Source organism: Phyllobates terribilis, unplaced genomic scaffold, assembly GCF_046119375.1.
Source record: "Phyllobates terribilis strain yellow unplaced genomic scaffold, ASM4611937v1 Scaffold_4__5_contigs__length_816908805, whole genome shotgun sequence".
In the NCBI taxonomy this organism is placed as follows: Eukaryota; Metazoa; Chordata; class Amphibia; order Anura; family Dendrobatidae; genus Phyllobates; species Phyllobates terribilis.
The window spans coordinates 167,326,035-167,470,213 of record NW_027362764.1 but is presented as its reverse complement, the minus strand read 5'-3'; positions in this window follow the sequence as shown (position 1 = coordinate 167,470,213).

The window sequence follows — 144,179 nt, the reverse complement described above, 5'->3', positions numbered from 1 at the left end:
ACTCACCGCTCCAGTACATGGCGCGGTCCCCAGCCTGCTCCTGCCACATCCCTCCTCTGTGCACTCCACACTCTGTCCCGGCAGCGTGCCTAGGGCACTTGTATGCGCTCCCCTGTTCTTAAAAGGGCAGCACGCACACATGGTAAATGCTCCCAGCAACTAGTTAATGTGTGTTTACATGCAAAGTGTCTCCCAGCCAATTGCTGGGAGACATCTTGTATATCAGGCACCCTCCCCAATAGGGAGGTGCCTCAGCAACCCCTATAGTTCTGTGTTAGGTGGTTGGTGTGTATGCAACTGTATGTTACCACGTCCCCCATCCCTAGTCTGTTTAGTATCCCATATCCTGTATTCTGTGTACCATTAGTCCGTCACAGTTGTCCCTGCTTTGTGTGACCGCTTTGGTCTTGTCCATGTCCCGAAATCACGTCTGCAGTACCTGTATTGTACCGTGGCGCATCGGCCATACCTGTCTGCTATCCCGAGACCTATGTGTCTGAACTTGTCCCCGTGGCCGTCCTGTTGGCATAGTCATTACCTGTCCCAGTAGTCGTCCTGCCTGCATAGTGTGAACTAGTCCCAGTGGCTGTCCTGCCTGCACAGTGTGAATCAGTCCCAGTGACCATCCTGCCAGCACAGTCTGAACTTGTCCCAAGTGGCCATCCTGCCCTGGAGTGCACCTGGCAGCTATCTGCCACACAAGCCTGACCTCACCACTGGAGGCTCCAGTGAACACCAAGGTAGCTGCTTAGTCTCGCCCCTCCACGGTAAGTCCGGCTCATTTCACAGTGGGTCCACGAACCATGTGCGCCACCTAGGAGCGTAACAATGATGAGCTAATAGACTGCAAAGGGCCCATATATTGTTCTTGGACAGTGGCCCTCATATGTACAGTATTTACTGTATGTGTATATATATATGTGGGGCCCCTGAGGGTTCGACCGCCACAGGGATGCTGCACTTCTCTAATGGAGTGTAGTGTTCCTCCTCTGAGGTAAGAACAGTGCTATGGTCAGGACCCTTCCTTCACATCCAACACCACACTTCTCCCACCAGAGGGGGCTAGAATGCACTAGGTGCTGCCCTCCTGGTTACCGGGAGACTGGGGAACCAAGAGAGAGGGGAACCATTTAGTGGATGAGGGTGGAGGACTCACATTTTTGTGAAACTGTAAATTTCATATTTAATACACAGCCATTTTGGCTCTTGGTCTTTTGATCGTTATCTCATCGTGATCTCTCCTCCCGGAGCATGGATCCTGTGTGTACCTGCAGAGGACGGGGACACGGCCCCTCGTATCTCGGCCTTGGGTCGAGGGGCAGGTTGCAGATAATGTATGTCTCAGCCTGGTCGAGGACCATGACCAAGAAGGCCCGGAGTTTTAGAGTGTAGCTTCACCGCAAATGGATCCCAGGGAGGATGCAGACGGAGCGGTGTTCGCCACCTGTCCTCGCCAACCTGATATATTCAGAGGGATTCCGGCTGCAAGAGCCCCCGACACCTGACCTTGCTACTCTATGTCCTGGTCAGGGAAGCCCGGTAGGCCCTGAGGATCCCACCGGGTATCGGAAGGTGCGGAGCTGCCACCCGTACCCTTTTTCTGAGAGAAGTTCAGAGGAAGTCCCGGCCTATCTACACACACACAGACAGGAAATGACCCGGTCTGAAGTCTAGGAACACTCTGGTGCGGGGTCCTGATTGAACGCTGGACTTACTCGGAGGTTGTCGGACCCTCGTCTCTGGTGACCGCAGAACTCCGCGAGGAGCAGGGAGCAGCCTTGCAGCTGTACTCTTCAACGTGAGTAAAAACCCTGGAAGTTAACCCCTATGGCCTCCGGACTCTTATTCTGCACTACACCGCACTACGCAGCACCAGACCTCCTAGACTACTGCACCCTCCATCCTGTCCCTCTGCCCTGAGGCCCTGCTCCGCCTGTGGGGAGTAGTAACAACGACGGCTGCGATAACACCATGCGTCAGCAGACTGCAGCAGTGCTGGTGGCCTTCACCAGGTGCCACAGGTGGCGTAGTCGAGATCAGCCACTCAACCCGTATAAGCCCGTACCATCTCTTTTTTTAGTGTGACAACCCTGGGCACGGAGCGGGTCCGGGCCACGGCTGCACCCCATCTCTACATCACAGGACTCGACTCCGAGTCCCCCATCTCCCAGGGTAGGGCTTTCGAGGCTTCACATTTTTCTGGCGTAGTCGGCAGAATCGCGTGCCCGCAGCAAAGGAATGAATTACTCATTGCTACCAGGTACTGTGTGCCTCACATCTTGGACTGTCGTTTTCACTTAAAATGGCACCCGCCCAAGAAGAACAGGCGCCATAGTGCTGTAGAAAGACGGTCTTCTAATACCTCCCATCGTGGGCTGGGCTCCCGCTTGGCGCCAAAAGTGCGGACTGCCCCTTCCATCAGAAACTGTCCGCGGGATAATGCCCGTCAAACCGGATGGGCTGAACGAAGGCGTGCCTGTCAGCATACCGCCCAGGAACTGCCCCGAAAGAGGAGGAAGAAGAAAAACAACAAGGTGCGGCCATTGCAGTTGGAGTTTGGCGGCCTTCAGGAGCGGACATGGACGCTGCTGGAGCGCAACAAACGGAGCCTTCCGAACCCAGTCCAGGTCCTTCCCCCGACAGGGAATGAAGCGGCACCAGACTCACAGTGGGAGGTATAGCATTTCTCCATCAGGAAGCCCCGGGTCTTGCACGGAGACTGGATGAGGCCCAGAAGGCGGCGTCTGCTGCGTGGCGGGAAGACATGCTGCTGCGCATCCGGACCCACCACCAAGGAGCTGGAGCTCAGGGAGAAGCAGTGACAGAGGTCGCCAGTGGCCCAGAGGCGGGTGAGTGTACTGCCCCTGCCCCGGCTGCTGAGCCTACCGTACCCATACTGGACCTCATGGCCGAATATCTCCTGCCCGGCGCAGTCACCTGGGAGCAGGTCTTTGCCCCGGAGCTGCAAGCTTCAGCCATAGGCGGAGACCTGCACTGCCGCCCAACTCCCGAATCAGAAGTGCCTGAGGCTGCTGGGGTGTCCACCGACCCCAACCCGGACTGGTCCACACTTACAGAGGACCCGCAGCAACCCCTTATGACACCGCTACCTGCACCGACAGTCACCTGGCCGGAGGCTGAGGAGTGGGTCTGGGACAACCAGCGGGGGACCTGATGGGCTTCCGCCGGGAGACCCGGGCTGAAGCGCAGAGGAGGAGCGAGCGGTGCCGTGAGCAGATTCTCCAACTCACTCGGGAGCAACGCCAGAGGGAGATCCACTGCGAGCGCCTCGAGGTGCGGGCCAAGGCTGCCAAGTCCTGGGCCCGACAGGAAGAGGCAACCCGTCCAAGTCCCCGTGTGGAACGGCAAGTCATCCGCCATGAGGCGGGGTGGGGGTTCATAAGGAGTCCCCATTACCAGGACGACGTTTTTGTCAGCAGGCGGGATGTCAAGCCGCGTCTAAAGAAGGGACACCCTGGCCAGAACCTCTTCCCGGGTGACGTAGTTACTTACACCCGCCACCATGGGGTGCGGGGGTGGAATGCCCTGGATATCCACAAGGTGTCCGGGAGCGACGCCCCCTCGCGCTCAGCCTCAGAGGACCGGTAAGCCTCCGTCGGGAGGAACGAGCCTTTTCCCAGGAGGGAACCCGAGATCTAAGCAGCCCCGGCGGCTGTAACCTGTTTAAAATTATTATGTTGACGTTTATGTTTTGATTTGTTTATCCCGGTTTCTAGAGACATTGGTCCCTGCGGACTTGCAGCAGACAGACTCTTACCCTGTAAATAGTTTGCATCTCTTTAGGTGCTCCTTATTGGTTTTATGTAAAACCGCGGATATTTCTACCTCAGACCTCAGAAAAAAAAACTGTCAGGGTGGCTCTCCTGGAGGTCCAACTCGGGATCTTCATGCTCTGCAGCCACCCCAGGGCCCACGTTGTGGGTTTGGGACAGGTCCCTCGCGCATCTGAACTGACTCTTCGTCCTTGCACTTTAACCCATCTGTCTGTGCACAAATGTCTCTGGAAAATGCTAGCACTTTTATAATTTTATACTTTTGTACTTTTGTATTATATATTATGTTTGAAACGTTTAAGAAGATGTGCCTCCCATAAAGGGAAGATGGTTTATTGTTATATAAAAAGAAAACTTTCCTAGGTATTACTCTTTTGCAGCCTGCGGACGTGCTGTGTTTCACCAGGGGGGAATGTGGCGCCCCTGAGGGTTCGACCGCCACAGGGATGCTGCACTTCTCTAATGGAGTGTAGTTGTTAGAACCTTGCTCTTAGGTTTTTTCCTTTGCTGGTCACATGACCTTGTTGGCCTATTTAATCCTGCTCCGCCCTTCTGGCTTTGCTGGACTTCATTGTATAACTACTTTCTAGCTAGCCTGTGCTCTGTATCTAACTCTGTTAGTTTGCTTGGTCTACGGACCTCTATGTTCTATATATTTTGTTTGTTCGTCTGTCTGCTACTATTTCTGTTAGGAGGTGTCCCATTTTCCTCCCAGTCCTTAGTACTTGTAGGGATTCCTTCCCCACATCTATAGGTCTCCGTACAGACTAGCTTAGGACTTTAGCAGGTCTGATCGCAGGATCAGGTTCCCTGTTACATCATAGGGATTCAGCTGAGTTCTATCGTAGGGACAGATCTCCTCTCTTTCCTTAGCTCTGGTAGCAGAACATAACAGTAAGTCCAGCCTGCAAATTCTCTAAGGAAAGATTTTTCTGTTCCATCATGGTGTCGGTTCAGGATTTGGCTCATCGCCTGCAGGGACTCTCTCTGGAGGTGGCCGAGCTCCGTCAGCACGTGAGTAACTGTCCTGGAGCACATTTCTTGGAGCCTAAGGTATGTTTGCCGGATTTATTTTTTGGTGAACACCGAGAATTTTTTTCATTTAAAAATGCTTGCTTATTGTATTTTCGTTTGAGACCCAAGTTCTCTGGGGATGAATCCCAGCGCATAGGGTTCATAATGTCACTTTTGCGCAAAGAGCCTCAGGAGTGGGCCTTTTCTTTGCAACCTAGTGATACATGCTTCAGATCAGTGGATAGTTTTTTTTCTGCTTTGGGGCTATTATATGATGATCCTGACCGTGTCGCATCAGCTGAGACTGAGTTGAGACGTTTGAAACAGGGATCAGGTAATGTGGAAAAATATTGTACTCATTTCCGTCGTTGGTCTACTCAAACAGGGTGGAACGATTCTGCTCTGAAAAGTCTATTTCTTGCTGGGCTCAATGAAAGGGTTAAAGACCTGCTAATTGCTTATCCTACACCTGAAGATTTGCAACAGGCTATGCAATTAGCTATACGGGTGGATAGGAGACTGCGTGCTAGGGTTAATGAGAGCAAATCCTCTGCTATGTCAGTTTCTGGTTATGAGAATGTGTGTACTAACAGTGGTGAACCGATGGAGATTGGATCGGTGGCACCTCGCTCTCAAGAAAAAGACCGTAGATTTTCTGAAGGCTTGTGTTTCTATTGCGGAAAATCTGGTCATTTGATTAAAGGCTGTGAGCTTCGTATGAAGAAAGAAAAAAAAATGGTCAGTCATGCCCGTATTGCCTGTTTAAATTCCAAGGGTGTATTTTTAGCTGCTTCCACGATTGCTCAGGAAAAATTAATGGAATTTCGGGTGTTTGTTGATTGTGGGTCTACTCTGAATGTAATTGATGGGGGATTCTTGGAAAGACTCAATTTAAAACCCGAACCTTTATCATCCCCCATTGCTGTGGTTTCTGTGGATGGTTCCCCTTTGAAGAATATTACTCTCAAGGTCTGTGAATTTCCTCTCACTATTAATGATGTTCACCATGAGAAATTGGATTTGGTAGTTTTGAATAACTTGCCTTCTCCAGTAATATTGGGATTGCCCTGGTTAAAATTTCACAATCCTGTACTGGATTGGTCTACCAGTGAAATTAAATCCTGGAGCCATAAATGTTATGACAAGTGTTGTAACGGGCGTATTGCAGCTTTGGATAGGGGAGAATTGCCTGTTCCTATTCAGGATTTTTGGAGAGTTTTTTCTGAGAAGGAATCGCAGGTTTTGCCTCCCCATAGAGACTATGATTGTTCTATTGAATTTGTCCCTGGAGCGACTCTTCCTAAAAGTCGTTTATTTAACCTTACTATTCCTGAGAGGAAGGCTTTGGAGGAATACATACAGACAAGTTTGGCCGCCGGTCACATTAGGCCCTCTAAGTCTCCTGTGGCGGTTGGATTTTTTTTTGTAAAAAAAAAGGACGGCGGTTTACGTCCTTGTCTGGATTTTCGTGAGATTAACAAAATTACTGTACGCAATCCTTACCCACTGCCATTGATTCCTGATCTGTTTAACCAGTTAATGGGGGCCAAGTGGTTCTCTAAAATTGACCTTAAGGGGGCATACAATCTGTTGCGCATGAAGGAGGGTGACGAATGGAAGACTGCTTTTAACACTCCTGTGGGTCATTTTGAGAATCTGGTTATGCCTTTTGGTCTTACTAATGCTCCTGCATTTTTTCAGAATCTTATTAATGACATCCTTAGACCTTTGATCGGCAAAAATATGGTTGTGTATTTGGATGACATTTTGATTTATTCGCCGGATCTGGAGTCTCATTGGCGGAGCGTACGTGAGGTATTACAGTTATTAATGGACAATTCGCTTTTTGCTAAGCTGGAGAAATGTGAGTTCGCTGTACAGAGAATTAGTTTTTTGGGTTACATTATCTCCAGCGAAGGTTTTGAGATGGACCCGGTTAAAGTTCAAGCTGTACAGGAATGGCCTAGGCCTATTGGTTTGAAATCGATACAGAGGTTTTTAGGTTTCGCCAATTATTACAGAAAATTCATAAAAAATTTTTCTAGTATTGTCAAACCTCTGACCGATCTCACCAGGAAAGGTGCTGATGCGGTTCAGTGGTCTTCTGAGGCCATTGAAGCTTTTGTGTATCTCAAGGAGAGGTTCACCTCTGCTCCCATCCTTATGCAGCCTGATGTTACTAGGCCGTTTTTGGTTGAGGTTGATGCTTCCTCTGTGGGGGTTGGCGCAGTATTGTCTCAGGATAACGGGGATGGATTACATCCCTGTGCCTTTTTTTTCAAAAATTTTTTTCGGAGACCGAACTGAATTACGATATTGGTAATCGGGAATTATTGGCTATTAAACTCGCATTTGAACACTGGCGCCACTTCTTGGAAGGTGCGGAATTTCCCGTTCAGGTTCTTACGGATCATAAAAATCTGATATATCTTGATGCTGCCAAGCGCCTGAATGCCCGTCAGGCTAGGTGGGCACTGTTTTTCTCGCAGTTTAATTTCTCCGTTACTTACATCCCTGGTACTAAGAATGTTAAGGCGGATGCCTTGTCTCGCAGTTTTTCTCCCATAGTCGGTGCTGAGAAAGAGGAGAACATTTTACAAGAAGGTGTTGTGATAGCTGCTTTGGACTCCGTTTTGGAAGATGAGATTCTTAAAGCACAGGAGAATGCCCCATCTAACACTCCTCATGGGAGGTTGTTTGTGCCTGGGACCTTTAGGAGAGATTTGTTTGTTGAGTGTCACGAATCTCGGTTGGCAGGTCATCCCGGAATCTCTGAGACCAAGAGACTGGTGGGTCGCAGTTTTTGGTGGCCTGGATGGCAGAAGGAAGTCATTAAGTGGGTGCGTCAATGTACTATATGTGCTAGATCTAAGTCCTCACATACTCCTGCTGCGGGGTTGCTTTGTCCTTTGGAGGTTCCCAGTGCTCCTTGGACACATTTGGCTATGGACTTTATAACTGACCTTCCCCCCTCTGAGGGTTTTACTGTCATCTGGGTGGTCGTGGACTGTTTTAGCAAGATGTGTCACTTGGTTCCCTTCGTCAAACTGCCCTGCGCTAAAACTCTCGCTAAGGCCTTTGTCAAGGAAATTGTCAGACTTCATGGCGTTCCTACTGACATTGTTTCTGATAGGGGTCCTCAGTTCGTGGCTCATTTTTGGCGTGCCTTTGTGACAGGTTGGGAGTTCATTTGTCGTTCTCGTCCGGATATCATCCTGAATCTAATGGCCAGACAGAAAGGAAAAACCAGGATGTTGAGCAGTTCTTGCGTTGTTTTGTGGCAGACAATCAAGAGGGGTGGTCTGAGTTTCTGCCACTTGCTGAATTTGCTCTGAACAATCATACATCTTCTTCTGCTGGTTGTTCGCCTTTTTTTGTTGTTCTGGGAGACATCCGTCGTTTGGGTCGTTCTCCAAGTTGGGATCTGCCGTGCCTGAGGAGGAGAATTTTTCCGGTGATTTGGAGAGAGTTTGGATGGATGTGCGTGGTAATCTTCAGGAGGCCAACAGAAAATCTAAAGACTACTTTGATAGGAAACGACAGGAGGTTTTGTTCGCTGTTGGTGACATGGTTTGGTTGTCCTCTAGGAATCTGCGGTTGAGGATTCCTTCTAAGAAATTGGGTCCCAAGTTTGTAGGGCCCTTTAAGGTGCTTCAGGTTGTCAACCAATCTGCTGTTAGGTTGGAGGTTCCTACCTCCTGGAGAATTAATCCGGTATTTCATGTCTCTCTGTTAAAAAAAGCTGTTGTGTCGGATGGTGACGCCTCTGCCTCTGTTCCTCCGGTGGTGGAGGACAGGGAATATGAAATTTCTCGCATCCTTAACTCTAGACGGTATAGAGGTAGTTTGCAGTATCTTGTGGCCTGGAAAGGTTTCGGACCCGAGGATAACTCTTGGGTGAGGTCAGATGATGTTTCCGCGTCCAGACTTATCAGAGCGTTTCACAGGAGATTTCCTGATAAGCTTGGTCCTAGGGGATCCGGAGGATCCTCTTAGAAGGAGGGGTACTGTTAGAACCTTGCTCTTAGGTTTTTTCCTTTGCTGGTCACATGACCTTGTTGGCCTATTTAATCCTGCTCCGCCCTTCTGGCTTTGCTGGACTTCATTGTATAACTACTTTCTAGCTAGCCTGTGCTCTGTATCTAACTCTGTTAGTTTGCTTGGTCTACGGACCTCTATGTTCTATATATTTTGTTTGTTCGTCTGTCTGCTACTATTTCTGTTAGGAGGTGTCCCATTTTCCTCCCAGTCCTTAGTACTTGTAGGGATTCCTTCCCCACATCTATAGGTCTCCGTACAGACTAGCTTAGGACTTTAGCAGGTCTGATCGCAGGATTAGGTTCCCTGTTACATCGTAGGGATTCAGCTGAGTTCTATCGTAGGGACAGATCTCCTCTCTTTCCTTAGCTCTGGTAGCAGAACATAACAGTAGTGTTCCTCGTCTGAGGTAAGAACAGTGCGATGTTCAGGACCCTTCCTTCACATCCAACACCACACTTCTCCCACCAGAGGGGGCTAGAATGCACTAGGTGCTGCCCTCCTGGTTATCGGGAGACTGGGGAACCAAGAGAGAGGGGAACCATTTAGTGGGTGAGGGTGGAGGACTCACATTTTAGTGACACTGTAAATTTGATATTTAATACACAGCCATTTTGGCTCTTGGTCTTTTGATCGTTATCTCATCGTGATCTCTCCTCCCTGAGCGTGGATCCTGTGTGGACCTGCAGAGGACGGGGACACGGCCCCTCGTATCTCGGCCTTGGGTCGAGGGGCAGGTTGCAGATAATGTATGTCTCAGCCCGGTCAAGGACCATGGCCAAGAAGGCCCAGAGCTTTAGAGTGTAGCTCCACCGCAAATGGATCCCAGGGAGGATGCAGACGGAGCGGTGTACGCCACCTGTCCTCGCCAACCTGATATATTCAGAGGGATTCCAGCTGCAAGAGGGGTACCGGCCCCCTACACCTGACCTTGCTACTCTATGTCCTGGTCAGGGAAGCCCGGTAGGCCCTGAGGATCCCACCGGGTATCGGAAGGAGTGGAGCTGCCACCCGTACCCTTTTTCTGAGAGAAGTTCAGAGGGAGTCCCGGCCTATCTACACACACACAGACAGGAAATGACCCGGTCTGAAGTCTAGGAACACTCTGGTGTGGGGTCCTGATTGAACGCTGGACTTACTCGGAGGTTGTCGGACCCTCGTCTCTGGTGACCGCAGAACTCCACGAGGAGCAGGGAGAAGCCTTGCAGCTGTACTCTTCAACGTGAGTAAAAACCCTGGAAGCTAACCCCTATGGCCTCCGGACTCTTATTCTGCACTACACCGCACTACGCAGCACCAGACCTCCTAGACTACTACCCCCTCCATCCTGTCCCTCTGCCGTGAGGCCCTGCTCCGCCTGTGGGGAGTAGTAACAACGACGGCTGCGATAACACCATGCCTCAGCGGACTGCAGCAGCGCTGGTGGCCTTCACCAGGTGCCACAGGTGGCGTAGTCGAGATCAGCCACTCAACCCGTATAAGCCCGTACCATCTCTTTTTTTAGTGTGACGACCCTGGGCACGGAGCGGGTCTGGGCCACGGCTGCACCCCATCTCTACATCACAGGACCCGACTCCGAGTCCCCCATCTCCCAGGGTAGGGCTTTCGAGGCATCACACATATATATATATATATATATATATATATATATATATATATATATATATATATATACACTTGAAACCAGAAGTTTACATACACTATATAAAAAGACATATATGCATGTCTTTCTCAATATCTGAGATGAAATCAGAATAAACCTTTCCCATTTTAAGTCAATTATGATTACCATAATTTTTAATATTTGTCAAATGCCAGAATAATGAGAGAGAGAATGCCATTTTTATTACTTACTGCAAAGTCAAAAGTTTACATACACTAAGATTACTATGCCTTTAAACAGTTCTGGACTGCCCATATGATGATGTCATGTGTTTGGAAGCTTCTGTTTTTTGGCAACATCTAAGTTAATTAGAGACACACCTGTGGATGAATTTTAAGGCATACCTGAAACACACTGTTTATTTGTGTAGCATCATGGGAAAGTGTAAAGAAATCAGCCAAGATATCAGGAAGAGAATTGTGGACTTGCACAAGTCTGGCTCATCCTTGGGTACAAACTTCAAGATACCTGAAGGTGTCTTGTTCATCTGTACAAACAATTATACACAAGTACAAACAAGATGGGAATGTCCAGTCATCGTACCATTCAGGAAGGAGACGGTTTCTGTGTCCCAGAGATGAATGTGCTTTGGTCCGACATGTGCATATTAACCCAAGAAGAAAAGAAAAAGACCTTCTGAAGATGATGGCAGAAGATGCTAAGATTGTGTCAATAACCACAGAGAAACGAGTACTGTATCAACATGGGCAGAAAGGCCACTCTGCCAGGAAGAAGCCATTACTCCAAAAGAAATATAAAAAAGCCAGATTAATATTTGCAAATGCACACAGGTACAAAAACCTTTATTTTTGGAGATACAGTACAGACAAAAGTTTGGACAGACCTTCTCATTTAAAGAATTTTCTGTATTTTCATGACTATGAAAATTGCACATTCACACTGAAGGCATCAAAACTATGAATTAACACATGTGGAATTATATACTCAACAAAAAAGTGTGAAACAACTGAAAATATGTCTTATATTCTAGGTTCTTCAAAGTAGCCACCTTTTGCTTTGATGACTGCTTTGCACACTCTTGGCATTCTCTTGATGAGCTTCAAGAGGTAGTCACCGGAAATGTTTTCACTTCACAGGTGTGCCCTGTCAGGTTTAATAAGTGGGATTTCTTGCCTTATAAATGGGGTTGGGACCATCAGTTGTGTTGTGCAGAAGTCAGGTGGATACACAGCTGATAGTCCTACTGAATAGACTGTTAGAATTTGTATTATGGCAAGAAAAAAGCAGCTAAGTAAAGAAAAATGAGTGCCCATCATTACTTTAAGAAATGAAGGTCAGTCAGTCCGAAAAATTGGGCAAACTTTGAAAGTGTCCCCAAGTGCAGTTGCAAAAACCATTAAGCGCTACAAAGAAACTGGCTCACATGAGGACCGCCCCAGGAAAGGAAGACCAAGAGTCACCTCTGCTTCTGAGGATAAGTTTATCCGAGTCACCAGCCTCAGAAATCGCAGGTTAACAGCAGCTCAGATTAGAGACCAGGTCAATGCCACACAGAGTTCTAGCAGCAGACACATCTCTTCAACAACTGTTAAGAGGAGACTTTGTGCAGCAGGCCTTCATGGTAAAATAGCTGCTAGGAAACCACTGCTAAGGACAGGCAACAAGCAGAAGAGACTTGTTTGGGCTAAAGAACACAAGGAATGGACATTAGACCAGTGGAAATCTGTGCTTTGGTCTGATGAGTCCAAATTTGAGATCATTGGTTCCAACCACCGTGTCTTTGTGCGACGCAGAAAAGGTGAACGGATGGACTCTACATGCCTGGTTCCCACCGTGAAGCATTGAGGAGAAGGTGTGATGGTGTGGGGGTGCTTTGCTGGTGACACTGTTGGGGACTTATTCAAAATTGAAGGCATACTGAACTAGCATGGCTACCACAGCAACTTGCAGCGGCATGCTATTCCATCTGGTTTGCGTTTTGTTGGACCATCATTTATTTTTCAACAGGACAATGACCCCAAACACACCTCCAGGCTGTGTAAGGACTATTTGACCAAGAAGGAGAGTGATGGGGGCCATGCCAGATGACCTGGCCTCCACAGTCACCAGACCTGAACCCAATCGAGATGGTTTGGGGTGAGCTGGACCGCAGAGTGAAGGCAAAAGAGCCAACAAGTGCTAAGCATCTCTGGGAACTCCTTCAAGATTGTTGGAAGACCATTTCCGGTGACTACCTCGTGAAGCGTCCAGGAAGCCATTATCCTCCAGTGCTGTCATATTCCAGAAGAGCAACTTTCCTGGAGTGCCCTGAAATACAAGGTGTTCAGGGTTCAGAGACATGGCCGAGGTAAGGAAAGCTGAAACCCGACCATCACTAGACTTTTTAAAGATTATATGGACTGATAAGCTGAGAGTTACTAATGATGAACCAGATGGATGGGACTGTGGCTGCATCAGTCACGGGTACAGACCTCCACTTTGACACCAGCAAGGTGGAGGTGGGATAGTTCTATGATCTGATGTTATCAAGGATGAGCTAGTTGGACCTTTTTGAGTTGAAGATGGACTCAAAATAAACTCCCTAATCTACTGCCAGTTTTTAGAAAATACTTTTCTTCAACCAGTGCTACAGGAAAATATCAAAGACTGAATGTCACTTCCAAACAGAGACCAGATGTGAACAGGTGCATACTAAGAGTAGTCACCTCCATATATAGCTAACAAATAAAGTTGCACTTTGTAAAGCTATAGTATGCAAACATGAAATATAAGAAATTGGCATTGCATTACAGCTCTAGAAAATAGGAAAAAACAATGATACTGGCCAATTCGTGTATGCCCCGCAGCCAACGACAATATATATACTGTAGATTGCACTTTACAATTATTTGCATATATTTGTTAAGGTAATATATTCCACTATTATTAATACTGTGAAGTGGTACACATGTCTTATTCATTGATGTTAGTTTTTTCCATTCATTCCACAGTCCCATTGCCCTGGGTGTATAAAATCCAGCACCTTGCCATGCAGTCTGACTTTTCAGACATTTGCTATATAATAGGATAATCCCATTAAAAAAAGTCAATTTGTGAAATTTCTTTCCCCAAAATAAGCCTCTATTAACTATGATTGGTATTATTGAAAAGTGGAAACGTATAGAAACTACAGAAACTCAACCACAAAGTGCAGACCATGTAAAGTTACAGAGTGGGGTCATGGAGTGATGAGGTGCATGGTGTATAAAAGTTGACAACGCTCTGCTGACTTAATAACTGCAGAGTCCAAAGCTCCTCTGGTATTAACATCAGTACAAAAACTATCATCCTGGATCATCATGGCATGGCTTTCCAAGGCTGCTTATATCATCAAGCACATTGCCAACCTTGAATACAGTGGTGTAAAGCACATCAACACTGACATCTGGAGCAATGCCAAGGTTCTCTGGAATGATAAACTATACTTCTCTATCTGGCAGTGTGATGGACGAGCCTGGATTTGACAAATATCAGGAAAACATTACCTGGCTGACTACAGGTTTGCTATGGGGTTGTTTTTCAGGACTTGTGCCAAGCACCTTAGTTGTATGCTTCAAATCTTTGCGGGAACAGCTTGAGTAAGGCACTTTCTTTTGAACCATGACTGTGCCTCTGTGCACAAAGCAAAGTCCATTAAGGCATAGTTGGCTGAGATTGGTGTGGAACGACTCAACTTTCCCAAACTGATCCCTGACCTTAACCCCTATCTAACAGCTTTGGGATATCACAAATGTCTGACCTCACAAATGCTGTTCTGGGTGAATGGTCAAAATTTCCCACAGACATACTCCAAAATCCTGTAGAAATCCTTCCCAGAACTGTGGAAGTTGCTATAGCTGCGAAGGGGGAGATCAACTCATATTAGTTATTGAGGATTTAGAATGGGATGTCATAATTGCGCCTGTAGTTGTAAGGCATATTTGTCCCAATAATGTTGTACATGTAGCACATATACAGATTATGATTTCTATCTATACATTTTTCATGCATGCATTTTGTTATCTGCATTTAGTCTTACTTGGTTTTCATTTATTTATGCCAGTGATATATTTATGTGACACCCCAGGGGTCTGGTTGCCACAGTGATAGAGATATTACGTCTGAGAGGAGGTGGGAGGTCTCTTGGTCAGGGATCCTATGCATGCCACACCTCCTGCCCAGTCCTGGGAGGGGAAGAACTTCCCCTATATAAACCTGGGGCTGAGGCAGGGTTAGTGAGTAGAGAAGAAGTAGAGAAGAGAAGCAGCATAGGAAGAAACAACAGGAGCTCTGTGGGAGCAGTGCTACAAGGAGTCAGGGGCTGGCAGCTGCAGAACTCGCCCTGACTGAGAAGTTATCACCGTACTCGGAGTCCGAGGCTGTGGGGACTAACTCCTATCCAGCAGCAGAAACCGCCCGGCAGGGGATTGCAGGTCCTCTGGCCCAGAAACCCGAAGGCACGGTCACACGCGTGGGACCAGCACCGCCGTCGTGGAGCGAAAGCTACTAGAAGGCCCCGAGTCACCGGCCATACGGGTGAGCACCACACGGTACACTCAGGGACGTGGGCTACTTATACCCGCCTCTAGCAAGGTAGCCAGAAGAGTATCGTTAGTTTGGGAGGCCTACAACTCCGCCTGGCCAGGGGAGATCCCATCTGCTCAAGGACTGACCAGGCCCCAATCGCTAGCCAGTACTCCGGGAGGGTCTATCTTTGTCACCAGTAAAGACCCTGAACTACACCGTACCGTCTCCGAGTAGTTCCTGCTACCCCCATCATCCACGTCGGCTGCCCTGAGGCCATACCCCTCCCGTTGGGGGTTATACTATCACGCTGCACAATCCTACCACCGGCCTCAGCAGTCTGCCCTGCAGCAGCAGCTCCTTAGCTGTACTCAACGGGTGGCGTAGTCGTCCAACATCTACCGCTGATACAGCGCCACTTAGTCTGACTCCCTGGGCACGGACCGGATCACCGCCACGAGACTACAACCCTCAACAGATCCGGCTCCGGGTAAGCTCCCGCGTGCGCAACGCTGCGCGACACAGGCCCAGGGGCGCGTCAACTTTTGGCGTAGCCGGCAGGATCTCGTGCCCGCAACCACCGGGTACTGCGTGCCTGAAAAAGACTGTTCAAACTTACCAGTGGTGAAGATTCCCGCCATCCGGCGCCATCTTCTACCTTCTTCCCGCCATCCGTGAAGTTTTCCCGCCATCCGGCGCCATCTTCTGCCTTCTTCCCGCCATCCGTGGAGTTTTCCCGCCGTTGGACGCCATCTTGAAGACGCCGCGCGGGAAGAAGAGGGGCGTGGACTCCGAAAGCGCGCGAGAACTGAAGCCCCGCCTCACGTCCGGACGTTGCGTAAGGTCCTGGAAGGAGCCCAGCAGACGCCGACGTCACAGGAGCGCGACGGAAGGTCCTCAACCCTGACGATCCACTGCGGAGCCGCGGCCTACGGAAGAGGATCATCGCAAGGTAGGCCACGGTCCACTAGGGGGGAGGAAGATGTCGGATACGGAGGAGAGCTTCACTGCCTCAACCCCCGCCAGCGCCACCGCTGCTGCAGTCATGCCTTTCACCATGCCCTATATCCCGGGAGCGGCCTGGCTACCCCAGTACTCAGGGGAGTCACATACCCTGCATGACTTTAGAGAAAAGCTGGATAGCCTCTTCCAGGTGTATCCCCTCACAGAAGAGCAAAAAGTGAGCATCCTGGTGGCCCAATTAACCGGGGCAGCCCAAAGGGAGGTAAAGTCCTGGCCACCTGGGGGGAGGACTGTTGCAGGGATACTAACCCGGCTGAGGGACACCTTTGATACCCGCACCTCAGCCGAGATCAAGCTTAGATTCTACGGGTGCAAGCAGCGAGCACACGAGAGTATAAGGGACTATGCCCTGAACCTACAAGAGGCCCTGAGAGCCATTAAGCAGACCGACCCTGACGGCGTGGGAGACGAGGACAGGCTGTTGACTGAACAATTTATAGAGGGTTTATATTGCAATGCCCACCGAACCCAGTTGCGGGCAATGGCCTTACAGGACCCTCATCTGGGATTTGCACAGTTCAAGGACAGAGCCATCCGGGTGCTCCGAGAACCGGCACCAGGTGGCGTTGTGACCCACAGACGCCCCACTACCACTTACCACCAGGAGGCGGCACCCTTGTCGGCAGGGCCTGTGGGAGCTGATGCGCAGGCTTTGAACAATGACCCGGCTCCAGACCTGTACCATCAGGTCCAAGAGCTAGCTAAAAGCGTTGCTGCGCTAACCCGAACTGTGCAGTCTTTACAGGCTTCCACTCCAGGGAAGATCCAGCTGGCATCCGGACCGGAGGACATCCCGTGGCGTCGACCAAGGAGGACCCCACCGGCCAGAGGAAGACCCAGCGACCGATACAACGAGGACGGACAACCCATCTGCCGCCGCTGCAATCAACCCGGACATATGGCAAGGTACTGTCCTTTAAACTGGCACAACCTGGGGTAGAGGGCCAACCCCCAGGAAAAAGATCACCAGGCCCATCGAACTGGCGCGACAAATATGTGGGAGGACGTCCAGTCTTACCCGTGGTGCTGGATGGCATTCCTATGAGTGCCCTACTGGACACCGGGTCACAGGTCACCACCATCCCGTACGTGCTCTTCAAGCAGTACTGGAATGACTCGGATATCACCCGCTACCCTGACGACGATTTGAGTATCATCGCCAGCAATGGTCAGCCCGTGCCACAGATTGGATTTAAAGAGGTGACCTTTAAAATCGGTAGAGTCGAATTGGCAGCACAGGGACTGATCATTGTAGACATTGACAAACACGAGAGTCACCCAAAGATAACTCTAGGAACTAATGTAATTGAAAATTGTCTTGCAGAGGTGATTTTCCTTTTACAGCAGGTTGCCAAGAACGCCAGCTCCGGCCAGCAGCGAGTGCTCCAGAAAGAGATCCGGGCACTGATGCGACGGCAACAGCTAGAACTCTCCGGTGGTGAGATTGGTAGCGTGCGAATGTGTGACCCTTTCCCTATTGCCATGCCCCCGAAAAGTGAAATGATGATTTGGTGCCGGGCAGCTATTGGTCTGAGAGGTAGAGATTACCAGGCAATGGTAGAACCAGTTTACTCAGACAGTAGGCCCACCATTTTGACAGCACGGGGGGTGGTCAATGTACGCCATGGGAGGGTGCCCGTTCGCATAATAAATATCGGGAAGAGGGAAGTGTACCTGCCCCGGTATGCCACGCTAGCCAAATTGTATACCATCAATCAAGATTCCATACAGTCCGTAGAACCCTTGCCTCCATCTTCCCCTGAGGAAGGTAACGGCTCTAAGAAAACAATGGAGGACTGGTGTCAGCAACTACATTTGGGTACTGACTCCACTCCCTCACACCAGAAACAGGGAGTCTATCGGGTGGTTCAAGAGTACGAGAGAGTGTTTAGTAAACACCCGTTAGACTTCGGGCGAGTCAAGGGGGTAGAACACCACATCCCCACGGGAGACCATCCTCCCATAAAAGAGAGGTATCGACCCGTACCCCCTGCACACTACCAACACGCCAAGGGGATGCTTAGAGACATGAAGGAGGCTGGGGTGATCAGGGATAGCTGTAGCCCCTGGGCAGCTCCACTAGTCTTAGTCAAAAAGAAAGACAACACCATGAGGATGTGTGTAGATTACCGGAAAATCAACCGTATCACACACAAGGATGCGTACCCCTTACCAAGGATAGAGGAGTCTTTGGCTGCTTTAAGATCTGCTAACTTCTTCTCTACCTTGGATCTCACTTGTGGGTACTGGCAGGTTCCTGTAGCAGAGGCGGACCGGGAGAAGACCGCATTCACCACCCCGATGGGACTTAGCGAGTTTACCTGCATGCCGTTCGGACTCTGCAATGCACCAGGAACCTTCCAACGATTAATGGAGTGCTGTCTGGGCCACAGAAACTTCGAGACGGTCTTGTTGTACCTGGACGATGTCATCGTATATTCCAAGACGTATGAGGACCACCTGAAACACCTGGCGGAAGTGTTCGAAGCTCTGGCAAGCTACGGCCTAAAGGTGAAACCCTCCAAGTGTCACCTCCTGAAACCAAAGGTGCAGTACCTGGGACACGTGGTGAGCGCTGATGGAGTGGCTCCCGACCCTGATAAGATCACCGCAATTAAGGAATGGCCAAGTCCCTCCAGTGTAAAGGAAGTGCGGCAGTTCCTCGGGTTGGTAGGCTATTACCGCAGATTCATCCCCGGTTTCACCAAAAAGGCAGCTCCTATGCAGGACCTCCTGATATTCCAGTCCCGGAAGGCTAAGAACCAGAAGCCACCCTTCAGATGGGAGAAGTTAGAAGAAGAGTCCTTCCGCCAGCTGAAGATGGCCCTCACGGGGGATGAAATCCTGGCGTACCCTGATTACAGCCAGCCCTTTATCCTCTACACCGACGCAAGTAACATCGGGCTAGGAGCCGTGCTGTCCCAGATCCAGCAGGGGAAAGAACGAGTAATCGCTTACGCCAGCCGAAAACTGCGACCCACCGAGAGAAACCCTGAGAATTACAGCTCATTTAAGCTAGAGTTCCTGGCAGTGGTGTGGGCAGTCACCGAACGCTTTAAGCACTACCTCGCTTCTTCCCGGTTCACCGTGTACACGGATAACAACCCGTTGACACACCTGGACACGGCAAGACTCGGTGCCCTAGAGCAGAGATGGATGGCCCGTCTGTCCAACTACGAGTTCACAATCAAATACCGGGCAGGACGCTCCAATACCAACGCGGACGCCCTGTCCAGGATGCCAAACCTACCGGACGTAGGAGAAGATCCAGAGGGACTGGAAGAAGTTGAACTCCCCGCGTTCCACCGTCATGGGACTATCCAGTATTCCCATCGGGTAAGGAGTAAGCAAGCCGCTACGTTTAACCCCTTGCCTCACTACAACTGGGAGGAAATGCAAGACAGTGACCCTGCCGTCCGACTGGTGAAGGAGATGCTGACTCGGCCAGAGGCTCGCCTTGACCCAGACGCTCCGGAGGAAGCCAAGCAACTGTGGGCTGAGAAGAGTCGATTGTTCCTTTACAAGGGGAAGTTGTGCCGCAGAATGGTTAACTCCCAGACGCATGAACTAATCTGGCAAGTAGTGGTGCCACGGAGAGACGCAGCCATGGTAATGGAGGCATACCACGACGGGGCTGGACACTTCGGATGGAAGAAGCTGGAGTTCCTGCTGCGCGGGCGGTTCCACTGGGTAGGCATGAGGGGAACCATCGAGAGGTGGTGCAGAGACTGTGGCCCGTGCAACCTAAGAAGGAAGGACCGTGCCAGCCAGAAGACTCCCCTGCAGTCCATCGTCACCCGGCAGCCGTTGGAACTGGTAGCCTTGGATCATGTAAAACTGACCCCAAGCAGAAGTGGCTACGTTTACGCACTAACCATCGTGGATCACTACTCCCGGTTCTTGGTTGTCGTCCCCGTCAAGGACTTAACAGCTCGAACAGCAGCTAGAGCCTTCCAGCAGCACTTCTGCCGTCCACACGGGTACCCGGACCAAGTGCTGACGGACCAGGGACCTGCCTTTGAAGCGGAGGTCTTCCAGGAATTCTGCAATCTGTATGGCTGCCGGAAGATAAGGACGACACCCTATCATCCGCAAACTAATGGACTTTGTGAGAAAATGAACCAGGTGGTAATGGATCTTCTGAAAACGTTGCCCCTGGAAGAACGCAGTCTGTGGCCTGAGAAGCTGCCCGATCTGGTGGACCTATACAACCACATCCCGGTAGGTTCCACCAACTGTACCCTGGCTTACCTGATGAGGGCAAGGCCTGGTAAGCTACCTGTTGACCTGGAGATGGGAGTCCTGACACCTGAGGACACTTCACCAGAAGCAGACTGGGACACAGAGAGGCAGCAGCAGTACCGGAAAGTACAGGAGAGCGTGGAGCGAAGTCTCTGTCAAGCTAGGGAAAGACAAGAGAAAACTTACAACCAGTATGCTCCCGCTGTTCCCCTGGTACCCGGAGAGCAGGTCTTGAAGAGGAAAAGGCGGCTCCACAAGTTGGACGACCAGTGGGAGAACGACACGTACATCGTACTGCCCTCAAGCCACGACAACCCAAAGGTCTGTACCATCAGTAAAGACGGAGGGGAAACCACAACCATTGTATCCCGGGATCACCTGAAGAAGTGTCCCGAACAGCTACGGAACCCTGAAGAGGAACAAGAAGACCCTCTACCCGTAGAGGAAAGGGAAGACATGGTTAGTACTGTGCTCGGAGACTTCCCTCGGTCTTGGACTCAAGTCAATGGCGCAGTTGTGGTACCCGTACTCACCTTCCTCCAACCAGCATCCCAAGCACCTACGGAGCAACAGGTAGAGCTGGAAGAACAGCCGGTCCAGGAGGCAGAAGACTCCACACAAGCAGAACAGGAGGATCAACCCTCTGCTTATAGTGAGCCTGCCGTACCCCTAGTGAGCCAAAGAGCCGGTAGACAGCTGCCCAGTTTACCCTTGACAGCTCCTACACCCTGTAGTTCAGGGCTAGACAGTCAGCTCCGTAGGTCCACTAGGGCCACTAGAGGCCAGTTACCCGCACTTTGGAGGATTTGAAATGTATAAATTGTTTTATTTGTGGTTACCTGTTTTTCTTGTTGCTTGTGTATAATTATGTGTTTCTAGTTATTTATAGGAGTCCTTGGTGGATTTACCGGGAATACTTTGTACATGGTTGGAGCATAACCTAGGAATGGACTAAAGACTGTTAAGGACCCGGGGCAGGACAGACCCATACCTGGTTACGTCTCCCTGTTTTGGTGAAATGGACACCTTTGTTTTCTTCAAAACTGCATCCGGTTGCGGACACGCCGTAACCATCTTTATGTGTTTTTCTTATTGTATTATTATTGTTTATACCTTGTTATGTTTTTCTAAAAATATGTTTAGTCCCGGAGTACTAAATTTCACTAGGGGGGAATGTGACACCCCAGGGGTCTGGTTGCCACAGTGATAGAGATATTACGTCTGAGAGCAGGTGGGAGGTCTCTTGGTCAGGGATCCTATGCATGCCACACCTCCTGCCCAGTCCTGGGAGGGGAAGAACTTCCCCTATATAAACCTAGGGCTGAGGCAGGGTTAGTGAGTAGAGAAGAAGTAGAGAAGAGAAGCAGCATAGGAAGAAACAACAGGAGCTCTGTGGGAGCAGTGCTACAAGGAGTCAGGGGCTGGCAGCTGCAGAGCTCGCCCTGACTGAGAAGTTATCACCGGACCCGGAGTCCGAGGCTGTGGGGACTAACTCCTATCCAGCAGCAGAAACCGACCGGCAGGGGATTGCAGGTCCTCTGGCCCAGAAACCCGAAGGCACGGTCACACGCGTGGGACCAGCACCGCCGTCGTGGAGCGAAAGCTACTAGAAGGCCCCGAGTCACCGGCCATACGGGTGAGCACCACACGGTACACTCAGGGACGTGGGCTACTTATACCCGCCTCTAGCAAGGTAGCCAGAAGAGTATCGTTAGTTTGGGAGGCCTACAACTCCGCCTGGCCAGGGGAGATCCCATCTGCTCAAGGACTGACCAGGCCCCAATCGCTAGCCAGTACTCCGGGAGGGTCTATCTTTGTCACCAGTAAAGACCCTGGACTACACCGTACCGTCTCCGAGTGGTTCCTGCTACCCCCATCATCCACGTCGGCTGCCCTGAGGCCATACCCCTCCCGTTGGGGGTTATACTATCACGCTGCACAATCCTACCACCGGCCTCAGCGGTCTGCCCTGCAGCAGCAGCTCCTTAGCTGTACTCAACGGGTGGCGTAGTCGTCCAACATCTACCGCTGATACAGCGCCACTTAGTCTGACTCCCTGGGCACGGACCGGATCACCGCCACGAGACTACAACCCTCAACAGATCCGGCTCCGGGTAAGCTCCCGCGTGCGCAACGCTGCACGACACAGGCCCAGGGGCGCGTCATTTACATTTTCTTATTTTCTCAAGTGACTTTAATGTGACCATTTGTGTCCCCAATCTTGCTGCAGAATTAACTTTTTTTTGTTTATGGGATTTTTTTTTATAAAAATGTGAACATTAATTATTATATGGTTGTTTGCTCATTAATTTGTAGGGCAATTGTGTTTCTAATACACAAGCAAAAGAAAATAGACACAAGTCCTGGAATGTATTTGAACATTTTTTTGTGCAGTTCTGTATTTCCATTAGCTCTCGTTAAAGGGTTATGCCCATCTTGTTCTTTTATGGCATATCAGCAGGATATGTCTTAAATGTATCGTTGATGCGGATCCCATCAAAGCAATTTGCATCTATCTCAAGAATGGGACCCTGCCACATTATTCTGCCAGTGGATTGATGGCTAGGAATTTTCATGCATTTGTAGCGCTGCAGCTTCTTGTGTTGCACCCTACACCAGTGCTAGATTCACAGCTACACTGCTCAGTATGCTGTGTAATGATATTCATGCTACTGCTGCTTCTGCTGTTATGCTATATCGAGAGAGCTAAAGAGAAGCAGTGAAGCATTTTCTCCTTTTCTCTATGTGTATTGTGTAGAGTAGATATTATAGCAGCTAGTTCCCACCCACTTTGAAGTAGAGCTCAGAGAAAGCTAACAGATATTGAGCCAGCAGAATTAGAAAATCTGCTAAAAATGTCACTGAATGACTAGAAAAACCATAAGTCTTCATTTACCCATTCATCAGCACCTAAGGTGAAAAGTAATCCAAACGTTTATGTCGTATTAAGACAGTTTAAACGTCTCTCAAATATTGCAATATTTAATATATACTGTATGTGCATGTCGCTAAATATAAGGATTTGCAATTTGTATATTATTGCATGCTATTGTTGCGTCCTGCTGATTTGGAGTTAGAAATTCCATATGGACTGACCAAAAATATTCTTTCTAAATTTTTCTTTGACACATTGTACAACGCATGTAGAATCAAGTTAACAATACGGATATAAAACAAGTTTGTCAAATATGACATCCATGTCCCTCTTTTTATTTTGCTAAATGGGTAACCACCTGTTAATAAAATAAGAAATCCTATGACTCCTATTCCACAGCTTGTTGTCTTTTCAATTAATCTAAATTTAATTTTTAGGACCAGGAAGTTCTAATATCTCTTTCATGTACCTAATAAAAAGTCTGGGTAACTTTTTTCAATGATTGCAAGTTGCAAGCTGTAACCAGATCCAATTTTTTATAGACAATGTCTGGGCTAGACAAATATCCATGGAAATGGTGATTTATTGTGTCTGAAAAGTGTGTGAGAAGGTGTAGGGGACCATACAGTACAGGCAATTCTATTCATTGTTTTTTTCCCCTAGGATTCTTCTGTAGTAAATGGTAGGTTTTGGAATTACATAACATTTTTTGGATCGTTGTCTCTTTATTACATTTTTTTAGCAGTTTATATATAGTCACAGAAAACACACCTTGGGTTAAAGGGAACATGTCATGTCTTATCTACTATATAAACTGCCCCATAGCGTTGGCTGTGATGTAATGTGCATCACTAACACGCTTTTTTCATTAAAATAGGTGCAAATATAACGAGTACATAACATTTTATATACTTATAATCCTACCTGCTCCTTCAGTCATAGGGGTGTGATCCTCGTATTCAGTCAGGGGCAGACGCCACATTCAGTCAGGGCTGGCGCCGCCCACGTATTTGACTTTTGCTCCCGGCGAGCGCTGATATTTGTGGGGCGCATGCGCTGTATGACACGGCTAGGTAGTAAAGCTTCCAGCGCTGGGAGTCGCACATGTGATGTGAGGCTGTGTAGTTCCCAGCTTCACTGCGCATGCGGTGTGATGAGCAGCTCTGGCCGCACACAGTGAAGCTGGGAACTTCACGCGCCGGGAGCAACCTCGGCATAGCGCATGCGCAGTGAAGCTGGAAACTACACAGTCTCACAGTGCATGCGCGGCTGCCAGCGCTGGAAACTTTACTGCTTGGCCATGTCATACAGCGCATGCACCCTACAAATATCAGCGCTCGCCAGGAGCAAAATTCAAATATGTGGGCGGTGCCAGAAGGGAGTGAATGTGGCACCTGCCCCTGACTGAATACGAGGATCACACCCCTATGACTGAACAAGCAGGTAGGATTATAAGTATATAAAATGTTATATACTCATTATATTTGCACCTATTTTAATGAAAAAGCGTGTTAGTGATGCACATTGCATCACTAACAATGCTATGGGGCAGTTTACATACAGTCATGGCCAAAAGTATTGAGAATGAGGCAAATAGTAATTTTTCCAAAGTTTACTGCTTCATTTTTTGTAATGGCAATTTGCATATACTCCTGAATGTCAAAGAGTGATCAGCTTAACAACAATTACTGTACTTGCAAAGTCAATATTTGCCCAGAAAATGAACTTTAACCCCCAAAACACATTTCAACATCATTGCAGTCCTGCCTTAAAAGGAGCAGCTAACATCCTTTTAGTGATTGATCCATTACAGGTGTGGGTGTTGATGAGGACAGGGCTGGCGATCAATCAGTCATGATTAAGTAAGAATGACATCACTGGACACTTTAAAAGGAGGCTGGTTCTTGGTATCATTGTTTCTCTTCAGTTAACCATGGTTATCTCTAAAGAAACACGTGCAGCCATCATTGCACTGCACAAAAATGGCCTAACAGGGAAGAGTATCGCAGCTACAAAGATTGCACCTCAGTCAACAATCTATCGCATCATCAAGAACTTCAAGGAGAGAGCTTCCATTGTTGTCAAAAAGGCTCCAGGGTGCCCAAGAAAGACCAGCAAGCGCCAGAACCGTATCTTAAAACTGTTTCAGCTGCGGGATCTGACTACCAGCAGTGCCGAGCTTGCTCAGGAATGGCAGCAGGCTGGTGTGAGTGCTTCTGCACGCACTGTGAGGCAGAGACTCTTTGAGCAAGGGCTGGTTTCAAGGAGGGCAGCAAAGAAGCCACTTCTCTCCAGAAAAAACATCAGGGACCGACTGATATTCTGCAAAAGGTACAGGGAGTGGACTGCTGAGGACTGGGGCAAAGTCATTTTCTCTGATGAATCCCCTTTTCGATTGTTTGGGACATCTGGAAAACAGCTTATTCGGAGAAGAAGAGGTGAGCGCTACCACCAGTCTTGTCTCATGCCAACTGTAAAGCATCCTGAAACCATTCATGTGTGGGGTTGCTTCTCAGCCAAGGGAATCGGCTCACTCACAGTCTTGCCTAAAAACACAGCCATGAATAAAGAATGGTACCAGAATGTCCTCCAAGAGCAATTTCTCCCAACCGTCCAAGTGCAGTTTGGCGCCCAAAAATGCCTTTTCCAGCATGATGGAGTACCTTGCCATAAAGCAAAGGTGTTAACAAAATGGCTCATGGAACAAAACATAGAGATTTTGGGTCCATGGCCTGGAAACTCCCCAGATCTTAATCCCATTGAGAACTTGTGGTCATTTATCAAGAGACGGTGGACAAACAAAAACCAACAAATTCTGGCAAAATGCAAGCATTGATTATGCAAGAATGGACTGCTATCAGTCAGGATTTGGTCCAAAAGTTGATTGAGAGCATGCCAGGGAGAATTACAGAGGTCTTGAAGAAGAAGGGGCAACACTGCAAATATTGACTTGCTGCATTAACTCATTCTAACTGTCAATATAACCTATTGGTACTCATAATATGATTGCAATTATATTTCTGTATGTGATATAAACATCAGACAAACACTAATAAAAACCAGAGGCCAGCAGATCATGTGAAAATATAATTTTGGTGTCATTCTCAAAACTTTTGGCCATGACTGTAGTAGATAAGATATGACAGGTTCCCTTTAAGTTATAGCAATAAAGTTAGAAATAAAGCTTAAAATGGTTATCCGGGACTTTATTTTTTACAATATGCTTAAGCACTAACAGGCAGGTAGTTGCTAACTATCGGCCCGTAGTGCCGGCGCAGAGCGATCACAGATCATCGATTCAGCAGCTTCTGGTGATGTCACGTCGACAGAGCAGTGGCATCTTTTCTGCTCTGCTCCATTGACAATGTATGACTGCCGACATCATGCTGATTGACAGCTGGCTCCCCGCTGCCTAATTGCGGGAAGCCAGCTGTCATTCAGCATGACGTCAGCAGTCATGCCCCGTCGACAAAACAGCCCGGGAGCTATTGACATACAGCAGCTGAATCACAGGCAGGAGCGGTCAGTGACCACCCTGAGCCAGCGCCGGGTACAACAGACAGGTAGTTGCCTCTGTTAGCAACAACCTGCCTGTTAGTTTTTAGGCCCATGGTAAAGAAAAAATCCTGGTTAGTGTCTATAACTTTTAATTATAATTCAAGGATAAAAAATTTAACAGATACTGACCTTCATTATATTATTTGCAAGATGTAAACACCATAATGTCTGTCCAAGTGGTTTATGTACTGGGTAGACCCTTAAGTATTATTTAGACTCACCCAGCACTAAACCCCAAATTATATTGTTATAGTTTACCCCACAGTGTATTTTCTTTGACTATATTTGTTTTCTTTATACATATTTTGGTAATATTTGTAGGATATATTTTATTCAGTTTATGTATAGTTTAATTTTTTTATGCAAAGCATAAAAAAATAAATGATTTTGTAATTAAATTATATATTCATTTTTTAAATTACGGTAAGTCGTTGAAGTTATTTCACCAGTTTCTTCAGTAGTGCATTGTAATTTCTGCAAAGTCCCTGTAAACTCAAGGCAGTGAGTACATGTGAGTGTCCTGCTATGTCATTATATGTTACTCTATAGGAGTAAAAATACAGTAGCCCCCAACTTTTAAATCCTACTGACATCTACAAATGGTGCTGTGTACATGTAAATGTATCATGACTAAGGCTATGTGCCCACGTTGCGGACCTGAAGCATATTTTTTACGCTTCTCCCTGGCGGGAAAATCGCATGCGGATATTACATGCGGTTTTCCCGCCAGGTAGAAGCGTTTGTGAGGCGTCTTTGCATGCATTTCCGCATGCGGGTTATCAAGCACTTCTCCAAGCATCACTTGGAAAAGTGCTTGACAACTTGTTCAGAATGGTAAAAAATAAAAAAATAAACTTTATACTCACCTTCCGATGCATTCTCTGCCCCGTCCGGAGTCTTGAGCGGCTCACGCTGTTGTGTGCAGGACCTGCGGTGACGTCATTGAGTCATGTGGTGGGTCACATGACTCAATGACGTGGCAGGTCCTTCAGACAACAGCGCGACGGAGGGAAAACATCAGAAGATAAGTATAAACTTTATTTTATTCTTTTTTTTACAGGTTCTTTGGTACCCAGGTCTGGAGGAGAGTCTCCTCTCCTCCAGACTTGGGTACCATCCGCACATTGATTCCGCAGCGCTTCCGCAAAATTAATGAACATGCTGCGGATTTTTGACTGCAGCATATACGCTGCGGAAAAATCCGCAGCATGGGCATTGACATTGCGGAATGCCATTGGGGACCATGGGGTGCGGATCTACATGCGTTTTTCAAGCGTTTACGCTGCGGAAATTCCGCAGCATATACGCTTGCAAAACGCTACGTGGGCACACAGCCTTAGTGTAATCCTATGGACTGACAGTAGCCTCAGTCTTTAAAGCTTAAATTACAAAAAGATAGGAAGAGCTGTTTGCTGTCACGATCTTGTTTTCTTAAGCATTTATGTAAACTCCTTGAATCCTGGAAATAATTGAATAATTTCATGTCCACATTATAGCTGTGCCACCCATTTATGACTATATAAATTATTCTTGACTTACCTTCTGGGTGCTGTCAGATTTAGATTGGATTTGAATCTATTGCTTTCTGTCTCACTGAGGTTTGCTATTCTGATATTTTATTGCCATATATTAAAATAGAAAGCACATCTAAGCAGGATTGCAGGAGAACAAGCCTGCACCAAGAACTGGCACAATGTGGCACCCTGAAAGAAATGTGAATTTTTACTTTTCTCTTTTAACCTTTGTGCTTTGCATATCAGATTCCCATGAACCAAGTTGTATGTTATGCGTGTTTATGGCAGGGATATTAGACTATAAGTATTTATGCATTTTTTGGATTTATAATTAATGCATATATTTATTATGCCAAGCAAATGTATGTGGATTTGTGAGATTCCAATATTGGACCTGGAGTTGTTCGTATTTTATCATAATAACTGTGGTGTAATGCTGTACTGTACATGTGTATATATATATAAATATGCATTTCTTAATTTCTGAAATGTCTGTAAATCTATGCATGTAACATTAGGAAAAAGTCGCTTAACCACTTCAAGCCGTGACTATTTTCCATTTTTGCGTTTCCGTTTTTTCCTCCTCTCCTTCCAAGAGCCATAACATTTTTCTTTTTGTCCATATAAAGGTATGAGGGCTTGATTTGTGTGGGATGAGTTGTACTTTTGAATGACGCCATTCATTTTAAGATTTGATGCACTGGAAAGCAGGAAAAAAATTCCAAGTGCGTTGAAATTGCAAAAAAAGTGCAATTTCAGAATAGTTTTTTGTTTACCATGTTCACTATGTGGTAAAACTGAATGGGCAATATGATTCTCCAGGTCAATATAATTACACAGATAACAAACATCTATACTTTTTTTTTATTTAAGTAGTGAAAAAAAATTGGGAATTTGTAAAAAAAAAAATAAAATTTGCTTGTGTCGCCATGTTCCAAGACTCATAACACTTTAAATTTTCGGGATATGCGGCTGTGTGACGGCTTATTTTTTGAAGCCTGAGCTGACAGTTTTACTGATATCATTATGAAGTACATACAATGGTGATTGCTTCTTATTGCATTTTATTGCAATATTGCAGCGCACAAATAAACGTAATTCTGGAGTTTTGATTTTTTTTCTTGTTAAGCAGTTTACCAATCGGATTAATTTATTTTATATTTTGATAGATCGGACTTTTACAAACGCAGCAATATGTTTACTTTTTATTTTTTAAAATTATTATTATTATTTATTTATATTGCACCATTGATTCCATGGTGCTGTACATAAGGAGGGGTTACATACCAAATACAGATATCACTTACAGTAAATGAACTAACAATGATAGACTGATACAGAGGGGAAAGGACCCTGCCCTTGCGGGCTTACATTCTACAGGATGATGGGGAAGGAGACAGTAGGTTGGAAGGTTACAGCAGCTCTGGTGGTGGTGATGCAGCAGTGTGGTCATTGCAGGTTGTAAGTCTTCTTGAAGAGATGGGTTTTCAGGTTCCGTCTGAAGGATCCGAATGTGGCGCATAATCGGACGTGTTGATGCACAGAATTCCAGAGGTTAGGGGATATTCGGGAGAAGTCTTGGAGGTGATTGGGTGAGGAACGAATAAGTGTGGAGGAGAGGAGGTGGTCTCGGGAGGACCGGAGATTACGTGAGGGAATATATCAGGAGATTAGTTCAGAGATGTATGGAGGAGATAGTTTATGGATGGCTTTATAGGTCAGTATTAGTAGTTTGAACTGGATACGCTGGGCAATTGGGAGCCAGTGAAGAGATTTGCAAAGGGGGGTAGCAGAGGAGTAGTGAGGAGAGAGATGAACTAATTAGACAGCAGAGTTAAGGACAGACTGGAGAGGTGCAGGAGTGTTAGCAGGTAGGCCAGAGAGGAGGATGTTGCAGTAGTTGAGGCGGGAGATGATGAGGGCATGCACAAGCAGTTTAGTAGATTGAGGGTTGAGGAAAGGACGGATTCTGGAAATATTTTTGAGCTGGAGGCGACAGGAGGTGGCGAGGGCTTGGATGTGTGGTTTGTCTACCCTTGTTGTCTGCAGAGTTTAGTGGAGATTGACTAGTGCTCATCTCCTTCCTTCCCTAGCCTTAGCCATACGCCAGGGAAAGTCAGGGCAAGGCACACGTGCGGCGATTGGTGAAGAGCCAAAATAGGGACGGTAGTTGAGGCAAGGTGACACTAGTCCAGACTAGGAGGTCTCCACTCCCCCCTTTCCCTAGTGTCTGGGCTCCATTTCCCTCTTCCCTCTGTGTTGCACTAAGTCTTTCCCACACCTTCAATAACAACAGGTCTAGAAGGAGGAGTATGTAGAATTGTCGGTTAGCTTTGGCTGTAAGTAAGTTATTAGTAATTTTGGTAAGGGCAGTTTCGGTGGAATTGTAGGGACGGAAGCCAGATTGTTGGTTGTCAAAGAGTGAGTTAGATGAGAGGTAAGACGAAAGTTCAGTGTGAACATGTTGCTCAAGGAGTTTAGAGGCGACTGGGAAAAGCAATGTGGGGCGATAACTGGACAAATCAGTTGGGTCGCGGGATGGCTTTTTGAGAATGGTCGTGATTATGGCATGTTTGAACACAGAGGGGAAAATACCAGAAGTTAGTGATATGTTGAAAAGATGGATTAGGGATGGGATGAGTGTGGGGGTGAGGTTGGGGAGGAGGTGGGATGGGATGGGGTCAAGTGCACAAGTGGTGAAGTGTGATTTGGAGAGGAGGCGGGTAAGCTCTCCTTCAGTGATGTTGGAGAGGGAGGTTATGGGGGAAGGGCAATGGCCTGGGAAACAAAGGGGTTGTGGTGGTCGGACAATGAAGGCTTGCCTTGTTTGGTCAATCTTGTTTTTGAAGTGTGTGGCAAAGTCCTCAGCAGCGATGAGGGAGGTCGGAGGGGGCAGTGGAGGGTGAAGGAGGGAATTAAAAGTGTTGAATAGTTGTTTGGGGTTGTAGGATAAGGAAGATATGCGGGTTTTGAAGTAGGCCTGTTTAACGGAGGTGAGGGCTGATTTGTATGTGGAGTGTTGCTTGTTTGAATGCAGTGAACTCATCTTGTGAGCGTGTTTTCTTCCAACGCCGCTTTACAACCCTGGACGCTTGCCAAAGCTTTTAGTGAGGTTATTGTGCCAGGGTTGTCTATTGATTAGAGATGAGCGGTGTTCGACTCGAACTGTTCGCCAATCTCAAATTCGAGCTGTTTTGGGCGGTGTTCGAGCCGTTCGGCGAACCCGAACGATTTGAAAAAAATTCGGCTGATCGAAGTTATGTTCGATAACTGTTCGTGCACCAAAACAATAACTGGATTTTTTCTCAGTAATGCTGAAAATTAATGTTAATATGCAGTTTGAGTGTACAGCGGGGTGGGGGAAGGGGCAGGGGATGGATCTCTGCAGAAATAATGAAGATCTCCATTTTTTTTTCTCTTTCCCGCATTTACAGTGGGGAGGTGCAATCTGTCAGCCTATCAGCAGCGCACACACGGAGCGAACTGCTTTTTTTCACACAAGCAAGGGCATGTGTCATTGGCAGTGTATGTCACATGTCCTTGCCCTATAAGACCCAGCCATTTTCCCCGTTGCCACCAATTTCTCACTGCTGCAGCTGCGTGTTAGACGGCACCGCGGTTGCTGTGTGCGCTATACTTTGTTAATTTGAAGCCAATTTTCGCACAAATCTACAGATAGCTTGGGAGTAGGGAATAGTTGTGATTGCAGTCCTTTTAAGGACTAGTTTACATCATTTCCTATGACTTTTATCAGGCAGGTCTGTGCTCTTAAATAGATAGGTTGGGAGTAAAGACTAATTGTAATTGCAGTCCTTTTCAGGGCTAGGTTACATCACTTCCTATCACTTTTATCAGGCAGGTCTGTGCTCTTAAATAGATAGGTTGGGAGTAAAGACTAATTGTAATTGCAGTCCTTTTCAGGGCTAGGTTACATCAGTTCCTATCACTTTTTGCCAGGCAGGTCTGTGCCAGTGCTGTGCAAGTTTTTTTCACAGCATTTGGCTAAATCTAGCAAAGCAAATCCTTTTTGTCCTCTTGCAGTGTGTGTTAGTCAGTGGAGAAGCCTATCTGTGTTGCAAGCTACACCACCTGTGTATAGAATGCAAATTTTTTTACTGCACCTAGTGAAGTAAAACCTTTTGGGCATAGCATCATTCTATTAGTCCATCTATACTAACGTCCACCAGGTTGCAAATTCCAAATAATTTTTATCTGCATATAGCTCTGAAAAAATATTTGGGCTTCGGCTTCTAGCAGTGTGTGGGACTTGTTCTATTAGTCCATCTATACTAACCTCCTGCAGGTTGCAAATTCAAAATAATTTTTATCTGCATCTAGCTCTGAAAAAATATTTGGGCTTCGGCTTGTAGCAGTGTGTGGGACTTGTTCTATTAGTCCATCTATACTAACCTCCAGCAGGTTGCAAATTCAAAATAATTTTTATCTGCATCTAGCTCTGAAAAAATATTTGGGCTTGGGCTTGTAGCAGTGTGTGGGACTTGTTCTATTAGTCCATCTATACTAACCTCCAGCAAGTTGCAAATTCAATATAATTTTTTCTGCATCTAGCTCTGAAAAAATATTTGGGCTTCGGCTTGTAGCAGTGTGTGGGACTTGTTCTATTAGTCCATCTATACTAACCTCCAGCAGGTTGCAAAATCAAAATAATTTTTATCTGCATCTAGCTCTGAAAAAATATTTGGGCTTCGGCTTGTAGCAGTGTGTGGGACTTGTTCTATTAGTCGATCTATACTAACCTCCAGCAGGTTGCAAATTCAAAATAATTTTTATCTGCATCTAGCTCTGAAAAAATATTTGGGCTTCGGCTTGTAGCAGTGTGTGGGACTTGTTCTATTAGTCCATCTATACTAACCTCCAGCAGGTTGCAAATTCAATATAATTTTTTCTGCATCTAGCTCTGAAAAAATATTTGGGCTTCGGCTTGTAGCAGTGTGTGGGACTTGTTCTATTAGTCCATCTATACTAACCTCCAGCAGGTTGCAAATTCAAAATAATTTTTATCTGCATCTAGCTCTGAAAAAATATTTGGGCTTCGGCTTGTAGCAGTGTGTGGGACTTGTTCTATTAGTCCATCTATACTAACCTCCAGCAGGTTGCAAATTCAAAATAATTTTTATCTGCATCTAGCTCTGAAAAAATATTTGGGCTTCGGCTTGTAGCAGTGTGTGGGACTTGTTCTATTAGTCCATCTATACTAACCTCCAGCAGGTTGCAAATTCAAAATAATTTTTATCTGCATCTAGCTCTGAAAAAATATTTGGGCTTCGGCTTGTAGCAGTGTGTGGGACTTGTTCTATTAGTCCATCTATACTAACCTCCAGCAGGTTGCAAATTCAAAATAATTTTTATCTGCATCTAGCTCTGAAAAAATATTTGGGCTTGGCTTGTAGCCATGTGTGGGACTTGTTGTATTAGTCCATCTATACTAACCTCCAGCAGGTTGCAAATTCAAAATAATTTTTATCTGCATTTTGCTCTGAAAAAATATTTGGGCTTGGGCTTGTAGCAGTGTGTGGGACTTGTTCTATTAGTCCATCTATACTAACCTCCAGCAGGTTGCAAATTCAATATAATTTTTTTCTGCATCTAGCTCTGAAAAAATATTTCGGCTTGTAGCAGTGTGTGGGACTTGTTGTATTAGTCCATCTATACTAACCTCCAGCAGGTTGCAAATTCAAAATAATTTTTATCTGCATCTAGCTCTGAAAAAATATTTGGGCTTTGGTTTGTAGCAGTGTGTGGGACTTGTTCTATTAGTCCATCTATACTAACCTCCAGCAGGTTGCAAATTCAAAATAATTTTTATCTGCATCTAGCTCTGAAAAAATATTTGGGCTTCAGCTTGTAGCAGTGTGTGGGACTTGTTCTATTAGTCCATCTATACTAACCTCCACCAGGTTGCAAATTCAATCTAATTTTTTTCTGCATCTAGCTCTGAAAAAATATTTCGGCTTGTAGCAGTGTGTGGGACTTGTTCTATTAGTCCATCTATACTAACCTCCACCAGGTTGCAAATTCAATATAATTTTTATCTGCATCTAACCCAGCCAATACTTTTGGGCTAATACCACAGTTTGGCCACTCAGCTCTGCTCGGTTCCCATCCATTGTTTTTTGTGCAAACAACTCCAGAGTTGTGAATTAGTTAACCACCAAAATGAGTGGAAAAAGGGGGATAGGCATGTTGGGAAGGGAAAAAAAGGTTGTGTCCGTGGGGTAGGTGTTAAAGCAACAGTAACATCTGCAGAAGAAAGACCATCTTCCAGCCAAAGTAAGATGTCTACTTCTTTTAGCAGACAATGTGATAAGATCCCTTTCTTACTGCCACGCCAATCGCTACAAATTCCAGATGAGGCACAAAAACAGCAGGTGCTTTAACGGATATCAAGTGCTCCTTTAAGTGGGCTCTCCTCCACCTCAACTTCAACATCACAAATACTCCAGTCCTCAGAGGTGTCACCCCAATCGCACTTGCTTCCTCACAGCTCCCAAGTCTCCAGCTGCCCGTCTGAGTATGGGGTAGAACAGATGGTTGAGTCTGCAGAGCTGTTTACTCATACTATAGCCTGGGAATCAGAGGTCGGCTCCAGAGCTTCTGTGAATCCAGACGAGGAAATGATCTGCACTGATGCCCAGAATTTTTATGAGTCGGATCCAGGACCAGACGCAGAAGGTTCTGACAATAATGTAGACCCTCGTTCCCAAACTGTAACTCCTGTTGGTGGAGACAATGAGGAAGATGATGATGATGAGACTCAAATACCTGATTGGAGCGACAACTTTAGTTTTTTGTCAGGGCAGGAAGAGGTTGGCTCTGAGGACGACGGGTGTGATAACACACAGGGTGATGATGACGAGGTTGGAGATCCCACTTACTGTCAACCCACAGCCAGCCAAGAGATGAGGTCAGCAGAGGAGGTGGAGGAGGTTCCTAGTGACGACGAGGTCAGGTTGCGCCTTCCTGGGATGCTGCACGCCTCCTTACTATGCTGGCAGCAGGGCTCAACGTCATCAGGCGGTTTTTACTTTGAAATGTCTGGGAAATGTGAGTCACACAGCTGAGGAGTTGTGGTCAGCTCTGGAGAACCAGTTTCATGAATGGTTGTCTCCACTGGACCTGAAACCAGGGAAGGCCGTGTGCGACAATGCTGCAAACCTCGGTGCGGCCCTTAGCCGGGGCAATGTCACACACGTGCCTTGTATGGCTCACATGTTGAACCTGGTTGTCCAGCAATTTTTAGCCCACTATCCCGGACTAGATGGCCTTCTGCAGAGGGCACGGTCGCTGTGTGCTCACTTCCGCCGTTCGCATCCCGCAGCTCAGCGACTTGCAACTCTACAGAAGTCGTTGGGCCTGCCACTTCACCGGCTAAAATGCGATGTGCCTACCCGGTGGAATTCAACTCTGCACATGTTGCAGCGACTGTGGCAGCACCGACAAGCCCTGGTGCAATACGTTCTGACATATAGCCTGGGCCAACGAGATCCAGAGGTGGGGCAAATCACGCTGGAGGAGTGGTCTCAGATCAGGGACCTATGCACCCTTCTGCACAGTTTTGAAATGGCGACGAAGATGTTTAGTGCTGACGATGCCATTATCAGCATGACTATTCCGGTGATTTACATGCTGGAGCACATGTTAAACAGAATTCAGAGTCAGGTGGTGGCACAAGAGGAGGTGGAGGAAGTAGAGGAGGAGGAGTTGTATGCAGAAGGGCTAACATCTGCAAGGTCCAGACGGTCGGCAGCACCAAGGCGGCAGGCATGTGAGGGTGGGAGAGATGGTTTTACCAGGGCGCATGGTAGCAGCCAAACTAGTGAGGAAGGTGCAGGAGCCCAGGAAGAAGTGGAGGACGAACTGATGGAAGACTCATCAGATGAGGGAGACCTTGATCACATTTCTGTTGTGCGAGGTTGGGGGGAGAGGACAGAGGAAGGAAGCATGATTGTTACCTTGCCACCAACACAACAGGGACTTGGTGCTCCTGGATGCGCAAGACACATGAGTGCTTTCTTGCTGCACTACCTGCAACATGACCCTCGAATTGTGAGAATTAGAAATAATCCTGACTACTGGGTTGCCACACTGTTAGATCCCCGGTACAAAAGTAAATTTGCAGAAATTATTCCTGCCATAGAAACAGATGCACGCATGCAGGAGTATCAGCAGAATCTTACATGTGCTTTTCCCCAAAACACTAGTGGTGCACGTAGTGATTCTCATAGTTCCAAATGGCCAACCGTGGGACCGTCGAATGTTCAGCACTCAAAACGTAACAGAAACACTGTATCTGCTGGTAACATCAATTTTGCGGAATCATTTCACCACTTTTTTAGCCCATCCTTTGCAAGGCCACAGGAGACAAGAAGTCTGACACATAGTCAACGCCTAGAGACGATGGTACAGGAGTATCTCCAAGTAAACATTGAAGCCATGACTGTGTCACTGGACCCTTGCTCTTTTTGGGCTTCCAATCTGGATAAATGGCCGGAGCTCGCCACTTACGCCTTGGAGATCTTGTCATGCCCCGCAGCCAGCGTTCTGTCTGAACGTGTGTTCAGCGCTGCTGGTGGTGTGCTGACAGATAAGCGCACGCGGCCCTCCACTGATAATGTAGACAGACTCACGTTCATAAAGATGAACAAATCATGGATCCGAAACGACTTTTCTACCCCTGTGTCATCCTAGGGAGAGTAAAAGCTTGATGATTTGTTAAAATCACCTCACCAACCGTTTTAAGCTTTCAAATTACTAATCATGTTTATCTGTATCTTGGCTGGAAAATAATTTGGGCCTTGTAGCAGTATGCAGTACTGATTCTATTAGGCCATCTATACTAAGCTCCACCAGATTTAAAATTACTAATCATGTTTATCTGTATCTTGGCTGGAAAATAATTTGGGCCTTGTAGCAGTGTGCAGTACTGATTCTATTAGGTCATCTATACTAAACTCCACTAGATTTAAAATTACTAATCATGTTTATCTGTATCTTCGCTGGAAAATAATTTGGGCTTTGTAGCAGTTTGCAGTCCTGATTCTATTAGGCCATCTATACTAAGCTCCACCAGCTTTCAAATTAATAATAATTTTTAGCTGAATCTAGCCCGGAAAATAATTTTGGGGCTCCTAGATGCTCAAGACACATGAGTGCCTTCTTGCTGCACTACCTGCAACATGACCCTCAGATTGTCAGAATTCGAAATAATCCTGACTACTGGGTTGCCACACTCTTAGATCCCCCACACTCTTCGATCAACCTTTTCATTTTAATAAAGAACAAAAAAATGGTCATTTTTGAAATTATAAGCATTAGCAGGTTATTAGAAACTGAAATCAAGCAGTTTTCAACTCAAAACTTTAGTCTAGGTGATGTTACATTTGCACATAGGACCCCTTATTCGAAAGGAGCTTCTGAACTCTCTCGTCCATTGAATTTGTCAGGTTTTGGATGGTTTCTGCTTCAATTGTTTTGCATGAGAACAGAATACCCTCCCGGAGCTGTTGCTTAGATGTGAACTGCCTCCCGCCATCATAGACACTCCTTTTGATGATGCTCCAGAGGTTCTGAATGGGGTTGAGGTCAGGGGAGCATGGGGGTCACACCATAAGTTTGTCCCCTTTTATGCCCATATCAGCCAGAGATGCAGATGTGTTATGTGCAGCATGAGACGGTGCATTATCATGCATGAAAATGATCTTGCTGCGGAATACACGGTTCTTCTTCTTGAACCATGGCAGGAAGTGCTGTTTTGAGAAAATCCACATACATTATGGAGTTCATCTTCACCCCTTCAGGGATCCTAAAGGGGCTGACAATCTCTCTCCCCATGATTCCAGCCCAAAACATTACTCCACCTCCTCCTTGTTGACGCCATTGCCGTGTTTGCATGGGGTGTCCATCAGCCAGCCATCCTCCACTCCATCCATCTGGACCATTGAGCGCTGCACAGCACTCATCGGTGAACAAAACAGTTTTGAAGTCAGTCTTCATGTATTGTTTGGCCCACTGGAGCCGTTTCTGCTTGTGTGCAGTGGATAGAGGAGGTCGACAGGATGGCTTACGCACAGCTGAAAACCTCTGAAGGACTCTGCATCTTGTTGTTCGGGGGACGTTGGAGGCACCAGCTGCTTCAAAAACTTGTCTGCTGCTATGACAAGGCTTTTTTGCCGCTGCTCTTTTAACCTGACGTAATTGCCTGTAGAAAAGAGTCCTCAATTTTCCCTTATCAGCACGCACACGTGTGTACTGTGAATCAGCTACATACTTCTTGATTGTGTGATGATCAGGATGAAGTGTCTTGGCAATGTTGATTGTAGTCATGCCTTGACCTAAACACTCCACAATTTGTTGCTTCTCAGCAGCCGACACATCCTTTTTCTTTCCCATTTTGGCAGAAAATGTAGGCTGCTTAATAATGTGGGACAGCCTTCTTAAGCAGTCTTGCCTTTCATTGGACACACCTGCCAAACTAATTAGCACAGGTGTCTGCAATTGCTTACAGTGATATAAAGAGCCCTGACACACATCACCATCAATGAGTTTAACTGACAAACAAAAAAATTCTTACCTTATCACTCCTAAACACTTTTTGCATAATAATTTGGAACACAGTGTACATGTGCTTTTCCAAAAAACACCAGTGGTTCACGTAGTGAATCTTACAGTTCTAACTTTCCAACCATGGTCTGTATGGAGTTGTTCAATAAAGGGCCCAAAATTAAGATAACATAGACGGGAGAGGTCTCTATGAATACGAATTCCTAAGTATTTGATACCCTGTGAGGGCCAGGCAAAGGGAAAGTTGGACTGGATGGAATCCTGTATGGATTTGGGGAGGGAGACATCGAGGGCCTCAGACTTCGCTGCATTGATTTTAAAATTTGACCATGTAACTAAGTGATCTATTTCAGCCATAACAGCAGGGATGGATATATGTGATTGAGTGATATATACTAGGACATCATCAGCAAATGCAGAGCACTTGTACTCGGTGCTTCCCACCTCAATCCACCTAATATTGGGGTTATGGCGAACTGATGAGAGCAGGTGCTCCGTCACTAGGATGTATAAGAGAGGGGACAAAGGACATCCCTACCTTGTCCCATTGGTGATTATGAAAGGTGATGAAAATGTTCCATTTATCTTCAGCCTAGGTGACGTATTGCGATACAGGGCCGTGATTTTGGCTATAAAAGGATCCCCTAGACTCCTACCCCAAGCTTTTTAAGAGAATAATATATGGCGTGCCAGGAGACTCTATGGAATGCTTTCTCAGCATCCAACGAGAGTATCTAATTACAAATTTTTAACTGCATCTAGCCCAGGAAATACTTTGTGCCTAGTAGCAGTGTCTGCTAGTCAGCGGATTATCCCAGCTGTTAAGCAAACTACACCACCTGTAGTAGTTTGGACACTTAATTTTTTCAAAGGAAATGGTTCGGGCCCCCGGGACACTCAGTGAAGAGCATCGGGGAGGCACCCCAAGGCATAGGGGCTGGGACTGGCGGTAGGACGCCTTGCGGTGGACTGCAGAGCTCAATCCTTATAAAAGCTTTTTAACTGCAGCAGCTTTAGTGGACGCTACTGGAGCTGGAATTACGTGGCTGCTGGCATGAGACTTGCCCTCCAATAGATCCTTGTAAAAGGATTTAAAGTGTACTCATTCAAATTAGAGAGACAATTTAAATTAAAAAGATTAGACCTGCCTCCACCGCAGGGGGGCTCGCTCGACCCACCAGCGGACAGGCACCAGTATTGGGAGAGGAGGGCTGGCCGTCAGGGTCCACCGCGGCTCTGGCACAAACCCGGCGACACGGAGGTCGCACGGGCAGGAACGGACTGGCCGTGTCGGCTTCGCACATTTTTGGTTTTAGAAGGGCATGACATGCCTATATCTGTGTCTCCCCCTCCTTTTACTCCTCCACCTCTTTTCTTTTCGCATGACTATATGTACTTGTCACTTTTCCATGTGTTAGTTGTGTCTTCTGAGCAGTTTGTCAGCTTTTGGACACCTTTGAAGGTGTTTTCTATGTGTTTCTATGTGTTTTTGTTTGCCTGCCATTGGTTTTAGCGGTGTTCGAAGGTGTTCGACGAACAGTTCGACGAACATACGGGTGTTCGACGAACCGAACCGAACTTGAAAACTACGGGGGTGGCTCAACACTACTATTGATATGTCGCACTCTGCCATGCACAAGAGGGGCGACCGAGTCAATAGCTGATGTGAGAGTGGCATTGTAGAAAGCAGTGGCGCTGTCTGTGTCATAGAGTGAAGATATGGATGTCAGTGGTAGAATAGAGTCAGAGACTGTGTGAGTGTCTAGATGTGCAAGGTTTCTGCGATGGTGTGTTAATTTCTAGACATGGGTGACAGGTGAGGAGGACAGGGATGAGAATGTGAGTAATTGGTGGTCAGATAGGGGGAGGGGAGAGATTGAGAGGTTAGATAGGGAGCAGGGTCTGGTGAAGATAAGGTCCAGTGTATGTCCGTCTGTGTGGGTGGCTGAGGAGTACCACTGAGTAAGTCCAAAAGATGAAGTAAGTGACAGGCGTTTGGATGCTGCTGACTGGCTAGTGTCAGTGGGGATGTTGAAATCGCCCATGATGATGGTGGGAATGTCAGCAGAGAGAAAGTAAAGAAGCCAGGTGGAGAATTGGTCAATAAAGACAGTGACCGGGCCCGGAGGTCAGTATATGACAGCCACTTGGAGGTTGGAGGGAGAGTAGATGCGGACAGAGTGGACTTCAAAAGAAGGGAGAATAAGGGAGGGTATAGGTGGGATAGGGTTGAAGTTGCAGTTGATAGAAAGGAGAAGACCCCCTCCTCCACCATGTCTGTTACCAGGATGAGGAGTGTGGGTGAAGTGCAAGTCACCGTAACACAGCGCAGCAGGGGAGGCAGTGTCGGAGTGTGTCAGCCAAGTTTCGGTGATGCCCAGGAAGGAGAGATTATGAGAGGTAAGAGTTTGTGAATAACAGGTAGCTTATTGCAGACAGAGCAGACGTTCCAGAGTGCCCCAGAGAGAGGGAGCAGGGGGGTGGGCGTCAAGGGCACAGGTTAACAGACTTAATGGGGCAAAAGTGTGAACTTGTGTTTTTATATTTTTTTCATATATTTAAAAATATTTCTTTTTTACTTTTTAATGTATTTAATAGTCCCCTTATGGGACTTCAAGCTGCAATCATCTGATCATTTCTGCTATAAATAGCAATGCATTAGCACTGTTATGCATGGTGAAAATCATAGTCTCCTATAAACGCTAGCTAAACGCTGGCTTTCACAGGGGAATCATCATGACAAGCACAGAGGTCTTCAGCAGATACTCGACTGTTGTGGCAAACTATCCGCACCCCATGAACGCGTCACGGGTGCGCCTCCCTACTGGCGTGTATTAAATGCCACTTTCAGAGACAGACAGTTGCATTAAACAGATTAACAGCCGCAGGCAGAGCTCAGCTCCACCTGTGGCTGTTAATGGCTGTTAAATCAGCCATAAATTGCCTGGAAAAATGTGGGCTCGGCGTGCGAGTCCGCATCAAGGGCAAGGACACAGCATAATAATAATAAAATTTATTTTTATAGCACCAACATATTCTGCAGCACTTTACAATTTTTGAGGGGACTTGTACAGACAATAAAGACATTACAGAGTAACACATAAATCAGATACCAAGAGGCGTGAGGGTCCTGCTCGCAAGCTTACAATTTATGAGGAAATCGGGAGACACGAAAGTTAAATGATAAAATGTGCTTATATTGTACGATACCGCCATAATATACTAAATAGGGTATTCACATAACCCTGCATGAACCGGTGACCCACCAGTATGTGTACTGTACAGACACAGAGGGATATTAAGTGCATGGAGGGTGTGTGAACAGATGCTCTATGGCTCATGATTTTGAAGAAAATTTTGTATGGGCAAAATTGGGAAGTTAGGTAAGTGAGGTGAGGTGATTGGCCAGTCTAAAGAAATGCATTTTTAGGGCACACTTAAACTGGATATTGAGAATTCATCAAAATTGAATTGGTGCAGCTCGTGAAAAGTCTTGGAGACGGGAATGGGAGGTCTGGATTATTGAGGACTATAATTTTAAGTCATTAGCGGAATGGAGGGCATGGGTATGGTGGTAGACTGAGACGAGGGAAGAGATGTAGGGTGTTGCTGAACCGTGGAACGCTTTGTGGGTGAGAGTGATAAGTTTATATTGAACTCTGTAGCGGTTGGGCAACCAGTGCAATGACTGGCACAAGGTAGAGGCATGGGTGTAGCTGTTGGAAAGGAATATAGATTGGAGAGATGAGAGTTTAGTAAGAGGGAGACCGATTAGTAGAGAGTTGCAACAGTCCAGACGAGAATGAATAAGAGCTACAGTAAGACTTTTTGCTGAGTAAAAGGTAAGAAAAGGTCGAATTCTAGAGATGTTTTTGAGGTTTAGGTGACATGAGCGGGCGAGTGATTGGATGTGGGAAGTGAAGGAAAGATCTGAATCAAATATGACATCAAGACAACAGGCATATTGCTGGGGAGTAATGGTGGATCCACATATGGAAATGGTAATGTCGGGAATAGGTAGGTTAGTGGAGGGAGGAAACAGAAGGAGTTCAGTTTTTGCCAGATTCAGTTTTAGATAGAGGGAGAACATAATGTTAGAGACAGCGAACAGCAATCACTGGTATTTTGTAGTAATGCCGGAGTGACGTCAGGAGATGATGTGTATAATTGGGTGTCATCAGCATAGAGATGGTACCGAAAGCTGAATCTCCTGATTGTTTGTCAAATAGGCTGATAGCGCGGAGCATAGTGAGAAGGAGCTGGTGATCCACAGTGTCATATGTACATCATATGTCGTGAAGGGATTAAATAATGTATAATAAGAAAAAATATGGGTCATTGTCTAAAATGTGTGTATGATTAAGTATTTAAACTAAGTTAAAGGGGTTGTCCAGTGTTATGATGCTGATGACCTATGCTGGTTATCAATTTGAGATCGGTCAATGGCCACTACACAGCAATCAGACCTGTGACGTTCTGGCTCCATTCAATGTCTCTATCTGACTGCTGCTGGAGCTGAAAAGAGCTGATTAGTGGGGGAGCTTGGTGTCTGACTCCCCTCAATCTGATATTATAACCTATTCTAGGGACAGATCATGAATGTTGTAAGCCTGGAAAACCTCGTTAATAATATTCACTTTAGAAGTTTCTTTGCACTCAGAGTTTAGATGGCCTAAAGAGACGGTATTACTTCCTAGTAGTAGAAATATGTGAAGTCTATTCAGGAGAAGTGGCTTGGAACCAATGAAGAATGTTTTTATGAAGCAAGTCTATGAAACAATCCACTGTCAACTACCACAAAATACAACTACAGGAAATAACATAAATTTGTGATGGCCTTTAAACACTGACTATGGTTACGTTGTTGAAGAAAATGTAGTAAGGGCAGCCACCAAAGCCAAATGTGGTTGAATTAACTTTCAACAGTTTGTTTGATAAGATCAGCACTTACCCCAGGGTACAACGTAAATGAAAAAAAAAGTGAACGTCAGCATTTAGATCAGCTTCAACATTTATTGCTCAATATATCTTACAATCCACAACTTTTCTGCCCCATCAGAAGCGTTTCTCAAGCAGTTACCTTTATATTGTAGGTCTGTGCGGTATATCGATATCCTAAAGACTTAGGTAAGTAAAAGATAATAGTGTTTAAGTGACAACCAAATGTAGTTACTTTATATAAAGTCAAATGAAAAGAATAGATAATGTATCTTCTATTAAGTAAATTGACCACAGAATAATCAGTAATAAATAATGATTATAAGACTGTGATATATCACAATACTATTATCACAGGAAACTTAGCCTTTACTTCTAGTAATTAAAATATTATTTAAAGCGTATCTTTATACAAATACAGATGATAATAACAATGGTAGAAAAACTGATTAATCCAATAATAACGGAAGAGGACTAGTGATATAACTTTTTGCACTCACCATACCGTTGGTCATCATAGTGCCCCTCCAGATACCACAGTAAACATGCAGGATAACCCTGATAGCCCTTCTAAGTAACATATGGTCCTAGGTACCACTTGTCCATATATTTAGCTCCAGTATGGTTTCCCTTCTTATACCCTAAAAGGTATCTTCACATTGTTATTTCCACATGCTTCTCTATTGGTGGGTGTGTCAACTTCATCAGTGTGATTAGATCCACAATTAGTGTGGAGGGGAAGATGTCTCATAGTGAAGTTGTTAGCCTTTGTGTTACATAGGAATCATTTATTTTTCAAGGAACAAAATTCTACTATCTCAGGTGCACTGTGATGGGGAGCGCCTGCATGCCCTATGTATGCAAACTTGCTTCTGGGCTTCCATAGTGTTTGTGGATGAACTGGAATCCTTCACAGAAAACATTTTGATGTGGCCCAGAGTCATTGTTGATATTTTCATACTGTCACCTCTCACTTGGAACCTGTTCCTGCTTATTTATTTTGCGGTTGGCGCTGGTGATGCAGGAGACGTTAGGATCAGAAGCTCTGGACGTCGTATGCTTAGACCAGCCACTGAGACTACAATGGCTGGGGCTGTAGTGCCGTTCAGTCTGTGCTATACAGCTGGAGAAATCAGCTCTCTGCTTGGTAAGACTGCACAACACCCTACTAATCTACCATCTTACTACTGCGAGCTGCCAGATACTGTTTTGTTCTACTTTCCTGCTTTTCATTTCTACATTTCAACTCCTGTTGTTCTAGTACTTTTTCCTATTAAAGACCTTGGCTAATTCCCTGATTACTCTTCCATCTTCTGATTTTGTACCTGATTTTGTACCTTGCCCTTCTGATTCTGACCTGGCTACAAGACCACTCCTGACAGGCTGCACGATTGGCCATCAGCTGACTCTGTGGCTCCAACCCAGGGGTGCCTGTGTAAGTCCAAATCCCTGTGCAGAAATTAAAAGGTAGAGTCCAGGCCAAACCTTAGGATCTGGTAAATGAAGTGGCTTGTGCTAGGCCTGTCCGTGGAAGCCATTTTTACTGCTGCCAGGAAACCACTGAATGACCCATGTTATAGATACGTTGGAAAGGCAATATGACCTTATTGCTAAAATTTGCTTGGCTACCCACAAGGATGCAAGCATGTACCCAGATAGACTCCCAGATAGACTCCAGGTAGATATTGATCACCTTGACCAATCTCAGTGACTACTTGTGCCCATTTAAATATGGTCCTCATGCAGGGAATGAAGTAGACACTCCCAGAAACAAATCTCTGGTAACGCCCAGTTGAACTATAACAAGTTATAACTGAAACTTTATTAGCTTATATCTCTACAATGTAGAGAAGAAAGTAAAAAGTAAAAACTACGCTTTACTTAGATCTACGGCCACTAACCCTTTATGTGGCCAATTTATTGTGCTTAAACTGGTGATAGGTCTTTTTTTTAAGTTATTTGACAAATTTCAAATAAGTGTAGGACTGGGAAAGAACGTTTAGAAAATGATTTCCAGAGCCTTTAGTGCTTTAGTGGACTGTGATCAAATTTATGTTGATCTTTTTAGTGTTTTCAATGATAAATAAATCTAAAATGTGTCCTAAAGTTACCATTTCATCTCTTGAAGAAAGTGATGTCGCATTTGGTATATACAATTGGTTAAATATTGTCTGCAGCTAGGTCATATGTAGTGGAGAATTTGTTTAATTAGATTTATTGCTCTGCTGTTCTATAAACCCTCTTTAATGGTATAAATATCTCACAGCAGGTTACAATAATCCAGTAGTAATTTGATGCTGAGCACAAAGACTATTGATTTTGTAAAATTACTGAACAGGCTTGCCGTTCTCCAGGGCTTATCTATCAAGCTCTTTGTAATAACCATAGCAGGTAATGTAAAGTGAACATTTCCTAAGTAAAGTTTAACCTTACAGATATTTTCCTCTACATCTCACAAGGCTAAAGAGTAAAAAGTTCTTAACTGTGGCTACACTATTTCAATATCCTGATATTATTATGTTTCTTAAAAGTATAACTGCATGTGAAGCTATATCTCCCTTACCCCACCAGATAAGAGTTATTAACTAGCCCTTGCACCTTGCAGCTAATAAGTGGTGAACACTATTTGGAATTTTTTTTCTTCAAAGAATCAGAAGGGTTATATTAATGATGCAGTATTTTGGGAACAAGTGAAAACCCTGTATACAATATCTATCTTATAGATAGATCATTATTGGATTATTTTATCAGTCTGTGTGAAAGGGACAAATAAAGGGAAGCAGCCATTGTTTATTTATGTTTATAGCAATTACCTTCGTTATCAATTGGTGTAAGTATTCTTTACTAGATGCCTACCTGGAGCTTGAGTGTTTGATTCCTTAGGTGATAGATGCGTTTAGCTATTAGTAAGTATTTTGTCTTGATGATAGAGTAGTCCTGACTTCTTGAAAGGATGCGGACAAACACATAGGTGTAGTTGAAGAGCTTTATTTACTGATAGGAAACAAGATTGATGTTTACAAGAGACAACAGGCTTGGTGGTTATAACAGCTTATACGAGACAACAGGCTTGGTGGTTATAACAGCTTATAAGAGACAACAGGCTTGGTGGTTTTAACAGCTTACAAGAGACAACAGGCTTGGTAATAAACAGTGGATAACTATTGCAAAACTTGCAACACTCTGATGTCACTTCACTGTCAAATATTAGCCGAAAACTAATTTGGCTGATGGTTATTTTTTCCAATTCCTCCATAAAAGTGCAAGCTCTGCTCTATTAGATTTTCATGTTAATTTAAAGGGAACCTGTCAGCTGATACATGCTGCCCAATCCGTGTATCATTCACTGCTGTATTAGCTCAGTCAGGTATGTTTGACTCTGAAATGCTGCTTTGTTTCAGAGAAAAACATACTTTAAAAGCCGTTATAGACTAGTAGGATAGTCAGGTCCCCCTTGGCTTTTTCCAGCTCGCTGACCTGGATTGATAGGTTCCCACTATGTGCGCATATAGGAAAAGATCTGTCAATCCAGGGCAACCTGTCCGACTAGTCTATAGCACAGTTTATGTCCCCGGCTGCTGTTAAAGTATGTTTTCTCTAAAATTCCGCAGCGTTTAAGAGACAAATATACCTGATGGACTTAATACAGCCAGTGTCTGATATGGATTGGGCAGCATGTATCGGCTGACAGGTTCACTTTAAATGAAGAATGGTGAATAAGTTTCTGCCTAGACAGTGCAGACGTTTATCTGGAAGGGAAACAAATTATCATCTGCTGTGTGGAAAGAGAAGGGTAAGACCAGGTACAAGTAAGATAGTTGGGAAATGTGTCCGAGTCTGCCTAATGTGTACGGGCACCTTAAAGCAAGAACACAACTATACTTGCTAAAGGTAGTAATAGAAATACAACTGAATAATCTTTTAGATTAGCATTTATGATCATAAACATGATGTTACAGCAAGACACATTACAGTTATGTACAGAAAATGAATATCATTTGTGATTAGAAGACTATAGTGTTGATGGAAGGTACATCTCGAGATTTTTAACTTAATTTCTGATCACAGTTTAATTTTCATAAAAATGCTTTAAGATGTACAGTAATTTGTAAAAAAAAAAAAAAAAAACGAAGCCAACATATGCTTTTGTGTTTTCATTTTTAACTTTCACAGTGTTATATAATTAAATGCCATGTGTCCATTCTAAGGATTTAGACTTTAGACACTCTCTAGAATTACAGGGTTTTTAAGCCAAACCAAGATGTCTGCTGGCCAGATATAAATGCAGAAGCCATATGGGGCTGATGTCTTGGAAAATTAGTCACTAAAGTGGACCTTTCTTAATCCACTGGCAAGGGTGTCTTGCATCATGCCTACTGCTTTTGGAAAATTAGTCACAAAGCTTAAGGTTCCTTAAAGATCAGCTGGCAGAAATATCTCCAAATTTCTGTTAGAATAAGAAAGCCTGCCACTACAAATAGTTTGTACCTACAGTTAGGTCCAGAAATATTTGGACAGTGACTGAATGTTTGTGATTTCAGCTCTGCATGCCACTATTTTTTTATTTAAAATGAAACAACTGAGATGCAATGTAAGGCTATGTGCCCACGATGCAGAAATGCTGCATATTTTTTCCGCTTCTCCCTGGCAAGAAAAACGCATGCGGATTTTACATGCATTTTTCCTTGCAGGTAGAAGCGTTTGTCAAGCGTTTTTGCATGCATTTCTGCATGTGAGTTATCAAGCGCTTTTCCAAGCGATTTTAGCATCACTTGGAAAAGTGCTTGACAACTTGGTCACACTATATAAATCCATGCAACCGGCATGGATTTATATAGGTTGACCAAGTAATAGTTATAAAAAAAAGAATAAGAATGGTAAAAAATAAAAAATAAAGATTATACTTACCTTCCGATGGCCCCCGGTGTTTTCTCCCTGCGTAGTCTGGTCTATTGTATGGGTTGCGGTGGTGTGAAAGGACCTGCCATGACGTCATTGAGTCATGGGACAGGTCACGCGATGGCCGACATCAGCGGTCGCATGACCTGTCACATGACTAAATGATGTCATGGCAGGACCTTTCACACCACCGCAACCCATACAACAGACCAGACTGAGCGGAGAAAACATCGGGGGACATCGGAAGGTAAGTATAATCTTTATTTTTTATTTTTAATTCTTTTTTTACAGGTTCTATGGTACCCGGGTCTGGATGAGAATCTCCTCTTCTCCAGACCCGGGTACCATCCGCACATAGAATTGTGGCACCCCAGGGGTCTGGTTTCCACAGTAACGGCAATGTTATGTCTGAGAGCAGGTGGGAGGTCTCTTGGTCAGGAATCCTATGCATGCCACACCTCCTGCCCAGTCCTGGGAGGGGAAGAACTTCCCCTATATAAACCTGGGGCTGAGGCAGGGTTAGAGAGTTCAGAGGGAGAGTTCAGCCAGGAGGGCTGACAGGGAGCTGTGGCTCCGGCTGGGCCCAGCTCCTGGGCCATGCCAGAAGTAGAGACAGAGAAAAGAAGCAGCTATGGGAAGAAACAACAGGAGCTCTGTGGGAGCAGTGTTACAAGGAGTCAGGGGCTGGCAGCTGCAGAGCTCGCCCTGACTGAGAAGATTTCTTACCGGACCCGGAGTCCGAGGCTGTGGGGACTAACTCCTACCCAGCAGCAGAATCCGTCAGGCAGGGGATTCCAGGTCCTCTGGCCAAGAAACCCGAAGGCACGGTCACACGCATGGGACCAGCACCGCCGTCGTGGAGCGGAAGCTACTAGAAGGCCCCGAGTCACCGGCCATACGGGTGAGCACCACACGGTACACTCAGGGACGTGGGCTACTTTTACCCGCCTCTAGCAAGGTAGCCAGAAGAGTACAGTTAGTTTGGGAGGCCTACAACTCCGCCTGGCCAGGGGAGATCCCATCTGCTCAAGGACTGACCAGGCCCCAATCGCTAGCCAGTACTCCGGGAGGGTCTATCTTTGTCACCAGTAAAGACCCTGAACTACACCGTACCGTCTCCGAGTGGTTCCTGCTACCCCCATCATCCACGTCGGCTACCCTGAGGCCATACCCCTCCCGTTGGGGGTGATACTATCACGCTGCACAATCCTACCACCGGCCTCAGCGGTCTGCCCTGCAGCGGCAGCTCCTTCGCTGCATTCAACGGGTGGCGTAGTCGTACAACATCTACCGCTAATACAGCGCCACTTAGTCTGACTCCCTGGGCACGGACCGGGTCACCGCCACGAGACTACAACCCTCAACAGATCCGGCTCCGGGTAAGCTCCCGCGTGCGCAACGCTGCGCGATACAGGCCCAGGGGTGCGTCAGAATCACATAATATCCGTATGTGCAAATGTGCTGACATGGATAATATGCGTTTCAATTCAAGTAAATGGCAGCAATTACGCTGCGTGTCCGCAAAATTAATTTACATGCTGCGTATTTTTCCGCAATGATAATCCGCAGCGGAAATTTCCGCAGCATGTGCACAGCACGTGCAGATTATCTTTGGGGACCATGGGGCACGTATTACCAAGCGTTTTTTAAGCGTTTTCGCTGTGGAAATTCCGCGGCAAAAAACACTTTAAAAACACATAGTGGGGGCACAGCCTAAGTGTAGACTTTCAGGTTTAATTAAAGGGGTTGAACAAAAATATCCTGGGAAAAGTTTAGGAATTGCAACCATTTACCTACAAAGCCTTCTCTTAAGTATTTGGACAAATAAACTGTACTATAAATAAAATGTTCATTTTTAATACTTTATAGGGAATTGCAGGTAATGACTGTCTAAAGTCTGGAAACCAGAGGCGTCACCAAGCACTGGGTTTCCTCCTTTGTGATGCTTTGCCAGACCTTTACTGCAACTGACTAACTGATTTCAGTTGCTTGTTTGTGGGTCTTTCTGCCTTACATTTTGTCTTTAGCATGTGAAATGCATGCTCATTGGGGCTGAGATCTGCAGAATATTCCACTTATTTGCTTAAAAAAACTCTTGGATTGCTTTTACAGTATGTTTATGTGGCACCCCAGGGGTCTGGTTTCCACAGTAACGGCAATGTTATGTCTGAGAGCAGGTGGGAGGTCTCTTGGTCAGGGATCCTGTGCATGCCACACCTCCTGCCCAGTCCTGGGAGGGGAAGAACTTCCCCTATATAAACCTAGGGCTGAGGCAGGGTTAGTGAGTAGAGAAGAAGTAGAGACAGAGAAGAGAAGCAGCATAGGAAGAAACAACAGGAGCTCTGTGGGAGCAGTGCTACAAGGAGTCAGGGGCTGGCAGCTGCAGAGCTCGCCCTGACTGAGAAGCTATCACCGGACCCGGAGTCCGAGGCTGTGGGGACTAACTCCTATCCAGCAGCAGAAACCGACCGGCAGGGGATTTCAGGTCCTCTGGCCAAGAAACCCGAAGGCACGGTCACACGCGTAGGACCAGCACCGCCGTCGTGGAGCGGAAGCTACTAGAAGGCCCCGAGTCACCGGCCATACGGGTGAGCACCACACGGTACACTCAGGGACGTGGGCTACTTATACCCGCCTCTAGCAAGGTAGCCAGAAGAGTACAGTTAGTTTGGGAGGCCTACAACTCCGCCTGGCCAGGGGAGATCCCATCTGCTCAAGGACTGACCAGGCCCCAATCGCTAGCCAGTACTCCGGGAGGGTCTATCTTTGTCACCAGTAAAGACCCTGAACTACACCGTACCGTCTCCGACTGGTTCCTGCTACCCCCATCATCCACGTCGGCTGCCCTGAGGCCATACCCCTCCCGTTGGGGGTGATACTATCACGCTGCACAATCCTACCACCGGCCGCAGCCGTCTGCCCTGCAGCGGCAGCTCCTTCGCTGCATTCAACGGGTGGCGTAGTCGTACAACATCTACCGCTAATACAGCGCCACTTAGTCTGACTCCCTGGGCACGGACCGGGTCACCGCCACGAGACTACAACCCTCAACAGATCCGGCTCCGGGTAAGCTCCCGCGTGGGCAACGCTGCGCGACACAGGCCCAGGGGTGCGTCAACTTTTGGCGTAGTCGGCAGGATTTCGTGCCCGCAACCACCGGGTACTGCGTGCCTGAAAAAGACTGTTCAAACTTACCAGTGGTGAAGATTCCCGCCATCCGGCGCCATCTTCAGCCTTCTTCCCGCCTTCCGTGGAGTTTTCCCGCCGTTGGACGCCATCTTGAAGACGCCGTGCGGGAAGAAGAGGGGCGTGGACTCCAAAAGCGCGCGAGAACTGAAGCCCCGCCTCACGTCCAGACGTCGCGTAAGGTCCTGGAAGGAGCCCAGCAGACGCTGACGTCACAGGAGCGCGACGGAAGGTCCTCAACCCTGACGATCCACTGCGGAGCCGCGGCCTACGGAAGAGGATCATCGCAAGGTAGGCCACGGTCCACTAGGGGGGAGAAGGATGTCGGATACGGAGGAGAGCTTCACCGCTTCAACCCCCGCCAGCGCCACCGCCGTTGCGGTCATGCCTTTCACCATGCCCTATATCCCGGGGGCAGCCTGGCTACCCCAGTACTCAGGGGAGTCACATACCCTGCATGACTTTAGAGAAAAGCTGGATAGCCTCTTCCAGGTGTATCCCCTCACAGAGGAGCAAAAAGTGAGCATCCTGGTGGCCCAATTAACCGGGGCAGCCCAAAGGGAGGTAAAGTCCTGGCCACCTGGGAGGAGGACTGTCGCAGAGATACTAACCCGGCTGAGGGACACCTTTGATACCCGCACCTCAGCCGAGATCAAGCTTAGATTCTATGGGTGCAAACAGCGGGCACATGAGAGTATGAGGGACTATGCCCTGAACCTACAAGAGGCCCTGAGAGCCATTAAGCAGACCGACCCTGACGGCGTGGGAGACGAGGACAGGCTGTTGACTGAACAATTTATAGAGGGTTTATATTACAATGCCCACCGAACCCAGTTGCGGGCAATGGCCTTACAGGACCCTCATCTGGGATTTGCACAGTTCAAGGACAGAGCCATCCTGGTGCTCCGAGAACCAGCACCAGGTGGCGTTGTGACCCACAGACGCCCCACTACCACTTACCACCAGGAGGCAGCGCCCTTGTCGGCAGGGCCTGCGGGAGCTGATGCGCAGGCTTTGAACAATGACCCGGCTCCAGACCTGCACCATCAGGTCCAAGAGCTAGCTAAAAGCGTTGCTGCGCTAACCCGAACTGTGCAGTCTTTACAGGTTTCCACTCCAGGGAAGATCCAGCTGGCATCCGGACCGGAGGACATCCCGTGGCGTCGACCAAGGAGGACCCCACCGGCCAGAGGAAGACCCAGCGACTGATACAACGAGGACGGACAACCCATCTGCCGCCGCTGCAATCAACCCGGACATATGGCAAGGTACTGTCCTTTAAACTGGCACAACCTGGGGTAGAGGGCCAACCCCCAGGAAAAAGATCATCAGGCCCATCGAACTGGCGCGACAGATATGTGGGAGGACGTCCAGTCTTGCCTGTGGTACTGGATGGCATTCCTATGAGTGCCCTATTGGACACCGGGTCACAGGTCACCACTATCCCGTACGTGCTCTTCAAGCAGTACTGGAATGACTCGGATATCACCCGCTACCCTGACGACGACTTGAGTATCATCGCCAGCAATGGTCAGCCCGTGCCACAGATTGGATTTAAAGAGGTGACCATTAAAATCGGTAGAGTCGAACTGGCAGCACAGGGACTGATCATTGTAGACATTGACAAACACGAGAGTCACCCAAAGATAACTCTAGGAACTAATGTAATTGAAAATTGTCTTGCAGAGGTGATTTTCCTTTTACAACAGGTTGCCAAGAACGCCAGCTCCGGCCAGCAGCGAGTGCTCCAGAAAGAGATCCGGGCACTGATGCGACGGCAACAGATAGAACTCTCCGGTGGTGAGATTGGTAGCGTAAGAATGTGTGACCCTTTCCCTATTGCCATGCCCCCAAAAAGTGAAATGATGATTTGGTGCCGGGCAGCTATTGGTCTGAGAGGTAGAGATTACCAGGCAATGGTAGAACCAGTTTACTCAGACAGTAGGCCCACCATTTTGACAGCACGGGGGGTGGTCAATGTACGCCATGGGAGGGTGCCCGTTCGCATAATAAATATCGGGAAGAGGGAAGTGTACCTGCCCCGGTATGCCACGCTAGCCAAATTGTATACCATCAATCAAAATTCCATACAGTCCGTAGAACCCTTGCCTCCATCTTCCCCGGAGGAAGGTAACGGCTCTAAGGAAACAATGGAGGACTGGTGTCAGCAACTACATTTGGGTACTGACTCCACTCCCTCACACCAGAAACAGGGAGTCTATCGGGTGGTTCAAGAGTACGAGAGAGTGTTTAGTAAACACCCGTTAGACTTCGGGCGAGTCAAAAGGGTAGAACACCACATCCCCACGGGAGACCATCTTCCCATAAAAGAGAGGTATCGACCCGTACCCCCTGCACACTACCAACACGCCAAGGGGATGCTTAGGGACATGAAGGAGGCTGGGGTGATCAGGGATAGCTGTAGCCCCTGGGCAGCTCCACTAGTCTTAGTCAAAAAGAAAGACAACACCATGAGGATGTGTGTAGATTACCGGAAAATTAACCGTATCACACACAAGGATGCGTACCCCTTACCAAGGATAGAGGAGTCTTTGGCTGCTTTAAGATCTGCTAACTTCTTCTCTACCTTGGATCTCACTAGCGGGTACTGGCAGGTTCCTGTAGCAGAGGCGGACCGGGAGAAGACCGCATTCACCACCCCGATGGGACTTAGCGAGTTTACCTGCATGCCGTTCGGACTCTGCAACGCACCGGGAACCTTCCAACGATTAATGGAGTGCTGTCTGGGCCACAGAAACTTCGAGACGGTCCTGTTGTACCTGGACGATGTCATCGTATATTCCAAGACTTATGAGGACCACCTGAAACACCTGGCGGAAGTGTTCGAAGCTCTGGCAAGCTACGGCTTAAAGGTAAAACCCTCCAAGTGTCACCTCTTGAAACCAAAGGTGCAGTACCTGGGACACGTGGTGAGCGCTGACGGAGTGGCTCCCGACCCTGATAAGATCACCGCAATTAAGGAATGGCCAAGTCCCTCCAGTGAAAAGGAAGTGCGGCAGTTCCTCGGGTTGGTAGGCTATTACCGCAGATTCATCCCCGGTTTCACCAAAAAGGCAGCTCCTATGCAGGACCTCCTGATAGGCCAGTCCCGGAAGGCCAAGAACCAGAAGCCGCCCTTCAAATGGGAGAAGTTAGAAGAAGAGTCCTTCCGCCAGCTGAAGATGGCCCTCACGGGGGATGAAATCCTGGCGTACCCTGATTACAGCCAGCCCTTTATCCTCTACACCGACGCAAGTAACATCGGGCTAGGAGCCGTACTGTCCCAGATCCAGCAGGGGAAAGAACGAGTAATCGCTTACGCTAGCCGAAAACTGCGACCCACCGAAAGAAACCCTGAGAATTACAGCTCATTTAAGCTAGAGTTCCTGGCAGTGGTGTGGGCAGTCACCGAACGCTTTAAGCACTACCTCGCTTCTTCCCGGTTCACCATGTACACGGATAACAACCCGCTGACACACCTGGACACGGCAAGACTCGGTGCCCTAGAACAGAGATGGATGGCCCGTCTGTCCAACTACGAGTTCACAATCAAATACCGGGCAGGACGCTCCAATACCAACGCGGACACCCTGTCCAGGATGCCAAACCTACCGGATGTAGGAGAAGATCCAGAGGGACTGGAAGAAGTCGAACTCCCCGCGTTCCACCGTCATGGGACTATCCAGTATTCCCATCGGGTAAGGAGTAAGCAAGCCGCTACGTTTAACCCCTTGCCTCACTACAACTGGGAGGAAACGCAAGACAGTGACCCTGCCGTCCGGCTGGTAAAGGAGATGCTGACTCGGCCAGAGGCTCGCCTTGACCCAGACGCTCCGGAGGAAGCCAAGCAACTGTGGGCTGAGAAGAGTCGACTGTTCCTTTACAAGGGGAAGTTGTGCCGCAGAATGGTTAACTCCCGGACGCATGAACTAATCTGGCAAGTAGTGGTGCCGCGGAGAGACGCAGCCATGGTGATGGAGGCATACCACGACGGGGCTGGACACTTCGGATGGAAGAAGCTGGAGTTCCTGCTGCGTGGGCGGTTCCACTGGGTAGACATGAGGGTAACCATCGAGAGGTGGTGCAGAGACTGTGGCCCGTGCAACCTAAGAAGGAAGGACCGTGCCAGCCAGAAGACTCCCCTGCAGTCCATCGTCACCCGGCAGCCGTTGGAACTGGTAGCCTTGGATCATGTAAAACTGACCCCAAGCAGAAGTGGCTACGTCTACGCGTTAACCATTGTGGATCATTACTCCCGGTTCTTGGTTGTCGTCCCCGTTAAGGACTTAACGGCTCAAACAGCAGCTAGAGCCTTCCAGCAGCACTTCTGCCGTCCACACGGGTACCCGGACCGAGTGCTGACGGACCAGGGACCTGCCTTTGAAGCGGAGGTCTTCCAGGAATTCTGCAATCTGTATGGCTGCCGGAAGATAAGGACGACACCCTATCATCCGCAAACTAATGGACTTTGTGAGAAAATGAACCAGGTGGTAATGGATCTCCTGAAAACGTTGCCCCTGGAAGAACGCAGTCTGTGGCCTGAGAAGCTGCCCGATCTAGTGGACCTATACAACCACATCCCGGTAGGTTCCACCAACTGTACCCCGGCTTACCTAATGAGGGCGAGACCTGGTAAGTTACCTGTTGACCTGGAAATGGGAGTCCTGACACCCGAGGACACTTCACCAGAAGCAGACTGGGACACAGAGAGGCAGCAGCAGTACCGGAAAGTACAGGAGAGCGTGGAGCGAAGTCTCTGTCAGGCTAGGGAAAGACAAGAGAAAACTTACAACCAGTATGCTCCCGCTGTTCCCCTGGTACCCGGAGAGCAGGTCTTGAAGAGGAAAAGACGGCTCCACAAGTTGGACGACCAGTGGGAGAAGGACCCGTACACCGTACTGCCCTCAAGCCACGAGAACCCGAAAGTCTGTACCATCAGTAAAGACGGAGGGGAGACACATAGCCATTGTATCCCGGGATCACCTGAAGAAGTGTCCTGAACAGCTACAGAACCCTGAAGAGGAACAAGAAGACCATCGACCCGTAGAGGAAAGGGAAGATATGGTTAGTACTGTGCTCGGAGACTTCCCTCGGTCCTGGACTCAAGTCAATGGTGCAATTGTGGTACCCGTCCTCACGTTCCTCCAACCAGCATCCCAAGTGCCTACGGAGCAACAGGTAGAGCTGGAAGAGCAGCCGGTCCAGGAGGCAGAAGACTCCACACAAGCAGAACAGGAGGATCAACCCTCTGCTTATAGTGAGCCTGCCGTACCCCTAGTGAGCCAAAGAGCCGGTAGACAGCTGCCCAGTTTACCCTTGACAGCTCCTACACCCTGTAGTTCAGGGCTAGACAGTCAGCTCCGTAGGTCCACTAGGGCCACTAGAGGCCAGTTACCCGCACGTTGGAGGATTTGAAGTGTATAAATTGTTTTATTTGTGGTTACCTGTTTTTCTTGTTGCTTGTGTATAATTATGTGTTTCTAGTTATTTATAGGAGTCCTTGGTGGATTTACCGGGAATCCTTGTACATGGTTGGAGCGTAACCTAGGAATGGACTAAAGACTGTTAGGACTCGGGGCAGAACAGACCCCTACCTGGTTATGTCTCCCTGTTTTGGTGAAATGGACACCTTGCTTTTCTTCAAAGACTGCACCCGGTTGCGGACACGCCGTAACCATCTTTATGTGTTTTTCTTATTGTATTATTATTGTTTATACCTTGTTATGTTTTTCTAAAAATATGTTTAGTCCCGGAGTACTAAATTTCACTAGAGGGGAATGTGGCACCCCAGGGGTCTGGTTTCCACAGTAACGGCAATGTTATGTCTGAGAGCAGGTGGGAGGTCTCTTGGTCAGGGATCCTGTGCATGCCACACCTCCTGCCCAGTCCTGGGAGGGGAAGAACTTCCCCTATATAAACCTAGGGCTGAGGCAGGGTTAGTGAGTAGAGAAGAAGTAGAGACAGAGAAGAGAAGCAGCATAGGAAGAAACAACAGGAGCTCTGTGGGAGCAGTGCTACAAGGAGTCAGGGGCTGGCAGCTGCAGAGCTCGCCCTGACTGAGAAGCTATCACCGGACCCGGAGTCCGAGGCTGTGGGGACTAACTCCTATCCAGCAGCAGAAACCGACCGGCAGGGGATTTCAGGTCCTCTGGCCAAGAAACCCGAAGGCACGGTCACACGCGTGGGACCAGCACCGCCGTCGTGGAGCGGAAGCTACTAGAAGGCCCCGAGTCACCGGCCATACGGGTGAGCACCACACGGTACACTCAGGGACGTGGGCTACTTATACCCGCCTCTAGCAAGGTAGCCAGAAGAGTACAGTTAGTTTGGGAGGCCTACAACTCCGCCTGGCCAGGGGAGATCCCATCTGCTCAAGGACTGACCAGGCCCAATCGCTAGCCAGTATTCCGGGAGGGTCTATCTTTGTCACCAGTAAAGACCCTGAACTACACCGTACCGTCTCCGAGTGGTTCCTGCTACCCCCATCATCCACGTTGGCTGCCCTGAGGCCATACCCCTCCCGTTGGGGGTGATACTATCACGCTGCACAATCTTACCACCGGCCTCAGCGGTCTGCCCTGCAGCGGCAGCTCCTTCGCTGCATTCAACGGGTGGCGTAGTCGTACAACATCTACCGCTAATACAGCGCCACTTAGTCTGACTCCCTGGGCACGGACCGGGTCACCGCCACGAGACTACAACCCTCAACAGATCCGGCTCCGGGTAAGCTCCCGCGTGCGCAACGCTGCGCGACACAGGCCCAGGGGTGCGTCATTTACAGTCATTGTCCATCTGTACTGTAAAGCGCTGTCCAATCAACCTCGCTGCATTTGGTTGAATCTGAGCAGAAAGTATCGCCCTGTACACATCAGAATTCATCCCACTGCTTCTGTCTTCAGTCACATCATCAATAAACACTAGTGACCCAGTGCCATTGGATGCCATGCATGCTCATGCTATTACACTAACTGTTTTACAGAGGATGTCGTGTGCTTTGGATCATGAGCCGTTCCAAGCCTTCTCCATACTTTCTTTTTCCATCATTCTGGTACAAGTTAATCTTAATTTCATCTGTCCAAAGAATGCTTTTCCAGAACTGGCTGTTTTTTTTAAATGTTTTTTTGGGCAAAGTCTATTCTGGCCTTTCTATGTTTAAGGCTGATTAATTTTTTGCACCTTGTGGTATACCCTCTGTATTTGTTTTCCTAAAGTCTTCTCTTTATGGTAAATTAGATACAGCAACATTTACTTCGTGGAGAGTGTTCTTCACTTTGGTGGATGTTATGAAGGGGTATTTTTTAATCATGGAAAGGGATCTTCGTATATACTTGAGTTTAAGCCGACCCGAATATAAGCCGAGGCACCGAATTTTACCACAAAAAACTGAGAAAACTTATTGACTCAAGTATAAGCCTAGGTTGGGAAATGAAGCAGCTACTGGTAAATTTCCCCATCCTGGTAAGTATTGCCCACTCATCACCAATCCTGGTATGCATGGCCCCCTCATCCCCAATCCTGGTATGTATGGTCCCCTCATCCCCAATCCTGGTATGCATGGCCCCATCATTCCCAATCCTGGTGTGCATGGCACCCCTCATCCCCAATCCTGGTATGCATGACCTATCATCCTCAATCCTCATATGCATGGCCCCATCATCCCCAATCCTGGTATGCATGGCACCCCTCATCCCCAATTCTGGTATGCATGGCCCCATCATCTCGAATCCTGGTATGTAAGGCCCCCTCATCCCCAATCCTGGTATGCATGACCTCATCATCCTCAATCCTGATATGCATGGCCCCTCATCCCCAATCCTGGTATGCATGGCCCCCTCAACCCAATTCTGGAATGCATGACCTTATCATCCCCAATCCTGGTATGCATGGCTCTCCTCATCCCCAATCCTGATATGCATGGCTCCCCTCATCCCCAATCCGGATATGCATGGCACCCTCATCTCCAATCCTGATATACATGGCCCCCTCATCCCCCAATCCTGATATACATGGCCCCCTCATCCTTAACCTGATATGCATGGCCCCCTCATCCCCAATCCTGGTATGTATTGCCACACTATCCTGGTTTGCATGGCCCCCCATCACTGCACACATTAAAAAAATAAACACTCATACTCATCTTCCTTTCCTCTTCTCCAGCAATGCGTCTGTTCTGCAAGCAGCTTGCCTCCGCATCTGAGCAGCACTGCCTGGTGCCCTCAGATGCCGAGGTGAGTTGTGGGGATTTTCACTCCTCTCCACGCAAGGACTATGTGCGTGCAGAAGAATGAATATCCCTGTTCTTTAATGGCGTGCACACAGTGTCAGCAACGCTGCAGCTCCCACTATGAAGAAGGGTGAATATGCGTTCTCTTTCTTAGCGGGCACAGAGGATCACTGAGCCGCAGCGGGAGCTGCGGCACTGCTGACACTGTGCGCACACTATTAAAGAAATTAATATTCACCCCTCTCCACTCCCATGGGCGTGGAGAAGGGTGAATATTCATTTTCCTTTAGCAGCGGGCACACGTGGTAGCTGCAGCAGCCGGCTACTGCGTGTGCCCTACTCCTCCGCCGCCGCAACCTCCCCCCCACTATCCACCACCAGACTATGTATATACTTGAGTATATACCCGAGTATAAGCCAAGGGCGGCTTTTTCAGCCAAAAAAATTGGCTGAAAAAGTTGGCTTATACTCGAGTATATGCGGTAATTGTGATTCAAAGACAGCAGAACCAATGCCAGTTACTGTTTACTATATTACTAGCTGAGTCTCACACTGCTGCTGGCACCTCTGCTTTCTCACTCTCCCCAATTGAATCTCTGTATTGGTCCCAGACTACAATTTTCATATTTTTCACTGTTGCAGTTGGACAACATTTTACTGTCTGGAATATTTGTTCAATATTTTAAGGCTTTCTCTTTCTATCTCTGTTGCTGAGCTGTGAGCTCTGACATTCTCTCACTATCCTAAATCCCCCTAAAATAGCTGCAGCATTCCCTACCTTAGCTTTTATACAGGTTATGATAGTCACTCCCGATTAAGACTATCTACTATTTTGCTATCTCAAGTGATGTGATAGCTACAAAGATTTATGGGGAAGCATGTACTGTCGCATCTGAAGTCATGTGAGCCTCCTGTAGCTGATGCAAGTTTCTGCACTGTGTAAAATGGTGGTGAGTATTTTTATTTTTGCAATTTAGATGAAAGGAATCACAAATTGCTTAAATTCACCAGGATCTGCAAATTTCATATACTTCTACAGGACTTTGATTTGAATTGATGCACTCATGTCTAGTAAGCTGTTAATTACTATTTAAATATATAGTACTTCTGTGATCAAGTAATGGGAGTTTAATATAGAAACAAGTAGAATGAAATAAACATTGAACTGAATATAACGCACATGTATAAATATGTAAAAACAGTAGAGGTAAGACAAAAATCTCCCATTTTACCTTAGCAGCCATCTCTGCAGACTAAGAACATTGTAGAAATAGAGCCCTCAATCACTTGAAAGTAATAAGGCTATAATCATCATTGACACTATAATGATTAAAATGAATAAAACCCATTAAGAAAAGCCATGTTGAGTTATTAAAAGTTTCGCTCTATCTGATATGTAATCTTTTATCCATTTTTTATGATCAGATCAGTACCCATCAATCTACTAAAGACCATTAATATACTGTGCTGTAGATGCTACACATGCTCTTTAGTTTAACAGCGTATTATTGATTTCTTGCAGCAGATATTATATTTAAAAAAAAAAAAATACACATGAAATGAAATTTGCTCCACTGCTGTAAATTTTCCACTGTCAGGATGATCAAAGGTTTTTTACATGGTCTACAACAAAGGCTAAGTAACAGAGACAGAAAGCAAGTAGTCACAATCCTGCTGAGAGGAGCCCAAGGCAAGTCACCAGCTACATATCGTCAAGGCTGTCTCAGATACTTGCAAGTGAAATCTACAGCACTCTACAGAGGGGGTTGGGGACAATAAAACTTCCATTAACGACTTATTGGCATCTCCTAGCAAGAGACTGCAAACAAAACTTATCTTAGGATAAAACTTCCCTTTTCTGTGCTGTTATATAAACTTTGAGGACAGGCCCATGAAAAGAGAAGAATTGGATATTTTCAAACTTGGCATTACTTGGAACCTAGCACTATCTATTCATCACAACCCCATGATTATTACTGGTAGACTTATTAAGTTGATACAAAGATGATATCAAAGAGAAAGCCTTAGGACTTTTATGGAGTCACCGTTGTCTCCCTGATAGAGCAAACACCAATAAAAGATGTGATTTGTGGAATGTGTACACAATGTGCAGAGCTGAATGGTGGGAGAGCGCCATTAGTAATATGTACTTTCTTTTCATTTTGAGAACAATGCACTAAGATCTTTATTACCCATCTTTTCATTCTACATCTAGTTAAACGTAATACATTTAATTTGTGTGAAATAAAATGTACTGTCCTAAATATACATTCTCCTCCATAAATGCATGTTAATTCAGACATTGCTAAAGTTACAGAAAAGTTGCTCAAGATGACTCATACTTCCAGGTAGCTTTTCAGAACAAATTGTCCTGTGTTGTTTTCTAAGGGTATAACACAATACCTGTGCAGTATATCCCTCATACATTTTCAGCAGTTTTCCCCTCGGCAGGTGACTCGCCCCCTGGGCCGTGGGGCACTCGGATCCGGGCAATAGGGAAACGGTGGGGGTAGTAGTGGCAACCTGGTTCCGTGGCTCAGGGTGGTCAGGCCAGTAGTAGTCCGTTATGCGCTGATGATTATGTCCGACTACGCCACCTGTGGATTTGCGGTCATTAGGAACTGCAGCTGCTGGGCAGACCGCTGGGGCTGATGGTGTATGCAGCTGAGGTGGTGTGACTCCCCACGGGAAGAGTGCAGCCCCAGGGCAGTGTAGTGGATGTTGGGAGTGATGGTAGTGAGAGTCCCAGTGCTGATAGTGCTGGAGGAGCAAGGAGCACACAGACAACAGGTTGCAGTCCAGGGTCTTTACTAGAACAGGTAAATTGACCCACAAACAGTCCCGGCTAGGAGGGGACCTGGATGTCTGAGAGCAATGGGGAAATTGGCCCTGGTCAGGGTGAGGGTGTAGGCCTACCGTGCTTTCTGCGCTCCTTCTGACTATCTCCTCCTTATAGGATAACAGCCCACGCTTCCGAGCTCTCCGTGTATTCTCGCCTGTATGACCTGCGACGTGGGTTCCTTTCTGCTCCCAGCCTTGTACGGCTTTGCTGGTCCCTTCTGTTGTGGCAGGGCCTCCAGGCTTCTTAGGCCAAGGAATATACAGTCCCCTGCGGACTGGTTATCTGCTGGAGAATGTGGAATCCTCCCAGCCTCAGACACCAAAGTCTGGTAAATTAAGTCCGTTATCTGCCAAGACAGGCTCTCTTCGCCTCTTGTCTCTGGCTTGTGGCTCTCCTACTGCCACACTTCCTCTTAGGGTGCAATACAACTGTCCCTCTCTGCTCTGGGACCTCAATCCTCAGACAGGTCGTCCAGCTCCCCCTAACCCTGCCTCCAGCACCAGCTTTTATAGGGGCAGCCTGCTCCCCCTACTGGCCTGAGACAGGAGGTACTGCATGCTAATGTTCCCCTGACTAGAGAACCTCCCCCTTGCTCTCAGACACAGCTTTATTACATTTTGTGGCATCCAGGCCAGGGTGACACATTCCCCCCTAGTAAAATTTAGTACTCCGGGACTAAACAAGAAACAAAGACAATTTGCATAACCATAGAACATTAACAGACAGATGACGCACAGATTGAGTTCTTAAGGTCACAGTGTGGTCTGTGACCGGGTGTCCATATCACCAATACAACGGGGAGCCTTAACCAGGTTCATTCCTTGGCTAGGCTCCGAACGCAGTCTATACAAGGTCCCAGTTATAAAAAGTCCATAACCTTTGAGTCCTTACAGTAGCTGCAAGAAACTGAAACACAGAATTACCAAACATGCATGTAACTTTGCAAACATTTCAACATTTGGCAACAGGGTCATTTACAATCTTAGCGCGCTCTATATTTTCCAGCGAGCGGGTATCTGCCCCTTTGTGCTCCTGGTTGACCTAAGTAGCCCACTGTCTGGTGGTGGACCAACCTGGCTTTCCCCACTAGCGTTAGGGGTACAGCTACCAGCTGGGTGCACAGGTAGGGCAGGCAGCTGTCTGCGGGTCCTTTGGCTTACCGCAGGCATGGCAGGCTCACTATCAGCAGAGGGTTGACTCTCCTGGGCTGCTGGTACAGGCTCTTCTGCCTCTGGAACCGCTTGCTCCTCTTCACCTTCCGGCTCTGGTGTTGGTTGTTGCTGTGCCGGTTGCAGGAAATGCAGGGCGGGTACCACTATGGCATCATTTATGCGAGTCCAGGACTGAGGGAACTCTCCGAGAACAGTGCTGATCATTTCTTCCTTGTCCTCTGCGGGTTCAAGGTCACTCTGATCCTCTTCTGCACTACGGAGTTGATCGGGGCATCTTTTGAGGTGGTCTCTGGAGACGGTGCTAGTGGTTTCTCCTCCGTCCTTGGTGATCACGCACACATTCGGGTTGTCGTGATCAGACTGCAGTATGGTGTAGGGTTCCCTTTCCCACTGGTCGTTCAACTTATGTAGCCTTCTCTTCCGCTTCAGGACTTGCTCACCAGGTTCTAGGGGACCAGCAGGGGCGTGTTGGTTGAAGAGTTTTTCTTGACTCTCTCTCACCTGGGCCAGGCTCTTCTCCACACTTTCCTGTACCTTCTTGTACTGCAGTTGCCTTTCCGTATCCCAGTCCGCATCCGGGGAGGTGTCCTCAGGTGTTAGGACTCCCATCTCCAGGTCGACGGGCAGCTTACCTGGTCTGGCTCGCATCAGGTAAGCCGGGGTGCAGTTTGTAGCATTCACCGGGATATGATTGTATAAGTCTATCAGGTCCGGCAGTTATTTTTTTCTGGCCACAGGCTGCGTTCCTCCAGGGGCAACGTCTTCAGGAGATCAATAACTATATTGTTCATCTTCTCACACATCCCGTTGGTTTGTGGGTGGTAAGGCGTTGTCCGAATCTTCTTACAGCCATAGAGGTTGCAGAATTCTTGGAAGATTTCTGCTTCGAACGCTGGACCCTGGTCTGTCAGGACCTGTTCCGGATACCCGTGTGGACGGCAGAAGTATTGCTGGAAGGCTCTGGCCGCTGTTTGGGCTGTCAAGTCCTTTACCGGGACCACCACTAGAAAACGGGAATAGTGGTCCACGATTGTCAGGGCATAGATGTATCCTGACCGCCTGGGAGCCAATTTGACATGGTCCAGAGCTACCAGCTCAAGAGGCTGCGTGGTGACGATGGGCCTCAAGGGTGCCTTCTGGCTGGCACGGTCCTTCCTCCTTAGGTGACAAGGGCCACAGTCTCTGCACCATTTTTCTACAGCTCCTCTCATGCCGACCCAAAAGAACCTTCCTCTTAGCAGGAACTCCAGTTTTTTCCAACCGAAGTGCCCCGCTCTGTCATGGTAAGCCCCCATGACCATAGCTGCATCCCGCCTTGGGACCACGACTTGCCAGGTCAGCTCGTGCGTCCGGTGGTTGACAATCCTTCTGCACAACTTGCCTTCGTAGAGGAACAGCTTGCTCTTCTCTTTCCATAGCTGCTTGGCTTCCTCTGGGGCATCCGGGTCTAAGCGGGCATCTTCCTGGGTCAGCAGATCTTTCACCAGGCGGATTGCAGGGTCACTATCATGGGTCTCGGCCCAGCTGTGGTGAGGTAGGGGATTGATCATCACGGTTCTTAGATCCTCCTCCTTCACGCGGTGGGAGTATTGAGCGGCTCCATACCGGTGAAACGCGGGGAGTTCTACCTCCTCCAGCTCTTCTGGGTCTTCGTCACCTTCAGGTAAGTGAGGCATTCTTGATAGGGCGTCCGCGTTGGCATATGTTTTGCCTGCCCGGTACTTGATCACGAAGTCATAGTTGGAGAGACGGGCCATCCACCGCTGTTCCAGGGCACCCAGTCTTGCATTGTCCAGGTGTGTCAACGGGTTGTTGTCCGTGTACACGGTGAACTTTGCGGAGGCCCACACCACTGCCAAGAATTCTAGCTTGAAGGAGCTGTAATTCTCCGGGTTCCTCTCGGTGGGCCTCAGCTTCCGGCTGGCGTACGTGATCACCCTTTCTCTGCCCTGTTGGTTTTGGGACAGTACGGCTCCCAGTCTCACATTACTGGCGTCTGTGTGGAGAATAAAAGGCTGGCCATAGTCAGGGTAGGCCAGGATCTCATCCCCCGTGAGGGCCATCTTCAACTGGCGGAAGGACTCCTCTTCCGGTTTATCCCACTTGAAGGGTGACTTTTGACTCCTGGACTTAGATTGTCCGATCAGGAGGTCCTGAATAGGAGCTGCCATCTTAGTGAACCCGGGGATGAACCTTCGGTAGTAGCCTACCAACCCGAGAAACTGTCTCACCTCTTTGATGTTTGAGGGGCTTGGCCAGCTCTTGATTGCCGTAACCTTGTCAGGGTCGGGGGCTACTCCTTCCGTGCTTACCACGTGCCCTAGGTACTGGACCTTTGGTTTCAGCAGGTGACACTTCGATGGTTTCACCTTCAGGCCATAGCCTGCCAGGGCTTCGAACACCTCGACCAGGTGCTTGAGGTGGTCCTCGTAGGTCTTCGAATAGACGATCACGTCGTCCAGGTAAAGGAGGACCGTCTCGAAGTTTCGGTGCCCTAGACAGCATTCCATCAGCCTCTGGAAGGTCCCTGGTGCGTTGCAGAGCCCGAAGGGCATACAGTTGAACTCACTCAGTCCCATCAGGGTGGTGAAGGCGGTCTTTTCCTTGTCAGCCTCTGCCACAGGAACCTGCCAGTACCCGCTAGTAAGGTCCAAAGTAGAAAAGAAGTTAGCAGATTTTAGTGCGGCTAAAGACTCCTCTATTCTAGGCAGCGGATATGCGTCTTTGTGGGTGATACGGTTGATTTGTCTATAATCCATGCACATTCTCATGGTGCCATCTTTCTTTTTCACCAGAACCAAGGGGGCTGCCCAGGGGCTACAGCTATCTCTAATGACCCCAGCTTCCTTCATTTCTCTTAGCATGCCCTTTGCATTCTTATAATGTGCAGGGGGTACAGGTCTGTGTCTCTCTTTTATTGGTGGGTGGCTCCCTGAGGGGATGTGGTGTTCTATCCCTTTTACTCTGCCGAAGTCTAGCGGGTGCTTACTAAAGACTCTCTCGTACTCCTGTACCACCCGGTAGACTCCTTGTTTTTGGTGCAGGGGAGTGGAGTCAGCACCCACATGGAGTTTCTGGCACCAGTCCTCCTTTTGTTTCTGGGAGCCATTACCCTCCGCCTGTGGAGATGGAGGCAAGGGTTCCACGGCCCTGATAGCTTTGTGTTTGACAACAAACAGTTTGGCGAGTGTAGCGTACCTGGGTAAGTGTACTTCCCTCTCCCCAATGTTGAGGATGCGGACGGGCACCCTCCCATGATGGACATCAACCACCCCCCGGGCTGTCAAAATGGTGGGCCTGCTGTCTGAGTAAACGGATTCTACCATGGCTTGGTAGTCTCTACCTCTCAACCCGATTGCAGTCCGACACCAGATCATCATTTCACTTTTGGGAGGCATGGAAATGGGGAATGGGTCACTCAGTCTTACGCTACCGATCTCACCACCAGACAGTTCTACCTGCTGCCGTCTCATCGAGGCTTTTATCTCCTTGTTGAGGACTCTCTGTTGGCTGGAACTAGCATTCACCGCCACCTGTTGTAGAATTACAATTACCTCTGAAAACAATTTTCAATCACGTTAGTACCCACAGTTATTTTAGGGTGACTTTCACGACGGTCAATGTCCACAATAATCACTCCCTGTGCCAGCAGTTCAACTTTACCAATTTTAATGGTCATCTCCTTGAACCCCATCTGCGGCACGGGTAAGCCATTACTGGCGATGATGCTCAAGTTACTGTCTGGATACCGCGTTATATCAGCATCAGTCCAATACTGCTTAAAAAGTACATAAGGGATAGTGGTTACTTGCGACCCAGTATCCAGCAAGGCGCTCATGGGGATACCGTCCAGCACCACGGGTAAAACCGGGCGCCCCCCAACGTACTTATCACGCCGATTATAAGAGGCTGGTGATCTTATGCCTGGGGGTTGGCCCTCTGCCCCAGGTTGGACCCGTTTAAATTACAGTACCTGGAAATGTGTCCGGGCTGGTTGCATCGACGGCAAATGGGCTGTCCATCCTCTGCGTAGCGGTCTGTGTGCCTCCCTTGGAACAACGGGATCCTCCTCTGTCGACGCCACGGGACATCCTCCGGACTTGAAGCCAGCTCGATGGGTCTTGACGGGTCCACTTGCAACGCCTGGACGGTCCTGGTCAACGCCGCGACGCTCCTGGTCAGCTCCTGGACTTGGTGGTGCAGGTCTTTCGACGGGGCTTGGTTCAGGGCCTGTGCATCAGCCCCCACGGGATCCATAGAGGAGGGCGCCGCCTCCTGGTGGTAGGTGAGAGCAGGGCGCCGGGGGTTTATAGCGCCACTGATTGCAGATTCATGGAGCACCCTTATGGCCCTGTCCTTAAATTGGGCAAAGTTCAGGTCGGGGTTCTGAAAGAACATGAGGCGCAGTTGGGCCCTGTGGGCGCTAGACAGCAGACCTTCTATGAATTGTTCTGTTAGCAGCTTATCCGTTTCCTGCACACTGCCAGGGTCAGTTTTGTTGAATAGCCCTCAAGGCTTCCTGCAGATTTAGGGCATAGTCTCTGATGCTCTCCTGTGCCCGCTGCTTACATCCATAGAACCTCATTTTAATCTCAGCGGAGGTACGTGGGTCAAAGGTACCCCGCAGCCGGGCCAGAATACCCTTCACAGTCCTTTTCTCCTCAGTGGGCCATGATTTTACCTCCCTTTGGGCTGCGCCAGTTAACTGCCCTGTTAGTATGCTGACCTTTTGTTCCTCTGTCAGGGGGTAGACTTGGAACAAACTGTACAGCCTTTCCTTAAAGTCAGTTAGGGCATGGGGCTCCCCTGAGTACTTGGGCAGCCAAGGCCGCTCCAGGGATGTAGGGCAGGGAAAAGGGCATCACCGCTGCTGCAGCTGCGCTGGTGGTAGTGGGCGCCTCTGTGTCCGATATCTTCCTCCCCCCTAGTTAAGCGTGGCCTACCTTCCGACAATCCTCTTCTGTAGGCCGCGGCTCCGCTGCTGCTGCTCTGGACGAGGACCTTGCGTCGCGTCCTGATGACGTCAGCGTCGCTCTCTCTCCCTTCCAGGACCTTGCGCAGCATCGGTGCGTGGGGCGGAGCTTCGGGTCTCGCGCGCTTTGGACGTCCACGCCCCTCTTCTTCCCACGCGGCGTCCTGAAGATGGCGTCTGATGGCAGGAAAACGGCTGAAGATGGCGGGAACCGATGGAAGATGGCGGGAGACGGCTGGAAATGGCGGGAAACGGCTCCGGATGGCGGGAAACCTCTTTTCAGGTAAGTGCAAAGTCTCTTTCAGGCACGCAATACCCGTTTGTGGCGGGTTGGTTGCAATCCTGCCGACTACGCCAAAGCTGACTCGCCCCCTGGGCCGTGGGGCACTCAGATCCGGGCAATAGGGAAACGGTGGGGGTAGTAGTGGCAACCCGGTTCCGTGGCTCAGGGTGGTCAGGCCAGTAGTAGTCCGTTATGCGCTGATGATTATGTCCGACTACGCCACCTGTGGATTTGCGGTCATTAGGAACCGCCGCTGCTGAGCAGACCGCTGGGGCTGATGGTGTATGCAGCTGAGGTGGTGTGACTCCCCACGGGAAGAGTGCAGCCCCAAGGCAGTGTAGTGGATGTTGGGAGTGATGGTAGTGAGAGTCCCAGTGCTGATAGTGCTGGAGGAGCAAGGAGCACTCAGACAACAGGTTGCAGTCCAGGGTCTTTACTAGAACAGGTAAATTGACCCACAAACAGTCCCGGCTAGGAGGGGACCTGAATGTCTGAGAGCAATGGGGAAATTGGCCCTGGTCAGGGTGAGGGTGTAGGCCTACCGTGCTTTCTGCGCTCCTTCTGACTATCTCCTCCTTATAGGATAACAGCCCACGCTTCCGAGCTCTCCGTGTATTCTCGCCTGTATGACCTGCGACGTGGGTTCCTTTCTGCTCCCAGCCTTGTACGGCTTTGCTGGTCCCTTCTGTTGTGGCAGTGCCTCCAGGCTACTTAGGCCAAGGAATATACAGTCCCCTGCGGACTGGTTATCTGCTGGAGAATGTGGAATCCTCCCAGCCTCAGACACCAAAGTCTGGTAAATTAAGTCCGTTATCTGCCAAGACAGGCTCTCTTCGCCTCTTGTCTCTGGCTTGTGGCTCTCCTACTGCCACACTTCCTCTTAGGGTGCAATACAACTGTCCCTCTCTGCTCTGGGACCTCAATCCTCAGACAGGTCGTCCAGCTCCCCCTAACCCTGCCTCCAGCACCAGCTTTTATAGGGGCAGCCTGCTCGCCCTACTGGCCTGAGACAGGAGGTACTGCATGCTAATGTTCCCCTGACTAGAGAACTTCCCCTTGCTCTCAGACACAGCTTTATTACATTTTATGGCATCCAGGCCAGGGTGACACACAGGCAATAACCCTAATTTGCAATCCACTCTGAGCTGGGATGGGAGGTAGGGGGGTATAGGACTAGCTTCATTGACTTCAATCATATAGAGAACAGCCAACAAGAGATAGATTTCTGCTCCTCATTTTTTTAGCAAAGAGAAAAGCAGCAGCATGTAGGATGTTACATGACAAAAATGATCAGTGAAGAAATTAATCCAAGTCAGGAGTGAGGTAAAAGACTTGTTAGAAACCTCAGCACAATCTTTCTGTCCAAAAGAAGTAGAGGGAGTCCAGCTTCACAAACACGGTAAATACTTTATTCTCAGTGTGAACGAGTACACAGACATCAGTGCAGTTAAAATGTAATGAATTAGGGATGAGCGGACCCGTGGAAGTTCGGGTTCTAGTACCCGACCCGAACTTAAGTCCAAAGTTACGGGGCTGGAGGGAAACAAAGCATGCTTCATGGGAGCGGCGCTTTGCGCATGCACAGGTGGGGAGGCAGAGCAGGGCACGTCACAGGGCCTATCACAGGACCCTGTGACGTGCAGGGGAGGGGGGAATATGGTAATTGAGCACAGAGGCAGCGATTTAGGGAAATAGTAAGGAAATAGGAGGGGTTTGCTTGGCGTCCCCAGGACTCCAAGCCTCTGGAAAACAGACTTTATAAAAGCAGATTTCTCTGCAATCATACCTCTGCTATGGGCCATACAGGTAAGTATAGATTTACTTTTCTATCACCTGTATGGTCATAGTAGAGGTCTGATATCGCCCAGGGGGGTGACAGATTCCCTTTAAAGGGTCGATATTGACTTTTAGGTTTGCTACTTCCAATAGGTGGCACTAGAGCTCAAGTCCTCTTCCTCTCTGAATAGACAATTTGCACCTTTGAATTGAGAGTAAAAGATTCAGAAGTTGAAAGAAGCAAATTTCTCTGATATTGCAAAGTTTCATATTTTCGTGCGTACTATTGATTTATGAACTAAAAATTAAAGCGATGGTTACTCTTTAATAAATACGTAATGTAAAAAAAAAATTCCAGCCTCCAACTCATGTTTCCAGCACATAATTTAATCATAATCTATTATTCCTATATTTAGGAATCCAATTTAGCTGGTACAAATGTGCAAATGGTGAAAATTTGCATCGGGCAACTCTACTGGGGGTCTCTGAGGACAATGTGTTCAGATTTCTGCTACAGATTGGCATGTAGATCTGCATATGGATTGTCAACATTGAAGTTTAACTTTTAACATAGGCCAAGGCTTTCACAATGAAATCAGCGTCAATAATGAGCATGCTGGGGTTTATAAAATCCAGGGGGCAGTCATTATTCCAGATGTTTTTCAGAACATGAATTGCATACAGACTTTCTTCAGATTCTGTCTGGATTTACTTGTGAAATCCATGCCTAAATCCTGACAGAATCTACATTATGTAAAGTGCATTTTCTCTACATTTATATTTTTTTTTTTTATTCCAATAGTAGCCCATAGAAGTATCATTAAAATAATCAATTGTGAGCAAATGAGCAGTTTTAAGTGAACGTTTATTATGAGGGACACTCACCTGGATAATATCAGATACCTGAAGAATTATCAGAAGTGCAGGCAGATCTGGTTTAGTACATATTGAGCCAAGAGGGAATTAAATATAATAATGCTAGTATTTCCAATGGTTTTTAAAAATTTAATTTAGTACCAAGTTACCATTTTAATAACTTGTATAGGAAATCAGTGAGTAAAGCCATTCACACACCTCAGAGAGTTATAATAATATTATATCTTTAATTAGGGAGAAATATTTTCATGAGACAGTTTTTATTATAAGATGGGACCATAGTGCTGGCATAATGGCTACAAGTCAATTTACACATTATAGACAGGGGTACTTTCAAGTGACCTGTGATCATGGAATGATGAGTCAGTGTTTCTGCAAATTACAGGTGGAGAAAGTAATATAATATTGCTGAGTCTAATTTAGTATATTATTAATTATTAAAAAAAATTGCACTGAGTGAATTGCTTCTTTTAATGACATCTATACTGCTGGTCATATATACTGAGTATAAGATGGCTAGGGTAAGTTCACATGCTAACGAAATGTTAATGATATCAATTTCAGGAAATATTGCTTCATGAAAAGTTGAGATTTACTTTTTATCCAAGAAATTAAGAGGTGTAACCTAAAAATTATCCAAACATGTAATGCTACTGAAAATATCTAAAAATATTTCCCTAACATGAGTTGTTTACCCAACGGTGGTAGCTTTTGGATAATATAGTCATTGCCACATATAGACATTTTTAAGTTTAACATGGACTTCCCACAAGTGTAGTTTAATAAATATTTTACGGAATAGCAACTATAGAGAACCTTTTCTTAAAGGTGTTTTGGGTTGTGCTATTCTGATATTGTTATTCCTGGAGCATCATGAGTAAATTGACAGCGGGGTGTTACTATTTGGGGGGGTGACCCTATACACTGTCCAATCAGTGCTGACAAATTGAATAGTAACACTTAGTTGTCTATTTATAGTTATAAATAATTAGGAGGAACAGCTCAACACAGAGTAATGGGGAATATACAGTATAGACCAAAAGTTTGGACACACCTTCTCATTTAAAGATTTTTCTGTATTTTCATGACTATGAAAATTGTACATTCACACTGAAGGCATCAAAACTATGAATTAACACGTGTAATTATATACTTAACAAAAAAGTGTGAAACAACTGAAAATATGTCTTATATTCTAGGTTCTTCAAAGTAGCCACCTTTTGCTTTGATGACTGCTTTGCACACTCTTGGCATTCTCTTTATGAGCTTCAAGAGGTAGTCACCGGAAATGTTTTTCACTTCACAGGTGTGCCCTGTCAGGTTTAATAAGTGGTATTTCCTGCCTTATAAATGGGGTTGGGACCATCAGTTGTGTTGTGCAGAAGTCAGGTGGATACACAGCTGATAGTCCTACTGAATAGACTGTTAGAATTTGTATTATGGCAAGAAAAAAGCAGCTAAGTAAAGAAAAACGAGTGGCCATCATTACTTTAAGAACTGAAGGTCAGTCAGTCCGAAAAATTGGGCAAACTTTGAATGTGTCCCCAAGTGCAGTTGCAAAAACCATCAAGCGCTACAAAAAAACTGGCTCACATGAGGACCGCCCCAGGAAAGGAAGACCAAGAGTCACCCCTGCTTCTGAGGATAAGTTTATCCGAGTCACCAGCCACAGAAATCGCAGGTCAACAGCAGCTCAGATTAGAGACCAGGTCAATGCCACACAGAGTTCTAGCAGCAGACACATCTCTTCAAAAACTGTTAAGAGGAGACTTTGTGCAGCAGGCCTTCATGGTAAAATAGCTGCTAGGAAACCACTGCTAAGGACAGACAACAAGCAGAAGAGACTTGTTTTGGCTAAAGAACACAAGGAATGGACATTAGACCAGTGGAAATCTGTGCTTTGGTCTGATGAGTCCAAACTTTGGTTCCAACCACCGTGTCTTTGTGCGACGCAGAAAAGGTGAACGGATGGACTCTACATGCCTGGTTCCCACCGTGAAGCATGGAAGAGGATGTGTGATGGTGTGGGGGTGCTTTGCTGGTGACACTGTTGGGGATTTATTCAAAATTGAAGGCATACTGAACCAGCATGGCTACCACAGCATCTTGCAGCGGCATGCTATTCCATCCAGTTTGCATTTAGTTGGACCATCATTTATTTTTCAACATTACAACAGGCTGTGTAAGGGCTATTTGACCAAGAATGAGAGTGATGGGGTGCTACGCCAGATGACCTGGCCTCCACAGTCACCAGACCTGAACCCAATCGAGATGGTTTGGGGTGAGCTGGACCGCAGAGTGAAGGCAAAAGGGCCAACAAGTGCTAAGCATCTCTGGGAACTCCTTCAAGATTGTTGGAAGACCATTTCCGGTGACTACCTCTTGAAGCTCATCAAGAGAATGCCAAGAGTGTGCAAAGCAGTCATCAAAGCAAAAGGTGGCTACTTTGAAGAACCTAGAATATAAGACATATTTTCAGTTGTTTCACACTTTTTTGTAAAGTATATAATTCCGCATGTGTTAATTCATAGTTTTGATGCCTTCAGTGTGAATGTACAATTTTCATAGTCATAAAAATACAGAAAAATCTTTAAATGAGAAGGTGTGTCCAAACTTTTGGCCTGTACTGTATGTATTTGCTAAAACAAATATGTCAAGATTGACAAAATCTCTTACACATGAGAAAGACACCAGTCTGGCATGGAAAAGCGTTGTGTAATAAAAACTGCTTCTATAATTTATTGGATCAAGGATTTTTATTTCGGTCAGCCCAAACCATAAATTGTCTTTACCTTCAAGCTTCCTGGTGGAGTTCATCCCCCAGCCATGGGACAGCAGCAACCGTTATTGAGCTTTCACAGAAGTTGTGCCTACACAACTCGCTCAGGTGAGCACATTACCTGGATCTCGTATATCTTTTTATAAAGGTATCACCCTATCGTTTGGTACAGTTTGTTTCTCTACAGTGTTTATCTAAAATTGATGACTGGTCCTCTTTAAAGGAGTTATCCAGAACTACATAATGGGTTAAGAACTAGCAAGCAGGTAATTGGTAACTATCTGCCTGGAACCACTGGGATGATCACTGCTGGCTCAGCTCATGATGTTGATTCATTTCACCTCTCGAGTAGCTCTTCCTCTTCTAGTCTGGTCTGTCGAAGGGGCATCACTGCAGATGTCATGCTGATTAACAACTTGCTCCCCGCAGTTAGGTAGTAGGAGTCGGCTGTCAATCTGCATGACATCAGCAGAGACACCTTATCGACAGAGCAGAGCAGAAGAAAAGATGCTGCTTTGTCATCGTGATATCAGCGGAAGCAGGGGAATCACCAGCAAGAGCTGTCCGTGACTGCTGTGTATCAGCACAAATCGTTGCCAGGCAGAACAGGCAGGTAGTTAGCAATTACCTGCCTGTTAGTTCTTAGTTACCTATGTAAAAATAGTAAGTCCCAAATAACCCCTTTAACCAGATCAAGACCAGGACATTTTCCTTCATTCCGGACCAGACACATTTCCATGTTCTTTCATACGTGCTGTTTTATTAGCACTAAAAGAAAATTTTGTTCAGCTATTCAAATAGTTTTGCCAAGTTTTATATGTCATATGTGGGGCATAATTTTTATGTTATTTTCATATTCCCTTTTTTTGCCTCCTGGCTGTATAGCAGAGCTGATCTTGGTCTTTGTGGACCCAGCAGATCCAGCTCCCCTCAGCATCTAGCGATCACATGATTCCTGGTCCAGGGAAAGAATCACTGTTAGTGCTTAATATACTGCATACATAGCACTTGTTCAACACTGTTGACAAGCAAAGAATAAGGAACTAAGTTTCGAAACGTGTCTGCTATAGCACCCCCTGACTATTTCTTATTTACATCTTTTTGTCTGTCAATGTTCAAGTTTTAATTTTTAAAGAACTACCATTAAATTTACACTTTTTATGAAGTTTTTTCTACGCTGGAATGCCTTGTTTCCTGAATTATTCACCTGCTACTGATTTGTTCATTCTGCCTCCCAAAAATCGCAGTATGGCTTGGCTCACATTTATCCTGTGCTCTGAACTGAGCGCTTACACTGGGGTTTCCATGTAAATGTCTAAAATACGTGATTCAGACAGAACCCTCGAAGGAAGATTCCCTGTAATGAGGCAGATGGAGGCATCGTGGACATCGTCTAGCCTGTGATTCCACGGTGTCCATCTTTTTATTAGGCATGCATAAAAGTGACGTTGGCCAGTTTTGTGAACCTCTGAAAAAAAGGACACCGCTAAACAGAGGCCAGATGGAGTCCAGAGTAACTCTGAATGGATCCCTAGGGATAGGGTTAGGGTTGTGTTAGGGTTAGGGATAGGGTTGTGTTCGTATTAGGGTTGTGTTAGGGTTAGGGTTGTGTCAGGGTTGTATTAGGGTTAGGATTAGGGTTATGGTTAGGATTAGGTTTGTGTTAGGGTTAGGGCTTATCTAGGGTTAGGATTAGGGTTATGGTTAGGATTAGGGTTAGAGTTGTGTTAGGATTAGGGTTGTATTAGGGTTGGGGTTAGGTTTGTGTTATGGTTAGGGTTGTGTTGGGGTTGGGATTTTTTCAAAAGTAAAGAAAAAAAATGATGACGATATGACGACTAGTGTTGAGCACAAGTGCTCGCTACTTGAGCTTGCATCGGGTAAGCACCGATTATTGTGGGTGCTCGAGTGACATGTTCGAGTCTCTGCCCCATATGTTTTGCAGCTGTTAGACAAAAAAAACACTTGAAGATTGCTTGCCATACACGAGCAATCCTCGTATGTTTTTTTTGGGGGTGTCTAACAACTGTGAAACATGCGGGGCAGGGACTCGAGCATGTCACTCGAGCACACAAGATATTTGGTGCATACCCGAGTACCTGATGCAAACTCAAGTAGCGAGCACTTGCGCTCAAGATTAATGAAAACATATTCAATATGATGACCTAATGTTATCAAATTTTGTGTCGTACCTCTGAGTTCAAAATGTTCACTATACTCCTTGATAAAAATTCTTGAGGGGTGTAGTTTTCAAAATGGGGTCACTTGTGGGGGGTTTCCATTGTTTAGGCACATCAGGGGTCTCCAAATGCAACATGGCATCCCCTCTCGATTACAGACAATTTTGTATTCAAAAAGTCACACAGTGCTCCTTCCCTTCTGAACCCTGCCATGCGTCCAAACAGTAGTTTTTCCCCACATATGGTGTATCGGCTTACTCAGGAGAAATTGCATAACAAATAGTTTGGTGCAATTACTTCTGTTACCCTTATGAAAATGCAAAATTTGGGGCTGAAAATTATTTTTATGGGAAAAATGTGAAAATGTTATTTTTACGACTCAATGTTCTAAACTTCTGTGAAGCACCTGGGGGTTCAGGGTGCTCACCACACATCTAGATAAGTTTTTGAGGGGTCAAGTTTCCAAAATGGTGTCACTTGTGGGGGGTTTCCACTGTTTAGGCACATCAGGGGCTCCCCAAACGCGACAAGGCGTCCGCTAATTATTCAAGCAAATTTTATATTCAAAAAGTCAAATGGCGCTCCTTCCCTTCCGAGCCCAGCCATGTGCCTAAACAGTGGTTTTCCCAAACATATGGGGTATCCGCATGCTCATGAGAAATTGCACAACAAATTTTGTGGTCCATTTTTTCCTGTTACCCTTGCGAAAATAAAAAATTTGGGTCTAAAGTAACATTTTTGTGAAAAAAAGTTAAATGTTCATTGTTCCAAAAATTCCTGTGAAGCACCAGAAGGGTTAATAAACTTATTGAATGTGGTTTTGAGCACCTTGAGGGATCCAGTTTTTTAGAATGGTGTCACTTTTGGGTATTTTCTGTCATATAGACCCTCAAAGTGACTTCAAATGTGATGTGGTCCCTAAAAAAAATAGTTGTGTAAATTTTGTTGGGAAAATGAGAAATCGCTGGTCAACTTTTAACCCTTATAAAATTTTGTTTACAAAAATGTATTGATCTAAAGTAGACATGTGGGAAATGTTATTTATAAACTATTTTGTGTAACATATGACGCGCCCCCTAGGACCGTGGGGTACTCGCCACCGGGTCAGTCGGTTCCTTGGGATAGTCACAGGGGCGTGACCCGGTCCGGGGCCCTGGGCGGTCAATAAAAAGGACAGTTTATTTAGGGGAAAGCTCTATCATCATTTACACTTTTGAAATGTATTTAACAATAATGATGTCCCCCCTCAGCTGATGGGAACCATAACACCTTTTATGCCTGCTAGTGTAATCCTTGGTGTTTGGCTCATGTACAAAGGTCCATTTTAGTAATAGGACCTTCTGCGGCATGAAAAATGAAGCACCACTTAGTGTACATTGAAATCAATGAGCACCAAAAAATTTAATTTGCACGGCAAGGGTGGCTCTGTTCGTATTGCTTTTACTTACCTAGAACCACAATCAATGTAACTAAGCCTGGTCACATAAATAATGTATATATACAGTCAAGGTCAAAAGTGTTGGCACCCTTGAAATTTTTCCAGAAAATGAAGTATTTCTCCCAGAAAATTATTGCAGTTACACGTTTATTTCCTTTGTTTGTATTGGAACAACACAAAAAAACTGAGAAAAAAAGCAAATTGGAAATAATTTAACATAAAACCCCAAAAATGGGCTGGACAAAACTGTTTGCACCTTTCCAAAATTGTGAGTAAACAACTTTGTTTCAAGCATGTGATGCTCATTTAAAATCACCTCTGGCAAGTAACAGGTGTGAGAAATATCACACCTGAAACCAGATAAAAGGGGAGAAGTTGACTCAATCTTTGCATTGTATGTCTGTGTGTGCCACACTAAGCATGGAGAACAGAAAGAGGAGAAGAGGACAGTCTGAGGGCTTTAGAACAAAAAAAATATCAACAATCTCAATGTTACAAGTCTCCATCTCCAGAGATCTTGATGTTCCTTTGTCCACAGTGTGCAACATAATCAAGAAGTTTAGAATACTTGAAGCAGAAGAAAAGCGGCACTCACCACATCCTAAAGTTAAAAGTCCTTTAATCCAGCATATAGGACATTAAAGCATTTTGCACGCGATGTGCAGAGGGTGGGAGAGGAGTGGACAACGGCCTTCTATGAGTCCAGTTTAATCAAGATGTTTACAACCCATGGCACTTTAGCTAATATACCCTAGATGTGGACTCCAGAGAAAAACTGATGAAAGGCTGTAACACAGGATTGTCTGGATGATGGATAAGCAGCCCCAATCAAGTTTCAAAGAAATTCAAGGTGTTCTTCAGCCACATGGTGCATCAGTGTCAGCGCAAACTATCCATCCATATTTCAACACAAACGCTATGGCAGAAGACCCAGGCGGACCCCACTGCTGACACAAAGACATAAAAAGCTAGACTGCAGTTTTCCAAAACGTACGTGAGTAAGCCAAAATCCTTCAGGGAAAAGCGTTAGATAGAGCTTTCTGGTAAAGGACATCATTCTATAGTTTACTGAAAACACAATGAGGCCTACAAAGAAAAGAACACAGTACCTACAGTCAAATATGGTGGAGGTTAAAAGATGTTTTGGCAGTTGGTTTGCTGCCTCTGGTACTGGGTGCCTTGACTGTGTGCAAGGCATCATGAAATCTGAAGATCACCAATGGATTTTGGGTCGCAGAGTAGTGCCCAGTGTCTTAAAGTTCCGTTTGCATCCGAGGTCATCGGTCTTCCAGCAGGACAATGACCCCGAACATACTTCAAGAAGCACCCAGAAATGGATGGAAACAAACCTCTGGAGAGTTCTGAAGTGGCCAGCAATGAGTCCCATTTAATGATGAGCGAGCACTAAAATGCTCGGGTATTCGCTGCTCGGGTCAAGCAAATTGGAATACTCGGGTGCTCGACCCGAGCAACGAGCTCAATGTAAGTCTATGGGAAACTCAAGCATTTTTCAGGCGGCTCCCCCCGGCAGTCTGCAGAGGGCCTAAAAATTGCCCAAATCGATGGGAACAGTGCTCAAATGACATGGGAACAGCATGGGGAAGACTCCTGGAAGCATTTCTGACTCCAAGGTCACTGCTGTCAACAACGTTGTCAGAGTATTACGCCACTTTTACGGATTCACAATAAAACATACAAAAACAAAAACAAAATGGATTTTCCTGGGAAATATATTAAGGAACATCCTTTCCAGGGTAATGACTTGAATATAAGGCAAAATAAATAACCAAAACCAAAAATACTCCTCCACACCTTGGGCTATGTTCACACGTAGCGTTTTTGATGCATTTTTGCACTTTTGCCTTGCTTTCAACAAAGACAAATGCATTCACTGGGAAATGTAATATTAACATTTTACAACCTTATCTGGCCATGTGGTGTGCGACACATCATCAGACACATGCATATGTGTCACCCTGGCCTGGGTGCCACAAATATAATAAAGCTGTGTCTGAGAGCAAGGGGGAGGTTCTCTGGTCAGGGGAACATTAGCATGCAATACCTCCTGTCTCAGGCCAGTAGGGGGGGCAGGCTGCCCCTATAAAAGCTGGAACTGGGGCCAGTTGGCCCTCACAGGGGATGAGATCCTGGCCTACCCTGATTATGGCCAGCCTTTAATTCTCCACACGGACGCCAGTAATGTGGGACTGGGAGCTGTACTGTCCCAAAACCAACAGGGCAGAGAAAGGGTGATCGCGTACGCCAGCCGGAAGCTGAGGCCCACCGAGAGGAGCCCAGAGAATTACAGCTCCTTCAAGCTAGAATTCTTGGCGGTGGTGTGGGCCATAACGGAACGCTTCAAGCATTACCTGGCCTCCGCAAAGTTCACTGTGTACACGGACAACAACCCGTTAAAACACCTAGACAGTGCAAGATTGGTGCCCTGGAACAGCAGTGGATGGCCCGTCTCTCCAATTATAACTTCATGATCAAGTACCGGGCAGGCATAACCAATGCCAACGCTGACGCCCTATCGAGAATGCTTCACTTACCTGAAGGTGACGAAGACCCGGAAGAGCTGGAAGAGGTAGAACTACCCGCGTTTCACCGGTATGGAGCCGCTCAATACTCCCACTGTGTGAAGGAGGAGGATTTAACAACCATTATGATCAATCCCCTACCTCACCACAGCTGGGCCGAGACCCAAGATAGTGACCCTGCAGTCCGCCTGGTGAAAGATCTGCTCACCCAGTAAGACGCCCGCTTAGGTCCGGATGCTCCAGAGGAAGCCAAGCAGCTATGGAAAGAGAAGAGCAAGCTGTTCCTCTATGAAGTCAAGCTGTGCAGACGACTTGTCAACCACCGGACACACGAGCTGACCTGGCAAGTCGTGGTCCCAAGGCGGGATGCAGCTATGGTCCTGGGGGCTTACCATGACAGAGCGGGGCACTTCGGTTGGAAGAAACTGGAGTTCCTGCTAAGAGGACGGTTCTTTTGGGTCGGCATGAGAGGGGCTGTAGAGAAGTTGTGCCGGGACTGTGGCCCTTGTAACTTAAGGAGAAAAGACCGCACCAGCCAGAAGACACCCTTGAAGCCCATCGTCACCCAGCAGCCTCTTGAGCTGGTAGCTCTGGACCACGTCAAATTGGCTCCAAGCCGCTCAGGATACATCTACGCCCTGACAATCGTGGACCACTATTCCCGTTTTCTAGTGGTGGTCCCGGTGAAAGACTTGACAGCCCAAACGGCGGCCAGAGCCTTCCAGCAATACTTCTGCCATCCACACGGGTATCCGGAACAGGTCCTGACAGACCAGGGTCCAGCGTTCGAGGCTGAAATCTTCCAAGAGTTCTGCAACCTCTATGGCTGTAAGAAGATTCGGACAACGCCTTACCACCCACAAACCAACGGGATGTGTGAGAAAATGAACAACATAGTCATTGATCTCCTGAAGACGTTGCCCCTGGAGGAACGCAGCCTGTGGCCAGAAAAACTGCCGAATCTAATAGACTTATACAACCATATACCGGTGAATGCTACAAACTGCACCCCGGCTTACCTGATGCGAGCTAGACCAGGTAAGCTGCCCGTAGACCTGGAGATGGGAGTCCTAACACCTGAGGACACCTCCCCGGATGCGGTCTGGGATACGGAGAGGCGACTGCAGTACAAGAAGGTACAGGAGAGTGTGGAGAAGAGCCTGGCCCAGGTGAGAGAAAGTCAAGAAAGACTCTTCAACCAACACGCCCCTGCTGGTCCCCTGGAACCTGGTGAGCTGGTCCTGAAGCGAAAGAGAAGGCTTCACAAGTTGGACGACCAGTGGGAAAGGGAACCCTACACCGTACTGCAGTCTGATCACGACAACCCGAAGGTGTGCGTGATCACCAAGGATGGAGGAGAAACCACTAGTACCGTCTCCAGAGACCACCTAAAAACGTGCCCCGAGCAACTCCGTACTGCAGAAGAGGATCAAAGTGACCTTGAACCCGCAGAGGACAAGGAAGAAATGGTCAGCACCGTTCTCGGAGAGTTCCCTCAGTCCTGGACTCGAATAAACGATGCCATAGTGGTACCCGTCCTGCATTTCCTGCAACCGGCTCAGCAACAACCTACAGTCATGGCCAAAAGTTTTGAGAATGACACCAAAATTATATTTTCACATGATCTGCTGGCCTCTGGTTTTTATTAATGTTTGTCTGATGTTTATATCACATACAGAAATATAATTGCAATCATATTATGAGTACCAATAGGTTATATTGACAGTTAGAATGAGTTAATGCAGCAAGTCAATATTTGCAGTGTTGCCCCTTCTTCTTCAAGACCTCTGTAATTCTCCCTGGCATGCTCTCAATCAACTTTTGGACCAAATCCTGACTGATAGCAGTCCATTCTTGCATAATCAATGCTTGCATTTTGCCAGAATTTGTTGGTTTTTGTTTGTCCACCCGTCTCTTGATGATTGACCACAAGTTCTCAATGGGATTAAGATCTGGGGAGTTTCTAGGCCATGGACCCAAAATCTCTGTTTTGTTCCATGAGCCATTTAGTTATCACCTTTGCTTTATGGCAAGGTGCTCCATCATGCTGGAAAAGGCATTGTTGGGCGCCAAACTGCTCTTGGACGGTTGGGAGAAGTTGCTCTTGGAGGACATTCTGGTACCATTCTTTATTCATGGCTGTGTTTTTAGGCAAGACTGTGAGTGAGCCGATTCTCTTGGCTGAGAAGCAACCCCACACATGAATGGTTTCAGGATGCTTTACAGTTGGCATGAGACAAGACTGGTGGTAGCGCTCACCTCTTCTTCTCCGAATAAGCTGTTTTCCAGATGTCCCAAACAATCGAAAAGGGGATTCATCAGAGAAAATGACTTTGCCCCAGTCCTCAGCAGTCCACTCCCTGTACCTTTTGCAGAATATCAGTCGGTCCCTGATGTTTTTTCTGGAGAGAAGTGGCTTCTTTGCTGCCCTCCTTGAAACCAGCCCTTGCTCAAAGAGTCTCCGCCTCACAGTGCGTGCAGAAGCACTCACACCAGCCTGCTGCCATTCCTGAGCAAGCTCGGCACTGCTGGTAGTCAGATCCCGCAGCTGAAACAGTTTTAAGATACGGTTCTGGCGCTTGCTGGTCTTTCTTGGGCGCCCTGGAGCCTTTTTGACAACAATGGAAGCTCTTTCCTTGAAGTTCTTGATGATGCGATAGATTGTTGACTGAGGTGCAATCTTGGTAGCTGCGATACTCTTCCCTGTTAGGCCATTTTTGTGCAGTGCAATGATGGCTGCACGTGTTTCTTTAGAGATAACCATGGTTAACTGAAGAGAAACAATGATACCAAGAACCAGCCTCCTTTTAAAGTGTCCAGTGATGTCATTCTTACTTAATCATGACTGATTGATCGCCAGCCCTGTCCTCATCAACACTCACACCTGTGTTAATAGATCAATCACTAAAACGATGTTAGCTGCTCCTTTTAAGGCAGGACTGCAATGATGGTGAAATGTGTTTTGGGGGTTAAAGCTCATTTTCTGGGCAAATATTGACTTTGCAAGTACAGTAATTGCTGTTAAGATGATCACTCTTTGACATTCAGGAGTATATGCAAATTGCCATTACAAAAAATGAAGCAGTAATCTTTGGAAAAATTACTATTTGTCTCATTCTCAATACTTTTGGCCATGACTGTACACCAGAGCCTGAAGGTGAAGAAGAGCAAGCAGTTCCAGAGGCAGAAGAGCCGGTACCAGAAGCCCAGGAGAGTCAACCCTCTGCTGACAGTGAGCCTGCCATGCCTGCGGTGAGCCAAAGGACCCGCAGACAGCTGCCTGCCCTACCTGTACACCCAGCTGGTAGCTGTACCCCTAATGCTAGTGGGGAAAGCCAGGTCGGTCCACCACCAGACAGTGGGTTAAGGAGGTCAACCAGGAGCACAAAGGGGCAGATACCCGCTCGCTGGAGAATATAGGGTGTACTAAAATTGAAAATAACCCTGTTGCCAAATGTTGAAATGTTTGCCAAGTTACCTGCATGATTATTAATAGTGTATTTCAGTTTCTTGCAGTTACCGTACGGACTCAAAGGTTACGGACTTTTTGATAACCGGGACTTTGTATGGACTGCGTTCGGAGCCTAACCAAGGAATGAACTAAGACTGTGAAGGACTTGGGGTAGGACAGACCCCCACCTGGTTAAGGCTCCCCGTTGTGTTGGTGATATGGACACCCGGTCACAGACCACACTGTGACCTTAAGAACTCAACCTGTGCGTCGTTTGTCTACTAATGTTTTATAGTCATGTATATTATCTTTGTTTACTGATTAGTCCCGGAGTACTAAATTTTACTAGGGGGGAATGTGTCACCCTGGCCTGGATGCCACAAATATAATAAAGCTGTGTCTGAGAGCAAGGGGGAGGTTCTCTGGTCAGGGGAACATTAGCATGCAATACCTCCTGTCTCAGGCCAGTAGGGGGGGCAGGCTGCCCCTATAAAAGCTGGAACTGGGGGCAGGGTTAGGGAGAACTGGACGACCTGTCTCAGGACTGAGAGGTGTCCCAGAGCAGAGAGAGACAGTTGTATTGTACCCTAAGAGGACGTGTGGCAGTAGGAGAGCCACAAGCCAGGGACAAGAGGTGAAGTACGCATGTCCTGGCAGATAAAGAACCAAATTTACCAGACTTTGGCGTCTGAGGCTGTGAGGATTCCACGTCCTACAGCAGATAACCAGTCCGCAGGGGACTGTACGTTCCTTGGCCTAAGAAACCCGGAGGCTCCGCCACAGCAGAAGGGGCCAGCAGAGCCCTACCAGGCCGGGAGTAGAAAGGGACCCACGTTGCAAACCATACGGGCGAGAGGACACGGTGAGCTCGGGACCGTGGGCTGTTACCCTACCAGGAGGAGATAGCCAGAAGGAGCGCAGAGAGCATGGTAGGCCTACACCCTCACCCTGACCAGGGCCAATTTCCCAATTGCTCTTAGACATCCAGGTCCCCTCCTAGCCGGGACTGTTTGTGGGTCAGTTCACCTGTTCTAGTAAAGACCCTGGACTGCAACCTGTTGTCTATGTGCTCCTTGCTCCTCCAGCACTAACGGTACTGGGACGTCCTACACCATCACCCCCATCTTCCATTATACTGCCCTGGGGCCGCACTCTTCCCGTGGGTAGTCACACTATCCCAGCTGCATACATCATCAGCCCCAGCGGTCTACCTGGCAGCGGCGGTCCGCACTGACCGCAATCCACGGGTGGCGTAGTCGGACACACCAACAGCGCATCGCAGACTACCACTGGTCTGACCACCCTGAGCCACGGAACCGGGTAGCCACTACTACCCCCATCGTTCCCCTATTGCCCGGATCCGAGTGCCCCACGGCCCAGGGGGCGAGTCACATACAGTGCTGAAAAGACATGGGAACAGCATGGGGAAGACCTCTGGAAGCATTTCTGACTCCCAGGTCACTGCCTAAAAGTGTGCCCATCATAAGTGATCCTTAGCGCATGCGAAGATGCCTCCCGCCATGCACCTGTCGTTGCAGACTTGCAACAATCACCGTCCACGTCCTTGTCCCAGTGCAGCGTTCAGTTGTCCCTAATCCATTCCTTGGAATGCAAGCGCAAGTATGCAGCCAGCCACCCACCCACAGGCTGCAATACTATACGGGCAAATTTTTGACAGCTTGAAATGTGGCCTTTTAGGCTCGTGGAGGCGGAAGCTTTTCATAACCTCATGCCGGCGGCGGTCGGGTGTCCATACTTGGTCCCCAGCCACCACTATTTCTCCCGGTTTCGTCTCCGCCTTCCACAAGCATGGATCCCACAACATTACCCGTGCCCTCCCCACTGCACTTACTGGGAAGGACCGCCTAACCACAAACACGTGGACAGGTGAATGTGGCCAGGGATGGTTCGGAGCAAGTCCACAGCTTTTTTTGATGAGAGTTGTATTTAGCTCGGTGAAAGGACTGGCATAGAGGAAAAGTTATCTACCCTGGGTGTCATTTCTCCCAGGAAGTCCTCTAATGCAGCTTGTTGCAGAAGCAATGGCAGCCCGTCCAACTACAACTCGCACTTGTGCTTTGACACAAAAACATCTTTGTTTGCGCATTTAATTTGATGAATACAGAGTTGAACAATGGCCTGATCTGCAATGCGGTTTAAGAAATAACATGCATAAGCATGTCCGATCCACATTAAAAAAGCAGCCATAGAGTGTCCGGGAACATTCTGCCACACTTTTCTTAGCCAGGGCTGCTTCTCGGCAGAGTTGGACAGGCCCATCAGAGAACCGGAGACTCCTCCTGTGGGCCTTGGCTTCTCCTTCAGGAGAGTTCATAATGCCGAGGTGAGGCTATGATGATGATAGAGGCCCCCATCTGCTTCGTTTTCTGTTACTTGGAATGCAAGCGCAAGAATGCAGCCAGCCACCCACCCACAGGCCGCAACACTAAACTGCCAGATCTCTGGTCAGCTGCTTGCACTTGAAATATGTTCTTTTAGGCTCGTGGAGGCGGAAACTGTCCACAATCTTATGGCGGCGACCGGGTATCCATACTTGGTCCCCAACCGCCATTATTTTTCCCAGTATCGTCTCCGCCTTCTACAAGCACGGGTCCCACAACATTACCCGTGCCCTCCCCAGTGCACTTACTGGGAAGGACCGTCTACCCACAAACACGTGGACAGCTGAATGTGGCCAGGGACGGTATGGAGCAAGTCCACAGCTTTTTTTGCTGAGAGTTGTATTTAGCTCGGTGTAAGGACTGGCATAGAGGGAAACCGTATCTACTCCGGCTGTCATTTCTCCGTCACCAGGTTCCGCCCATTGTCACACACGACCATGCCTGGCTGTATGTTCAGCAGTGAGAGCCACAGATCAGGCTGCTGTGTTACAGCTTTCAGCAACTCTGCAGCGCTGGGCGGTTTGTCAATTAAGCATTAAGCATGTTATCTTCAGCACAGCCTGTTGCCGCTTGGCCAAGGCAGTGCTGCAGTGCTGTCAGCTTGTGACTGATGTGGTCATTTTGGAGATGGAGAAGGAGGTTCTGGAGCTGAACAATGTGATTACATTGAGGTTAAATTGGTGACGCTGTTTTTTATACTAAAGAAAGATCCTATTGTTTTGGTTTTTTACGTTATTTTTTAAGACAAATGCATTCACCGGGAAATGTCATTTTAACATTTTACAACCTTATCTGGCAATGTGGTGTGTGACACATCATCAGACACATCCTGTTTTATTTATGATGGAGGGACTCTGAAAGTCATAAAGCCTATTTTTATAGGGACATCAGACGGCCCCTGCTATTCTTAAAAGGTCAGCAGTCGGCCCTCGCTATTGTTAGAGAGCCATCAGCCGGCTATGCTTTGTTGTTCCCATTATTAACAAGTAGGTCTCCTATACTGTTATTGCGTATCCAGTGACTGCAAGGGCTGCCAAAAATTTGGGCGTAACCTAATACCCTTTGAAGAGACATAGAGGAGGGTCTCAGTAAAAAAAAGTTCCCATTATAAAGGAGAGGGTCTCCTATAGTGGTAATGCCCATGCTGTGACTGCAAGGGCTGCCAAAATTTGGTAAAAACCCCACTAAGAATTTAAAGACACATAGAGCAGTGCTACAGTAACGACAAATTCTATTTTGAAAGGAGAGAGTCTGCTATACAGTTATAGGGTATGCAGTGAGTCCAACGGCTGACCAATTTTAGGAAAAACCCCACTAAGAATTTAAAGACACATAGAGCAGGGCCACAGTAACAAGTACGACATGTTCCCATTAGAAAGGAGAGGGTCTGCTATACGGTTATAGGGTATGCAGTGAGTCCAATGGCTGACCAATTTTAGGAAAAACCCCACTAAGAATTTAAAGACGCATAGAGCAGGGCCACAGTAACAAGGTACGACATGTTCCCATTAGAAAGGAGAGAGTCAGCTATACAGTTATAGGGTATGCAGTGAGTCCAACGTTTGACCAATTTTAGGAAAAACCCCACTAAGAATTTAAAGACACACAGAGCAGGGCTACAGTAAAAAGTACGACATGTTCCCATTAGAAAGGAGAGGGTCTGCTATGCAGTTATAGGGTATGCAGTGAGTCCAACGGCTGACCAATTTTAGGAAAAAACCCCACTAAGAATTTAAAGACACATAGAGCAGGGCCACAGTAACGACAAATTCCATTTAGAAAGGTGAGAGTCTGCTATACAGTTATATGGTATGCAGTGAGTCCAACGGCTGACCAATTTTAGGAAAAACCCCACTAAGAATTTAAAGACACATAGAGCAGGGCCACAGTAACAAGTACGACATGTTCCCATTAGAAAGGAGAGGGTCTGCTATACAGTTATAGGGTATACAGTGAGTCCAACGGCTGACCAATTTTAGGAAAAACCCCACTAAGAATTTAAAGACAAATAGAGCAGGGCCACAGTAACGACAAATTCCCATTAGAAAAGAGAGAGTCTCCCATAGTGTTGGCCTATGCAGTGAATGCAAGGGCAGCCAAAAATTTGGAGGCACTTCAATGCCCCTTGGAAAGACGTGGAGGAGGGCCTCATAAAAAAAATGTTCCCATTAGAAAGGAGCGGGCCTCCTATACTTGTAATGCCCATGCACTAACTGTATGGGCTGACAAACTGGGGGGTATACATCAACATACTGTATAAAAAAAAAATTTTACGGGCATCATAAACACCCTTCAAAAAAATTATATGGGTGTTGCATCACGGACCACGGTCACGCTGGTGATATGGTGGTGGAGGATGAGGAGATGGAGGAGGACAAGAGCAAATAGCCAAAATCAGGAAGCGTATACCCATGTGTGGGTGTGAAAAGGTGCATGGGAATACACCTCCCAAGAAAAGACACTGGATTTGAGTTTATGTTACGCTACTATCATTCGGTGGTGTTGGGAAGTCTGGCCCAATCCAGCATTTGTTCATTTTTATAAGAGTCAGCCTGTCAGCATTTTCAGTTGACAGGCGGATGCACTTATCAGTTATAATTCCACCAGCAGCACTAAAAACCCGCCCTGATAAAACGCTGGCGGCAGGGCAGGCCAGGACCTCCAAGGCATAGAGAGCCAGTTCATTCCACGTATCCAGCTTGGATATCCAATAATTATAAGGCACAGAGGAATCATGGAGGACTTTGGTACGGTCGGCAAGGTATTCCCTCAGCATCTTCCAAAACTTTGCACTCCTTGTGAGAGTACCCCGCGCCTTAGGGCCTGTGCGATGGGAGGGTCTGAGAAAACTCTCCCAGAACTTTGACAGTGTTCCCCTGCCTCTGCTGGATTGAAGTTGTGTCTCTCTCGCCTGTACTCCTTGGTTGTCCAACGAAGTGTGCCCTCTGCCGCCAGCGTTTTCAGATGGGAATTTTTTTAACAGTTCCGCAACAAGGGCCTTCTGGTACAGCCCCATTTTTGTAGACCTGTCCGCCTCAGGAATAAGAGATATAAAGTTTTCCTTGTAGCACGAGTCTAGAAGTGTCACCAACCAGTAATGACTGTCACCCAAACTTTTGAGAACGCGAAGGTCGTGGGAAAGGCAGCGTAACATAAACTCAGGCATGCGTGCCAGACTACTAACAGGCAAGACTTCCGTGTCATCACCAAGGGGATGACTGACCATGCTCTCCTCCTCCTCCTCCTCCTCTCTGTCCTCTGGCCATCCACGCTGAACAGACGGTATGACAGCTGTGCAGGTAGTAGCGTCTATAGTGCATGAAACTAGCTCCTGTCCTTCCTCCTCCGCCTCCTCTTCCTCATTGTCACCCAATTCATGTTGGGATGAGATGAGGCTTGGCTGTGTGTAATCACCCTGTATGGTTCCTTGCTCCATCTCAACGTGCTCCGCCTGCAATGCATCCTCTTTGATTGTGAGCAGAGAGTGTTTCAGAAGACAGAGAAGCGGGATGGTGACGCTAATTATGGCGTCATCACCGCTCATCATCTTGGTGGAGTCCTCAAATTTTTGGAGGATGGTACATATGTCTGACATCCATGTCCACTCCTGAGGTCTTATGTGTGGAGTCTGAACTGAATACTCAAAACTGCCCTCTTCTGCTCACAAATCCTTCCTAACATCTGCAGAGTTGCAACGCGTGGGGACATCACACACCAGTCTGTGAGCCGGAAGCTGCAAACGCTGCTGAAACTCGGCAAGGGCGGCGGAAGCTGTAGTTGACTTTCTAAAATGGGCACACAGGCGGCATACTTTAACTAGCAGATCCAGGTGCTCCGGGTAGGATTTGAGAAACTGCTGAACCACGAGGTTAAGCACATGGGCCAGTGCTACGTGTGTGAGCTCGCCTCGCCTCAGAGCCGCCACCAGATTCTGGCCATTGTCACACACGACCATGCCTGGCTGTAGGTTCAGCGGTGTGAGCCACAGATCTGCCTGCTCTTTCAGAGCTTTCCACAACTCTTCAGCATTGTGTGGTTTGTCACCTAAGCATATTAGCTTCAGCACAGCCTGTTTCCGCTTGGCTGAGGCAGTTCTGCAGTGCTTCCAGCTTGTGACTGATGTGGTCATTTCGGAGATGGAGGCTGAAGAGGGGGAGGAGGCTGAGGTGGATGAGGTGCAGGAGCTGTAGACCGTGGGGGCAACCCTGATTGACCCAGGGCCCGCAATCCTTAGCGTCGGGAGGACGTGTTCCGTTTCAAGGTCGACTGGGTCCCGGCTTCCACTATGTTAATCCAGTGTGCCGTCAGCGAGATGTACCGTCCCTGCCTACAAGCACTTGTCCACGTGTCCGTGGTTAGGTGGAATTTCCCGGTAACTGGGTTGTTGAGGGCACGGCTAATGTTTTGGGACACGTGCTTGTGTAATGCGGGGACAGCACACTGGGAGTAATAGTGGCGGCTGGGGACCGAGTACCGAGGGACGGCCGCCGCCATCAGGTTGCGGAATTCTTCCGTCTCCACGAGCCTAAAAGGCAACATTTCGAACGCAAGCAGTCGTGAAATGTGAGAATTTAGTAGTGTGGCCTGTGGGGCGTTGCCTGCATATTTGAGCTTGCATTCCAAGGACTGGGGTATGGACAACTGAACGCTGCGCTGGGACAAGGACATGGACGTTCTTCCTGATGCTGCTACTTGAGAGTGCGCAAAGACAGGTGCTGGGCAGGAGGTATCTTCGCATGCACCATGGACAGGGGATTGGCTTGCATGCACAACAGCGGAAGAAGCAATGGTGCCACCTGCAGACACTGTTCCTGGACCCTGGGTTTCGGCCCACAAAGTCGGGTGCTTTGCTGCCATGTGCCTGATCACGCTGGTGGTGGTCAGGCTGGTCGTTATGCCACCCATGCTGATGCTTGCCTGGCAGGTGGTGCAAATGGCCTTTTTGGGGTTATCGGCAGAGTCTTTAAAAAACAACCAGACTCGGGAAGACCTAACAGTTGTACTAGCAGTTTCCTTCGTGTTGGTGTTATGGGGAACAGTTGCCTGCCTTCTGTCTGCGGCCACCACACTGCTTCTTCCTGCCTGTTGGGGTGCTCTGCCTCCCTCCCCCTGTGTGCTGCTGTCCTCGCTCTGCATGTCCTCCTGCCAGGTTGGGTCAGTTACTATATCATCCACCACCTCGTCTTCCACTTCCGCACCCTGGTCCTCCTCCTGACTTTCTGGCAATTGTGTCTCATCATCGTCCACCTCTTGTGACACTTTCCCACAGTCGCTTCATGTGAACGTGGCTGCTCAAATATTTGGGCATCGCTACACGCGATCTCCTCTTGCCCCGTTTCAAGTGGATCGGGCGAGAGGCCCTAATCTATAAATGGAAAAGTGAACAGCTCTTCAGAGTGTCCAAGTGTGGGATCAGTTGTCTCTGGGCACTCGGCATGGTGGGAGGAAGGAGGATCAGGGTGAGGAATATGCGATCTAGACTCACGGCTACTGAGACTTGACCGTGTGTAAGACAGGGTGGTGGTGGTGGCTAAGTGACTGGAAGCATTATCCGCTATCCAACCAACAACCTTTTGACACTGCTCTGGGTTCAATAGTGGTGTGCTGCGGTCCCCTAGAAATTGGGACAGGAAGATCAGGCGAGAAGATGTGGGTGTTTGTTGTGGCACAATTTCAGCTTGCCCACGGCCTTGTCCTCGGCCTCTGCATGCACCATTACCATCACGTTCAGTTCCCTGTCCCTTGCCACGTGCCTTGCCCATTTTAAATGGAGGACAGTATCTTCCATGCTCCCTACAAATGACTGAGTTTGGAGCGAACTTATATGTGATCCGTGTGACGGAGAAAACAGAGTTTTAAATTCCTGGCCTGTAGGTAAGTAGTTTGAACGGCTGTGAATTGCTTCACTGACACACTAAAGGAAATTTTTAATGGAGGCCAGAAATGGCAGTATTTTCTGACAACGTATATGTGATCCGTGTGACGGAGAAAACACAGTTTTAAATAGCTGGATTTCTAGCGCTGTAATATGGAAAGGACCTGGCTGTATTCTGCAGTGCCAACAAGCAAATGGCGCAGAAAAACGGTGTTCTCTGGATTGCTTTTTTAGCAAATAATGAGGATTAAGATCCAAAGAAAAGTATTTCTGGCCCCTGAGACCTGGGCCTTTGTATAGAAATATCTAACAGCATCAGAAGGCAGAATTGGAATGGAGTCTCTTGTGCTATATGCACTGCAGTCTGCTATATACCCTGCCTGCCTATATACACTGCCTGCCTGATATCTCTGCAGATGGATTAGTCCTCAAAAGGACTGTTTAAGATGGATATGTGTAATGTACGGTTTTTCTCCCTACACTACCTAATACACAAGCAAATCTCTCCCTGACGCAGCAGCACCCCTCCCTACACTGTCTGATTCCGGAGTGACTATGACGAACATGGCGGCGCCAGGTCTGATATACACCTGATGACCTGTGCGGCCAGCCAATCACTGTAATGCCACAACCAACATGGCTACGGCATTACAGTGAGTGGCAGGCAATCCCTGCATGTTGATTGGCGCTCTAAAGAGTGCCAAACATGCAGGGAGGGGACCCGAGCTCCTGCCGAGCAACTCCGGAAATACTCGGCGAGCGCCGAGCATCTCGAGCAGTGAGATGCTCGGACGAGCACCGAGCAGTAGCGAGCATGCTCGCTCATCACTAGTCCCATTGAATTCCATTGAACACCTGTGAAGAGATCTTAAAATTGCTGTTGTGAGAAGGCACACTACAAATATGAGGGACCTGGAGCAGATTGCAAAAGTAAAGGGGTCAAAAATTCCAGCTGAAAGGTATAAGAAGCTTGCTGATGGTTATAAGAAGCGATTGATTGAAGTTATTTATTTTTATTTATTCCACAGGGTGAGCAACCAAATATTCAGTTGAGGATGTCAACAATTCTGGATTCCCATTTTTGAAGCTTTGTGTGAAATGATGTCCAATTTGCCTTTTTTTCTTTGTTTGTTTTGTGTTGTTCCAATACACACAAAGGAAATAAACATGTGTATAACAAAACTAGTGTAATTGCAATAATTTGCTGTGAGAAATGTCATTTTTTGGAACAATTTCAAGGGTGCCAAGACTTTCTGCCATAAACCTATATCATATATTAGGCATGTAATAGTATTAAGCTGGATGTTAGGATTAGCAGTATTAATAACACAATTAATGCCACAATGGGAATAAAACAATGGCAAAATATGCCCTTAATGTAAAATTTGTAGCATACGAACAGGGATATATATCTGTGGGGACCCACCACTCCCAAAATGTCTTTTGCAAGGAATGCTTTGTCAAGGGCTCGTAATAAAGTAATAGTAGAACATCAATCATAGACACAAATTTAAATGATATTTACAAAACCATACAGATCGACATTATGCACATAGATAAAATAGAAGTTTCCTGGCTTGGCAAAATTACTGCCTACAAAATGAGCCTTTTACCAAAACTCCTATACATCTATAGATCTATCCCTTTTTTAATCCCGAAGAAGTGGCTACAAAAATTTCATACACAGCTGGTCACCTTTACCTGGGCTAAAAAGAAACCTAGGGTAGCTAGGTCTGTCCTAGAAAAGAACAAAAAAAGAGGTGGACTCGCCTTGCCCAACTTAACTGCCTACTACCACGCCACCTTAGTCAAACTTAGCCAGAATTGGTGGGCAGAAAAAGAAAAGCCGACCTGGATAGCCCTAGAAGAACCTTTGAAACCCAGTGGCAGACTTAACCTAATCACCCTCTCCTACTTATGCGACAAAACTAAAAGACTTCCAGAAGAAATGACAGTTAAATCTGCAATTCTCTCTTGTAGATTACTACTAAAACTATCTCACAAAAGCTACCCCACGGTTTCTCCAACCTGGATAGTTGTAGATATTCTTGAACTGTTATCCTCAAGAATTAAACTAGATTCATGGAAGAAGTTAGGCATTAAATATCTCAGATATAATTGATGACAAGAAACAACTCATACCTTTTCAATCTCTTAAAGATAAATTCAAACTCAACATTCTAGAAGAAAAGACATGGAAGAAGATTCAAAACATCCTCAACTCTCACAACCTAAACTTTTTTCTCCCTCAAAATCTAGCTCAGATGTTCAAATACCCACAAACTCCCCTTTTCTGGAAAACTGGTCACATAGATCAGAACTTCAACCAAGACACTTACTTTCCACATACAACAAATATAGAAGCTTGGAAAAAAGAATTACGTATAGAAATTACGACTGATCTTCTGCACAAAGTCTTCGAATCTATCTATACTTACATTCCCTGCTCATCCCTTGTAGAAACCCACTACAAGATCTACACACGCTGGTATTTTACTCCGCTAAAACTTCATAAAATTCAGAACACTAACTCCCCCCTTTGCTGGAGGAATTGTAATGCTACTGGCAGTCTGACTCACATCTTATGGAGCTGTAAAGCTCTCGAATCATACTGGTCTGGAATTGAATTCTTAATTAACAACATCACAGGTTTAAACATACATCTTTCACCAGAACTGGTGCTCCTCCTTTTGGGCCTTAAAACCCTCCCATGCAGATACAGACCTATCATCACTCATATACTCCTTACAGCAAAAAGCAATATTGCCGCCCTTTGGAAAGACCCTCTTCCCCCAACTGTGGAGAAAAACTATAGAAAAATTAGCATGCCACATGAATATACAAACGCCCTTAGAAACAATCTTTTAAAAAAATACTTCAGAAAATGGCAGGATTGGGACTCTATTATGATTCCAAAACATTCACCTTAGAGACCTTAGCGTTGTTTAAGACTATATTAGTCTTCTCAATCTAACTCGACTCATCATCCTCATTCATCTAATAGTATCTAACTTACAGGATAGTTATAGCGGGCATATCGTGTCTTAATATCACCATCCAATTTTCCCTTCCCCCTTGTTTTCCTGAAACATTTCTGTGTACTTCCAAATATGTAACTAGTTATCTTTGTATACCTTGGCAACTTATGTTATGAATGAATCAACCAAGTTACCCGTCTATAAAATGTACCTATAAGATATAGCTTACGTATCTAAAGCTATGAATCATATCACCAACCGAATAATTTCAGGTTTACGACGGTATTCACCTTGTTTACTTGTGTACGTCTATTTCACTAAATATGTACTGTTTGTATGAAATCTATATATTTTTTTTTTTCATTCTACTTGAAAATTTGATAAAAAAATATTTGAACATAAAGTAATAATAGAAAGAAAAAAATTGGATAGCAGCATATTAAACAATAAGGATATCACAGAACTGCCCTATATGCAATGCGCTATCTTCCTCATCCATATCTAAGTGTAATTTAGAATTTTGCTGATTTACTGTTACCACGCCTTTTTCAGCCAATGGGATCTTAACTATAGGTACCATTTACACTTGATCCTTTGTTACTGAAGGAGTTCAGTAGTCCCCCTGCCACATCAGGACTATAAGTCACTGTATAGTTAGCTGGCCATGTTATAGGGAAAATATATATTCTTGTACCGTGTTAGCCAGTAGATAGAAAAATATTTAGATTTGAGAGTCCTCAGTGGTTGATACCTTTTAATGGCTAACTGAAAAGATGGTAACAAATTGCAAGCTTTCGAGACTACTCAGGTCTCTTCATCAGGCATAGTAACTATGCCTGATGAAGAGACCTGAGTAGTCTGGAAAGCTTGCAATTTGTTACCATCTTTTCAGTTAGCCATTAAAAGGTATCAACCACTGAGGACTCTCAAATCTAAATATTTTTCTGGCCATGTTACAAATTTTTAAGGTTTTACATTTTTCTGTTGGTATTGTAAAATTACTCAAGACACACTTACATCATAAATCTTTCCCTGCTGAATGTAATAAAATAAATGTTCACTCTTAATAATTAACTCCTTAGTAACGGAGCCAATTTTGTCTTTAAAGAGGTTGTCTGGTCTTAGAAGAAAAGTCTGACTGATACATTTGAAAAGTCTGATTTGAAGCACACACTGTCATGATTTTCCTGTAGTCCCTGTGCGGGTGGGTGGTCCTGTGTCTAAATGTATGAGCTTTGAATACTTGTGATCATGTGCCAGCTAGATTCCTGTGCTTTTCTCATTTTGCTTCTATTGATAGAACTAGGATAAGATTAGCCAGCACATGATAGCAACTATGCAAATCACATATCTGCAGTCAAGAAACCATCCACTCGCATTGGGAATAGACGGGAATCATGACAATGTGACCCCATTATACACTATTGTAATTGACAGTCTGCAGTCATTTAGAATCACTATAGACTTTTCTTTTCAGATCGGACAACCCTTTTAATGACCAAGCCTCATTTTTTCAATTCTGACCAGTGTCACTTTATGTAGTAATAACTCTGGAATGCATCAACAGATCCCAGTGTTTGTGAGAAAGTTTTTTTAGTGACACATTGTACTTTACAACAATAATATTGTCCTTTATGTTAGATGTAAATTTAGATTATATTTTACATTTTATAAAAATATCAGATGAATGCTGAAAATTTAGAAAAAATAGGAATTGTCAGTTGTTTATACCCTTAAATCAGATAGACATACCACACAACCAAGTATGCAAATCACATAGCTGCGGTCAAGAAACCATCCACTCGCATTGGGGAATAGAGGGGAATCATGAAAATCTGACCCCATTATACACTATTGTAATTGACAGTCTGCAGTCATTTAGAATCACTATAGACTTTTCTTCTCAGATCGGACAACCCTTTTAATGACCAAGCCTCATTTTTTCAATTCTGACCAGTGTCACTTTATGTAGTAATAACTCTGGAATGCATCAACAGATCCCAGTGTTTGTGAGAAAGTTTTTTTAGTGACACATTGTACTTTACAACAATAATATTGTCCTTTATGTTAGATGTAAATTTAGATTATATTTTACATTTTATAAAAATATCAGATGAATGCTGAAAATTTAGAAAAAATAGGAATTGTCAGTTGTTTATACCCTTAAATCAGATAGACATACCACACAACCAAGTATGCAAATCACATAGCTGCGGTCAAGAAACCATCCACTCGCATTGGGGAATAGAGGGGAATCATGAAAATCTGACCCCATTACACACTATTGTAATTGGCAGTGTGCAGTCATTTAGAATCACTGTAGACTTTTCTTCTCAGACCGGACAACCCTTTTAATGACAAAGCCCCATTTTTTCAATTCTGACCAGTTGTCACGCAAGGTGTGTGAAAGACTAAGTGCAACACAAAGGGAAGGGGTAAAGGGAGCCCAGACTCTAGGGAAAGGGGGGACTGGAGACCTCCTAAGCTGATCTGATATCACCCTGTCTCCACTAACATCCCTATATTGGTTCTTCACCAATCGCCGTACGAGAACCTAAACCCTGTATTTCCCTGGCGCTTGGCCCTGGATAGGGAAGGGGGGGCGAGCACTAGTCGATCCCCACTAACGACTAAAGACAATAATGGAGACACAGATGGGGGAAAGTAGCTTAGCTTTAGACGATTTCAGAGAGATACCTCCAAGCGTCCTCCTAGCACCACAGTGGAAGATAGCAGTCTGAGAGCTCCAAGCATTCACAAGGAAACATGTGAGTATCACCGGCACCTTCCTGCTGCAAAGTGAAACTATTTAAACACCCAGGCCAGGGTGTCAATTAGCAGGTAGGAGGTAGCCGCTCGGTCCTAGAGTGACGCAGCTAATAAGGTGTCAGTGATGCCAAATGAAGAGATCTTCTGCAACCAACTGCAGCGCGACTGTCTGTCACATCTGACACACTCGTGACACCAGTGTCACTTTATGAAGCAATGGAAAAAAGTAGCTTTGTCAGATGAAGCATGTTTTCTTTATCATCATGTAGTTGGCTAAGTGCATGTGTGTTGCTTACTTGAAGAAGTGGGTACCAGGATGCACTATAAAAAAGGAGGCAAGCTGGCAAAGGTAGTGTCATGCAAGGTGTAGGAAAGACTAAGTGCACCATGAAGAAGCACAGGAACATAAACCCTGTATTTGCTCTCCTCAAGCGACGCCAGTCGCACACACAAGCACATTTTTCTTGGAGTTCCATACCTAAAGCATTCAGTTCTGTTGAAGGTCTGTACCAGGACCGAAAACGTTTAACAAATCTATATGCATGCAAATAAAAGTAACTTATTTTCAATGAGTGACAAGTTTTTTTTCTCTATACAAATCCTATTCCAGTTGGAGACTGGAGCAAGATTTGTGGCATAAGGAATGTTGCTGCTCATTATGAATTTGATGAGCAGGGGTTGCCACGCTATGATTACAACACAGCTTCACCCACTTTGCCAGAGCTGGGTGAGAACGCCATAATTCACAAAATGTTATCACAGATTTAAGCATTAGCGCACTTATAAAGAAAGGTGGGAAGTGAGACACTCATTTACTGCAGATTATGAATTCCTATTTATCCTATTTGTTGCATATGACTCGCCCCCTGGGCCGTGGGGCACTCGGATCCGGGCAATAGGGGGAACGATGGGAGTAGTAGTGGCAACCCGGTTCCGTGGCTCAGGGTGGTCAGGCCAGTGGTAGTCCGTTATGTGTTGTTGATTATGTCCGACTACGCCACCCGTGGATTTGCGGTCATTAGGAACCGCCGCTGCAAGGCAGACCGCTGGGGCTGATGATATATGCAGCTGGGATGGTGTGACTCCCCACGGGAAGAGTGCGGCCCCAGGGCAGTGTAGTGGATGGTGGGAGTGATGGTAGTGAGAGTCCCGGTGCTGATAGTGCTGGAGGAGCAAGGAGCACACAGACAACAAGTTGCAGTCCAGGGTCTTTACTAAAACAGGTAAACTGACCCATAACAGTCCCGGCTAGGAGGGGACCTGGATGTCTGAGAGCAACGGGGAAATTGGCCCTGGTCAGGGTGAGGGTGTAGGCCTACCGTGCTTTCTGCGCTCCTTCTGGCTATCTCCTCGTTATAGGGTAACAGCCCACGTTTCCGAGCTTTCCGTGTATTCTCGCCTGTATGGCCTGCGACGTGGGTTCCTTTCTGCTCCCAGCCTGGTACGGCTTTACTGGTCCCTTCGGTTGTGGGAGAGCCTCCAGGCTTCTTAGGCCAAGGAATATACAGTCCCCTGCAGACTGGTTATCTGCTGTAGGATGAGGAATCCTCTCAGCCTCAGACACCAAAGTCTGGTAAAGTCAGTCTCTTATCTGCCAAGACAGGCTCTCTTCGCCTCTTGTCTCTGGCTTGTGGCTCTCCTCCTGCCACACTTCCTCTTAGGTGCAGTGCAACTGTCTGTCCCTGTTCTGCTCTGGGACAAGTCTCAGTGCTGAGACAGGCCATCAAGTTCTCCCTAACCCTGCCCCCAGTACCAGCTTTTATAGGGGCAGCCTGCTCCCCCTACTGGCCTGAGACAGGAGGCATTGCATGCTAATGTTCCCCTGACCAGAGAACCTGCCCCTTGCTCTCAGACACAGCTTTAATTACACTTGTGGCATCCAGGCCAGGGTGACACATTCCCCCCTAGTGAAATTTAGTACTCCGGGACTAAACAATACACAAAGACAATATGCATAACTATAAAACATTAATAGACAAACGACGCACAGATTGAGTTCTTAAGGTCACAGTGTGGCCTGTGACCGGGTGTCCATATCACCAATACAACGGGGAGCCTTAACCAGGTGGGGGTCTGTCCTACCCCAAGTCCTTCACAGTCTTAGTTCATTCCTGGGTTAGGCTCCGAACGCAGTCCATACAAGGTCCCGGTTATAAAAAGTCCATAACCTTTGAGTCCTTACGGTAGCTGCAAGAAACTGAAACACAGAATTACCAAACATGCATGTAACTTTGCAAACATTTTCAACATTTGGCAACAGGGTTATTTACAATCTTAGTACACTCTATATTCTCCAGCGAGCGGGTATCTGCCCCTTTGTGCTCCTGGTTGACCTACGTAGCCCACTGTCTGGTGGTGGACCAACCTGGCTTTCCCCACTAGCGTTAGGGGTACAGCTACCAGCTGGGTGTACAGGTAGGGCAGGCAGCTGTCTGCGGGTCCTTTGGCTTACCGCAGGCATGGCAGGCTCACTGTCAGCAGAGGGTTGACTCTCCTGGGCTGCTGATACAGGCTCTTCTGCCTCTGGAACCGCTTGCTCCTCTTCACCTTCCGGCTCTGGTGTTGGTTGTTGCTGTGCCGGTTGCAGGAAATGCAGGACGGGTACCACTATGGCATCATTTATGCGAGTCCAGGACTGAGGGAACTCTCCGAGAACGGTGCTGATCATTTCTTCCTTGTCCTCTGCGGGTTCAAGGTCACTCTGATCCTCTTCTGCACTACGGAGTTGCTCGGGGCACCTTTTGAGGTGGTCTCTGGAGACGACACTAGTGGTTTCTCCTCCGTCCTTGGTGATTACGCACACCTTTGGGTTGTCGTGGTCAGACTGCAGTACGGTGTAGGGTTCCCTTTCCCACTGGTCGTCCAACTTATGTAGCCTTCTCTTCCGCTTCAGGACTTGCTCACCAGGTTCTAGGGGACCAGCAGGGGTGTGTTGATTGAAGAGTTTTTCTTGCCTCTCTCTCACCTGGGCCAGGCTCTTCTCCACACTCTCCTGTACCTTCTTGTACTGCAGTTGCCTTTCCGTATCCCAGTCCGCATCCGGGGAGGTGTCCTCAGGTATTAGGACTCCCATCTCCAGGTCTACGGGCAGCTTACCTCGTCTAGCTCGCATCAGGTAAGCCGGGGTGCAGTTTGTAGCATTCACCGGGATATTGTTGTATAGGTCTATCAGGTCCGGCAGTTTTTCTGGCCACAGGCTGCGTTCCTCCAGGGGCAACGTCTTCAGGAGATCAATGACTATATTGTTCATCTTCTCACACATCCCGTTGGTTTGGGGGTGGTAACGCGTTGTCCGAATCTTCTTACAGCCATAGAGGTTGCAGAACTCTTGGAAGATTTCAGCCTCGAACGCTGGACCCTGGTCTGTCAGGATGTGTTCCGGATACCCGTGTGGACGGCAGAAGTATTGCTGGAAGGATCTAGCCGCTGTTTGGGCTGTCAAGTCCTTTACCGGGACCACCACTAGAAAAAGGGAATAGTGGTCCACGATTGTCAGGGCATAGATGTATCCTGACCGGCTGGGAGCCAATTTGACATGGTCCAGAGCTACCAGCTCAAGAGGCTGCATGGTGACGATGGGCCTCAAGGGTGTCTTCTGGCTGGTGCGGTCCTTCCTCCTCAGGTGACAAGGGCCACAGTCTCTGCACCATATTTCTACAGCTCCTCTCATGCCGACCCAAAAGAAACTTCCTCTTAGCAGGAACTCAAGTTTCTTCCAACCGAAGTGTCCCGCTCTGTCATGGTAAGCCCCCAGGACCATAGCTGCATCCCGCCTTGGGACCACGACTTGCCAGGTCAGCTCGTGCGTCCGGTGGTTAACAATCCTTCTGCACAACTTGCCTTCGTAGAGGAACAGCTTGCTCTTCTCCTTCCATAGCTGTCTAGCTTCCTCTGGAGCATCCGGATCTAAGCGGGAGTCTTCCCGGGTCAGCAGATCTTTCACCAGGCGGACTGCAGGGTCACTATCTTGGGTCTCGGCCCAGCTGTGGTGAGGTAGGGGATTCATCATTACAGTTGTTAGATCCTCCTCCTTCACGCGGTGGGAGTATTGAGCGGCTCCATACCGGTGAAACGCGGGTAGTTCTACCTCCTCCAGCTCTTCTGGGTCTTCGTCACCTTCAGGTAAGTGAGGCATTCTTGATAGGGCGTCCGCGTTGGCATTGGTTTTGCCTGCCCGGTACTTGATCACGAAGTCATAGTTGGAGAGACGGGCCATCCACCGCTGTTCCAGGGCACCCAGTCTTGCATTGTCCAGGTGTGTCAACGGGTTGTTGTCCGTGTACACTGTGAACTTTGCGGAGGCCAGGTAATGCTTGAAGCGTTCCGTCACGGCCCACACCACCGCCAAGAATTCTAGCTTGAAGGAGCTGTAATTCTCCGGGTTCCTCTCGGTGGGTCTCAGCTTCCGGCTGGCGTACGCGATCACCCTTTCTCTGCCCTGTTGGTTTTGGGACAGTCCGGCTCCCAGTCCCACATTACTGGCATCTGTGTGGAGAATGAAAGGCTGGCCATAATCAGGGTAGGCCAGGATCTCGTCCCCTGTGAGGGCCATCTTTAGCTGGCGGAAGGACTCCTCTTCCGGTTTATCCCACTTGAAGGGCGGCTTTTGGCTCCTGGACTTAGACTGTCCGATCAGGAGGTCCTGCATGGGAGCCGCCATCTTAGTGAACCCGGGGATGAACCTTCGGTAGTAGCCTACCAACCCGAGAAACTGTCTCACCTCTTTGATATTCGAGGGGCTTGGCCAGCTCTTGATTGCCGTGACCTTGTCAGGGTCGGAGGCCACTCCTTCCGCGCTTACCACGTGCCCTAGGTACTGGACCTTTGGTTTCAACAGGTGACACTTCGATGGTTTCACCTTCAGGCCATAGCCTGCCAGGGCTTCGAACACCTCGGCCAGGTTCTTTAGGTGGTCCTCGTAGGTCTTCGAATAGACGATCACGTCATCCAGGTAAAGGAGGACCGTCTCGAAGTTTCGGTGCCCTAGATAGTGTGACACCCCAGGGGTCTGGTTGTCACAGTGATAGAGATATTACGTCTGAGAGCAGGTGGGAGGTCCTTTGGTCAGGGATCCTGTGCATGCCACACCTCCTGCCCAGCCTTGGGAGGGGAAGAACTTCCCCTGTATAAACCCGGGGCTGAGGCAGGGTGAGTGAGTCCAGGAAGAGTAGAGACAAGAGCAGCATAGGAAGCAGCAGAGTCACAAGGAGTCAGGGGCTGGCAGCTAAAGAGCTCGCCCTGACTAAGAAGATTCTTTACCGGACCCGGAGTCCGAGGCTGTGGGGACTAACTTCTACCCAGCAGCAGAATCCGTCAGGCAGGGGATTTCAGGTCCCCTGGCCCAGAAGCCCGAAGGCCCGGTCACACGCGTGGGACCAGCACCGCCATCGTGGAGCGGAAGCCATTAGAAGGCCCCGAGTCACCGGCCATACGGGTGAGCACCACACGGTACACTCAGGGACGTGGGCTACTTACATCAGCTTCTAGCAAGGTAGCCAGAAGAGTACAGTCAGCTTGGGAGGCCTACAACTACGCCTGGCCAGGGGAGATCCCATCTGCTCAAGGACTGACCAGGCCCCGTTCGCTAGCAAGTACTCCGGGAGGGTCTATCGTTGTTACCAGTAAAGACCCTGAACGCTACCATACCGTCTCTGAGTGGTTCCTGCTACCCCCATCATCCACGTCGGCTGCCCTGAGGCCATACCCCTCCCGTTGGGGGTTATACTATCACGCTGCACCATCCTTCCACCGGCCTCAGCGGTCTGCCCTGCAGCAGCAGCCCCCTGGCTGCATTCAACGGGTGGCGTAGTCATCAACCATTTTCTACCGCTAACAGACTGCCGTCCAGTTTGACTCCCTGGGCACGGACCGGGTCACCGCCACGAGACTACAACCCTAAACAGATCCGGCTCCGGGTAAGCTCCCGCGTGCGCAACGCAGCGCGACACAGGCCCAGGGGCGCGTCAACTTTGGCGTAGTCGGCAGGATCACGTGCCCGCAACCACCGGGTACTGCGTGCCTGAAAAGCAAAGACTGTTCAAACTTACCAGTGGTGAAGATTCCCGCCGTCGGTGAAGATTCCCGCCATCCGGCGCCATCTTCAGCCTTCTTCCCGCCATCGGTGAAGTTTCCCGCCATCCGGCGCCATCTTCAGCCTTCTTCCCGCCATCCGTGGAGTTTTCCCGCCATTGGACGCCATCTTGAGGACGCCGCGCGGGAAGAAGAGGGGCGTGGACTCCGAAAGCGCGCGAGAACTGAAGCCCCGCCTCACGTCTGGACGTTGCGTAAGGTCCTGGAAGGAGCCCAGCAGACGCCGACGTCACAGGAGCGCGACGGAAGGTCCTCAACCCTGACGATCCACTGCGGAGCCGCGGCCTACGGAACAGGATCATCGCAAGGTAGGCCACGGTCCACTAGGGGGGAGGAAGATGTCGGATACGGAGGAGAGCTCCACTGCCTCAACCCCCGCCAGCGCTACCGCTGTTGCAGTTATGCCCTTCACCATGCCCTATATCCCGGGAGCAGCTTGGCTACCCCAGTACTCAGGGGAGTCACATACCCTGCATGACTTTAGAGAAAAGCTGGATAGCCTCTTCCAGGTGTACCCCCTCACAGAAGAGCAAAAAGTGAGCATCCTGGTGGCCCAACTAACTGGGGCAGCCAAAAGGGAAGTAAAATCCTGGCCACCTGGGAGGAAGACTGTCGCAGGGATACTAACCCGGCTGAAGGACACCTTTGATACCCGCACCTCAGCCGAGATTAAACTTAGATTCTACGGGTGCAAGCAGCGAGCGCATGAGAGTATAAGGGACTATGCACTCAACCTACAAGAGGCCCTGAGGGCCATTAAGCAGACCGACCCTAATGGAGTGGGAAACGAGGACAGGCTGTTGACCGAACAATTTATAGAGGGTTTATATTGCAATGCCCACCGCACCCAGTTGCGGGCAATGGCCTTACAGGACCCTCATCTAGAATTTGCACAGTTCAAGGACAGAGCCATCCGGGTGCTCCGAGAACCGGCACCAGGTGGCGTTGTGACCCACAGACGCCCCACTACCACTTACTACCAGGAGGCGGCGCCCTTGTCAGCAGGGCCTGTGGGAGCTGATGCGCAGGCTTTGGACAATGACCCGGCTCCAGACCTACACCATCAGGTCCAAGAGCTAGCTAAAAGCGTTGCTGCGCTAACCCGAACTGTGCAGTCTTTACAGGTTTCCACTCCAGGGAAGATCCAGCTGGCATCCGGACCGGAGGACATCCCGTGGCGTCGACCAAGGAGGACCCCACCGGCCAGAGGAAGACCCAGTGACCGATACAGCGAGGACGGACGACCCATCTGCCGCCGCTGCAATCAACCCGGACATATGGAAAGGTACTGTTCTTTAAACGGGCACAACCTGGGGTAGAGGGCCAACCCCCAGGAAAAAGATCACCAGGCCCATCGAACTGGCGCGACAGATATGTGGGAGGACGTCCAGTCTTGCCTGTGGTACTGGATGGCATTCCCATGAGTGCCCTACTGGACACCGGGTCACAGGTCACCACCATCCCGTACGTGCTCTTCAAGCAGTACTGGAATGACTCGGATATTACCCGCTACCCTGACGACGACTTGAGTATCATCGCCAGCAATGGTCAGCCCGTGCCACAGATCGGATTTAAAGAGGTGACCATCAAAATTGGTAGAGTCGAACTGGCCGCACAGGGACTGATCATTGTAGATATTGACAAACATGAGAGTCACCCAAAAATAACTCTAGGAACTAATGTAATTGAAAATTGTCTTGCAGAGGTGATTTTCCTTTTACAGCAGGTTGCCAAGAATGCCAGCTCCGGCGAGCAGCGGGTGCTCCAGAAAGAGATCCGGGCACTGATGCAACGGCAACAAGTGGAACTCTCCGGCGGTGAGATTGGTAGCGTAAGAATGTGTGACCCTTTTCCTATTGCCATGCCCCCAAAAAGTGAAATGATGATTTGGTGCCGGGCAGCTATTGGTCTGAGAGGTAGAGATTACCAGGCAATGGTAGAACCAGTTTACTCAGACAGTAGGCCCACCATTTTGACAGCACGGGGGGTGGTCAATGTACGCCATGGGAGGGTGCCCGTTCGCATAATAAATATCGGGGAGAGGGAAGTGTACCTGCCCCGGTATGCCACGCTAGCCAAATTATATACCACTAATCAAAATTCTATACAATCTGTGGAACCCTTGCCTCCATCTCACCCGGAGGAAGGTAACGGCTCTAAGAAAGACATGGAGGACTGGTGTCAGCAACTACATCTGGGTACTGACTCCACTCCCTCACACCAGAAACAAGGAGTCTATCGGGTGGTTCAAGAGTATGAGAGAGTGTTTAGTAAACACCCGTTAGACTTCGGGCGAGTCAAGGGGGTAGAACACCGCATCCCCACGGGAGATCATCCTCCCATAAAAGAGAGGTATCGACCCGTACCCCCTGCACATTACCAACACGCCAAGGGGATGCTTAGAGACATGAAGGAGGCTGGGGTAATCCGGGATAGCTGTAGCCCCTGGGCAGCCCCACTAGTTTTAGTCAAAAAGAAAGACAACACCATGAGGATGTGTGTAGATTACCGGAAAATCAACCGTATCACACACAAGGATGCGTACCCCTTACCAAGGATAGAGGAGTCATTGGCTGCTTTAAGATCTGCTAACTTCTTCTCTACCTTGGATCTCACTAGCGGGTACTGGCAGGTTCCTGTAGCAGAGGCGGACCGGGAGAAGACCGCATTCACCACCCCGATGGGACTTAGCGAGTTCACCTGCATGCCGTTCGGACTCTGCAACGCCCCAGGAACCTTCCAACGATTAATGGAGTGCTGTCTGGGCCACAGAAACTTCGAGACGGTCCTGTTGTACCTGGACGATGTCATCGTATACTCCAAAACTTATGAGGACCACCTGAAACACCTGGCGGAGGTGTTCGAAGCTCTGGCGAGTTACGGCCTAAAGGTGAAACCCTCCAAGTGTCACCTCCTGAAACCAAAGGTGCAATACCTGGGACACGTGGTGAGCGCTGACGGAGTGGCTCCCGACCCCGATAAGATCACCGCAATTAAGGGATGGCCAAGCCCCTCCAGCGTAAAAGAAGTGCGGCAGTTCCTAGGGTTGGTAGGCTACTACCGAAGGTTTATTCCCGGTTTCACCAAAAAGGCAGCACCTATGCAGGACCTCCTGATAGGCCAGTCCCGGAAGGCCAAGAACCAGAAGCCGCCCTTCAAATGGGAAAAGCTAGAAGAAGAGTCCTTCCGCCAGCTGAAGATGGCCCTCACGGGGGATGAAATCTTGGCGTACCCGGACTATAGCCAGCCCTTCATCCTCTACACCGACGCCAGTAACATCGGGCTAGGAGCCGTACTGTCCCAGATTCAGCAGGGGAGAGAACGAGTAATCTCCTATGCCAGCCGAAAACTGCGACCCACCGAAAGGAACCCCGAAAATTACAGCTCATTTAAGCTAGAGTTCCTGGCCGTGGTATGGGCAGTCACCGAGCGCTTTAGGCATTACCTCGCTTCTTCCCGGTTCACCGTATACACGGATAACAACCCGTTGACACACCTGGACACGGCAAGACTCGGTGCCCTGGAGCAGAGGTGGATGGCCCGTCTGTCCAACTACGAGTTCACAATTAAATACCGGGCAGGGCGCTCCAATACCAACGCGGACGCCCTGTCCAGGATGCCCAACCTGCCGGACGGAGGAGAAGATCCGGAGGGACTGGAAGAAGTTGAACTCCCTGCGTTCCACCGTCATGGGACTATCCAGTATTCCCACCGGGTAAGGAGTAAGCAGGCTGCTACGTTGAACCCCTTACCTCACTACAACTGGGCGGAAACGCAAGACAGCGACCCTGCCGTCCGACTGGTGAAGGAGATGCTGACTCGCCCGGAGGCTAGCCTGGAATCAGACGCTCCAGAGGAAGCCAAACAACTATGGGCAGAGAAGAGTCGACTGTTCCTTTACAAGGGGAAGTTGTGCCGCAGAATGGTTAACTCCAGGACGCATGAACTACTCTGGCAAGTAGTGGTGCCACGAAGAGACGCAGCCATGGTGATGGAGGCATACCACGACGGAGCTGGACACTTCGGGTGGAAAAAGCTGGAGTTCCTGCTGCGCGAGCGGTTCCACTGGGTAGGCATGAGGGGAACCATCGAGAAGTGGTGCAGAGACTGTGGCCCGTGCAATCTGAGAAGGAAGGACCGGGCCAGCCAGAAGACTCCCCTGCAGTCCATCGTCACCCGGCAACCGTTGGAACTGGTAGCCTTGGATCATGTAAAACTGACCCCCAGCAGAAGTGGCTACGTCTACGCGTTAACCATCGTGGATCATTACTCCCGGTTTCTGGTTGTCGTCCCCGTCAAGGACTTAACGGCTCGAACAGCAGCTAGAGCCTTCCAGCAGCACTTTTGCCGTCCACACGGGTACCCGGACCAAGTGCTGACGGACCAGGGACCTGCCTTTGAAGCGGAGGTCTTCCAGGAATTCTGCAATCTGTATGGCTGCCGGAAGATAAGGACGACACCCTACCATCCGCAAACTAATGGACTTTGTGAGAAAATGAACCAGGTGGTAATGGATCTTCTAAAAACGTTGCCCCTGGAAGAACGCAGTCTGTGGCCTGAGAAGTTGCCCGATCTGGTGGACCTATACAACCACATCCCGGTAGGTTCCACCAACTGTACCCCGGCTTACCTAATGAGGGCAAGACCTGGTAAGTTACCTGTTGACCTGGAAATGGGAGTCCTGACGCCCGAGGACACTTCACCAGAAACAGACTGGGACACAGAGAGGCAGCAGCAGTACCGGAAAGTACAGGAGAGCGTGGAGCGAAGTCTCTGTCAGGCTAGGGAAAGACAAGAGAAGACTTACAACCAGTATGCTCCCGCTGTTCCCCTGGTACCCGGAGAGCAGGTCTTGAAGAGGAAGAGACGGCTCCACAAGTTGGACGACCAGTGGGAGAAGGACCCGTACACCGTACTGCCCTCAAGCCACGAGAACCCGAAGGTCTGTACCATCAGTAAAGACGGAGGGGAAACCACAGCCATTGTATCCCGGGACCACCTGAAGAAGTGCCCCGAACAACTGAGGAACCCTGAGGAGGAACAGGAAGACCATCGACCCGTGGAAGAAAGGGAAGATATGGTTAGTACCGTGCTCGGGGACTTCCCTCGGTCTTGGACTCAAGTCAATGGTGCAGTTGTGGTACCCGTACTCACCTTCCTCCAACCATCATCCCAAGAACCTACGGAGCAACGGGTAGAGCTGGAAGAGCAGCCGGTCCAGGAGGCAGAAGACTCCACCCAAGCGGAACAGGAGAGTCCACCCTCTGCTTATAGTGAGCCTGCCGTACCCCTAGTGAGACAAAGAGCCGGTAGACAGCTGCCCAGTTTACCCTTGACAGCTCCTACACCCTGTAGTTCAGGGCCAGACAGTCAGCTCCGTAGGTCCACTAGGGCCACTAGAGGCCAGTTACCCGCACGTTGGAGGATCTAAATGTTTAAGTTGTTTTACAATGTTTACCTGTTTATTGTTGCTTGTGTGTAATTTTGTGTTTCTAGTTGTTTTTAGGAGTCTTCGGTGGATTTACCGGGAATCCTTTGTATATAGTTGGAGCGTAACCCAGGATGGACTAGAGACTGTTAAGGACTTGGGGTAGGACAGACCCCTACCTGGTTACGTCTCCCTGTGTTGGTGAAATGGACACCTTTGCTTTTCTTCAAAGACTGCACCCGGTTGCGGACATCCGTGACCATCTTATTGTGTTTCCTTATTGTATTTTATTGTTCTTTGATATACCTTGTTATATTTTTCTAAAAAGTGTTTAGTCCCGGAGTACTAAATTTCACTAGGGGGGAGTGTGACACCCCAGGGGTCTGGTTGTCACAGTGATAGAGATATTACGTCTGAGAGCAGGTGGGAGGTCCTTTGGTCAGGGATCCTGTGCATGCCACACCTCCTGCCCAGCCTTGGGAGGGGAAGAACTTCCCCTGTATAAACCCGGGGCTGAGGCAGGGTGAGTGAGTCCAGGAAGAGTAGAGACAAGAGCAGCATAGGAAGCAGCAGAGTCACAAGGAGTCAGGGGCTGGCAGCTAAAGAGCTCGCCCTGACTAAGAAGATTCTTTACCGGACCCGGAGTCCGAGGCTGTGGGGACTAACTTCTACCCAGCAGCAGAATCCGTCAGGCAGGGGATTTCAGGTCCCCTGGCCCAGAAGCCCGAAGGCCCGGTCACACGCGTGGGACCAGCACCGCCATCGTGGAGCGGAAGCCATTAGAAGGCCCCGAGTCACCGGCCATACGGGTGAGCACCACACGGTACACTCAGGGACGTGGGCTACTTACATCAGCTTCTAGCAAGGTAGCCAGAAGAGTACAGTCAGCTTGGGAGGCCTACAACTACGCCTGGCCAGGGGAGATCCCATCTGCTCAAGGACTGACCAGGCCCCGTTCGCTAGCAAGTACTCCGGGAGGGTCTATCGTTGTTACCAGTAAAGACCCTGAACGCTACCATACCGTCTCTGAGTGGTTCCTGCTACCCCCATCATCCACGTCGGCTGCCCTGAGGCCATACCCCTCCCGTTGGGGGTTATACTATCACGCTGCACCATCCTTCCACCGGCCTCAGCGGTCTGCCCTGCAGCAGCAGCCCCCTGGCTGCATTCAACGGGTGGCGTAGTCATCAACCATTTTCTACCGCTAACAGACTGCCGTCCAGTTTGACTCCCTGGGCACGGACCGGGTCACCGCCACGAGACTACAACCCTAAACAGATCCGGCTCCGGGTAAGCTCCCGCGTGCGCAACGCAGCGCGACACAGGCCCAGGGGCGCGTCAATAGCATTCCATCAGCCTCTGGAAGGTCCCTGGTGCGTTGCAGAGCCCAAAAGGCATACAGTTGAATTCGCTCAGTCCCATCGGGGTGGTGAAGGCGGTCTTCTCCTTGTCAGCCTCTGCCACAGGAACCTGCCAGTACCCGCTAGTAAGGTCCAAAGTAGAAAAGAAGTTAGCTGATTTTAGTGCGGCTAAAGACTCCTCTATTCTAGGCAGCGGATATGCGTCTTTGTGGGTGATACGGTTGATTTGTCTATAGTCGACGCACATTCTCATGGTGCCGTCTTTCTTTTTCACCAGAACCAAGGGGGCTGCCCAGGGGCTACAGCTGTCTCTAATGACCCCAGCTTCTTTCATTTCTCTTAGCATGCCCTTGGCGTTCTGATAATGTGCAGGGGGTACAGGCCTGTGTCTCTCTTTTATTGGTGGGTGGCTCCCTGTGGGGATGTGGTGTTCTATCCCCTTTACTCTGCCGAAGTCTAGCGGGTGCTTACTAAAGACTCTCTCGTACTCCTGTACCACCCGGTAGACTCCTTGTTTTTGGTGCAGGGGAGTGGAGTCAGCACCCATGTGGAGTTTCTGGCACCAGTCCTCCTTTTGTTTCTGGGAGCCATTACCCTCCGCCTGAGGAGATGGAGGCAAGGGTTCCACGGCCCTGATAGCTTTGTGTTCGATGACAAACAGTTTGGCGAGTGTAGCATACCTGGGTAAGTGTACTTCCCTCTCCCCAATGTTGAGGATGCGGACGGGCACCCTCCCATGACGGACATCAACCACCCCCCGGGCTGTCAAAATGGTGGGCCTGCTGTCTGAGTACACGGGTTCTACCATGGCTTGGTAGTCTCTACCTCTCAACCCGATTGCAGTCCGACACCAGATCATCATTTCACTTTTGGGAGGCATGGAAATGGGGAATGGGTCACTCAGTCTTACGCTACCGATCTCACCACCAGACAGTTCTACCTGCTGCCGTCTCATCAGGGCTTTTATCTCCTTGTTGAGGACTCTCTGTTGGCTGGAACTAGCATTCACCGCCACCTGTTGCAAGATTACAATTACCTCTGAAAGACAATTTTCAATTACGTTAGTACCCACAGTTATTTTAGGGTGACTTTCACGACGGTCAATGTCCACAATAATCACTCCCTGTGCCGGTAGTTCAACTTTACCAATTTTAATGGTCATCTCCTTGAACCCCATCTGCGGCACGGGTAAGCCATTACTGGAGATGATGCTCAAGTTACTGTCTGGATACCGTGTGATATCAGCATCAGTCCAATACTGCTTAAAAAGTACATAAGGTATAGTGGTTACTTGTGACCCAGTATCCAGCAAGGCGCTCATGGGGATACCGTCCAGCACCACGGGTAAAACCGGGCGCCCCCCAACGTACTTATTACGCCAATTGTAAGGGCCTGGTGATCTTATGCCTGGGGGTTGGCCCTCTGCCCCAGGTTGGACCCGTTTAAATTACAGTACCTGGAAATGTGTCCGGGCTGGTTGCATCGACGGCAAATGGGCTGTCCATCCTCTGCGTAGCGGTCTGTGGGCCTCCCTCGGAACGACGGGATCCTCCTCTGTCGACGCCACGGGACATCCTCCGGACTTGAAGCCAGCTCGATGGGTCTTGACGGGTCCACTTGCAACGCCTGGACGGTCCTGGTCAACGCCGCGACGCTCCTGGTCAGCTCCTGGACTTGGTGGTGCAGGTCTTTCGACGGGGCTTGGTTCAGGGCCTGTGCATCAGCCCCCACGGGATCCATAGAGGAGGGCGCCGCCTCCTGGTGGTTGGTGAGAGCATGGCGGCGGGGGTTTATAGCGCCACTGGTTGCAGATTCACGCAGCACCCTTATGGCCCTGTCCTTAAATTGGGCAAAGGTCAGGTCGGGGTTCTGAAAGAACATGAGGCGCAGTTGGGCCCTGTGGGCGCTAGACAGCAGACCTTCTATGAATTGTTCTGTTAGCAGCTTATTCGTTTCCTGCACACTGCCAGGGTCAGTTTGTTGGATGGCCCTTAGGGCTTCCTGCAGATTCAGGGCATAGTCTCTGATACTGTCCTGTGCCCGCTGCCTACATCCATAGAACCTCATTTTAATCTCAGCGGAGGTACGTGTGTCAAAGGTACCCCGCAGCCGGGCCAGAATACCCTTCACAGTCCTTTTCTCCTCAGTGGGCCATGATTTTACCTCCCTTTGGGCTGCGCCAGTTAACTGCCCTGTCAATATGCTGACCTTCTGTTCCTCTGTCAGGGGGTAAACTTGGAACAAACTGTACAGCCTTTCCTTGAAGTCAGTTAGGGCATGGGGCTCCCCTGAGTACTTGGGCAGCCAGGCTGCTCCAGGGATGTAGGGCAGGGAAAAGGGCATCACCGCTGCTGCAGCTGCGTTGGTGGTAGTGGGCGCCTCTGTGTCCGACATCTTCCTCCCCCCTAGTTAAGCGTGGCCTACCTTCCGACGATCCTCTTCTGTAGGCCGCGGCTCCGCTGCTGCTGCTATGGACGAGGACCTGGCGTCGCATCCTGATGACGTCAGCGTCGCTCTCTCTCCCTTCCAGGACCTTGCGCAGCGTCGGTGCGTGGGGCGGAGCTTCGGATCTCGCGCGGTTTTGACATCCACGCCCCTCTTCTTCCCGCGCGGCGTCCTGAAGATGGCGTCCGATGGCGGGAAACAGCTGCGGATGGCGGGAAGACGGCAGAAAACGGCGGGAAACGGTCCAAGATGGCGTCTGATGGCGTGAATCGGCTCCGGATGGCGGAAAACTTTGGTACAGGTAAGTTACAAAAGTCTTTTTTCAGGCACGCAGTACCCGGTGGTTGCGGGCACGAAATCCTGCCGACTACGCCAAAGCTGACTCGCCCCCTGGGCCGTGGGGCACTCGGATCCGGGCAATAGGGGGAACGATGGGAGTAGTAGTGGCAACCCGGTTCCGTGGCTCAGGGTGGTCAGGCCAGTGGTAGTCCGTTATGTGTTGTTGATTATGTCCGACTACGCCACCCGTGGATTTGCAGCTGGGATGGTGTGACTCCCCACGGGAAGAGTGCGGCCCCAGGGCAGTGTAGTGGATGGTGGGAGTGATGGTAGTGAGAGTCCCGGTGCTGATAGTGCTGGAGGAGCAAGGAGCACACAGACAACAAGTTGCAGTCCAGGGTCTTTACTAAAACAGGTAAACTGACCCATAACAGTCCCGGCTAGGAGGGGACCTGGATGTCTGAGAGCAACGGGGAAATTGGCCCTGGTCAGGGTGAGGGTGTAGGCCTACCGTGCTTTCTGCGCTCCTTCTGGCTATCTCCTCGTTATAGGGTAACAGCCCACGTTTCCGAGCTTTCCGTGTATTCTCGCCTGTATGGCCTGCGACGTGGGTTCCTTTCTGCTCCCAGCCTGGTGCGGCTTTACTGGTCCCTTCGGTTGTGGCAGAGCCTCCAGGCTTCTTAGGCCAAGGAATATACAGTCCCCTGCAGACTGGTTATCTGCTGTAGGATGTGGAATCCTCTCAGCCTCAGACACCAAAGTCTGGTAAAGTCAGTCTCTTATCTGCCAAGACAGGCTCTCTTCGCCTCTTGTCTCTGGCTTGTGGCTCTCCTCCTGCCACACTTCCTCTTAGGTGCAGTGCAACTGTCTGTCCCTGTTCTGCTCTGGGACAAGTCTCAGTGCTGAGACAGGCCATCAAGTTCTCCCTAACCCTGCCCCCAGTACCAGCTTTTATAGGGGCAGCCTGCTCCCCCTACTGGCCTGAGACAGGAGGCATTGCATGCTAATGTTCCCCTGACTAGAGAACCTCCCCCTTGCTCTCAGACACAGCTTTAATTACACTTGTGGCATCCAGGCCTGGGTGACACACATATCCTCTTGAGGACAAATGTTTGGTTAGTGACTACTTAGGATTCTTTGTACTCTGTTACCAATGCATATATGCTTTGTGTCAATGTAAAAATGTCCTTGTTTTGCAGAAACTACAGGAGTATGAAACACAGTGCCAATAGAATAAATATCTGTGAATGTTGATGTGACTAAATAAAAAAATTAAGGGCTTTTAAGGAACATCATAGGGCTGATGCATTGTTCAATGTAGATCAAGAAAGAGGATGGTGCTGGCAGGAAGGTGCTAGTGGCAACCTATAAATTGAGGCAATTTGACAACATTTGATGGGATATGCATTTTATTGCATTAAGTGCTAAAATGGGATACTGTTGGTCTGAACAAAAGATAAGATGAGGTCTTATTCATCTGGAGTTTCATCAGCTTTCTATAGTGAGGGGAAGTGGAACTGTAAGGTTGCTCAAGTAGAGTGGTGGACCAAAAGTCAGAGGTGGAGTCTACATGGCCTGTGAGAATCTCTGACAGGAGCCCGCTTGTTAGGCCAAGTGATGATTTCTGAGCAGAAGTTGGTTTGGCTAGTGAGTCATTAGAAGTAAATCAGAGCTAATAATTGACTGATTGTTGTCTTGTGCTGTATAATAGGTGGGCCTACAGGAATTTTATGATTGCTGTCATCAGCCTGGTGGTTGCTTACATGTATCCTCAGCCTATGTGATTAGCTCAGTGAGTTTTCTACAGCTCTGTGTCACGCAAGGTGTAGGAAAGACTAAGTACAACACAAAGGGAAGGGGGAAAAGGGGGCAAAGACTCTAGGCAAAGAGGGTAGTGAAGACCTCCTAGGCTGACCTTATATCACCCTGTCTCCCCTAACGTCCCTATATTGGTTCCGCACCAATTGCCGCACAGGTACCTCGCCCTGTCTTTCCCTGGCATTTGGCCCTGGCTAGGGAAGGGAGGGGAGGAGTGCTAGTCGATCACCACTGACAACTAAAGAGAACAAGGGGGAACAAACAAGGGAAGATAGGTTAGCTTTAGTCGACTTCAGAAAGATGAACACACGTCCTCTTAGCACCAGAGAGGAAGAAAAACTGCTCTTGCTCAAGCCTTCACAAGGAGTCATGTGAATATCGCCGGCACCTCCCTCTAGCAAACAACAGGTATTTATACACCCAGGCCAGGGTGTTAATTAGCATGAGGAAGGTACCCTCTGGGTCCTAGAGAGACAGCTTCTAAGAAGGTGTCTGTAATGCCAAACAAAGAGATCTCCTGCAACCAACTGCAGGACGACTGTCTGTCACTTCTGACACACCCGTGACACTCTGGGAATGATCAACTCGGTGGTGAACTAGGTGTGTGAGAGTGTTGGAATTAAACTAATGGAAGGCTCTAGTCAGGTACAATTTAGTGATGGAGAGAAAACCTGTGTTGGTTGCCCAAGACCAAAATAAGGCCTGGAGGCACAGTCCTGGATTGTATTGGACTGTGGAGTGTAGACTGTGGGTGGGGTGGCCGAAGTAAAGCCCCTTTGGATACTTAGCTGTTAGTGTGCATGTGTAGAAAAGACCTGAAGAAAGCCTTAGGCTGGAGTGCCTGAAAGGTGTGATCATGAGAGGAACATTTTAGAGATAGTATCTTCAGAAACCTAACTCTTGTTAGTTCCTCAACCTGTTAGTTGATGATTAACTATGATTGCGGTGTGAGACTGTGTTAGGTAAGACCGTGAGAGTGTGGTTTCTGAAAGTAACAGATACCTGAGCAAGTAGACTGTTCATCATATACAGTAACACGTTGTTTTTGTGTATTTGTTCTGCAATGTTGTTTTGCAGCAAAGTTTATTAAAGTTGAATTGGTTAACTTTATTTGGTCACATTACATAGATACCATTTTCAAAAATATTGTTGCAGACCAGGTTTCAGATATCGCAGACCAAGTTCCAGAGACCACATCTTCAGTAGACTTGTGGAGTCCTTGTCTTGGTTTGTAGTTGTTTTGGCAGCACAAGGAGAACCCACACGATATTAAGCAGGTGGTTTTACTATGACTGATAATCGTGTGGGATCTCAAGTCTGAACTGGAATCCAAAGTTCTCTCATCTTCATTTCCACAAATGTTTTGAAACAGAATTAGTCATATGAAGTTCTATAATCAGGATGCAAAAAGTGACCAATTCTCTTTAACATAGAAAACCATAATCTACTGGAGAGGAAAGAATAGCGAAGTCTTATATAATTTGTACAATTTTGAATGTGATCATAGTAGAGAATGAGTCTATTATCTGGATCATTATGCAGAATTAATTTGTATAATGTAGATACCATTACCATAAGACTAATTCATAGAATAGCTCCGCCATTTTCACAATATTGCAATTTATTGCTTATTTTTATTGTAACAAAAGTATAACGCAAAAAATCATATGAGTTCTAGTGGCTTAAAGTAAAAAAAAAAGAAAAACTACCCAAGGGAAGTCTATTCAGCACTGAGGTGAATGAGCACATTATAAACATTGGATTTTTTTTAAAGAAATATTTTATCCGGTGGAAAAAAAAAATCAATGAATTCCCTTGACATTGTCATCTTGGAAAGCTTTTCATCCATGAATGAACAACTGAATGAAAGGATTTCTTTATGGGGGACTGCTAGAGTTCATATACTCTTAGAAAAAATGTACAATAACTAGCTATGACATACTATAGAGAAAACCAAGATAAAGATTTTTTTTTAGATCTTTGGAAATATGGAGTTGTGAAGAAAACAAGAAACGTTAAAAAATGCACAGACCTCAAAATGTATTAGCTACATTTTAATCTTTATTATATATGGTACACAAAAAACATTGGATAAAAACAATTAACATCATGAATACTCCAGGGATCTATTTAAAAAATAAAAATGGTCCCATTACAGAATTCTCTGTTGTGAAAGAACAAAAAAAGGTTCAGGAAGAATATTAAAAAAGTTCAAGTTTGCAATGCTGTGCGTGAGTCTCCAGCTTTGCAGCGGTGTAAGCTTAGCATTGTTTTCTCCATTTCTGATATTTTTTTACACCTTACTTGGTGGAGTTTTTATTTAAGTTTTCTTTTATGTCGAAATACTTATTGCTGTCTTTTTTAGGTTTTGTCACTTTCTGGGGATTGTTACTTTTATCTGAAGGGTTGGTTATGACACATAAATTTTTTTAAACAGGTGAGTATTTTTTTATTTTAAAACATCCCTAACAAATAAAGTTTCACTTTGTAGTGATAGCATGTAAGCATGAAATATATGAAATTAGAATTTCATTACTGCTCTGGAAAAAAAGCCCGCTGTATGGCTATTGCGGATGGAAAAATATAAAAGTTATGGCTTGAACAATGGGGAGGGAAAAACGAAAGCACAAAAGTGGAAAACCGTCAGCAGGAGGTTAGTAAAGGGTTGACTAGGGTGTATTTTTCATGAAAATAAATATCAAAAGGCTGAATGTCACTTTCAAACAGAACAGGTGTGAACAGGTGCATACTAAGAGTAGCCACCTCCATATATAACTAACAAATAAAGTTCACTTTGTAACACTATTGGTCTGGCAACCAAAAAAAAACATTCAGTAATTTTTACGTTTTTCTCTTTATGGAATTTACCGATTGATAGATTGGATTTTTATGGACCCAGTGATACAAAAAATGTTTCTTTTTTACATTTTTAATATTTATTTTTAATGGGGGAAAAGGTGGGTGATTAGAATTTTGATATATTTTTTATACTTTTAAAAACATTTTTTTACTCTATTTTTTAAACCCTTAGGGAACTTGAGCTTGCGATAATCTGATCATTTAGACTATATCTTGTAATCTTAATGTATTGCAGTATATAATAAAAATCATAGTCTCCTATGAACACCAGCCACAGAATGGTCTTCATTGGAGTACCATAAAGGCACGCGGGTGTCGTAGCAAACCATCGGCAGCCTGTGATCGCATTTTTTGGGCGATGGCTGCATGGAACGGCACACTTCCTTGATCGGGTGCATTAAATGCTGCTGTAAGAGATTGACTCCTGCTGCTGTTAGAGGCAGATACTGGTTGAATAACATAGTGATATCTCATGGCAATGATGAGCTTGCATAAAAAAAAGACCTGAAACATGTAACCGTTCGGCATACATCGGTATGTGAAAATACGGTGCTCAGCATAAATGAGTACACCGCTTTTGAAAAGTAAAATTTTAATCAACGTTTCACCGAAAAAATATTTCCAAAATTTTGACATAAATGAATTTCATAGAACATTTTTTAACCCATAACATGAAAGTAAGGATAGTAAAATAACTTTCATTACAAAATATTCCGTTTTACTCAAATTAGTTGATGCCAAAATGAACACACTTCACATCAAAAACTACTACATCTAGAATTTTGTATGAACTCCATGATTTTTAAGGACAGGACCAAGTCTTCCAGGCATGGAATGAACAAGATGGCGACATATTGCAACATGCATCTTTTTCCATTCTTCAAGAACGACCTCTTTTAGAGCCTGGATGCTGGATGGAGAGTGATGACAACTTGTCTCTTCAGAATTCCCATAGGTGTTCGGTTGGGTTAATATCAGGAGACACTTGACCACTTAATCACTTCCACCCTGTCCTTCAGAAATGTAATAGAAGTGTGTTTCGGATCATTGACATATGTGAAAAGTGCACGTCTACCAAGGACACAAAGTGATGGTAGCATTGCTTATTTTACTGAAACTGTGCAACTCTCATTCGATGACCGGCTCCATTTATTTGCACAACCACAGAGCTAAAATCCAAAACAAGCAACAGCCCATAGACCAGGGTTTATTTGGGGGAGCAGACTTTATTTTTTAACCCTGAATATTTCTTTTTAAGTTCAACCCAAGATTCACGCTTACAAAGAATATCAAATGTTACAATTAGAAAAATAAAAATGTAACCAGTTTAAAACTGGGCTATTTTCCCCCATTCATGACCAGGCACTTTTTTTTTTCTTTTCCGTTCATGCAGTTTCAAAAGCTCAAACATTTTCTCTCGCTTGGTTATACAAATTGGTTCTGCCCCTTTATCATGACATGTGGAGCCTAATTTTTATGTATTTTTATATTTGTATTTTTGATTTTTTGCAAATATCTTGAGAAAGGGTAAAGAAAAAAACTTACAATTTTAAGACCACAAATGGCCACTGAAATACATTATAAATTGTGTTACTTTTTCTGTTAAATTTTTTCTTATATATTTGACACCCGGTGATCATAGGATCATTAGTGCAGGAGGAGAAAGCAGTGTTATTGCTTTCTAAACTGTGTGTGTGTCACCCTGGCCTGGATGGCACAAATATAATAAAGCTGTGTCTGAGAGCAAGGGGGAGGTTCTCTAGTCAGGGGAACATTAGCATGCAATACCTCCTGTCACAGGCCAGCAGGGGGAGCAGGCTGCCCCCATAAAAGCTGGAACTGGGGGCAGGGTTAGGGAGAACTGGACGACCTGTCTCAGGACTGAGACTTGTCCCAGAGCAGAGCAGGGACAGAAAGTTGTATTGTACCTAAGAGGAAGTGTGGCAGGAGGAGAGCCACAAGCCAGAGACAAGAGGCGAAGTGAGCCTGTCTTGGCAGATAAAGGACTTAATTTACCAGACTTTGGTGTCTGAGGCTGGGAGGATTCCACATCCTACAGCAGATAACCAGTCCGCAGGGGACTGTCTATTCCTTGGCCTAAGAAGCCTGGAGGCTCTGCCACAACAGAAGGGACCAGCAAAGCCGTACCAGGCCGGGAGTAGAAAGGGACCCACGTTGCAGGCCATACAGGCGAGAATACACGGTGAGCTCGGACCGTGGGCTGTTACTGTATCAGGAGGAGATAGCCAGAAGGAGCGCAGAGAGCACGGTAGGCCTACACCCTCACCCTGACCAGGGCCAATTTCCCAATTGCTCTCAGACATCCAGGTCCCCTCCTAGCCGGGACTGTTTGTGGGTCAGTTCACCTGTTCTAGTAAAGACCCTGGACTGCAACCTGTTGTCTGCGTGCTCCTTGCTCTTCCAGCACTAACGGTACTGGGACGCCCTACACCATCACCCCCATCTTCCATTATACTGCCCTGGGGCCGCACTCTTCCCGTGGGGAGTCACACTATCCCAGCTGCATACATCATCAGCCCCAGCGGTCTGCCTTACAGCGGCGGTTCCTAATAACCGCAATCCACGGGTGGCGTAGTCGGACATCACTTAAAACTTATAAAGGGACTACCACTGGTCTGACCACCCTGAGCCACGGACCGGGTCGCCACTACTACCCCCATCGTTCCCCTATTGCCCGGATCCGAGTGCCCCACGGCCCAGGGGGGCGAGTCATGTGCACATCTCTCATTCAGCACTGTATATGTAGCAATCAGAAAGGTAAAGATGGTAATAAACCATCCCTCCATCCTTTGTAGGCAGTCCACCTGTCTCCGCTCTCTGTGCAACTCCTTACTCTGCAGAGTAATACACAGACCGGATTGACATTTTAAGATGTTGGGCAGTCTGCAAGTAGTTAAGAAAATTTTTCCTTCTACATTCCTTATGGTACGTTACAACTGTAGAAAAAGACATCCAAAAATTACACATTGATCTATTGCGGAAAAGCAAAAATGTGCAAATCTGAACATGAGGTTCTTAGTTTAATATTCTAATCAGACTGTATGAAGCCCACTACCACGTCACGGTGAATCGCTCAGTGGGTCCCTAGCCTAAACGGTACAGTGTCATGCACCGAGCGCCGCCAAATCAGGAGCGCATCAGCAGGAGGAGCGACCTGGTGCCCCACAGCATCTATGCTGCAAGGCAAAGCTTCCATGACCCCAGACCACACCACCCAACAGGCACAGCATCACAGCAGCAAGGGCTGCCACACACCAAGTGAAAAAGCTAAAAAAAAAGCACCTTCCACATGTTCTCAGATGGTGAGCTGAGAGCAAAAATAGGCGGAACCCCTTTTGTAGTTTCCTGCTAGTTAAAAACACTTGGGTCAAATTGGAGGAGTGCCAGTCCAATTAAAATAGAAAAAAAGGAGAGGGCACTATACATTTTTTGATAACTGTAGAAAAAGACTTGAACCGCAAATCCAAAAATCTAAATTTTTGCTTAACCACAATGGATCAATGTATGATTCTTGGATGGGCGTTCCATATCTTTTTCTCCAGGTATAGCATATTCCTTAGGGTATTTACACACAGCGTCATTTACACGGTGGTTCAGCCGCTAGTTTTCCTAGGTGAATACACTTCAGAAAAGGCGGCTTTACCCGCAGCTGTGCTGTCGTTCTTGTGGTGGCTCCCCTAAATGTATATCACAAATATCCCTTACGTCACTTAATTTGCACAAAAAATACTACGTGGCACAGCAAAAATGAAGCCTATAAAACAGCAAAGTTCACATTGTATAATTGTCTCCATTTTATTTAATTTTTTAATTGTGTCGGGGTAATGTTAAAAGTTGGTATGCCAAGACTGCTACTACAAAGTGTTTTACAGCCCATTTCCTGAACCAGTACAGTCATAATGCACATTATATGATGCCTATTATCACCAATCATTGTTTCTCCATATTCTATTGCTGTTCTATTTACAATAAAACTTTCCGTACTTATTTATGCTGAGTGCTTTCATTTCTATAAAACAAGGTTTAACTACCAGTAGGTGACAAGATGTGCTGGTCACAACACAAAGGCTTTAATTTATTTCTCCTCGAAATTTATCCTAAACTAGAACAATCTAGAAAGGTAAAAGCAAATAGCATACACTGACATGCCCATAGTGCAGCACGTTCATAGGTAGGATACCTTTTCAACTCTTTATATTGATTATGTGTAAAAACAAATTTTCGCATTAAAAAAAATATCAAGACATCCAGTCATGGTCTCACTGTCCCTGTTGTGGCTTCTGAAACCACTATTGGGGAGAGTCTGGTCTACCACACAATTCCAGAGGTTGCAGTAAAATGTAGCCCTCTGTAGCGCTATGGTATGCAAACATGAAATATATGAAATTGGAATTGCATTGCTGCTCTAGAAAATAGAAATAAATAAGAATTGTTAGCGCATAAATTGGCCAATTCATGTATACCCGGAGGCCGCAATAAGGCGATTCTCATTGCTGGGAACCTACCTAGTGTGAATCCTCTCTTAGAGTAAAGTCTACATGTATATAGGAAGGATCCTGCTATAGCTAAAACTGCCTGAGGCTTAACGGTGGAGTGCTCAGTCAAAAATCAATATGTATACCAATATCAAAAGACTGACCATCACTTCCAAAACAGAAAACTGGTGGGTACAGGTGCTTACTAAGAGTAGCCATCTCCATATATACCCAACAAATAAAGTAGCACTCTGTAGCGCTATTGGGGAGAGTCTGGTCTACCACACAATTCCAGAGGTTGCAGTAAAATGTAGCAATACATGATGCCTATTTAAAGGCATATGTATTATTAAATAGATCTTTTGGACATGATGATGCTGGTATATTTACTTTGAAACCCCATGTCATAATGGCTCTATAATCCTGGTATTAAAATAATCATTTTATGAGTGAGAGAAGTGCGTTCAATCTCCACTCACCCAGCTTGACTGATAACTTCAGACTGAACTGATCTATGTGAGATCTCAGCAGCAAGAGAAGGGACAATGACTTGGATGAGATCTCAGCAGCAGCAGCAAGAGAAGGGACAATCACTTGGGTGAGATCTCAGCAGGAGCAAGAGAAGGGACAATGACTTGGGTGAGATCTCAGCAGCAGCAAGAGAAGGGACAATGAGTTGAGTGAGATCTCAGCAGCAACAAGAGAAGGGACAATGACTTGGGTGAGATCTCAGCAGCAGCAAGAGAAGGGACAATGACTTGGTTGTGAGCTCAGCAGTAGCAAGAGAAGGGACAATGACTTGACTAGATGAGAACAGAATGAGTTTAAAATTTATTATAGATTTTACAGCCATTCTGAAATGTATTTTCACAATAAGTACACCAATGTCATGTGGTCTAAGGCATATATTTAACAATGTATGCAGTTGGTCTAGTTAAATCTGGTGACACATGCACTGCAATTTTTAGTTTTGCTCATTTATAGAAATATTTCTATGAAATACATACAGAACAGACCAAAAGTTTGGACACACCTCATTTAAAGATTTTTCTGTATTTTCATGACTATGAAAATTGTACATTCACATTGAAGGCATCAAAACTATGAATTAACACATGTGGAATTATATACTTAACAAAAAAGTGTGAAACAACTGAAAATATGTCTTACATTCTAGGTTCTTCAAAGTAGCCACCTTTTGCTTTGGTGACTGCTTTGCACACTTTTGGCATTCTCTTGATGAGCTTCAAGAGGTAGTCACCGGAAATGGTTTTCACTTCACAGGTGTGCCCTGTCAGGTTTAATAAGTGGGATTTCTTGCCTTATAAATGGGGTTGGGACCATCAGTTGTGTTGTGCAGAAGTCTGGTGGATACACAGCTGATAGTCCTACTGAATAGACTGTTAGAATTTGTATTATGGCAAGAAAAAAGCAGCTAAGTAAAGAAAAACGAGTGGCCATCATTACTTTAAGAAATGAAGGTCTGTCAGTGCGAAAAATTGGGAAAACTTTAAAAGTGTCCCCAAGTGCAGTTGCAAAAAACATCAAGCGCTACAAAGAAACTGGCTCACATGAGGACCGCCCCAGGAAAGGAAGACCAAGAGTCACCTCTGCTTCTGAGGATAAGTTTATCCGAGTCACCAGCCTCAGAAATCGCAGGTTAACAGCAGCTCAGATTAGAGACCATGTCAATGCCACACAGAGTTCTAGCAGCAGACACATCTCTACAACAACTGTTAAGAGGAGACTTTGTGCAGCAGGCCTTCATGGTAAAATAGCTGCTAGTAAACCACTGCTAAGGACAGGCAACAAGCAGAAGAGACTTGTTTGGGCTAAAGAACACAAGGAATGGACATTAGACCAGTGGAAATCTCTGCTTTGTTCTGATGAGTCCAAATTTGAGCTCTTTGGTTCCAACCACCGTGTCTTTGTGCGACGCAGAAAAGGTGAACGGATGGACTCTACATGCCTGGTTCCCACCGTGAAGCATGGAGGAGGAGAAGGTGTGATGGTGTGGGGGTGCTTTGATGGTGACACTGTTGGAGATTTATTCAAAATTGAAGGCATACTGAACCAGCATGGCTACCACAGCATCCTGCAGCGGCATGCTATTCCATCCGGTTTGCGTTTAGTTGGACCATCATTAATTTTTCAACAGGACAATGACCCCAAACACACCTCCAGGCTGTGTAAGGGCTATTTGACCAAGAATGAGAGTGATGGGGTGCTACGCCAGATGACCTGGCCTCCACAGTCACCAGACCTGAACCCAATCGAGATGGTTTGGGGTGAGCTGGACCGCAGAGTGAAGGCAAAAGGGCCAACAAGTGCTAAGCATCTCTGGGAACTCCTTCAAGATTGTTGGAAGACCATTTCCGGTGACTACCTCTTGAAGCTCATCAAGAGAATGCCAAGAGTGTGCAAAGCAGTCATCAAAGCAAAAGGTGGCTACTTTGAAGAACCTAGAATATAAGACATATTTTCAGTTGTTTCACACTTTTTTGTTAAGTATATAATTCCACATGTGTTAATTCATAGTTTTTATGCCTTCAGTGTGAATGTACAATTTTCAAAGTCATGAAAATACAGAAAAATCTATAAATGAGGTGTGTCCAAACATTTGGTCTGTACTGTAGATGTTTTGAATTTGTAGAAGTAAGTGTTTTTTATCATTGTGGCTCACTACTCTGGTTCTAAAATGGGCACTAAAAGTGGGCACTTTTACCCTATTAGTCCATATGTCCTTAAAGAGGTTTTCCCACCAAAAACATAAAATACGTATTAACAGGATAAGTTATAAATGTCTGATCCCTAAATATACCCACTGCTTAACCCCCAGGATTATGAAAACAGGATCTCAATCCTCCAGTCTTCCTCACTTGGGTTGAGATTGAATGGAGAGGCCTGGCTGCTGCTGCACTCATGTTTATGGGTCACATGGAAATAGCCACATGTTGTACTTGCCTATTTCTATGAGTTCCATAGACACTGGATGAAAAAGTATCCGTGAAACTATGCCTCTCCAGTCAATCTCAGCTAAAGTGAGAAGGATCATGGCCCTGTTCTCATGGTTGTTGGGGGTCTCAACAAGTAGACATTTATCACTTATTCTGTAGATACATTTATTTGGTTGGAAAACTATTAATTATATGTACTGTGTGGTACAGGTGATCCACTCTTTTGTCAGGTTCATATTATTCTGTATACAATCAATATTAGGTACTATGGAGATTGGCAGTAGAAAATAGAGAAGAACTTGACCAATACATGGATTACAAAGTTGCTTATGTATAATCCTAAAAATCCCAGAAATCGCATATAAACCTGATTTCCTATTGCACACATGGATGCCATCTGGGCAGTACTGCAATCAGGGGCCCTGACAAAAATGTAGTCAAAGGGGCCCATCCAGAATTAGATTAAAGGTGGAGATTGTGGAATGGTGCAATAGGGGTGGGAGTCTGGGGTGGGCCGGGCTTAGACACGGGGTGGACCTGCTGCTGCAGAACTGAAGATCTATGCAGGTCAGTATTACAATGTGATGTAGTTCATTGTTGAATTATTTTTTCATATAAACAGGACAATTATCAATGTAAAAGCGCAAAAAGGTCTCTTAATGATAATTGTCAATTTAAATGTTAAACCGCTGTTTCCTGCCTTTAGTTTCCTGTGCCCTGACTTTGTCTTTCTGCACAACGTTCACTAATTATTACAAATCACAAGACCTCAACAATGAGTTATGAACTTCTCTGATATAAGTATTTATTTCCACATAAGAACGAAGATGTTTGACTGCTCAGAGATCATCTTCTAGTGTACTAAAAGCCTATCATTGCACTAGAGCGAACGGTCTTGACTCACAAGTCATTGTAAGCACTTAAGACTTGGTTTTTGCCATGCCACTGCTGTCATAGACATACCCTCATGATCCTTCATTATATGATGACTATTTATCTGTAGCTGAACAGGAGTTTTTCTGCAAGATGTATTTGGAGAGTTTCTCATAAAACTTTACAGAGTTCACTCCGTATCTGATGATGCTTAAAGGTCTCAGTCGTAAACCAATGTTGATGAAAGCTTTTCTTATTGGCTTGAAATAATTACTGGCTCAACCTGCCTAACAAAAAGTAAATCTGCATTACACCCCTTGAGAAAACACATTTCAGAAAAACACACACTTTTATTAGGCAAACAGACAGGCACTGCTAGATAAAAGCTTTTGCTGAAAGCTTTGACCTCTTTGAGGAGGTCTGCCTGAACTTGTAGAGGGCTGTATGATCCAGTGACACTCTTTATTAAATGACTCATTCATCCCACAGGTTGTCCATATGTCAAAGTTCAGGACTCTTTTTAGAGACTTGTAGATGTTCAATTCCTTTTTCTTTTAGTCTTGATGTTACTCCAAAATAGTTGTGGGTGATTCATTCATCATACATTTGTACAATTTCGTGGACAAGTATAATTCACTGTGAACACCCTTCTGCTTTCATCCAGGCTAGATATCATATGTGTACGTAGCCGGGTTGGTAAGTGGTTAGCACTGTAGCCTTGCATTACTATTCTTAACACTAAGCAAATACATCTGCATGGAGTTTGTACATTTGCTTTCTAGCATTCTCCAAAAAAATAGTGCATGAAATTAAAAGTCCATAAAATTAAAACTAGTTTATATGCAAATTGCCTCTTCAGAGAGAAAGAGGACTTGAACTCTATAGCGCCACCTATTGGAAGTAGCAATCCTACAAGTCACAATCGACCCTTTAACGAGTCGTGCAATATGACTTAGAATAAAAGCCAAATCAGAATCTCAATTTGCAGACACGGTGTTTCGAGCTATTGGTCCTCGTCAGTGCAAAGTATGAGAACTGATTTGGCTAGGTGAGAGGCTCTGGACTGAGGTCTAAGGGGTAACGTTTCTCCTTGTGGAGAGTGAAATACCGGCTCTTGCATGTGACGTGCCCCCTGGGCCGTGGGGTACTCGGTGTCGGGCCGGTCGTCGGTTAGAGAAATGTCACAGTGGCTGTGACCCGGTCCGTGACCCAGGGCGGTCATTCAAAGGGGAATTATTTACAGGGGAATTATGTACAAAGTTCGTGAAGCCACCTGTGGTATGCGGCTAAGGGAGCCGCCACTGCGGAGCAGGTACTCTGGAGCTGATGTTACTGCAGCAGGGATGGTGTGGCTCTCCACAGGTAGAGCTTAGCTCCAGAGCAGTGTAGATGTATTGGGTTGTGCTGGGCATTGTAGTGCAGGGAGTGATGGCGCAGCAAGAATCACAGAGACAAGGAAGTGCAGTCCTCAGGGTCTTTACTCACGGTTATTGCAGTCCAAGTTACAGGCGCCCAAGTAACTTCCCTCGTCGTGCTGTGCTTACTCAGGGAGGGGTCCAGTCCACCCTCAGGTTTCTCTGGAGTACTTAGCAGGACCCCCTTCTGTGTTCTCTCTCTGGCCATCTCCCTGTACCTCATACCAAGTGTCCCAATCCGGTACCTGCGGGCCTTGTCGGGCGACGTCTGATCCGTCCCCTGGGTCCTCTATAGCTACCTTCTTGATGAGACTGATATGAACTGTTAGCTGCAGGACTTGAAATACTGCAGCTTCCGGTTTCTAGTTGAGACATAGAGTTCTCTGCTAGTTGAGGGACCGGTCCCCTTTGTGTGGCCTGACCCCTCCACCTCCTGGTAGATTCGGGCCGTACCCCTGGGGTCCCCTCTTCCGTTCCTGGAGCCCTTCCTGCTCCCTCTCCTCTTCCTTCAGTCCTGGGCCTCTCCTCAGGCCCTCTGCCTGAGCAGAGCTCCTGCAGAGCCCTGCTTCACTCCTCTCACTGTAGACTGTCCATTCTCACTCTCTCCTCAGACTGAACTGGACTGACTAAACAAGATGGCTTCTCTATTTATACAGCTACTGAAGTGCTCCCCTCATCTACTTCCTCCACCCACACCCACTACATAGTTCCTGCCCCCCAGCTAGGGACCCGGGACTGTGCTCTCCCTTAGGAGCAATCTCGCCCTACCCCCACTGCGGGTATGTGTTGGATGCAGGTGTTAGGGTCCTGAGCCATACTCCTTCCTTACCTGAGAGTGAGACACCACACCTCTGGGTGAGATGCAGTACCTCTGTGGCGACCGAACCCTCAGGGGCGCCACACATGCCAAGGTAAGGAGGCTTATTCGCCGTGCAATACTCCTCTGTTCTCATACTGTGCACTGACGAGGGTCATTAGCCCAAAACACCTTGTCTGTAAATTGAGATTCTGATTTGGCTTTTATCCTAAGTCATTTTGCAAGACTCATTAAAGGATCGATTGTGACTTGTATGATTGCTGCTTCCAATAGGTGGCGCTATAAAGTTCAAGTCCTCTTTCTCTCTGATGAGAACTAGTTTATATACATGTATTCAGATAATGATCATGTGGATATGACTCGCCCCCTGGGCCGTGGGGTATTCGGAACCGGGCAATAGGGAGACGATGGGGGTAGTAGTGGCGACCCGGTCCCGTGGCTCAGGGTGGTCAGACCAGTGGCAGTCTTTTAGATGTTTTAAGAGATGTCCGACTACGCCACCCGTGGATTGCGGTTATTAGGAACCGCCGCTGCAGGGCAGACCGCTGGGGCCGATGATGTATGCAGCTGGGATGGTGTGACTCCCCACGGGAAGAGTGTGGCCCCAGGGCAGTGTAGTGGATGGTGGGAGCGATGGTGGTGAGAGTCCCAGTACCGGTAGTGCCGGAGGAGCGAAAAAGCACACAGACAGCGTACTGCAGTCCAGGGTCTTTACTCACGGTTAATATCCAAGTCACTTCTGCAGGGAATGACTGCCCGAGCCGTGCGGCGTCCACCAGGTGAGGGGCTCGGTCAACTCCCAGGCAGCTCAGGAGTATGGCTCAAGACCCCCTTTTGTCCTTTCTCTGGCCTGCCTCACCAGTGACCCACTTTTGTCCAGCTGCCGCGGACTTGTGCGGTTAAACGTGGGCCCCATCCTCCGCTGTCCTATATGGTGCCTTCCTAGCAGGTTTGATGAGGTGTCGCACCAATAAATGATCACGACGTCCGGTCTTTGGCTGAGGGTAGTTTCTCCTCCACCAACTTGGGATCCGGCATACTTAATCTGCCTGACCCTTCACCCTATATTCTCGTGGGTTCTTAGGGTCCCTTCTGCCTTCTTGTTCCTGAGCCCTTCTGTTTCTCTGTCTCTCCTCCGTCTTTCCTGTTCCTTCTTCTCCTCCCTTCTCGTGGAGCTGGGCTGAGGTGACACCACAGCTCCCCTTCACCTCCTCCTCGGCCTCTCACTAGGCCCTCCTGGAGTAGAGCTCCTACAGAGCCTCTACTCCCTGTCTTCTCCACTCTCTCCACAGACTGAACTGAACTTCACCCAGAGCTAAGATGGTGCCCACTTTTTATACCTCCCTCTAGCCATGAGCCCAGGTGACCAGCAACCAATGGGCTCCTTCCTACGCTCAGAAACCAACCCCTATCTGCCCCTACAGCACTGGGTGTTCCACCCCCCTCCCCACTCCAGACAGGGACATAGTCGGTCGTGCCTGCACTTCTGTCTAGTGGGAGCACCGTTGAGCTGTCCCTCGGAAATGGGGCTGTATGCAGCTAACTGAGCCCTGGTCCATACTCCATCCTTACCCGGGAGTGGAATACCACACCTCTGGCAGAGGTGCAATACCCCTGTAGCGGCCGAACCCTCGGGGCGCTACAGATTCATGGCACTCACAAAGAATCAGGGTGCTCAAGTAGGGTACCAAACTGTAGTCCAATGTAAAAAGAACTAGGCACTCCAAAAAGTAATATCGAAAGGGTTTTAAACCAAAATAATACATATATGACGTTTTGGTCTCATATAGCAGACTGTTAGACTCACCTGGTGAGGTGGACTCATGATGCCATAGGTCAGGGTGAACACATAACCCGGGGCATTGGCATAGCAGGCTGGAAGACAAGTGGATCATCAAAGACCCAGACAAAAGCTTAAGCTGGACAGCTGACAAACAAGCAAGGCAGGACACACTTGAAGCCACAGAATCACGGGATCAGTTGAAAAGAAAAAAGGAAGGTCTGAAACAGAACTCTGATGTAGGTAGCTGAATCCACAGCAGATTGTAGTGTAACGTGAACAGTCTCCAATAAGGACTTGTTATATACAGCTGAATGATGGGTTCTCAAACAGGTCACAGAAACAGTAGATGCCAATTATAGAATCCACAGCAGATTACAACATAATGTGAGCAAACTCTAATCACAGTTTGTGATGCTTAAAGCAAACAATAGGTTAAGTAGCACGCCACAGAAGCAGCACATGCATATAGTAGAAATCACAGGCGTTTTGGGAGAGGAAGGCAACAGAGGAAACTGAGTGGTGCAGTTTCCAAACATGGCAAGTGAAGACATTATATTCTCAATACTTAGTCACAGGATGTATACAAGTGGGCCTTAAAGAACGCATGACCATAAAAATCTACACTTTCACATACCTGGGGCATTTTAGGCCCGTGTGCAAATAACATGGAATAACTCAAACAAAAATGACAAACAACTATATACCTGAGGAATACCTAGAGTTTCAAAATTCTAACTAAAGTAATCTTGCAGAAAATAGAAAACAATTAACAGGGCGGGCCTGCGAGGCCCCAGGTATGCGTTCTAGGGTTAAAAGTCCTTGGGAGATGCTGTCACTAAGGAACACTGGGTCACTTGTAAGACCTGACTTTGGGCACAACAAAGGGCAGTGGCCATAGGAGAAGGGAGCGGAGCTCAGCCCTGAAGACAAGACACATGTGTAACATAGATCTTTGTCAGACATATTGATTGCATGTGAATGAAAAGAAACCAAGTAGAGAGTACACCTAGCATTCGCTTTGTATAGAGTGCCATTTCTCCATCAGTGAGTACTCTGCTTGGTTTCTTTTCACTCACATGCATTCTATATGTCTGATGAAGGGCTGCTTTATAAAACTAAAATATCACATATATCTTATTTATGATTATTACAATTAAAACTCTTTCAGCATTACTTTTTGGAATAAGTTGTGATACAGATACCCATATAATTGGTGCCAGCTCCGCTTTCTTACTTTCTGCTTTTTCCTCAATGCTCCTTTGCCTACCAGATCTCTCCTAGCAGCCTTGGCAAAACCACCCACTTTTGGCTACCCAACTACCCTTAGTAGGAAAATTATGACATCAAAAGCAATGCCTGCCCAATTACCCCTGAAAACTGTGATAAGAATATCAAGCCATATCGGAGTCCCATTCCCACTATCCTCAACTTCTGAGCCCACTCCATGAATGTGCATCAAACAACCATCCAGTAAATATGAAAACTTACATGCCAGAAATGGCAGCCTAATTCTGCTGCCTTGAGATTTTCATTTTTTTCATTGGTGGTCCTTATGATGGTTTTATAATCCTGTGTAAGTACCTATAACTCGTCACAGGATGAATAGCAATAATGTGCCATACATGCATTATTTGTAATTACCAATGATGTACAGTATGATCCATAAGACTGGGAAACTATACATTTGCATTTTACCCATATTGTATGTAGTGGATATCTGCCATAAGCTAATTGTTTCTGCCACTGCGAAGACTGTGGGTTCTCCCTATCACTGATTAATTGAGCTTCTAATATTTATCTTGGCAATCATCAGATGTAAAATCAACTAATTGACTTGTTGATATGAATATTAAATTGGCTTTTAATTAACCCTCAAGGTTGCATACATTAGTGAGCATGATTAATGCATGCACTATTTATATTGCTAATTTGTTTCTCATAAAACAGTAATGCAGTCAGATAATCAGCCCTATCACATCCTAAATCTATCACTTCTACAATTAATATTCTCCTACTTAAGTTATTTATCCTATCAAAAGAACAATGCAGTCAATGTATTTTTCAGGTTTCACACTTGTACTTGCAGCACTGTCAAATTAATATTGTACCATTTTCCCCCAAATGCTAACAGAATTGCAGTTTTCTTCTTTTTGTGTTGTAGGTCAGAAATCATAATAGTGTAAAATATGAGTATGTGTAAAGAAAGGCCAGGGAGCCCATAGGGAGGACGGGCCTCATGACAATTTTAGAGGGCGGTAGTGAAAGGGTTAACTTGTTTGAAAAATAAAGATGGGATGCAATTTTTGCTGGTGTATGTGCAGGGAGCCTGATTGGTGAGGGGAGTTTTAGGGGCAGGGTAAAAGGGGGGCTATTTAAGGGGTAGGAAGGGTTTCTTACCCTCTCTTGCTTCCTGGATCCAGCTCCCCACCCACCCACCCACCCCTTTCTTTTTCCAGTTTTTGTTTATAAAAAAAAAGTTAATAAGAAGTTTTTTTTATGTCTCAGCGGTGGGGTGGTAGGTCTCAGGTGATGGTCTTTGGTTGGAAGACACTATTAGGCCATGGCTTCACTATCAGTATTTGGTCAGTATTCAGTCAGTATTTTTTCTCAGGAGTGGGAGACAAAACCAGGAGTGGGTGGTAAATGCAGAATTTGTGACTTGTTTCTATTATACATTTTCTCTGATTATTCCTCACCTGGTTTTGGCTCTCATTCCTGAGAAAAAATACTGACCAAATACTGACCAAATACTGGTAGTGGGGCCGTGGCCTTAGGTGTGATAGGCCAAGGTAACTTGCGGGCGTAGGTCCTGCAAAGTTGCAGGCGTAGGTCCTGCAAAGTTAGGGGTATTAATTAGGTGTTATTAATACCTCATTCTCTGGGCTGGTGCAGTGTGGCCAGGGAAAAATTTGGAAGGTTGGGGGTTATGCCTCTGGACCAGACCTCTGGACATCAGCTGGTTAATGTTATTTAATGTTATGTAATGCTTTTATAATGTTTACATTGTTTAGAATGTTTGGGGCGCTAGGATTGTGGGCGCCCCAAGTTTGTGTGTAAACAAGCAGTCATGTGTTTATTTTAAGGTTGTTAAGTGTAAGGGTAGGAATTGATAGTTACATTCGAAGCGACCAATAATCCCTCTTTAATTTGTCATGAGTTACACCTGTCATATTTGCTTTCTGTTAGTATTAGGTCACGGCCCAACTATCAGTATTCGGTCAGTATTTTTTCTCAGGAGTGGGAGCTAAAACCAGGAGTGGGTGATAAATGCAGAATTGGTGACTTGTTTCTATTATACCTTTTCTCTGATTGCTCCTCACCTGGTTTTGGCTCCCACTCCTGAGAAAAAATACTGACCGAATACTGACCAAATACTGATAGTGGGGCTGTGGCCTAATGCTATATATTGATGTCTTTCACCAATTAGGATAGGGTTTTATGCAATAGCCACAGTTAGGGCAAAATAATTCAGATGACAGTTTTTGCTTGCGTAAAAAAAACAAATGTATTTTGTGTATCTTGAGTTTTATTGTGCCATTTGTTTTTCTTGCATGCAAAAAAAAATTAATTGTAAGCTTTTACTAATTAATATCTTTATTTTTATATGGCACCAACATATTCTGCAGTGCTTTACATACATTATCATCGCTGTCACCATTGGGGCTCACAATCTACATTCCCTATCAGTATGTCTTTGGAGTGTGGGAGGAAACTGGAGAACCCGGAGGAAAACCACACAAACACAGGGAGAACATACAAACTCCTTGTAGATGTTGTCCTTGGTGGGATTTGAACCCAGGACCCCAGAACTACAAGGCTGCAGTGCTAACCACTGAGCCACTGCCCATTAAACAGTAAAGCAGTCAGCACTGGGATCATACACAGATGACATCCTCTGCTGTCCGTTATTTTTCACACTTATTGATTTTAATGAGCGAGTTTGTTCTAACATGAACAAAACATGTAAATAAAAAAACGGATGTCTGAAAAAGTCGATGAGTGATCCGCATCACAAAAATCTCAGCAGCTTGTGCTTTACTGCAAATTGGCAAGAAGTTACAATGTTTATTTATGTTTACACGTTTGCAGATTAAACAGCAGCAAAAATAAAAAAAATAATAGCATTCACCCTGTTTGGAAATCAGCTTGTGTGTAGTCAATTCCATCTGCACCTCCATTTACATCAGTATGAAAACAATAGATTTCACAGTCTTATGTTTTTGCAAAATCTTCAGCACTATTTATTTGATATAAACAATCAGTTACATATAAAACACTTGTGTATATTTATACAGATTCATGTAGAGTTGAGTGTCAAGTGGTTTCCTTGGTGTCGTCTCATGCCCTTGGACTAGATTAGGGATGTCAATCTCAAATGCACAGACGGCCAAAATTAAAACCTTTAACAAAGTCACGGGCCTTGATATTTATTAAAAAAAAGTCTAGAATTGAGGAAGTTTTTCCTTATCGTCAAATATAACAATGAACCTTTTCTTATGGAAACAAATTTAAAAGGTTTGTCTCATGAACAAGGTACATTTTAATTAATAGACCTTAGAATAAAATGAACACATAATCACAAATGGGGCAAACTGGAATAATATAATATGCTATCTGAGACCATTAAAAAAGCATATGGCCCAACAGCCAAATTTAAATATGTAATAGCAAAGGATAAAAAACTTTGAATTAATAAATAATACAAGTAATAAAGTATGATGCCAACAAAAGTGCCCCACCCCCAAATACAGTATGATACCCCCACAGTGAATTCGTCCACATTATCCCCTACACGCACGGTTTGATGACCCTACTGTACCCCACCTCAATCCTCCTGGCAAAGTATGGTGATCCCAACACAGTAAGATGCCCCAACTTTGATCCCCCCCCATAACTCCCCAAACAGTCTTTCAGGCAATATAATAGGTCCCACATAGTCCTCCATATACTGTAGTATAAAAGGCCCCACATAGTCCACCATGCAATATAATGGACCCCACATAGTCCTCCATACAGTCTAATGGGCCCCACATGAATTGATTAATTCTTCCAGTTTAACCATTATTTTGAGAATGTTAAGCAAAGTAGAAATTAAATGAAATCTTTAAGAAGTGTTTATAAAGTCCTGCAAATTGAACTTTACAGCTGTCAGAGACAATATGGACAGGAAACAGAAAGTCTCTTTGAAGAAGACTTGGGACAATTATGAATAAAAGGCAAACTGGACAATGATTAGAAATGCATTGTCTATGAGAAAAGGTCTATCACAGCCCACATAGAAGAAAATCATTGAGCAACAAGAACATCTGTAACAAAGACCATGGATATTTTTGACCAGGGTTCTTATGGAATGGTAGTGTTTTTAAGTCACTGAGTGGGGCTTGACAATATGGCTTAAATTGAGTGCATAGTGAACATAACATGATGCGACAAACTCTTAAACACCTGAGGTCACCAATAAAAATACAGCCAGAATTTGGCGGTTTGTTTGACTCCTGGATGACTGGAAAGGATTGAAGAGTGTGCACAGGACAAAACTGTCCAATGAAGGTTTTTGGAGACAAAATATTGATCATTGCAAGAAACATCAAGAATTGAAGAGATAGATGCCAGAATATGTTTAGATTTAGTGACATGAGCATGTATCCCCTCTGAGATGTCAAGTGAATGAAAGGATCTGGAGAGAGTGTCTGCTCAGGATTCTTTCTTATTCTTGTTTCATATATAAGTGGACATTGCCCCAGTCTTTAGTTCAGGCAGCGGACATTCTGCCTCTTGGTGGTTTAATCCGTTTAGTCCCAGGAAGGAGAGAAATAGCAGTCTTACAAGCATAAGGTTGCAAATACTGTACTGTTAATTTAGAAAACAAACATCTGCAAAGTCCAGATATGGAAATGAATGAACCGAGAAGAGTGACACACAAAGAGGATAAGGAATATCTTTAATGCAGCACTAAAAACAAGAAGAACCCCATTAGGATATGTAATTAGAAGACCAGCTAAAAATAGGAAAATTCTGGTTTAATCATGACAGTCCCAAAATTGCAGGACTGTTCATGAGCCAAAAAAGTAATATCCTAAAAATAAAAAATTCATACTTAAAGTTTCACTATCACGATGTGAAAATGAATAAGGCTTCGTGGAACATTGGAGCCATTTCCAGCTATGAGCTTCAAAGAAGATTGCACAGAATGCAAAGGAATATTCATTTGTCTGGCCAATGATAAGTCAATAAAATTTTTGTCCAGCTCTTGAATCTGGATAAGCCTGAGTAGTGATATTATAGGGCCTAAAGACCTAAAAAAAAGAAAGACTAATTAGATATTTTTCTATGATAGAGGATGGCATAACCCCCAAGTTGATCCCTTCATTTTCACCCATAGTCTGGATGTTTCCAGCTTGTCCTTCCATTTAAGACAACCTTCACAGTGAAGCACTAACTCTGCAGTTGTGACATAAGCCCTTTGTCAGTCATTAAACTCTATCGGAGGGAGACAAGGAACCATGATTGAGCTGCATGGGCTCTGACAACCCCTCTCCACATGGAGACTTGGAAGGAGTGCTGAGATCCACTTCTCTGTTATGCTCCAGAAATCATAAGTTCACTTTAGTGGCAGGAGTAACCAGGTCATCAAAGGAAGAAGGCAAGTCACTTCCAGCTAATTGATACTTTATCTGGCTACAAATTTCCACATAAATTTTTACCAATAGGACCTCATTGTTCTATGCCAACTTAGATGCCAGAGTACAAAACTGAATTGTATACTACCCTACCAAGTTGGTGTCTTTATTTTGGACCTAAAAGGACATTATGAAAGGAATTCATCTGATCTGGTTCTTACAAAACATTGCAGTATTCAGAAGAGAGAGTACATGATTGGCTAATCCTGTTACCACAATGGAGCTGCCCAAGTCAGAGCCTCACCTGAGAGCAGTGAAAATATATATGCTACTGTTGCTCATTCAGATTGAAACTGTTTTGGGCAAAGTTCCAAGGGTTCAGTGCACTGGTTGATGAAACCCAGACATGTTTTGGAGTTCATGTCAAACTGGATTGGAGTTGGAAGATGTGGTGAAAATCCTCAAGTAGATATCAATTTAGGAAACCAGCCGTGGCAAATGTTGTCGAGCTGGACCTTCAACAGCTTGAGACATTTCCTTATAATCTATTTATGCCAAGATGAGAAATCTATTCAGACAGTTCCTCAAGATCAACTGGTAATACTATAGAAGCCTTTGCACCTTTGTGATCTATGGCCTGATACACCACTAGTGATGAGCGAGTGTAGCGCCCCGAGGGTTCGGCCGCTACAGGGGTATTGCACCTCAGACCAGAGGTGTGATATTCCACTCCCAGGTAAGGATGGAGTATGGACCAGGGCTCAGTTAGCTGCATACAGCACACTCACCCCATTTCCGAGGGACAGCTCAACGGTGCTCCCACTAGACAGAAGTGCAGGCACGACCGACTATGTCCCTGTCTGGAGTGGGGAGGGGGGTGGAACACCCAGTGCTGTAGGGGCAGATAGGGGTTGGTTCCTGAGCGTAGGAAGGAGCCCATTGGTTGCTGGTTACCTGGGCTCATGGTCAGAGGGAGGTATAAAAGGTGGGCACCATCTTAGAACAGTGTTCAGTCTGTGAGGAGAGGAGAGCTGACAGGGAGCAGCAGCTCAGGCTGAGTGCTGCTCCAGAGGCAGGCCTAGAGAAGAGGCCGGAGCCTGAGAGGAGAAGGAGAAGTGGGCCTGGAGAAGAGGCCAAGGGAAGGAGGAGAAGACAGAACAGGAAAGAAGGAGAATAGAGAGAGAAACAGAAGGGCTCAGGAACAAGAAGGTGGAAGGGACCCTAAGAACCCACGAGAATCCAGGGTGAAGGGTCAGGCAGATTAAGGGTACCGGATCGCAAGTTGGTGGAGGAGAAACTACCCTCAGCCAAAGACCGGTCGTCGTGATCATTTATTGGTGCGACACCTCATCAAACCTGCTAGGAAGGCACCATATAGGACAGCGGAGGACGGGGCCCACGTTTACCCGCACAAGTCCGCGGCAGCTGGACAAAAGTGGGTCACTGGTGAGGCAGGCCAGAGAAAGGATTAAAGGGGGTCCTGTGCCATGCTCCTGAACTGCCTGGGAGTTGACCGAGCCCCTCACCTGGTGGACGCTGCATTCCCTGCAGAAGTGACTTGGATATTAACCGTGAGTAAACATCATGGACTGCAGTACATTGTCTGTGCTTTTTCGCTCCTCCGGCACTACCGGTACTGGGACTCTCACCACCATCACTCCCACCATCCACTACACTGCCCTGGGGCCGCACTCTTCCCGTGGAGAGTCACATCATCCCAGCTGCATACATCATCAGCCCCAGCGGTCTGCCCTGCAGCGGCGGTTCCTAACAACCGCAATCCACGGGTGGCGTAGTCGAACATTATCTAAAGTACAGTAGCAGACTACCATTGGTCTGACCACCCTGAGCCGCGGGACCGGGCCGCCACTACTACTCCCAGCGTCTCCCTATTGCCCGGTTCCGCGTTCCCCACGGCCCAGGGGGCGAGTCAGCTTTGGCGTAGTCGGCAGGATCGTTACCCACCCGCCACAAGCGGGTATTGAGCGCCTGAAAAAAAAAAAAACTGTTTTATTGTACGAAAGATGGCGCCCGCCCCAGAAGAACGAGCGCCATAATGTGCACGCCAAAAGACAACAGGAAGCCACCTCCCATCGTGGGCCAGGTCCCAGAATGGTGCCAAAGAAAGAGCACGCCCCCAACAGCCCTGAGCACGGCTGTGGAGATGTCCATCAAGGTGGGGGCGCTGCCCCTGAAAGTGATTGTCACTAAGTTGCCCCGGGACCACCCCCAATGGGGGTGGGAAGAGAAGAAAACTGTGGGGCAGGGCGCGGTCTGGATCAGTCTGGCCAGGCCACACCCAAAGATAGAGACAGGAACCAGCTCCAGCGCCCTGGCGCGTGGCCTGCTGCAGGCCGAATCCCCATGCAGCTTCACGGAGCTGCTAGCACACCTCCCCAAGGAAGACCCTGAGTATGTGCGGGCTGCGCTGGAGGAGCTGGACCGGAGGATGGTCCGGGCGCAGCGGGACGTGATTGCCGGGTGGAAAGAAGAAATGGCCCGGCGGGCCGTGATCCTGCAGCAGGAGGCGCCGTCGACATCCAGCGGCACACCAGCCACCGAGGGCAGTGAAAGCAGAGCGGAGGCCGAGGACGACGCCGCGAAGGAGGCCGCGACAGCAGAGGCAGGTAACGGAGACGCCCCTACCCCGAACCCTGGGGCCGCCTACCTGCCCCTGCACCCTGTTGCGGAGCCCAACGTACCTGAACCCGCCATCGACACCGTGCCTCCACCGCTACCAACCGGTTCCCAGGCCATCGACACCACCAGCGAGCCCCGCCCCACGCCGTGCCCTCTGACCCCGGGCGTGATCAGCAGACCACAATCGCAGGCCCGGTCGCAAGGCCTAGCGCCTCCGTACGCCGCCCGTCGACGGGAGTACTGCCGCCAACAGCTGGAGGTGTTCGAGAGGGAGCAGCGGGAGCGGCGCATGAAACAGGAGAAGCTGCAGGCCCAAAGTGCGGAGCAGAAGATGAAGGCCCGACGAGATCCCCGAGCTACCCGCGGTCCCCGAGTCACCGGGACTGTCATGAAATTTCACATGGAACATGGCTGCGGTTTCATCCGAGACCCTGAGACCATCAGCGATGTGTTCGTGACGAGGAGAGATGTGGAGAGCCACCTGCCGGAGGGTCATCGAGGGCGAGATCTGTTTCCAGGGGATGTGGTGTCTTACACCCGAAACCAAGGCGTGAAGGGATGGTACGCCCTCCATGTCCACAGAGTAGTAGAGGAGGAGGAGCAGCACTACTCGGACTCTGAGTACCAGGAGGGCCCGGACGGGCCTGAAGATCATGAGGAAGAAGGAGCATCAGGAGGACACCGTTACCAGTGAACGGTAAAGTGGAATTGTACATAGTTACCCGTCAGGGTACAGAGAACTGTGTGGAACTGTTTCAAATTGAGTGTGGTCCCCGTTGGGACTGATATAGGACTGTTTGATTGTTGCCCTATCTCCTAAGTAACCTGGCTGAGGACTGAGAGCAGCCATCCCTCTTCCCCTATCAGGCTGAGGACTGTGAGCAGCCATTCCTCTCCCTAAAACCGGCCGAGGACTGGGAACGGCCAATCCCTTGTACATAGTTGCGCTTCCTAAAGTGCCCCCTACTGGTTTTATAAAAAGGCTGCAACGTCTACCTCAAGATAAATTGTTGCACCTTTAAGAGGGAAGAACACCTGGTCGCAAGTTGCACCGCGGCCATGATCCAAGAATACAAGAATGTGTCTTGCTTAAAAATGTGTTACCTGAGAAAGTTTTATATGCTGCTAGGTGATAATGCAAATGTTTTACAAGATGTTTTATATGACAAAAGAGTTCCAGAGGCATTAGCAAAGTGTTTTATAATAGTGTGACAAGAAAAGAAAAGCGTTTCCCATAAAGGGAATTAAACCATGTTGCCTGTTTTCTGATGTGAAAAGTTTTAAAAAAAAGTTTTGCATGTCCTGTAATTATCTGTTTTTGCTCTTTTCCAGCCCGAGGACGTGCTGTGCTTTACCAGGGGGGAATGTAGCGCCCCGAGGGTTCGGCCGCTACAGGGGTATTGCACCTCAGACCAGAGGTGTGATATTCCACTCCCAGGTAAGGATGGAGTATGGACCAGGGCTCAGTTAGCTGCATACAGCACACTCACCCCATTTCCGAGGGACAGCTCAACGGTGCTCCCACTAGACAGAAGTGCAGGCACGACCGACTATGTCCCTGTCTGGAGTGGGGAGGGGGGTGGAACACCCAGTGCTGTAGGGGCAGATAGGGGTTGGTTCCTGAGCGTAGGAAGGAGCCCATTGGTTGCTGGTCACCTGGGCTCATGGTCAGAGGGAGGTATAAAAGGTGGGCACCATCTTAGAACAGTGTTCAGTCTGTGAGGAGAGGAGAGCTGACAGGGAGCAGCAGCTCAGGCTGAGTGCTGCTCCAGAGGCAGGCCTAGAGAAGAGGCTGGAGCCTGAGAGGAGAAGGAAAAGTGGGCCTGGAGAAGAGGCCAAGGGAAGGAGGAGAAGACAGAACAGGAAAGAAGGAGAAGAGAGAGAGAAACAGAAGGGCTCAGGAACAAGAAGGTGGAAGGGACCCTAAGAACCCAAGAGAATCCAGGGTGAAGGGTCAGGCAGATTAAGGGTACCGGATCCCAAGTTGGTGGAGGAGAAACTACCCTCAGCCAAAGACCGGTCGTCGTGATCATTTATTGGTGCGACACCTCATCAAACCTGCTAGGAAGGCACCATATAGGACAGCGGAGGACGGGGCCCACGTTTACCCGCACAAGTCCGCGGCAGCTGGACAAAAGTGGGTCACTGGTGAGGCAGGCCAGAGAAAGGATTAAAGGGGGTCCTGTGCCATGCTCCTGAACTGCCTGGGAGTTGACCGAGCCCCTCACCTGGTGGACGCAGCACGGCTCGGGCAGTCATTCCCTGCAGAAGTGACTTGGATATTAACCGTGAGTAAAGACCCTGGACTGCAGTACGTTGTCTGTGTGCTTTTTCGCTCCTCCGGCACTACCGATACTGGGACTCTCACCACCATCACTCCCACCATCCACTACACTGCCCTGGGGCCGCACTCTTCCCGTGGGGAGTCACATCATCCCAGCTGCATACATCATCAGCCCCAGCGGTCTGCCCTACAGCGGCGGTTCCTAACAACCGCAATCCACGGGTGGCGTAGTCGGACATTATCTAAAGTACAGTAGCAGACTACCATTGGTCTGACCACCCTGAGCCGCGGGACCGGGCCGCCACTATTACTCCCAGCGTCTCCCTATTGCCCGGTTCCGCGTGCCCCACGGCCCAGAGGGCGAGTCACGAGCACGCTCGTTACTCGAGATTTACGAGCATGCTCGGGTGTTTCCCGAGTATCTTCAGCATGCTTGGGTGTTATGTTTGAGTCGCGCTGTATGCATGATTTGCAACCTGTTTCTTAGGCATTCCTCACATGTATTAAAGCTGTCAGTCGCAAATCATGCACACAGCCGACTAAAACATAACACCCGAGCACACTGAACATACTCAGGAAACACCCGAGCATGCTCGCAGAAAGGGTTAACAGAACATACTCGCTCATCACTAGACACCACCCCTGGAGAGGTAAATCCTCAAAGCCGTTGGTCTGGATGAACAGTTGGAACAAGGGAGATGTTGTGGTAGGATGGAACAGGAGGAGCAGAACTGGAACCATGGGAACTGATAAAGTAGATGCAAAGCAAAATCAAAAAGTGTAGCAGAGATATAAGTCACATGAGAGTTGGATAAACTCAGCAATTAGGAATCAGTGTAGTTGAGCTGAATAGCACAGGAGGTCCAACAGCAAAGTTGATCTAGCATTATGGCAGAGTTGGGTCTGCGATAATAATAATAATAATAATAATAATAAAACATTTCATTTCTATAGCACCAACATATACTGCAGCTATTTAAAATTCAAATGTAGAAGAGCTAAGTTTGCAGCAGAGTCCAATGTTGCAAAGTAAACCTAGCAATACAGCAGAGCTGGGTTTGCAGCATAATCCACAATTGCAGTGCAGGTAAAATGGTATAGGATTGTTGACTTAGCTATGTAACAAAGTTTGATTTGCAGCAGGGTCCACGATTGCTGAGCTGGCAGTTACTATAGCAGCGCTAGCACAATAATATTGTGGAGCTAGGTTTGCAGCATTGTACCACAGTTTAGCAGATCTGACCCAGCTAGATTGTAGAGCTGGATTTGCAGCAGGGCACAGCTCTGAATCACAACTACTTGAATTCTATCTTGGCGCATGAGCTGAAATAAATGGCTTGAGAGGGGGCACCGAAGAGCTGAGGGATGCAGCAGAAGACAGATGGAAAAATATAATAGGTAAATGATTAGAAAAAACCCTTGCTTGAAGGCTGTGTTCCGATTCCATAAATACAGTTTTTTCTTTTTTGGGGTAGCACGCAAAGGGGAGGGAAGGTGAGGGGCAAGGGGGAGGGGAATATAGAATTGGTAAAGTTTGAATAAGATTTTTGCTGTACTATTTCATATGCATATCAAAATGGAATGCAAAGGACAAAAAAAGGGACACAGAACTCATAAATGTTATTGATT